The sequence below is a fragment of the Sylvia atricapilla genome, chromosome Z, assembly GCF_009819655.1.
Source record: "Sylvia atricapilla isolate bSylAtr1 chromosome Z, bSylAtr1.pri, whole genome shotgun sequence".
Classification (NCBI taxonomy): Eukaryota; Metazoa; Chordata; class Aves; order Passeriformes; family Sylviidae; genus Sylvia; species Sylvia atricapilla.
Genome location: NC_089174.1, coordinates 27,161,024 through 27,305,202, shown reverse-complemented (window position 1 = coordinate 27,305,202; position 144,179 = coordinate 27,161,024). Strand labels below are relative to the sequence as shown.

Below are 144,179 nucleotides of genomic sequence, written 5' to 3'. Positions count from 1 at the left end.
TTCCAAACTCTCTGTGTAATATTGGCATAGCAACCTGGGACCAGTTGCCTTTCTTTGGTCCCTGAATTGAAGTAAAATTCACCAAAACCAAGTAAGTAATACTCAAGATGTTGCGATGATATTTTCTTGATATAATGATAATTGATTGGAATTTAAAAATGCCCAAACAATGGTGACTTGAATTTTAATTCAAAATGAAACCTCTTACTTCAGTGAAATAAATATAAAAATGAGCAGTGTGTGAAACACAACACCAAAAAAACCCCCAATAAATTAACGTGTTTAATAAATGCTTTCACAACACACCTTCAAAAAAACCCCAAAAAAACAAAACCAAAAACAAGCAAACAAACAAAAACCCACAAAAAACCCAACAGAGAGCTAAGAGTAACATAAAAACTATTTCATGTATAATTGTTTTTTTTTTTAAATAACAAGATACTGAAGGTGTGATAAGTTCCATTGGGAAATGAAACCCATGATTACTTTGATCCATAAAGTATAGCATGTTCTACTTTGACGATTTATATCTCAGAACCTGACACAGAGCAGATATTAAAAGTCTACCACTAAATTAGCATTTAAGGCATTGTTCTGAGTTCATATATGCAGAGCTCATGAACAGACACTGCTAATGAGCTGCTGCAGAGGGTCAGAGACCACTGGTAACTCCACAGCCAGGACTTGCAGCAAGCACATGTGCTCGGTTCCCTGAATAATATCCTCCTTTAATTTCTTTAAGTAACATTTAACAGTAGATATATGTGGCCAGACTATAGCCTAAGAAAAATAGTGCAAAAAAGGGAGATGTTTAATGATGATAGTGAATCTATTCAAAATTCTTAGCATAGCAGATGACTGAAAAGTGTTTGAATCCTTTAATACCTATGAGGTCACCATAAGAACACTGGAAAATACAGAAATAATTTTGATGTTATAGTAGAAATTCATTACTTTTAAACTTAGACTAGAAATGGGGGAACAGAGGCCAATGTGGTTAAAGGATATAAAAAGTTAGTATAAGTAATAAGCAGAAGGTATTTAAGTCACAGAAACAATCTGGAAAGGGAAAACATTAGGAGTCACAAAAATGTTAAAAAACCAAAAGGAAGGAGTGACTGTAGAATTACTGAGTATATTTCAACAACCTATAAAGATTTCTTTAAATAAAGTATACTTACAGTGGGCAGCTGGGAAGTAAAATATGCAGAGAAATAATAAAATCAACTGGTAAAATATCTATGGAAATTCTGGCAGAAGAGACAAAGAAATGGCATATTTCATAATGCCATTTTGTTTCACAAGTGAGAGGATAAAACCAGGAGGCATGCAAAACATGTATCCAAAATTACGATTGTTTGATCATAGAATATAATAGAATTGGAAAGGACCCACAAGGAACATGGAAGTCTAGCTCCTGGTCCTACATGGGACAGCCACAAGAAGACACAATGCGTGTCTGAGAGCATTGCCCAACAGATTCTTGAATTTAGTCAGGCTGATGCTGTGATAATTTCCCTGGGGAACCAAAGAAATCCAGCCATCCTCTGGGGGAAGAACCTTTTTCTAATAACCAGTCTAAACGTCCCCTGACACACCTTGAGGCCATTCCCTCAGGTCGTGCCACTGGCCACCACAGAGCAGAGATCAGTGTCTGCTTCTCTTCTTCCCTTTATGAAGAAGCTGTGGCTGCAGTGAGGTCTCCCCTCAGTCTCCCCTTCTCCAGGCTGAACAGACCAAGAGATCTCACTTGTATGGCTTACCCTCCCCTTCACCATCCTCACTGCCCTCCTTTGCACACTCTTCTTACGACTATGTCTTTTTTGTATTGTGGCACCCAAAACTGCCCCCAGCACTCGAGGTGATCCTAAATGAGTTTTGGGTTAGGAAAGAAGGAAGATGGTTGTCATGTCATAGGTAATTCTGTGCAGGGAACAAAAAGTTTTATATAGTTTCATATAGGTTTCCTGTAGTTTCATGGACTGAATCATGTTTTACTGAAGATACTACTTTTTTGAGTAACTATCCCAGAATCACAAAGAATTCTTTGTTAGAAGGGACCCCCAATGATCACAAAGTCCAACTTCAGGTGAATGGCTTGGACAGGGATCAAACTCGTGACCTTGACATAAGAGCGCAATGCTTTTATTTTAATAATGGATTTTCTGATGAAATGAAATCTAAAAAAAAATCAATAAAGCTATCAGATTGATAAAGAATCTATGCCTTCTTAAACAACTCAAAAATATCACTTCAAGTGCTGATCATTTGATATTCAGAGCAAAAGAATTACATTTAACTGCCAGAAATATCTCTTTTTGCTTCTCACAGTTATTTAAATGACATTTTTACTGGGAAAAGAGGGTGCAGATACATCTTAAAATACTTCAAAACACTTTTTTCTTTGTTGCATTTCTGTCCTTGATCCTAAGGTTTATCCAAATTTGGTTTACATGCATTTTGAAAAGCCTAACAATGCAGTTGTGTCCTGCAAAAAAAGATATACTTTATGATCGGTGGGTGACCTAGAAACCCAGGCTCCCAGAACATAGATGAAGATTACAGGACAGGAATGAGCAGTGCCCTGGACCAGAATTCTGCACTGAACACTCCTTTAGCAACCTGGAAGTGGTGTTAACAATATATGGTTTTTAACCACGTGCTGTAACATGTGGGCACATAGGCTGTGGGCACTCACTTATCTAATGTGTAGGTACTGTAAATCTCTTAACTGTTTCTGTGTAGGATTACTCAAATCTGACGAAATATTTGAAAGGAAAAATTATCTTTCTGGCCCCAAGTCCTGTTCCAGTTGCAGGGGCCTGTATGTACAGTAAGGTAGTGCAAAGCAGGACCCTGGAGAGAACACTTGCAGTGTGTGGACTTCTGCAAGGTCAAATATGGTCCATGAAAGGCTGGAACAGAACTTACTAGATTACAACCGTTCAGGTATGTGCTTAATGTAACAATTGACAACAAAGTGGATTCCTCTGACTTCTGCCAGGCATTAAATTAAATAGGTTAGTTCCTTCTTGCATATACTAAGGTAAGAAAACCACTGTAACTCAACTGCTGAGTGAGATGAGTATAGCTGACTTTTTATATCTCTGATGCCCTGTATTCCTGTGTTCAGATCTCTTGGATTTGGGATCAACACCTATCGTGCTATTGCAAATACAGCATTTGCATAGAAATACTTAAGGCAGAATATATGCAAAATATTTCAGAAAAAGGGATTAAATTCAAGCAAATTGTCTTTGTAGTGAAAGATTGATCTCATGTCTTGGAGTGCAGGAACTCTGATAGTGCCACTGCATGTTTTCACTTACAGACATAGCACAGTGTGTGTTCCCATCAGGAAACATCAGGATGTTCCTCATCCTGTCATATTTGCATGGATTGTATGGAGCTTCTCATCATTAACAGCTGCCATACCATCTAATTGCTTTCTTCAAGTATTTTCACTGCCATGTGAAGAAAAATTCCACATTTTACCTGATGCAACCTTAACATATATCTTTATCTATTTTTCTTTCTCTACCTTCTCTCATGGGGGATTTTACAATTACAAAAATTATATATAGGGCATGTTAGGGGAATCCTTTTTCTTAAATGGTCAATTATTAATCATTTGGCAGTGGCTTCATATAATATTAGGGAAATAGTCGTAGTATGCTTGTTTTTTTCCCCCAAAATGGGGTCCAATGTTGTTTCTGTCAAAAATAATATTTTCAATAAAGGCAATAATTTTCACTAGGGAAAAAGTCATTCCTGGGAGATCATCTGAAGTTTTCTGGAAGCCAGTACCAGATGTTTTCCCTAATGCAGTATTGCAGTTTACAAAAGCTTCATCGGGCTATTGGTTAGGATAACATTTTTATCCTCTAACATTTTGGTTTTTTCCATCAAACAAACATTTGTATTTTAAGTGGTGCTGCTTGCAATATCCCAGCCATATAAATGAAATATGAAACCAAGTGATGCAAACAGGTGTTGGATCTGATTCATAACCATGCTAAATCTTGTTTTTAACATTTCAGAGTTGTAGTATTTCATATTTTCATTGCACTTCCCATTCTGTGGTCTCTAAAGGCTTAAATTTCCCACCCAGGAAGGCAGAAAACAAAAGCTAAATGAAGAATCAGAGGTGACATCCTCTTTTAAAAACCTTCCTTTTAGTTTGTAGAAGGCTGATGACTGCAGCAGTGCCTGTGTCACCAATTCCGGCCAGCCCTGGCACCACAGCAACACAGTGGTCTTGGCTTGCCAGGAGCGAAGCGTGGCTATGGCAGGAGGAATGAAAGGAGGGACTCTTGAGGGATAAATCCAGAAGGAGTTTATTGGTGCTTAAGATGTGGAGTCCTCACCTTGGGACACCAGCCTCAGAGAGACCACGAGGGCTTCTGTACACCAACCTTTAAAGGGGGGTGGTACACAGGGGAGGGTTCAACCAGAGGCCAATGGGGCACAGTAAGGGTGTGGCTCTTAACACAAAAGACAGGTGAGAGAACCCTCCAGGGAACAATGGGAGGGGGAAGCCTGGATCCTGTCCAATCACTCAACGCCCTCCCTGGAACCTTCTGGACGCAGGGAGAGGCCCCAGAGTGACAGACAGGACCGGGGGGTTATATAACAAATGATGGACAGATCACCGAAACAGGGGTAAACCACATAGGGAGGAACATGGGGGTTACACAGAATGAACTGTTACACAGAACCATACCAGGCGAATTATGAACACAATGCAAACATGAATAAAATGCACCACCACGGATGACCTCTTTACATTTGTATCAAAAATTAAAAGACAATGGATGGTTGCCTACTCACAATTTTTTATCACTTTTAAATGTAAAGTTTCATTAGTCATGATGGCATTGGAGTCTGGGTTCATTACACATGGAAAGTACTCTCTCCTGCAAATTAGTGTTCAATTTGAAATATGTCTAGAATGTATTTTTAAAAATAATCTTTCATAAGAAATAAAATCTAGTTTACTTTTACAGCCTTTTTTTCTGCCTTCTGTCATTATGTGGAAAAATGTCAACTATTTCTGGAAGCTTAGAAAACTTTTTCTAATTTCTGCACCAAACAAATATATCTCTTTCCAGCGTGTCCAGAAGATTTGATACCGGCTAGCTGTGTTGTTGAAGCTTCTTTTTTCTAAATACACCCTCTTTACTTTTATCCTGTTCTCTCTGGGAAAAAACTATTAATAAAAAGTATGCACAAGCAAGGAGTCATCCACTCCCACATGTCTGCTCTAAGGTCTTCATTTCTCTGCAGAATATTTACTTGAAGTAAGATTAATTTATTGCCTTAGGTCTTACTTTAGTAGGATCCTAAGTTGTTTTCTGGCTCACCATGGATGATCATAATAAATTGAGCTTGTTCTGTTCCCATGTTCAGTTAGAAGTGACTTGCAGCTTATCATCCATTTCAGCAACAGGTGCCCAAGAACTGTCTTAGAGGAGGAGAAATTCCTGGTTAAAAGCCAATCATATGTTCTAAAATACTTAAAAAAAAAAAAAATTCAGAGAAAATTTCAGAAAGGAACAGAAATCTAGTCCTGTGGCCTATATCTCCCTGCAATTTTAACACAATATCTATTTTTCCCAAAATACCCCGCCCAAATTGCTATAGGAGTCCCCCACCCACCATTTAAAATTACATACAAGAGACAATTCCTAGACAACAAGTCTAATAGCATGTAATAATAAAGGAACAGGATGTCTGATTACTTGATCAACATATGATTACATAATCATCTAAAATACTTTCTTTTACTTGAGGTTTGTAGAATCTATCCACAGCTTTAAGCATTTTCATGAGGCATCTTCATCAAAATTAGTAAAAATTCTGTTTATTTATGTAGTTTAGGATTCTGCCAGACAGACACAGGGAGTGCTAGTATAACATCATCTTTCCACTTCTTTTTCAACAATCCTGAATCTCAAAAGGCTCATATGAGACAGGTAGAAGGGACTAACTTACTTCATATCAGTGAAGTCTTCTCTCTGTTTAATGGCCCCGACATTTATTGCACTGCTGAAGCTTACTGAGCTTATGTGCAATGACAGCATGCTAATGTATTGTCTCTTAAGTCAGCATCAAGTAAAAAAAGTATCAAACTTGGAAAGATCCAAATTTTCCCTGCCCAGTCAACATGTGATTATGATTCTGAGGCTATGGGATGGCCAGTTTATTCTCCAGGTGTTCTTTATTACAGCAACTATTCACTAATTCTACCAGACTTCTTGTCTAATCTTTAGTGGCTTCCCAAAGATTCACAAACTTGAAATCACATTGGGTTGAGAATAAATACCTCAGAAAAGTTCATCTGTTTAACTAGCTACACTTCTTGGGGCACTGGCAGCAATGTGGAAAGATATTTTAAGAAACATAACAATGGGAGACAGATTACACAATCTGTTGACATATAAACCCCCTTAATTTTTTCCGAAGTTTGTAAATCCCCTACTACTTGGTCTCAAGAATGAATAGCCACTGACTTCCATTTGACATCATCTCTTCCTTAACAGACTGCTGCTGTTTGCCTTTTTCATACTCAGGAACTGAACAAGAATCATGTGTTATCTGCTACAAAACAGAACAGAGAAACAAATGCTGCATTTGGAGTCAAATGAAGGACGAAAAAATAGCCAGCTTCTTGAAAGGACAGCTGCTTTTGAGAATACAAGAATTAAACTTTATCCTGAAAATTGCTGTTGGTTTTGAGTGGTTTGGGTTTTTTATTTTATGATATAAGTATTTTTCTCCTGAGCTTCTTCCTTTTATATCAGATTTAGTCTTGCCAGTGGCCACCATCACTTAAAATCTAATATAATTCTTTCTCTCTCCAGAGGGTATAAAAATAAAAGTAAACTTCAGAAATATTTTTTAATTTAGACTAAAGAGAAGAGGAAAGGGAGGAAGACTACCAAAATCTCTCCTTAGCAGAGAAGCATTTAATCTAAACACTGAGCTGATGAGAAGAAAAGCCATACTACAGACATGATAACTGTACTTTCTTTTTGAGTAAAGACATATGTAACTAAGACAGAGACAAGAGCTCTCTATTTCACTCCATCTGTGATTCAAACTCACTACTAATCCTGAATACTATGCAAAAAAAAAAAAAAAATTCAAATATTTTAGTCAGTATCTGGCAGGCACCTTCAGTTTCTGACAAAAAAGGACATAGTAGAGACTGATGATGATATTGGCAGTACTAATCCTAACTTTTTATCTTTATAATTTCCAGTGTGTGCATTTTACTAATAACACACCTGTAGCTCCAGATTGTTGGCTCTTGTAAATTGCTTTTATTCTAACACTTGAGGAAAAAAAACAAATCAAATCAAAGTTAGAGGTTAATGTTAACCAATATATAAAGTTTCAAAACATAAATTCCTACCATTGAGTTTGGAGGGAAGCAAATTGCATTTGAATGGGAATTTTCTGTCAAATTCTACTCTGTCCCAAGAGAGCTTGCACTTTTTCTTGTATTTTATTCTTTTCTTTTTTTTCCATTTACAGGGGAAGGAGGGAAAATGCCTTTGGCAGGAAAGCATGGAGAATTTCATTCTTAGTGATAACCAAGTGTTTGCTTTCTCCCAGTTCTCAATCTGCCTATCTGACTAATTGGTGTGACATTAAAGAGGTCTTAAGACAAACGGATTGCGAACCTACTTCAAAGATACTAAAATTGGAAGAGGAAAAGGGGACATAATCTGCTTTTGATTTCTGGTACTAAAGAAAGAGTTCAAGAAAATGACAAAGAAACTCCTGGCTTTGAACTCTCTTGAGTTGTAGGGTACTTCTCTGTAGTAAAACTTCTGGTGGGAAGAATTTCTATTTTTCATTAATTTCTAGTATGCAAGTATTTACTGAGATGCTAAAAGACACTGATATTTCTAAGTTTCATGTTCTGCAACGTCAGTTAGTTTTCTCAGTGAACATGTGCACCTCATGAGACATCAGTTGGTTTTTTTTTTAATATCTAAATATCTTTTAGACCTGTCCCAGTAATACATGTATTATTTCTTGATATATTCTTCGTGTATTATTCCTTGATGTTTAAAATGCTTAGAAGTACATAGATTGTTTGGATGCATATTCAGTGTGTGATTAAGCTTCCATATTATGCTAATAATGTTAGACTTTTGCAGAACACAAAGCTCTGTAAAAACAAACACATTTTTTAAATGTGATGCTGCTGTTGTGACAGCATGTTGGAAAGGATCTGTCTTGGCAGAAGACAATGATAATAGTCTGAAAATGTGGGAACTTTGGCTGCTGAAAAATTAGAAAAAGGTATACCCTTAGTCTGTGTAAGAGCAAGGAAAATATAAATGTATTTTTCTTGTTCATTAGTTTAGTCAAATGATATTAATATTCTAGAATTACTTTAAAAGAAGACTGGGAGATATAATGGAAAACACAAATCACAGAATGACAGAATCATTTAGGTTGGAAAAGACTTCGAAGTCCATTGAATTCAACCTTTGTTCACCACCTTGTCAACTAGAGCATGACACTAAATGCCACGTCCAGCTCTTTCTTGAGTATCTCAGGGATAGGGGCACAACCACCAGCACTTCCCTGGGTGTTTCCAGTGTTTACAACCTTTTGCATGATTAAATTCCTCCTGATGTCCATCCTGAACCTCCCCTGGAACAGCTTGAGGCCTGTGCTGCTCATTTGCCTGGAAGAAGAGGCTGATCCCCACCAGGCTACATGCTCCTTTCAAGGAGTTGTACAGAGCAGTAAGGTCACCCCTGAGCCTCCTTTTCTCCAGGCTAAACATCCCCAGCTCCCTCAGCTGCTCCTCACAGGACTTGTGCTCCAGACCCTTCACCAGCTCTGTTGACCTTCCCTAGGATTTGCTCCAGCATTTCAATGTCTTTATTGTCATGAGGGGCCCAAAACTGCACTCAGGATTTAAGGTGAGGTCTAACCAGTGCTCAGTACAGAAGGATGGTTGCTGCCGTGGTTACACTATTTTTGGTATAACCCAGGATGTCATTGGCCACCTGGGGACACAGCTGGCTCATGTTCACCCACCATTGATCATCACCCCAGCCTTTAGCAATGGAGTCGTTGTGACTGAAGTATCAACCTGGAATTTTGCCTTGCTGAATATCATCTGTTCAGCCTCAGCCCAACGATCTGGCCTGTACAGATTCCTCTGCAGACCCTTCCCACTATCCAGCAGATCAACACTCCCACCCAACTTAATGTTGCCCATGAACTTACTAAGTATACTTCTGGTCATCTCATCCATATTATTTATTGTCAGTAAATCTGTTGAACAGGACTAGGCCCAACAGAGATTCCTGTCAGACACCAGCAATGACCAGATGTAAACTGGATATAGCTGCATTCACCACCACTCTCTGTTTCCTTAACCAACAAAGATTATGCCTCTCCTATCTCTGGGCTGACAGTTTTCCAGGAGAATGCATTGGGAAAATGTGTCCATGATTTTTCTGAAGTCCGGGTAGACAACATCCACAGTCTACCCCTCACTCATCAGTGAGTCACCTGGTCATATGAGGAGACCAGGTTGGGCAGGCAGAACCTGCCTTTCCTAAGCCTGTGCTGGCTTTGATGCTGGCCCCTTGGTTGTGCCCTGCATGCTGGGTGACCACAACCAAGATGATCTGCTTCATAACCTTGCTGGGCACCAAGGTCAGGCTAACATGCCTGTAGTTCCCTGGATTCCCCTTCTGACTCTTTGTGTTGTATGGGTGTCACATTGGCCAACCTCAAGTTACCTGAGACCTCCACAGTGAGCAGGACTGATAGTAAATAATGGAGGGTGGTTTAGTGAGCTCTTCCACCAGCTACCTCAGTACCTTTGGAAGAATCCGCATCCACTCCCAGAGTGTCCAAATGGCTCAGCAGGTCATTACCTACCTCTAATTGTATTACAGGGGATCTAGTCTGCTCCCAGTCCCTGTTTGTCAGCCAAGTGGGGTTGTTGCCCTGAAGTTTACCAGTTCTACTGTTGAAGACTGAGACAAAGAATGTGTTCAGTTCCTCAGTTTTTATCTAAATCTAAATGGATGTGTCTGAAGAAGTGGGGCTCTGTTGTATGACCATATATCAATGCTGATACTATGAAACCTGAAACTGGAACATAAGAGAAGAGGCATTTGAATAAAAGTTACTGATCTTGTGGAGAAATAAAATTATATCCAGCAAACTTCTAAAATTCCTGACAAGATGAGCTGCTGGCTAGCTGGAATGTGAGTGCAGAGAGCCTGCAGGTCAGAGCCTGTTTTCAAACATGTCTGAAAGGAGAAACCTGCTCTGGCAGCATCAGCAGAAGTCACAGTGAATGACTTTCAGTTGAAAATTTCGGAAACTTTTATTGAGCATCACTACTGACGTTTGTCATGACGTGATGTTTCCATCCATCTTCCTTCCACAATGTTTTGGAAGGACTTCTGAGGAACACACTTGGTAACTAAAGCTCCAAGTGGAAAATCCCATGGAGGCAAAACCTCGGCAATGACTCTATGCATTTCCTTTGTTCTGTGTGGTACCACTGTGAGATATGTAGCATAGCTCAACCCAGCTTTAGTAATTACAGTTTACTGAGGATGAAAGACTGAAAAAAGCAGATTTACAGTTCTCACCATAAGAAAACATATATGTGTGTTCACACACAGGGATGTGTGACTGGAATTGATGATTAATTTTTTCCAGATAAACTCTGGGAATTTTAAAACACTTGCTCTTTTCCTTTTACTCACAGTCCTTTCAATCCGTCTCTGACTTTTGTGGTCTCAAGGCTACTATTATGCTAGTTTCCAGTAAGTATGACAAACTGTTCTAATTAAGTAATTCAAAACAACAGTTTGATTGCAAACATATGTGTAACTAAATGTGTTCTTAAATTAATTTTTCACTGCTTTTTCTTGAAAATTAGATGGCTTCAATAATTTTAAGTGTGATTTAGCAAAGCTAGAGTTGTTGGAACCCACTGTTTTATGAAAAGAGGATGCATTCCTTGTTTATTGAAATGTAGTGCTGGTAATATGTGTTTACAAGAATATATACAGTTTGTTAAACTTTAATTCAACTAGCATAAATATTTTACATATTGATGCTGAAAATATTTTAACCTAAGGAAGTGGATGTCCTGTGAACTTTCAAATGCAAAGCCTTATTAATTTAAGAATTTTAAACACTTACTCATTTGGCAATTATGGCATGACACAATTATTTAGGTATTACTGTAAAGACCTATTTATGGTTTCAGTATTTTTTACCATGTTTTAATTTAACACTTTAAATTTGAGATATCATTTAAATCTACTTAATAAATGTTTCTGTAAGTATGAAGTTTGATTATACAGTTTTCTGAAATCAAGATTCTAGACATAAATCTACATAAATCTTGTTTAAATATGGTGTGGAAGATCATGAGAAGGTCTGCAAAAACAATTGAACCTCAGTATGGCAGAAACTGAAAGAAGGACCATTAGTGTGCTGTAGAAATGGCTGGTTTGAGTTCAGTGTTCAAGCTCCCTGTTCTCGATTCAGGGATAACTAGGCATTTGTGAGGTTGGTCCTCCAGAGTTCACTTGCTAAACTGGAAGATATTTAGTCTTCCTCTCTACTTCTTGCTATAAATTCAGTGACTTGCTCCAAGTTGTAGTTCTCTCAAATAGGAACTCAAAATCTCAACAACATTAGAAAAAAAGGCATACATGCAAGACGCTTATCCCACTTTCAGTCAGCCAGAGATAGGAGGAGTTACTGTCTTTAGAACTGTTCTTACCTCTAAGGATACTGAATCTCCTTCTGGGGCAAGTCTTAGGTTAGATACCAGGTCTTTCAATTTCTTCCTGGGTTTTAAAGGACTTGACAGCAATTCTGTTGTCAAATTCCCAGCTGAAATCAGTGTATTTTTGTGTGGTATAAATAGAACAGGCAAAATTATTTTTCTAAAACCAGTATGGTAATGAATGGAGGTCATTAGTCACAGGAAAGAAATGAGTGATTGTTTTTGCTATATATTCATATTTTAAACTGATCCACTGTACTGTCATTTGCAGCTCCAGAAACAGAAATACATTCTTTCCAAAGCTACTCTATCAGACAACAGAGTCTCATTCCTTCCTCTTCTTGGTACTCACTGAGCCTGCTTCAAGGCCCAAAGTGCAAAAGTGCCCTCCCAGATTGCCCTTGTAGGCCACCAGGATTTAAGTGCAACTTTCCAGATGATCTTCTCAGAAACAGAGAATGAGGGTCGATTATACACCTTCAGATATTCGTGTCTGGGTTGAAAGCACACTACCTGGCTGGTGTAATTTACTGCTACTTTATCCCTGTCCACTGAGGTCAACTAAGCCAGATTTTTAGCTTGCAACATCATATCCTTACTAATGAAATCCTATCTTCTTTTCCTGAAAATTTAAAAAAACCCCAGACACCAGAACTACCTATCAAAAATTTGTCAGAGGGCAGGCAAAAGCAATATTTCTAAAATTATAAATACAGCTTCTTAAGGAAAAATATATATTCTTGCTCGTGTTGAAAATGAGGGTGTCTTTAGACAAGTTGAGAACCACTAGGAATTCAAGAATATCCTCACTTCTGCCTTTTTATAATACACGTCTTTCTACTCAATGCATAAATACTATACAGAACAGTTCTCTGAAAATCTAACAGCAGACTGAAACTTGATCTGTGCTTGACAGACAGAAAGCAATATATTTTAATATCTTAGATTTTTCATCTCTACGGACTTTAGGGAAACTTTGCTTCATCAAAAACAATTCCAAACACATTCTTGATCTGTTCTCATCTGAGTATCCTTTGTAACATCAACTCCAAGGTATATAAACTTCTGGAAGGGAATCCAGAAGTCACTCTTAGTTGCAGGAAGGCTCTTCAGAGTTTCACAGAGAAGGTCATAAGGAGGAGATAGCTGAAAGATTTTACAGCCTCAAGAGTAGGGCAGTGACCTGCCTTTCATTGTCAAAATTCTGTTCTTTATATTACTGAGTATTTGATATAATACATTCATAGATAGCCAGTAATTTTGATCTAAGCTACAAGCTTTAATTCAATAACTCTCTTAGAGATTATAGGTTAGTTTTTGTAGCTGAATGAATTCAATTTTTAGAGTAGATTAGAATTTATATGTAAAATGAATCTTCATCTTCAGCTGAGATGAGGTAACACATCAAGAAGAAAAAGTAACATACAAAGAATCTCTCAAAATTATTACAATATGGACACACACAACCTCAAAGTTTATTATTATGCTCAAGTATTTAAAATTCCATCAGAATGAGGTCAGAAGGAACAAATCTCAAAGAATGAAATTATTTTGGGAGACAGAAATACTGCCATTAGAGCTAAAAAAAAGAAAAAAAAAAAAAAGAAAAAAAAGTGACTGTTTCTGGTGCAACAAAAAATTATACACTTTCTGAGTAAGCCTTCCCAGGTCTTGACAGTGGAAAGAGTATGTTACATGCCAGCTGAAATAAAAGACGAGTACTTTGGACATTTTCCAAATAATGATATGCCATGATATTGTAAAGTTTCAAGTAACCCACCTTGCCAAACAACAGAGTCAATGCTTTTTGTCCTCAAGTCCACTGCTTTGCATTAAAGGGAAGCAGAAGCATAAGAATGGATGCTTCTGCTTCCATTTAATGGATGCTAAAACTAGCTTTTTAGCAAAACGTGAGTCAATTTTGTCTATTTTCTTAAGTCCTCATATGATTCCTTTCACTAAGAGTGTCAACCAACCAAGTATTTATGAATAATGGTTGGGTTGATAGACTTCTCACATTTAGAGACAATTCTCAGCTTTTTAACCTATCAGGGTGTTGCAATAGAACCCAAATTATTTGACAACAGAAAAAAATAGAGACTATATACTTAGTTTCATAAAGTTTTGTTTCCTGTTTTAAGAACATAATAATTTCTAAAGGATGCTTCCTCCTTAGATTCATGTAAAAAATTGCCAGCTCTTTAAGAAGGAAATTGACCAAGTGCTAGACTGTTCACCCACGAATAGGAAATGTTAGATGGAGTAGGCCATGAAGAAACAGGTTGGTTTTATCCTACTGATGTATTGATGCAAAACAATGTTTGAGCTTTAGTATAACTTGCAAACTGTAAATCCTGGATTTGAGAAATTTTGACCACTGAAGCTAAGGCAAAAGAGTGTAACAAATTGTTAATACTCATTTTCACTTGTTTCCACACAGAATATTTGCCAAGCATGACCCAAATGTGAGTCTATGGCCTCTCAAACATCTGTACTTGTGAAAGCTAGGAATCTAAGTGTCTATTCTTAAGGAACCCCTGCTTTAGAAGGAAGAATCTGTATCCTCAAGTGCCTACTTCACAGGGTGCTCAAGTCTTGCCTGCAAGTCCAGCACCCCTCCTGGGGCCAGCATCCCCACAGCCATGGGGACTATGTCCCCTCTTGTCTCAGGTGGCCTCAGGCTGCCTTTGGGCCTCACTGATTTCTGGAATTGATCCTCTTGTTTTCAGTGTATCCAGTCCAAGGCTTTTATGTGACAAGGCCTATCTCCAAGTCCATAGGGCACTTTTCAATAGACTGAGGGACTGAGGGGTTTTTCAACTGTCTTGAAACTTTAAAAATGCCAGTTGCCAATTTGTAAGCGTCAGTTAAATAGGTGTTCAGAGCTTGTGAGGCTTTGATCCTATATATCAGAATTTCTTGCTAGGAGTTCAAAGTCTTGTGTCTAATCCCTCTTCTAGTGTTTAATCTCCACAGGAACAGGAAGCAGTCCATGGGTTAAAACACAGTTACAACAGTAAATCTATTTTAACAATTACTAACTTAAAGCAATTGTAAAGACAAGACCTTAAAACTCTGTTTATCATACTTATCTTTTGTAAGAAAAAAAAATTAACAGGAACTCAGTTACCAAGACTTCTAATGCTTGATTTGGCAGTGTTGCAGAAAAACAAAGCTGAGTCACCTTAGTTCAAATGATGCACAAGAAAGCCACAGCAGTTAATTCTGCACAGAAATATTTTGCACCTTGATTTGAGATTCTCCTCTTTGTGTCTGTACATGTATAAAATCCTGTCAAAGATGATGTCAAATCAAACAGATGATATTTTACACTTACATTTTTTTATGGTACAACTTATCCTCATCTTTTACTCCTTAGCTTGGTGAGTGCAAAGACTTAGAATTTATGACATGCAAAAAACAATTCAGCTATAATAAACTCCTGCACCATAACAACAGACCTACCAGCTTCAAAAGGCATGATCATATAAAAGCCGAGGCTGATAAAAATTTAAACAGTTCAGAATAAGTGATCGTTGGAGAGGATCATGGGAATGGGAATGCATTTTTTCCCCACTTCTTCAATAAACACCCACAATAATTACATCCTTCCTCTCACAGAGAACAGAAGTAAGTGTCAAAAATCCTAAACAAGGCAAAAGTTACAAGTTTCTGCTTCTCTCTCTACCGATCAAGCCTGCACAGATAAATTATTCCCTTATGCAACTTGCATAACAGTAAAGGATTTCTGCCTTGACTTAGGGATAACCAGAGAGACTGAGAGACTATAGAGCAGTCGGTGCAATCTAAGCACACTCCTAAAAATCTGCTTCACCACAGGTGTTCAGGACCTGAGAAGGCAAGGACCTCAGGTCCTCAGGACCTCAGGTCCATGCCTTCTATATCAACTGGGCTGAGCATATAAATGCAATACTTTTTTAGAAGAAATCTCTCTTTGTAATTAGATTACCTGCTTTGTGCAGTAGAAAAACGTTTGGATCTCAAAATCCCAAATGCAAGTTATCAGCCCAGCAATTTCTGTACAACTTGGCTTCATGTGTGAATTTAAGAGAAGGCATAGTAGCATGCAAATTTAGGAATGGGAATACAGATTCCAGTATCTGTCAAAGCAAGGAAGAAACTTAGAACTTTACCAGAAAAGAAGAGATGGCCTCTGTTGTAGGTGGAGGAAGATCAAACTAGCTGTAAAATGACTAACTGTTGGCTTGATCATCCATTTTATCAGATTACACAGGTTTAGGATTGTATTTGCTTCCAACACCTTTAGTTTAAGTAACTCCTGAAGCAGAAGATCAGTACTATAAAATATTTATGGAAACTTTAATCAACAAGTTCAAACAATTTGCAAAATCAAGCAGAATTTTAACAAGTTGTCTTTGTAGATCTTCCTTTATTGTTTGATCATTTGTTCATTCAAATACTGATAAGGTTGAAGTCACAAATTTACAAAGGTAAATTAAATTAAATGGGCCTTTCTGGGCTTGTCAAGCACATTACTGATGAGTTATTTTGCAAATGCAGAAAAAATAACAGAAATTATCAGAGAGGTACAAGTGAGCATATTTATATTAAGCCTTCTAATCTTTACCATTTTATCTCTAGATGAAATCTGATTTGGTGTAAAAAGCTTCAAAACATTATCTTCAAATACTAAGAGACTGAGTAATAACTAGGGTGAAAGAAAAATCAGCCTCTTCCTCCTCTACTAAGCTGTGTATATTGGAGAAACCTAAGTTTGCTGTTCCCACTCAAATTAATACATAAATCCAGGATTTTCACCACCTTTAGACTGTAAATTATATGTGGAAATTTCTTTTCATTGACTGCACTATACTGTGTAAATTTCCACTCAGAATAAAATTATTCCATTTAAGATATTCTAAAGAAGAATATTCAATGCTTATTATATTTACCATTTTTCTATGCTAAGGAAAAAAAATATAGGAGAGATTTGTATGGCAAATTACTAAATATGGAACTTCACATCTGTAGCAAAATTAATTTAGGGATACTTATGGTTAGACAGAAGTATGCAGCAATAAATTTTAGAGTGACTATGATTTGAGACCTCAGGATCCGAAGTGCATGTGTACTGGGTTAGAGATAAGCTACCTTTAAGACAGTTGGGATGTGTCTGGTATTGAATTACCACAGAACCAAATGACAGTGGCACAAAACCAGAGCACACTGTAGGGATTTTAAGACACAGTCTTCCTGTGATCTGATTTTCATAAGAGTTGAAAATTTCTGCTAAAAGATAAGATTGGACACACTGAAGGACTGTCACAAAACAATTTTACAGATATTTAGACCAAACTGATTTTCTGTTTAAACCACGGTCATAAAAATATGGTAATAAAGGTAATAAAGCTCAAGCATGTGAGTTATAAATTGAATTACTGAAAGTTGAACTAGCCTGTTTTTTCTCTCTACATGTTACCTACTAATCAAGAGGTTACTATTAATCAAGTTGTCAAGACTAGTTTGTGAAAAAAAAGGAGTCTATATTTGAATGGAAAAATTAAATCTGATCTGGATTCTCTTCCTAATTTTTGCAATGTTATGTAGCGTTTACAAAAAAAGGATAGAACTGCCTTTGGCTGCCACCAGGATGCTACCATTGTTTCCTGATGCTTGCTAAAAATATCAGAAACTATTTGATTGTTTTGAAAGCAAATAGATATGCAAATACCTGAAAAAGCTGTTTACATGTTGGTTTTTATGTGATCTCACTGTGTTGTTATTCTTGACCTATCGAATGAGATTATAATCCAGAGTGCACGGGCTCTAGAACTCCTTGCTCTAAATTTCTAGCTAATAATGGACTGGTGTAATTATCAAGGAAACAAATGGCATGCCCTTGATTCCAAAGATTTCTGTTAGCAATAGCTCTTACCTAGGGAGAAGGGGAACTGTGAGTTTTCCCACCACACCTGCAGAGAATTGCAAATTCTCTGGAACAAATTCAAAGCTGAGATAAACAATGTTACTTTTTTTGACTTGGGCTAGTGGATTGGACATTTGGATATCCACTGAAAACATTACTTCTTTGAAAATACCTGGCATGACTTCTCAGAGAACCATTAGATAGAATATCTGAATGTGTCATTTTTCAACTGATATTTTGAAGATAGATCATAGGTGCCATTAGGGCCTACAAGAAATGATGTAAAAGATACTGAGCAAATTGATCGTGGAAATTCACAAGGACATTGTTTTACAGAAAGTATTGTTTAAAGTAACAACAATTTAAAAAATCATAGTGTAAAACATTAATGTCTAAATGAGAAACAGATTATATTAGCAAACTGGAGAGCTCACAGATTTAAAATCATAATTATCTGAATTTAGAAGGGGAGTATGGGAATATTTTTCCATAATTTGGAAGCTTCTAACTGGTGCCCCTGTCTGCTTGGGTGTGTAATGTTTTAGCCCAGTCCAGTGAGGCATGGACAGAAACAGTTTTCTAGTGCTTTATCTTGGAGAACAGTCAGTACAAGGGACTACTTGGCACTCAAACATCCAGCCCAATGTTCATCAGTGAGTAATGGATCCTTCCCAGTTATGTTTCTGGCTTCTTTCTCTTTGCACCATGGCTTTTAACATGATTTGAATCTGGGGAGTGGAAGATGAAGTGGCAGAGATTCATTGTCTATCAATAGGTAATTCATCAATCTAAAATTAAAGACTTGAATATGTGAATATTCACCTTTGCTTTATGATATATGACACAGAAGAAATAGTTTTTTAAATTGCAGCAGCTGGAGTGGGCTTTGAGATAAAGGCTCTATAAACCCACTGTGGGTCTGCAGGTTAAAGAATTGCATTTTTTACCTTTGTATTCCTGCTACTGTACTCTAGTCCTTTTCCATGTTTGGGTTACTAATTTACTCTGGCATTTCCCTAGCTGAAACTATTCTTATTGAGGTGCTTTAGGAAAGAATCCAGACGGATTTTTTGCTGTGCTCCAGATGTTTGCAATAATGTACTACTGAAGTGAATGCCAGCAGTAAAAGGATATTACTCCACAGGAAATACTTTGCATCTGACACCAACCAACAGCCCCTTAAGGGGAAAAAAAGGCACCAATTTGTTAGCTGACAGCTAACCAGTAAACAAAGAACTAATCTTGGTAAACTTAAGTATATAACTTCCTATAACTGAGTTTGAAAAAAATATGTTTTATTAGTGATATAAAATATTGGTTGACGATTATTGCAGAAATAGATTCAGCCAACCTTCTCCTTTCAGTTTTACCACTCTGTTTACCATCATACTTTGCATTTTGAAAAGAGAAGGAAACTTCTATTTTTTCCAAGTAATTATGCAGTACATATTCAAGAGAGAAAAAATACTCTTTATCTACCTCCCTTCCTGCACTTTGAAATAATTTTGATAGATATTAGCAGGAGAGATGCAATAAGCATGCTAAGTGTGTTTTTCCTTGCCTAACCCATTTCATATTTTTTCCCTGTAATATTCTATTGATTCACATTAAGATAGCCATTTCTCTTAATTCTTTCTACTACTTCAGGGGACAGTGAACTTAGAGTGAGACCAAATACATTTTTGCATCTTTCAAGGTTCTGTATTCATATAGTTCAGTTTTTTGTTATTCTACCAGATTAAATTAATAGATTGTTTTTTATCCTTCCTATATAGTGGATCTTTTTTGAGACAAAGAATTCCACAGAGAATAATTTACACGTTGGAAGTCATGGCATAATATGGTTGGGCAAAATTCACAAAATACATGTAACTTTGACAAAGTTCACATCACCTCTAGATACATGTATTCAGATTGTATTTGGTTTTATTATCCCATCTTATTAAATTCATTAAATCCAGTGAATTAAAACAAATCACAGATATAATTATTCCTCATTTTTATTAGATGCTCTATTTTTTAATCTAGCTACTGAGAAACTAGTTTGGAGAAAATAATTAGTTTAAATTCTTTCTCTTTTGCACTTTTCAGAGCCTTTGACTTTTTTAGAGAACTACCGCTAGTTAAATTTTTATGGGGAAAAAAAACCCACTGCAATTTAGTACCTGAGGAATAACCCAGATGCAGAATGGGTTCATGTGTTATGATTATTCACAGCTCATGAAGGAAGCCTGACAGAACAGAAGAGATTCAAAGAAGGACTTAGTTTCAACACGTTTATCTTCCAGCACTTACTTCCCCATGAAGCTGTAGTAAATCTTGTGAGCTGGCATTCAATACACAGACATGAATACAGATTTTTTAAACTGGGTTAATAAATGTGGCATTCCATCTTCAGTAGACTGAAGGGACTGAACATAAGTGATGCACAGGATACATTTAATTAATATTTAATAGAGAAATTATTGCAAATGTGTTTTTAAGTTAGGAGAAAATAACAGCTCTTTGTTTCCACAACATCACTCAACAACAGATTTTCCAGGTAAGAAAAGTAACTTTTGTTGCCATCCTCATTTTACACATTACAAGCAACATGCAAAGAAAATAGATCTGGATTCCATAAAACTTTGCTCTACATATACTTCAAAAGGAGAATAAGATAGTTAGTTAAAGTGTGTGTTCAGCTTCTTGTCTCCATGCCTAGAGTTCTGCTTTACAAATAATCATTCCTGAACCATATTTACCAATATGTAAATCTTTATGAGAAGTATCTGTGGATTGACCGAAAGATATGACTTTCATGTTATACATATGGTATGTATGATTTTGAATCAATATCAAGAACAAAATAGTGGAGAAGTAGGACAAGTAATTGGTGCAAAGGGTGAAGTTGTCCTGGTCCTGACTTCCATTATGTTTTCTAGCTACATTTTGGAAATGAGCAAACTGAATTCAGAAGTATGTTTTTTAAAGGAATAATCTGTTTTTAAAAAAGTGGAAGAATATAATGTCATTTTATTATACCACATTCAGAAATAGTTTTTTTTTCCTTTAACTGAAAAGTTTTCCAGTATCTGTGCAAATGAACTGCAACTCTATAGTTTGGAACATAAGCAGCCAGAGTGAGTTTCTCATCATAACCATTAAAAATCTGAACAAGAGTTAAGAAAATAACATAATATTCAGTTAAGTATGGAAGAATTTTGAAAAGAGATTACCATAGTGTTCTTTTAGGATGAAAAATTGAATGGTGAAAATCTGCCTTTAATAATTATGTGGAATACAAGTTAGTCACGTTGTATTTATCTTAGCCCATTGTTTTAATTTATGATTAATTTCAAAGATTTCATTGAACATTTTGAATAGTATGTGTCCAACAGTCAAGCCTCTGGCAACTGATCTAATCTTTCTTCTACACAATTTCACATGGCAAGAAAAACAGACGTTTATTGTTTAAATGCTTCTCTAACTTGTATGCGGATATGTGGATATGTGGAATATTTCCTTTAAGGACAAATTCTAAAGAGAGATAGGAAATAAATAAAGGTTTATTTTATCATTCACCAAATTAAAATGTTCGGCTACAAATTTTTTTTGCCTTAGAAATTATTTGCTTTTGATGGGAAAGTTTCTCAATATTTAAGATTAATCAGAACATCCAGATTTGCTTTACCTAAAAGGCTTTATGGATTTTTTGCCTTTGATAAATAGCACAAACTTCAAACAAAATACCTTTATCAGGCAGCAGCAAATTATTTTTTAAGGAATTTATCTGAAATACTAACAACTAGAGGAAACTGGGATGCAGTTTTACATATATAATCTATAAAGTGCTCCTTTGGTTTCTATTCTTATACAAAAATAACTAAAAAGGCTTTATGGTACTAAAGAAGCCCTTCCATGTTGGCAAGCATCTGTGGGTTTTTTTTTTTTTTTTTTTTTTTTTTTTTTTTTTGTTGTTGTTGTTGTTTTTGTTTTTTGCTTTTTTGTTTTAGTATAAGAGAAAAGTGACTAAATTTAAAAGTCATTGAACTTCTGATATTCCTGCTGTGGCAGATTCTCATGCAAAATCACTTCTGTGATACATGTACATTTTATGATTACTCATGATTTCCTGCATAGCTTCCAAATCTTAGTGACTCCATACGTAAAATAAATAGCATAGATAAAACAGCATGATAAAATCACTGCTCTGCGAGAGTACAGTTCATTCTATTTGTAACAACACTTGGCTGAGATATAGGACTTTTTTTCCAGAAGGAAAAGTGCCATCTACTGAATCACCAAAACAAAACTTTGCAGCATCTTAATAGATTTTTGAGAGAGAGGTACTTCCCAATTACTGCAAGCCTTGCTCAACTTGCAAACATAATTAAGATCACAGCTGACAGTGATATGGTACCTCACTAAGTATTCATTTAATCTGTGTGTGGGGGGGGGGGGGGGGGGGGTGTTGGGGGGGTTGGGGGTTGGGGGTTGGGGGTTGGGGGGGGGTTGGGGGTTGGGTTTTGGGTTTTGGGTTTTGGGTTGGGTTTTTTTCTTTCTTGAATAAGTGTTCCTCGACTTTAAGCGTTAATGGAAAATCAGTGAACTGCACTTTGAATGTCTTAAGATTTTAACTTTCTAAATAATTTTTGCCCCAAGATTTCTGGGTAGACTTCTTGTGTGTCCTCTGCACCTCTTTAACACTCCAAAGAGGTCAGACTTCCAGTAAGGAGTTACCCTTATTTTGCCTGATTGACCAGTTCAGGTTTGGCGAAGGTATAGACAGAAAGACTTTAAAAGCAATAAATTGACAGCACACTAATACATAATTTTATGCGGAGACAGAAAAAAAAAGAACTAAAGTGACTAATAGATAACTTTGCTGTGGGAAAGGACTTACTAGTTAACTAAGACATGGTTTGGCCAGGTATGGAATATTTTTAAAGGCATTAAATTGCTTTCAAGACCAATAGGAAAATAAGCTTTATTAAGGATTTAGAAGTGATGTCAATATTTTTGAGGGCTAAGCAGAATAAAAAATATCAGTCACTGCACAATTCTTAGAAGAATTTCATTACAAAAGTGGAGGGATTGGGAAAGTGAACATGATCTATATCTTCAAAAGTTTGGGACGTCTCCAAAGATGGTCACAGGCTTACAGGAACTGGATATCCACAGGATTACGGGTAAAGCCTTGTCATGACTTAAAACTAACTGATGAGACAGAACAAGAATCAATTCTTCCTTCTTAAAATAAAAATATTTAGCAGTGAGACATGGCAACACTTTACACAGAGACAATCTATAAAATGCTCAAATTGCACTGTCTGTAGCAAACCTGGTAGCAATTTTGTGACGATAATTATTTTTACAGTAAGAAACCACCCCTTATCTATGCAAGCTCTCTTATGTATATCTAGATATACCGTCATGCAGCAACCTTAAATTCTGTGACAAAATAGTTTTTTTCTCTAATTATAAATTGGATGTGTGCTGGTTCTGCACAGATAATTCCACTGATAGCTTTTCATAAATGCTTTATTTTTTTCTGTCCATTCAATATCCCTGAGGAATAATATTCAAACACATTAATTAAAACTTATTCAACAACCTGTGGGTTAGTTTCTTTCTAATTTAGTGGTGACTGCAGTTTGGAAATTCTGACTTAGCCAGCTTCAAAAATCATATGATGTTGTTGCTCATATAGAAACAGTTAAGTAAAAATAACCAGAGGGAATGTTTTTAAAAGTCAGTGTTGGAAGAGCTTCAGCTTTATGAGATGAAAAAGAAATCTCCCATTTGACTTGAGAAAAGTTGAGAGAAAACACAGGGGCTCCTCTTGAGCATAGCCCTGTTGAAATTGTTTGAAAAGGCATTGAGATACCTGGGGAAAAAATTAAACTCTGTGCCCAGTAACATATAATTTTAGCCAAATATCACAGATTTTATAGAGGTAAAATGTGGAAATATAATTGCACTTTATCCTAGGCAGTAACAGGTGCTGTCAGGCCCTCACTATTTTACCACGTGCAAACCATGTACCACACACTGCTCTGGGCAAGGTTGCTTTTCCTGTCTTGCTTCAGCTAGGTTAAAACATCTCAGGGTGCCAAACCTCAGAAACATTTACAACATCAAAGTCAGCTGCAGCCATGCAGGATGATGCTCAAAGCAGGATTTGGCTGCATGCCGCCTTCTTGCTGTTCATAGCTAGTTGGAGATAGAAATACCTAAACCACCTCCTTTTAGCTTTCTTTGCAGTAAAATGAAAAAAGAAAAAAAAACAAAAAAAAAAAAACCACCAGAGGCTAATGATATCTTACAATCTCTTCATTTTGCTCTACAGATCGATTTCTGAAGAGCGGTAGGGGAAGTATATGTTCTAAAGTTGAACTCGACAGTATTTCAGAGAAAGAGCCTAATAGAAAATTCGTGAAAGATGCTCTGGCTCATGGTCCTCATTTATTTCTATAAGGTGTGATACATAACCTTTACTTCCCAACTAGTACAGGGTCTACTGATTATTGTGTTTTTGCGGCGCAGTTTATAAAGGTGAGCAGGGACATGTAAGCGCCTTTTACCGATTTGGTGGCGTTTACAAAACACTGTCCTTCCGTACCTTCATTCCTTAGCCCAAACCATGCCATGGTTTGGAGCCATGTACACTCCGGACGAGCCAAACCGGTCAGTTAAGAGTACAGGGCTGTGAGTGTCACACCTCCAATAATTACTCTTATCACCAAAACAGGCACTGTTGCTGTCGTCTTGAATGAGCCAGCCACGAAAAGCGTTTATTTTTTGAGTGCTGTTTTGGCGGGTTTTGACCTTTTCCCTGTCAGACCCTTGCAACCCGTCCCGCTCCCGGGGCCCACGGCGGGGGCTCCGGCGACCGACAGCACCGCACACGCGCCGGGAGACACAGCACGACGCTCCCGCCCCCGCGGGCCTCCGGGCGCCGAGGAGGTGGGACAGCATCTCTTCCGCCCGGCCTCCACCGCCCCCCAGCACCGGCGGCGGCGAGCGCTCCTCCCCCGGCCGCCGCCGCCTGCCGGAGCCGGAGCCGGGGCCGGGGCCGGGCCGGGCGCGGGCGGCGGCGCGGGCGGGGCGAGGCGCAGGCGCGGCGCACGGCGGGCTGCAGCCGGGCCCCCGTGCCGCTCCGGGAGCCGATGGCAGCTGCACAGCGCGGCCGCCCGGCGGAGCGCGGCGCGGCTCGGCGCCCCCGGCGCGGGATGCGCGGGCGGGCGGGCGGCGGCGGCGGCGGCGGCACCGGCTGCGGCAGCTCCGGGAGCTGGAGGGACGGGGCCGGGCGGCCGGCGGCCGCTACCGCGCTCGTCTGACCTGCGTGCCCCGCTGGCCGCGCCGGGCTGCCCCGAAGGATGTCCGCCCAGTCCAAGGGGACCGCATCCTCCTCCTCCTCGCCGTCCGAGGGGCCGCCGGCAGCCTCCAAAGCTAAGGTGAAGGAGCAGATCAAGATCATCGTGGAGGATTTGGAGTTAGTCCTGGGGGACCTCAAAGATGTCGCCAAGGAACTTAAGGAGGTGAGAATGAGGGGCTGCGCGGGCGGACCCCCAGTCTGCCCCGTATGGGGCAAGCGCTCCACCGCCTGCAGGCTGGGGTCCGGCTTCCCCCGGAGCTTTGCTGCCCACCCCCCCCCCCCCCCCCCAGGCTCGTTTTGCCGCTCCTTCACCGAGGGTCGAGCAACTGGTGTCCAGGCTGGGCACGGGGCAGCTCCCGGCCGTTCCCCGGGGCGGGCGGCTGGGCATCGCTGCGCTGCCCGGCGGCCCGGAACGCGCTGGAGCCCCGCGTCCCGGATGCCGTGCGCTCTGGGATCGTCCGTGCTCCCCTCGACTGCGAGGTCACTCTGCTCGGGGACTTCCCACCTCAGGGAAACACCTCGGAGTTTCATTTTTCCCGGAGAGAGCTTCTCCTGAGCGGTCCCTGCTGGGCGAGAAGGTGTTTTGTGGGGGGCTGCTGGACCCGCAGCGCTGCCCGATTCCGGGCTAAGCCGCGCCGGCGTCCCGGCAGTGGGAGACGACTCAGGACCGACCCCGCTCCCGCTCCAGCGAGTTTAACTTTCCGGTTTGGCGGTGCCGCGCCGTGCTCGCCCCCAGCAGCAGCAGCCCGGCGGCATCTCCCCGGCGGTGGGGCTGAGCGGCCCCGGACCCGCGCTCCGCCGCCCTTGGCCAAGGCTCCGCGCCCCGCGCGGCTGCACCGGCGCCGCCAAGTCAGCTTCAGCCTCTGCTGCCTGCTTCACCGGGAGCTGAGCGCCCTGCTTATCGGCCCTGTCTGGCAAGATTGCCTTTGCGGTCTCTCTTGTGCTGGTGGCGGGTGTCATCTCTTAGGTTCATCTGCAGGCAGAGCGCGATTACTGCAGGCATGTTCATAAGCAGGAAAATGCAGTAGCTCAAGGAAAAGAATTCGGCTGTCCTTTTGGAGATTTCCATGTTATCTTGATTTTGCTACACAACTGGCCGACAGATGGTTGGATTATGCACCGGAATGCAAGTCCAGAATCTCTGTGTATTGCTTTATAATGCTATATTTGACATTTATAATAAGCTTCGGTTTTTTGCCATCAAATATTAGTTTTCTATTTTAACATTGTCAACAAGTTTCTTTCACCAGTCTTTTGCCATCTGAGGCAGTCTGAAATTCACCCAGAGCTTTGTGTAATGTTGAAGGATGTATAAACACACAGCTTACTTATCAGAACTGTTAGGCCCTTTTATCACCCACAATTCCAGGTTTCTCCTTTTTAAAAAAATAAATCTATAATTTCTCTTTTCCTTAATGTGCTGCTGTCTATGCTTTGTAATTTTTTGAGGTATTTTGAAATGGAAATAAAAAATGTTTGCAGAGCAGCACTTTAAAGATTTCTAAGACCGATAGCGTAAATTGGCTTCTGTTGCTGCAGAAGCACATTTTCAGGACCTGGAAAGGATATAATGTGTTCTGTCCCATGAATGTAAATCGTTCCCTGCACATAATCAGTCCTAGCTTTCTTCTAGTGAGCAAATAAGATCTCTGTAAGTGGAGATCACATGTCATCATTTACTGTGGCATGTTTTATCTAAGCAAACTTGTCCGTTCTGGTTGACTGCATCTGTAAAAGAGAACTGGATTTACCTCTGCTTGATAGGGAAACTTGTAGAGAAATTGAGCTGTAACTCTGTTAAGTACTGTGTACCTGTTGAAGGGAGCAAGACTTGCTGGTAACATCTGTTTTGAGAAAATAAAGGTATTTTTATAAAAAGGATAGTTAAATCTTATTTCTGACTACACGTGGGGGTTTTAGAAATTCTTTTCACCAAATATGACTTACAAAGATGTTAGCTTTGATACTCCAGAAAATATAAGTTGCATCCACGTACATCTGCTTGATTGCAATATTATCAATATGTGTTAAATACACTTTATGTGACAGTTATTTTGGAAAGTCTGCAAAAGTGTGTCATCTGAGTCCCTTTAGTTTGTCTGCCTTTATAAGATGTGCTAAATCTGCACCAAAAACTCTTGACATAACTGCAATGAGTACTTTTTATGTAAAAGTGAGTTAATTTGTGATATTATGAGCTAATATCCAGTGTCTTTCACAAGTTGTTTGTAGGTGTTAGGAAGCATTGACAGGCTCTTTGTTAAAGCTTACTGGAAGTTAATCTATCGTCAGTTTTGGTGTATTACACATAGAAATATAACTGTGCTTCATCCATTTTGGTTCCCTACTGTAGGACCAGTCATAATGATGAAAGAAAGGATGTAAGTTCACACTTTCCAAATTCTGTATTTCTGGATATGTTGCTGCCTTTTTTCCCTGCCCCCCCCAGGGTGTTTGCTGCAGCCCAGCTGTTGTGCTACAACCTTTTCTGATATATATATATATATATATATATATATATATATATATATATATATATATATATAAATATAGTATACTGGAAAGAGCATTTAATTTTTTTATTACTATTTAAGAAGTTTTCAATGCTGGTACAGTGGTAGGGTATGAAGGTTTTTTTAGCTCTTTTTTGTGTAGTTCCAGTAATATTTAGTTGTGATATAGAAAATACAATGTTACATTAATGTTTTTTGTGTTTTACGTAATTTTAAACCACTTTTTTTTCTTTTCTTGCCTACGTATTTGTTACCCTTAAATACAAATTATAATTATTCTTAGTGGAGCACTTAAATTATTGTGATTGACTTCATGACTGTCTGTCAATCTTCTTTTTTTAAGATTTCATAGTCAAAGTACTGTCAAAATGAAATGCCATTTTATTCCTTCAAAACGAACTGTTGCTCTGTAAGAGTAAGTAGCATGGCTGTACAGCACTTGTATGTTTTACTAAATTTGGCTTATGTTTTAGTATATTAATGTATTTTCATTTGCCCTTTGTTCTGAACCTTTTTCTAATTGGTTCTTTAAATTTTTTTTTATGTTTTTAAAAAAGGGAAATTGCAGGGTGGGTGGTGGATGGCATGTTAAACCCACATGGGCAAATCATGAAGTTACAAATATTCTCTAGAAGCGGCCTGACTAAATCATGAAGAATAAACCAAATACATTTTAAGAGTTACTGTGTCTCGGAAGTGCATCCCTTTCTTCCCTCCCTCCTTCCCCCTTATTTACTGTTCTGGTCTGCTTAGGCTAAGGTAACTGCAGAAAATTAAGGATGGAGAAGGGGTTGACTGAGAGACATGGGAGGATGCAGCAGTGCTGGGTCTAGAGTCTGAGCTGGTGTGTGGTTAGTCTGCTCTAGGGTGCAGTTAATTTGGGAGAGGCTTTTCCCCTTTTGTCTGCTTGTGTGCATGTGTAGCAACAATGGGATGTGTTTTTGCATTGAAAAATGGATTTGAAATGGTTTCAGTTGGTGTTATTTGATGAATATTAAAAAAAATAAAAATCAAAGGGGTAGCAGAGGATTGAGTAATGTTTTCTATTCCTTTAGTCCAGACTATTTCAGAATTAGGTTGGTGGAGCCTTAAACTTTGGTTCTCCTCCAGAGGATTGAATAAAAGACCTTTTTTACTGGTGTTTGTCTGGAAAGATGGTTATTATCAAGTTGTGTTTTGGAACTGATAATTATCTGTCTGGTACCTAAGTAATGTAATATTGGAAATCAAAAGATGTGTGCTAATTAAACCACTGTAAAATGCATGAGGTAGCCCTCTGATTACTTCAGAAGCGATTGTAGGGGATACACATGTACACCTGCAGGCAGGAGGGCACAGAGATTTATATAAGCTTAATAATGATAATATAATTTTAAAGCCTTCCTTGCTTTCACATTTTATGATAATGTTACACATTTTTATAGTCTTGTACTTGTTTTCATTGAAGAAATACATAACTAAATAATTTGATAAACACTTTTTTGTAATAATAATAAAAATTCATCTTGCAGAACAAATTCCTGGAAGTTTTGTGTGAGACATTTGCATAACTTTTAATTGGCTAAATATGCTCCAACCTTTTATTGAAAGGAAGCAGCTGTGTAGCTATTGCCGGTGTTTGGAATATTCTAAAATGGGGGTGCAGGAGTAGCAGAAGCCTTCATAGGCATTGCACATACATCAGTGACTTTCCAGTCATTTGAAACTACCTCCTCTGCTTTAAATCCTTTGAAAATGTCGTGCTGACAGAATGAGTACGTAATCTTCTGTCATCTAACTGATGTGTTTATTTTCTGTAAACTTATCATCTGTGTAATTTGGGCATTATTTAATAAATATTTTCTGAGTAATTATGAGACTAGCAGATACCAGCCCCCTCCCCCAAAACACCATGACAAAGTTTGTTACAGGATAAATGACCTGATTCTATAAGCAGGCCAGTCATCACTCTCTTAAGTGAAGGGTGGTCATGTGTTCTGTGGTTTTAATTTCTGGATCAGGACTGCAGAAATATATTACCATTTCAACCACCAGTTTTTTTCATTTTATTTCTGGTTTTGTGTTCTGATAACTGTCCAGATGGCGGAGGGTATTTCAAGTTCTTGCCTGTTAAACCAGAAACTAGGAAGTATCATGTCCACCAAGAGGACTGGAGCAGCAATAGTCAATGACGTATCAGTATCCCTGTTGTGCAGGCAGTGCAAGCACCAATATAAAAAATGTTTGGGGTTCTTACTGTTGCATAAAGATGAGGCAGGGGGTTATTACAGTATAGTTATAGGAAGTATATATAGAAATCAAAGGATTGGTAGAAAAATAGCAAAACACTTTAATCCATTCCTTCTTCTGCTGATTCTTGCCTCTTTGGATTCTGTTTGGGTGTCAAGGACCTCCACTCTCTTTTGCTAGCTTTTTGTGCACATGCGTTTCTACTATTAGAAATCCTATTAAATGCACATGCTCTACTTTCATCTGGTTGTGGGATGTAACTGTTTTTCTTAACAGTTTTCCTTCTGGAGTCTTTTCTTCGGCGTGTACACTGTCTGCGTATGCAGATCCTGGTCAGTAAGGTGTTCTGAGGTACTGAAGCTTTTTTGTAATTTTTTTTGCTGTGGCTGGGATTGGGATCCAGTTCAGATACCAGGATCAAGGTGTTGCATGAGTAAAGGCATTTGCCATTCCAAAACTTGCTAATCTCTCCAACAGATTTTTTTTTCTGCTTTATTATTGCACTTATTCCTTTGTGCCAGATACAATCATGTCCTGTACCTGGATGTTTGACTGCAGAATATAATTCATTATAGAGAAGCACTGTAAGAGAAGCACTGCACAGCAAATTTATTGTAATCTGCCCAGGGGTCCAAAGAGGGCCATAAATAGTCATTGCAGATAACTGTATTGTATTTTTTCTTTCCATTTATTTCTTGTGGTCTGTGAAGCATTTGCACTGTTAGAGACAATAAAACCTGCAATGAACTAAGATAAAATGCTTATGCTCATAGTGTCAATTAAACTAACCGAGCTAAAAGGTAACTGTGAACCTTAAAAAAGCCCCATGTGTTAAGGTGGTCAGAAGCAGTTATATGCTGATACATGACAGGGGGAGGTTGCTCCGCATCTGATTTGTAACCATATTTACCGAGAGTTAGTAATTGCATTGTGTAACCCCATGAAAAGAATAACTGGTGTACTATAGAGTGTTGTTTCTTGATATCAAGATACTTGGCAGAGGAAAGCACACTGCTAATTTGTGCTACCCATTTTGTTTTTAGGCTCATGTCAGCTACTTCATTCCTTATACGTAATACTGAGCTCCTGATAGTAATGTGCAATCAGAAGCTAAATAGAGCATATATAAATTCAGTTTTCAAATAGAAACAGTACCACAGTGGAAATATGTATCTTTTTGTAAAATTTGAATTTTACTGCTGACTGTGATACAGAAAACAAAAATAGGCACAAACTTCAGTCTGCTGCAGTCTGATTTTTTCCATTGTCTTTGGAAGGAACAAAACTAAGTTTAACTGATGGAAATTAGTTTTGGGTTGCATAATTTTTATTTAAATTTCAAAATCTAGAGAATTTAGTTGCTGCTACACATGTGCATTATGCAACACCGATGAATTGGTTGAACACCATCATTGAAGCTTAGAATATTTTTGACAGTTTTTCTGTCAATTATACAGTGTTTCTATTTGCATTACTCACCTTGGACAAAATTCTGGAGTATTCCCCTCCTACTTCAGTCAAAACTTCCAGCCAAGTTGCTGCATATGTTGTACACATGTGTTGTACACAACTAATTAGTACTGCTCTTGGGAGAGCTGTGGGAGAGTTGCAGATGTCCCTGAGTTGAGAGTGCTTTCCCACAGTGCCTGGTTCACAATACCTTTGTGGATGAGCATCACTGTTCTCTTCCAGTTTTCATTTCTTTTAGAGTTGCAAAATACTGATGGGTCATAGTCTTCTCTTAGTGTTATACTTGTTCGTTGAGAGGCTGGTGAAAAAAAGTAAGTGTTCAGTAATCTCACAGGGTAGCTCATGTATGTCTTGTGAAGGTTCCTCCTTTTTCTTTTTCCTGTCTCAGCAGAGGTTGCTGTTGTGAGGCAAAGAGAGTAAGGGGGTGTATTTTGAAATGGACTACTTTCTTTCCCACATAGCCTGTGTCTGACAGCTGTGCAGTTACCACTAACCTAGTTACCTGTATGTAGACAGGGCTTTATTTTTCTTTACTAGTAGTTGGGCTTTTTGTTTGTTGTTTGTTTGTTTTTAATAGAAGCAGCAAATAGCAGTTAATGTACATTGTTTTCTTGATAAGTAATATGCTACCTCTTCTTTAGGTATGAGTCGGTGATAAAGGACTAGAGCCTATACGTGCCTCCTACTTACAGCTCCTGTCTGTCTCTATACAAAATTGACTGGTCATTCTTGCTGCAGTGACCTGCAGTGCTTCAAAATGCCATTTATTACTGCACCCAGGGAAGGAAGAAAAGCAGACCCTGTGGATGGGCTGAGAAAATCCTCCAGCAGGTCTCTTACTACAGCTTCTCTCTGTCAGGTTGTGTGTTTTGAGTGAGTGGCATGACAGGGCTTGGTGGCTGAGCCGCTGGCATTCCGGTTTAGTTTGGAATTGTTGCAGTACAGCTGAGAGGCGGTGAGGAGCAATTGCCTCTGAACAGCAGCAGTACCATCAGTCATTGCTTCTGCAAAAACTGTAGTGTGTTCATGTGTCTTTAAAGGTTAACAAACTCATCCATTGTTCTGTGCAGCATGTGCCACATTGCATTATGAAGACTGAGCACTGATGTTGAATCATTTTCAGATTTCATTAAGAAGAAGATTATTTCCCAGTAATGTGAAAAAAATCCTGTAATTTTAAAATACTTTTCATTTTTTCCCCTTCCTTTTTTTTCATAAATCCAGTCATTTTTCCAGTGTTGGGCCCATGGTAGTATTATGTTCTATTTATTATGGTCTAATTTTTTGAGTGAAGAGTTTCAAGATAGAGATAGGAGTAAGGCATCCTTACTTGCAGTGTAATCATTTGCCTTCTAAGTAAGAGAAGATAAAAATACCTAGGAAAATAGTGTGAGAAGTTTATTATGTATTTATTAAGTTTATTAGGTGAGACAAGCTGCAGCAGGCTCCTAGATTTCTATGGGATACCAAAAACTTGATTTGAGCTTTTCATGCAGCTGCAAAATATGAGATAAGTGTTTAAAATACTCAAAATTTTGCTATCTCCTAACATTTCCTAATCTACTGGAAATGTTGCTGTGTTAAAGCAGGCAGCTTATGTGGCCTAAAAGATATAGAGTCTATAAACTTAACAAAATGAAAGCATTAAGAAATTGTTTGGACTTGCTTCTCCATTATAATTTATTGGTTCATACCTATGTAACAGTGTCCTTTCTGTATAAAATTATATGTGAAAATATGACACATCAAGGTAAATTTGTTTTTTCCTTACTGCAGTGTAATGAAAAAAAGTTTAATTCTTTCTTTGTATGCTTTTTCGTGGAGATTTTCAGCTAAATTAATGACTGAGAGTTCAGTAGTTATTGGACAAAGAATTGGAACAGATACCTTTATTTCTTAATACAGAATTACAGACTGGTTGAGATTCAAAAGGGCCCCTAGAAATTGTCCAACCCATTCAAGATTCAACTAGAGCAGGTTGCTTAGGATCTTGTTCCTGAATATCTTCATAGTGGAGAGTGACTCCACAACCTTTCTGGACTATCCATTTCAGTATTGAATCACCCTTTTTTTGGTCTTGTGTTTAGGTTGGATTTCCTGTATTTCTAATTGTGCCTCTTCTTGTCTCTCTTACTCCTTCTAATCAAGTATGTTCATACGCTCCAGCCCTTTCCAAGCTCTTTCCTGGGCTAGCTCCAGTGTGTTCATATCTGTCTTGTGCTTAGGAGCCCAGACTTGCACACAGTATTTTGGATTTAGATTCAAAATATCAGGGATGTATTTAATAAAAATGCTAGGCCACAAACATTTGCTTCCCTCAATATACACTCTTCTAGCAGAAATTTTAAAATTAGAAGAAGAATATATTGTGTACTTATTCATTAAAGTTGCAGTAATAGGTGGTTGTGTACTTCTCACTGCCTTAAATCTTAAGATAGATTTTATTAAATTTCAGACAGAATAATGACAGATTTGCAGTATAGCTCCCTATATGAGTATAAGAGGTGCATACACCAGGGGCTTGGAGCTGGTGTTTGTGAATGCAGCCACTGGAGCCTTTATGTCATGCTAGGCAGTGATGACTGGAAGGGAGGGCTGCAGCCCCTTCTGCTTTTATAAGAATGCTACTACTCCCATAACATCTCTACACTGAACTTTTCCCCACCTTCAAATGAAATTGCCCAGGCAAACCCAATATAATTATTCAAATTAATTTTATGAACAATTCAGATTAATTCTGCCCATCTGCTTAATTTTCACTTTCATTTTCACTATGCTAATCTCATAGTAATCCTTCCATTCCTCTGAGGCTCTTGTTTTCTTTTCCTAGCCCTTTCCCTTTTTTCCCCTCATAAGGGTTTCATGTGTTAGTGTAACTTTATTTACCTCACTGCTAGGAGCTGTCACATGTCATCTGTGCTTTTAAACATTAGAGTGCTTATCTCTCCATTCTTGAAAGTTGACGCATGAAAGTCAGAGTTTCAGGATAGTCCTAAAACTTTCAGGTGACGCTGACATTTGTTTTAGAACCTCAGTTGTTCTCCTCTCAGATCTGCTAGGAGATTCTTATATGTAGGCTCATTCGTAGTAATTTTTTTTTAGTTCAGTTTCTAATCTAACGTAGATAGAAACTGAAAGCTGCTGTTTGGATTCAAGTTAACTGGTTATTATTACAGAAGCAAAAGCCATCCAAGATAGATTAAGTTAACCTGGTTTTCTAAAGTTTGCTTTATCTTTTCTCAAAATAATACAGAACTGTTCTCTTAAATAAAAGGTTTTCAGTTACCAACTAAACTGTACTTTATTCTTTATGTGTTTTTACTGGTGTTTGCAGGGACGCTTTGAGTGAGGTAAGTTCATCATCGCAGATGGTCTCTGCTAGTGCTAAGGAGTTTTATCTGTGATATCTAGGATGGTGCAGTCTGGACTTGGCTTTCGATGCTTATAGGTAATTTTATGGCATGTGTTAAGGTTCAGTAACACTGTGGCATTTGGATGAAGAAATAACCTGTGTATGAGCACAGTGTTTTGATAACTTGCTAAGACTAGAAATCTATACTTGTATATCTACCTCTGCTGAAGTAATAACTTTCTGTTCCTTGAAATCAAAGTATGGGTGGTAAGGTGAACACGAAAGATTTAGAGAAAACTATATTTTGACAAATCTGGGATGTTCCTGCTCAAGTAAAGGAAGGAGGAGGTTATGATTGTTATTTTTTCTTGTTGCCTGTTGACAGTTGATTTGCATGTGTTTGTTTTTCAGTTGGTGATTATTGGATCTGGCCTACTAAAGAGAAAAGTCATAAAAAAAGAATGCTTGAATTGTAAGGACTTAAATCATGTACAAACCCTTTACTTAATTATTCTTTTTTAGATGTCTTAAATCTTAGCAAGCAGAATCTTTGCTGGTGTGATACAGCTTTGACTTGGATAGAGCTGGGCCATCTTACATTGTCTTGGCTGTTGTCCTTAAGCAGTGCCAGTCATTCCAGACATTTGATTTGTATGTTTGCATGCAAAGTTGGTGTCTTCACGTCCCTAATTTTAGGAGAAAACAGAGTCCCAGAGTTTGAATAGACGGTAATGTGTTATAATTGCAATGATAAAGTTTCCAAAGCCTGAAATTCATTGCATATAAAAGAATTGCAGTCTAAGGTTGGTTAAAGCTCATCATACATAGAAATTTTACACTTAATATCATGTAGCTTGTGGAAATGCCCTTTAAAAAATCTAAAAATACCTTCCAAATTTTAAAAGTTCTTAAAGGTAGTTTTGAAACTTCCTGTTCCATAATGAATCTTTTTGGAGTGTTTATTGCAGGATTGCAAGTATGAGAGATATGATCCTCATAGAAAAAAAAAAGACTGTATTCCAATGAATGACAGCTGTGTACTATTTCTAGGAGATGAGCACTTGGCAGGCATCATGAATATCTACTTCAAGTTTCTTACGAGTTAAAAAAACAACAAAACAGCTCTGTCAAAGTCAAAGTTTATTCAGTGTGCATCATCTTTGAAACAGGAGTTACTTTATGATAACTTCAGTAGAATATTAAATGTACCTAGTTATTTTTCCCATAATCTGGTAGTTTTGTAAAAGTTTATATCTGGCTTAGAATATAAATTGCTTCTGAATTTGTATGTTCAACAGATATTAGTCAATCAGGGGCATAAAACTGTACTAAGATAAGTTAATAACTTTCTGGATTTATTCTTTCTTTGGGAAAATGTAAGTAAGCTTGACTTGATGCTTTGTATTATGGAGTCAAATGTAGTTAGCAGTAATCTATTATAAAAAAAGAAAATTTTCATAGATCTTGAAAATCATTTGCTAAATATGAAATGGGCTTTTGTTTAGTTTTCACAGCTTCTGACAGTGACATCTCATGTTTTAGGACTGGTGCTGTGGTGTTGTGTGACAACTTTTCAAATGGATTTTGGATTTTTTATCACGGTCTTTTGGAAGAGTGGCAAGGCCCAGAGAGAATTTGGAACATTGTTGATCTTCAGTTTTCTAAAAATCATGTTTTCATTTAATTACAGCTTGTTTTGTACAGGCAAAGTACTTCTGCCATGTTCATCTGTTATTTCTCAATTTAATTTACTAATCAAGGATGAGGCATCATTTTTGTCAGTGTGCATTACCGAGATGATATGTCTTCCTTAAATGCATCATTTCTTGTACATCATGAAACAAAGTTATCTGTTATGTAAATGCTAATACACTGCAATTAAATCTTGATCAAGAGGATTTTGTAATAATTAAATGTCTATTTTGAACAGATTGTTTCCTCGCTTTATCTACAGTAGCTATAGACTTTCAACACTTGAGTAGAATTCTTTCTTGAAGAATGTAGGGTTAGACCAGTAGGCTGTGTGGCTAGAGGACAAGACATCAGCATTTTGCTTTCTCCTGGTGTAGTACTCTAGCAGGTGGTTTTTATCTTTATGGTTTTCTTCCAATTGAAGAAGTATTTTATGACACTTTACATGCTTTTTACTGAAGATGGCCATTTAATGCAGACAGGAAGTGTAGTACAATGTTTTTGTGGCTGGAAACCTTTTAACCTAGACTAACACTTCCATTGGACAAAAAGTAAATAATGACAAATAAATAACAATACCAAGATTGTTGCAGTTTTTTTGCTAATGTTACCACTCAGCTCTGGTAGCTCTTCAATATTTCTTCATTTAGCTGTACATGTGTGTTGGTACATAAGTAAAAAATACTTTTATTTTTATTTATTTCTTTGGTAGACTCTTTCCATTTGATGAAACTTTTCTAGCTCTATTTTGGTTGAGTTGTTTTTCACAGAAATGTGTACAATACTGTAGGTGAGATCTAATCAGAACTTTGTTGGAACTGTATTTTGCTGCATTCTGAAGTTTCATTTCTATTTGATGAGAAATTGCCTACTGGCAGCCATTCCATGACCACCCCTCTCCAAATAGCTCTATAAATTACTTGACTTCCAGTCTGTAGCACAAAGATACTTAGTTTCTCCTCATGGTTATTTTCCTGGTTTAGGGTGAATTTGGGAGGTAACCTCCGAATGGGGTTCCTCTGGAGAGCAAAACCCAAACGGTTCCTCCCCGCAGCCGGTCTGGGAGAAAGAACTTCCTCAGAGAAAAGTGGAAAAAACTATTTATTTAACAAACAGAATGCCCACAAGCATGAGGAATAAATAAAAAAAAAGAAACAATAAAACCTCTTGCTGCTCCAAAGAGAGATGGCAAAACTGAGGAAGTCCTTGGCAGGAGTTAGCTCAGCTCTCTCAGTTCCTTATCAGTCCCAGTCCCTTTGGGGATGCCGAGGTCCAGGCCCCGGTGGGCTATGGGTACCAGATCCTGGTCCTCCTCTGGGTTTTCAGTCCAGAGCAGATTTAAACAATCCCGAGAAAAGGAAAAAAAAACAATCCAGGAAGCTTTTTTGCCTCAGCTAGCTAAACTAACTAAAAGGAAAAAAACCCTCTCTCTGGCCACTGTTCGTGTATCCAATGAACACACAATCCCGAGGAAGAGAGAGAGAAAAATGCAGAGGAGTGAACACTTTTCAAAACAAACTGTGTGCGTCTTCTTTCCCTGCTCACCCTCAGAACCACGGTTAAATGTACAGAACACAACATAGAGCACACACAGAACAGATGATTAGGGATACAGAAGCATCATAGTCACCCCAGGACAGTTATGGTAATCCACAAGGGGAATTTAATCCCACTTCAAAGTATCTGACAGGTTTACTTCATGCCATGTGTACTGCCTATTATCTCTCCCACATCAGCAAATTTACTGAAAGCATTTGAAACTTCAGAGACAGTGTAATTAATAAAAATAGTCTATGAGATGAACCAAAGTCTGGTTAAGGAGTATGATTACTGTTTCTTTGTGACCCAAATTGACTGCTTATTACATACCTAAAAAAGTTAATGTAAAGTCATCAGCAATCCACCTGGACTTCTGTTTTCAGGTGGTATGTACTTAAATTGTAGAACATTTTGGTGGTATATAATGTGAAGAACAGGAGTTTTTATGCATTGAAGACAAAATCAAGGGGAAAATATTCTCTAAAGGCATAGAAGAGCATCTCTGTTCTTTAGAATCTCCTTCTACCTAGACTTTAGTGAAGCCTTTGACACCATCACCCATAGCATTTGCCTGGAGGAACTGGCTTCTCCAGGAGTGTGGTGGGTGTACTAATTGATGGGTGAAAAACTGGCTGGATGGCTGGGCCCAGAGAGTGGTGGCGAATGGAGCTATTGGTGGCCAGGCACCAGTGAAGTTCCCCAGGGCTCAGTGTTGGGGCCGGTCCTGGTTAATGGCTTCTGTCAACATCTGTATTTTTTAAATGCAAGACTTCTTTATGTTTCGGGCTCTAAAATTATTTATGTATTTCCATCTAAGTATTTTAATCTACTGTTATTATATGCCAAGGCTTCTATGATTACTCTTTTTATAGGGTCTGAAATGGTCTGTGTGTGCATGATCTTTTACTGAAGCAGGATTTGAGAAGTATTTGTCTGCTTTAACCCTCGGGAATACTTGTGTATGACCATTAGCAGTGATAATGTTCCAGGTGTTAATGGACATGTTTGGAGTTGAAGTGCCAGTACTGGTGAGGGAGTACTTGACTGGACAATGAAGTTGATTCTGTGGACTAGGTTCAAAGACTTCTAGTTGCCAAGCATTTTTATGAAACAATTATTACAATACTGTAGTGTTATTAAATTACTGTTCCAGCAATACGTGTTAGAGGAGTTGAGCCTGCAAGGAGGTGAGTTGAAAAAGGCAAGAAAAAAAATAAGGAAACTGATGTTGGTCTTCAGAATCTGAGCAATGTCTCTGTGGTCTGGCAAGGAAATCTGAAATATCAGGACTACAACCTCAAAAAGATTTTCACTGAAGTTTATCCTCGCTATTGTTATTCTTGCTATTCTTAATCGTCTTCCCCCACTTCCTGTAGAAACTTTCTCTTCATAATCATGAATTGTCATTCTTATTTTCATGAAGAAATATACCCACTTCTTTTCCTCATTGGTAGTCATCTGCTATTATTTATAGACATATGTTTCTATTTCTTTTGGGATTCTTTTGTCAATTTTCTATTGTTTCGATATTGAAACATCACATTCTTGCATATTGCATCAGTAGGAAAACATATATTGTGGTTCTGAATTTTCTCTGATTGTTTTTTCAGACCATGATTATTTTCCAAAAGCATATTTCAGAATGCCATTTTCTCCCTCTCCTTTCTCCCTCCATCTTAGAGTAAAAAAAGGCTACTTACAGGACTTAAATTCTGTCCTTGTTCTAAGATAAAGTAATGGTTCTAATTAACTCACTTTAGGTGTCCTGGCTTGCTTTGTTTTGTGGCAACACCTTAGTACTCTTGTCAGGGCAGTGAACTTTCACAAGGTTTCCCATCTTCCTAAAGGGCTAGGTTGCATCTGGTGTGAAACCATGGCCGGTGAGTAACACCCTGTTAAGACTAGACTCCTGTCTAATAATTTCCCCCATTTTCTGCTCTCTTCAGTCTTCTGGCCTTTATTTCAGGGTCTGAGAATTGTTATATCAGCATAACCCAATAAAAGTAAGAGTAATAGTAGTTGAATAAAGCAATTTAAATGATGTTCTTCTACGAGGGAGTGACATTAAGAATTTGTCTTTGCATGTTGGTACGAACTACTATATCTGTGAAGTAAAATAGTGTCAGAAGGACCAATTTGCTACAGCATGCTGTATGTTCATGTCAAGGGAGCACTGTCCAGAATGTCTGGGTACATTTACAAATGCATAAAATGCCATTCTGAAGAGTTTACTTGGTTTTGTTAATTTAATTTTGCTTTGAAGACAAATGTAATAGAAAGTGTAATACATCACTAGCTGCCAGATTCTTCCCAGTATAAAATAATTACCTTCAGTTACTTTATTAAGGTCAAATAGTTCAGATGGAATTTTTCAATGCTGAGTTCTGCATCATGGTGTTACTATTTTTTACAAAAAAAACCCTTTCTTTTAGACTAAGTAGCTGATCTACTTCAGAGCAATAAGCCTGGGAAAATGTCATGGTTTTGATCATGCTTGTCATCTTCATGCTTGAAAGCTTTCCCGCACCCCAGCCCCCCGCTGCTTCCTTTCTGGACTCTAGCAAAGAAATCTAGCCTTTACTAGAGTATAGTTTTTGATCACAGAAGCCTGTCTGACATGACCAGGGGATGTAAATGTTCCCTCTGAGCTGCTGTAACATGATTCTTTCTTTCCCCCTCCTCTCCTGAGTAAGCCATGCTACTAAGCTAAGCTAACTTGGTGGAGAGATGCATACCTCCAATGAAAGGAGAAGGTTGAGGATGAACTGGCGTTAAGATGTTGTGATGCACCTAAACTGCATGTACAGTTTACCTTTGCATGAGGAAAGGTTGTCATAGAGGGATGTAAAAATGACTGTTAATGAGATAAAGTTGTGAAGTTGTGACCACTGGTGTGCATATTAGCTCTGGGAAGAAGAGAAATCTCACTGAAAGTTTGAGAGTTTTGAGCAGAATTCATGTACTAAAGTCCCTTTTACTTCAGTGTGCTGAATTAAAAGTCCCTATATCCTGGATTTTCTCTCACCTTGATCTGTAAGCAAGTGAAACCCTTCAGTAAAAGATGCCTCAGTCTTTCAGATCCCTCATATCATGAGTGTCAGTTCTCTGGTTTCATTGTGTACCAGTGGTCTTACAGTGATCTGTATGGCACAACTATCAGCTTAGTATCAAGTGATGGAGTTGGTCTTTTCCTCTATTTTGGTTTGCATTTTAGCCTAGGAGTTGCACCATAGACTGAGGTTATGTGTTCTTAAAATGGTTTCTTAATTACTTTTGATGCAGTTTTCAGTTGCATTCCCATAGCTGTTTTATGTAAGACTGTCTTACTCAGTGTATTTTGTGCTGGTTCATGCTTAGTAATTAGCTGTGTGATACCATGCCACTATAATTATTTGGTGTGATAGCCCTGTCTTATACATAGCATGACATTCAGGAATTTTCTGAACAAAGAAATAATTTTCTATTGGCCTTTTCTGTGATAAATGTCACTGTGGTATTGGAAACTCTCATAAATGTTTAATGAATTTATTTTCATAAGACATTTATGAGGTTGGGGGGGGGGGTTTATCTCCAGTTCACAGATATAAGACTGGTGGGTGGAAAATATAAATCAGTAAACACCTAATTTTCCTGTGTATTAAGGACTTTATGGATCTCCTTACTTCAGCTGAAATAGGTTTATCTTTGACAAATCAGATGTGACTATTTCAGGTAAGAAAATAAGAAACACGCGTCTGCAAGATAGGTACAATTTTGATGTCAGTAATTTCCTGTGGTACCACTATGCTGTGTGACAGAGGCAGGGGTAGGATCAGTGTATTTTTGAAATTAATTTATTGAATTGGCTACTGGATCTTCCCCCTGCCATCATTTAGGGATTTTTTAAGTCTCTGTTAAGCTTTTGCGTCTTCCAATACAATAATTCAGAGCTCTCTTATGAACAGATATTGGTTTAGTCTCAGGCCAGCTTGACCTTTGCTGTTCATTCACATTGGTCTTAGCTGAAACTTGTAAGTCTGGACCACAAATAAATGTGTCAGGAGCTCCAGCTGAAATTCTAGGGACAATTTTGGCCTGTTTATCCTACTTTATGACTCCAGTAGAAAGGACACTAAAAGCATGCAAAATTTTGCTAATTAAATGGTCCAGGAAAACTGAAACATACATGATGGAAACCAACATCTAAAACCAAATCCCTGACTGAAATGAGACTACTGATAATGGCAATTTCTGAGATAATTTATGCAAAACAAATCCCCAGCTAGCTGATATTAGCTAACAGAATTGTGAAGAAGTGTAATAGTTTGTCTACACGTTAACTGTTTTCATCTGATGTGCGGTTGAAATCGGTATGCATTAAGGGAGAAACTACTACCAAAAAGCCAACTGTATTTTGGAGAGGAGATTTCAGCTTTCTCTTTGAGCCATCCGGTGTAATGGAAGGTGCCCTGTCTAGGGGAGGTGGACCTAGATGACCTTTAAAGTCCCTTCCAACCCAAACCGTTCTGAGATTTTGTGATTGTATTTTCATTATTCTGTGTTCTCAGGACCTTTTTCAGAGAAGATCTTGTAGTGCACATGTAATGCTCACTGATCTCAGAGTGAAAGGTATAAGCAGGTAGCTATTTGTCCTGGTTTGGAATAAATTAGGGAAGAACCTCCAAAAGGAGTCCCCTAAACCAAAACCTCCACCACCCCTTCCCCCCCAGCCCTGGGTTCGGGAAGGAAAAATACCTTGGAGGAAAAGTGGAAAAACCGGTTTATTGACAATAAAAAAAAAAAAAAACAAAACCACCTCCCCAACACTGAAAGTGGGAAAAGGGGGTTACTGTGATGAGGAGGGTGTGACGCGTCTCTGGCAGACCCGGGACTTCTCCAGCTTCTCAGGTCAGGTCAGGTCAGGTCCGGAGCCGGTTCAAACCTTGGGGCAGGGGGGAAGGGAAAAGGAAGGAAAAAACCAAACAGAAGCAGCGGAAAAAACAGTGGCAGGGGCGGCAGGAGAGAGAGAGAGGGGGAAAAAAAAAGAGAGGAAGGGAAAGAAAGCAACAGAAAAACCACAGCAGCGAAGCAAAGGCAGCCAAGCTAGCAAAAAGCCAAAGCAGAAAAGCCGAAGCAGAAAAAAAACCGACAGCTGCAAGCAAAAGCGAAAGCAAAAAGCTGCAGGCCCCTGCCAGAGAGGGAGGGGCAGCTGCCAGACACAACAATGTATCCAAGATATGGGATGGATATATGGGATAGGAGGCAGGTCAACCCAGAACACTATTTGAAGAGTATTTCAGAATCTGAGGAGTCTAATCAGGCTGTGGAAGTGTCTTCAATTATGGTTGAATAAAGTAATGGTAAATATTAGTTTTAAATTATCTGAATTGCTTAGTATTATTAAAGCAGCATTTTGTCCTACTGGTATATGTATTTTGCTCCTATAGTCTAAATCATATAAGTCTTGTTTAAATTTCAGTTCTGTTTTATCTTATATTCAAAGATAATCTAATCTATTTTCATTAAGAATGTATCATGTTCTTAACAGAATGTACATTTGTTTTACCTTGTTAATGAGATCAATAGTCACGCTTAAACATGCAATGATACTCAAAGAGAATCTTTTATTTCTTTGTTATGGTCCCTTTCAGAAGAAAAGTTTAAAAAAAAAGTGCAATTTGCTCATGCTTCATTATACTGTGTACTGTGGAAACAGACTGGTAACACTCTTACTGTAATTTTAATTAAGCAAAGCCATCAAGGAACTAGGATAGATGCTTTTTTAAACTTTAAATTGACATCCTTGGAAAAAATAAGCATATTGGAAGAAGGAAATACTTTCTATAGTTAACTATATAACACACTCTCTGTTATTTCCATGGTACATTTGGTTTCCATGCAGTGTACTTTTTATGTAGTAAAAGGACACTAAAAATGAAGATATTAATATTTTTCCTCTTTTTATCTCTGGTAGTCCTTTATTTCTTTCATGGGGTAATATCAACATTTCATTTCTTTTTATAAAGGCAATGCAGCTTTTGGTGTAATACACCATTAGGAAAGACACTGTTTAGCTACTGCTCCAGATTGGTTTTCAGTCCTGAATTGTGTTGCAGCATAAGCCAAAAGCCAGTGATGTATTTTGTTTCACATATGTTGCAAGCCTCTTCACAGCATGGAAATATGGGAAAAGAAGAGTTTTTCCCTATGTTTTTGTTATATTTAGAGGTGACAAATTGCTGGCTTACATTTAGCTAAAATGATGCCTAAGTCAGCAGTTGAAAATGAGAAACAGATTATATTTTTATTGTGTTGACTTTTATATAGCTTTTGTGTTTTTAGGTTAGAGTTTTTAAGCAAAACAGTTTAGCACAGCTTTGATATGCATTTATTGCTGGCTGTATATACACGTGTACAAGTACACTGTATTATCTGTTTGGTTTATTTTAAACATTTCTTTCAAACTGCATCCTTCTGTCACCTTTCTAGATAATCACTATGACAGTGTTCAAAGTGTGGCAACTTTCTTACTTGACTGTTGATGTCCTTCCATTGCATGTGCATCTGTTCAGATGCTAGGAAGACTGTCTTTGCAGTTTCATTACCTGAATGAAAGTTAGTTTTAAATTCAGTGGGAAATAGGAATTGTTACAGTGAACATCCAAGACATGCCCTGGCTCAGGCTCTAAACATAAGCTTCAGTGAATTCTTCTCTTGAAAATAATTTTACTGTCTAAATGCGATTTTAAATTTGAAATTAAACTCTGAAGTTAATGATTTTTCCTTGGTAGACCTAGTTGTGTGTTTTATTACAAGTATAGTGCACCTGGAAATACCTCCAGAAAAAGGATTTTGTAAATTAAATGCTGTGTAACATTATAGCCTAAACTCAGCTCCACGTCTGTGCACTTAGTTTGACTGTATTTCATGACCTCACCAGGGTGCTGTAAAAATAACTGCAGTAAAGATTGTTAAATGCCTATATATTATAGTAATAGGAGCCATCTAAGTGCCTTAGATAGATAGACAGATAGCACTAGTACATTAGAGGTTTCCTTGAGAACACTAACCAGATTAAGTGCCAGTGTTCTCCTATGTAGCAGTGTTAATTGCCAATTTTTGGCAGTTGCACAGGCGCTAATTACTTTTTAATAGAACCAGTGGAAGAAAATTTTCCACTAAGCTTTTATGGATAATTATTGCAATTTTTTTTTTTCCTTCCAGGAGCTTCAAACTTTGCTCTTACAGCATCCATCAGATCTGTCTTGCAGATAAATGGTAGCATTACAGCCCATGCAAGATTGTGTTCTATAGCTTTATACCATCCCTATCTGCCTTTTAAATGATACGATTTAGAACCTTCTCCTTCATATCAGAACAGTTTCAAATTCTTCCGACAGAGAGTTTGTACAAATAACACGTTAAGGCATTGCTTTGTCTTGTTCAAATGCAGTGTATTTACACAGTGCATTACATAACAGCCACATCTGTAGGGTCTTTCCATTGTATACAGAGCTTTTGAAGTGAAACTTCACAACCATGAGGAATAAATAGAGAGGAGTGCTAGGATTTAATGTGCTAGATTTGCCAGTGTCTGTTTTCATTACAATGGCCCATTTTCTCCTTATTGTATTCATGTTGTGCTCAAAATAAAAAGAAAAAATCATTGCATGAATGGTATCAGAAATACAGGATACACATAATATGCTAAGCGTTAAATCATGTCAAAAGGTGAATGTGTAATTGCAGTTGGACTGAAACAGTATTTGTGTTATCTTAGGTCATCCTTCTGTCTAGAATTTGTCACAGTTCATTGGGGTTTTGGTGTAGTCTTCATGTTCCAAAATTTTTGTAAACCAATATATCATGCATTTTCTGTGGTAAAGGGGCTAAACATTTGTGGTTTTGGCTGCAAACTCCCGTATGGCTTCAGTATTCCTCATAGGTAAAGCTTCACTGTTGAGCCCAGTCCTGTTCAGTATCTTTACTGATGATCTGGATGAGGGGATTGAGCCCACCATCAGCAGATTTGCAGATGGCACCACACTGGGGAAAGGTGTTGATATATTGGAGGGTAGGAGGGCTCTGCAGAGGGACTGGACAGGCTGGATTGTTGGGCCAAAGTCCTACATGAGATCAACATGACCAAGTGCCAGCTCCCGTGCTGCAGGCTGGGGATAGAGCGACTGCACAGTGGCCAGGCAGAAGGGGACCTGTGGGCACTGATTATCAGCTGACTGAACTGAGCCAGCAGTGTGCCCTGGTCGCCAAAAAGGCCAACACATCCTGGCCTGGATCAGCGATAAGGTGGCCAGCAGGAGCAGGGAAGTGATTCCTCCCTTGTACTTGGCACTGGTGAGGTCGTACCTCGAGTGCTGTATCCAGGTTTGGGCCTCCCAATTCAGGAAGCACACTGAGGTGCTGGAGCGCTTGTCCAGAGAAGGCCAATGGAGCTGGGGAAAGATCTGGAGCACAAGCCCAATAAGAAGCAACTGTGGGAGAAGATCTCTGAGTCCAGCCCAGGACTAACACCACCTTGTCAACTAGGCTGTTGAGTGCCACAGCCAGGTTTTTCTTAAACACCTCCCAGGGATGCTGACCTCACCACCTCCCTGGGCAGTTCATTCAGTCACCCTTTCAGTGAAGAAGTTCTTCCTAATGTGAGATGTAAATCTCTCCTCAGGGAGCTTAAGACTGTGTCTTGTCCTGTTGGTGGTTGCCTGGGAGAAGAGACCGGGCCCCACCTGCTACAGCCTCCTTTCAGGTGGTTGTAGAAAAGTGGTGAGGTATCCCCCAAATCTCCTTTTCTCCAGGCGAAACAATCCTTGAAGATATTTTTCATCCTAGTTGATTCTGTGATTCTCTCATTCGGTCTTCAACCTTAGGAGGTTTCTTGAAGGACAACACCTTTAAACAGATTTAAGTAAACACAAATGTCAAAGGGTTTTGAGGTTTGTACTGGTCAAATTCTAGTACTTTATCATAACAACATTAAGATAAAAGGTGTATGTAAAAGCAAGAGTGTTTTGGTATGTTTGTGGGCAGGTAGGGGCAGTGTGTCCCAATCCACTCTTCAGTGATAATTGATTCAGGGCTTGCACAGGTGTTTGTGTGTCTCACTCTTGTCCTGTTTGCCTCTGACATGTCTGACTGAAAGATTAGCAGAATTTGGGCAAAATATTTTGTAGGGCTTTTTTGTTTTTATTCTTACCAGAATAATTAACCAACCAGAAGGATTAGAGGAGAGCCAGCGTTTTTACCTGAAGTATTAATTCTAAGGATTTTCTTCTTAATGTTGTATCATTCTAAAATGAATGGTAGTCTCATGTAGGACTTTGGCCCAACAATCCAGTGAATGATAATCATTCTAATCTATACACCTTAAATTATACCTACATCATGATATGAAATCATGATCACAGAATAAGAAACCTATGTTTTAATTTCAAAAATAATTTTGATGTTGGCAATTTTGATGAAGCAATGTTTGCTTAGAGACCCATTAAAAAGATCTCTTAGTGTTTGTGCGTATATCAGGATGATGTGTTTAAAATGTAGTGTATACACATTCTTTTCCTTAGAGGTAGTTGATTTGCATTAATTGTTCCCCACTGCTCCTTTATCCCTTTCTATATGCTTATAATTACAGAAAAACTCATCAAAACAAACAAAAAAAAGTCACATTCCTTTCATAAACACCTTTGCATTCCAAATCAGCTTTTCTCACTGTCCTTACAACTTAGTGATTGAATAGTCAGTATCACAAGCCTTGCTTACAGTACTTCATATGGCATTCATTTACATATTTCAGGGGTTTTGAAACTGCAGCTTCTTGATCAAGATGAAAAATACAATTTTTCTCTTGAAACCTACCAAAATAAATAAAACTGCAAGTTACAAAGGTATGTTTCACTTTCTGAATTCCTTGTAAGAATGACAGTATTGTAATTGGTTTGTACTGAAGTATTTTTTAGTCTTTCAGGTTAGTTATTTAGACAGACAGAGTCAAATGAATAGATGGGAGCGATCAGGAGCAGCAGGGAGAGAAAGGGCTTCTAGGGAAAGGAGATGCTCTTAATGGTTGGAATAGATGGAGGGTAGCTGAAATATCTGTGTGAAGTTACTGTCACTTTGGGTGTAACTAAGTTGACTGCTTCCCTCATCTCCTAGTGGTAGAAACAACTACAGATGGTTCAAAGATACCATTTGAATAACCAATGCAGGACTGTTGGGAAGATGTGTAAATCTAAAAAGTTCCATTTTCCAAGATCAGCCAGACAAAGACATGCAGCAGGAAAGCATAAACACCTATGAACACAGATACAAGAGATCCAAGTAAAACTGAGGGTGAAGAATTATACTTCTTGTAAATCACTCTACATCCTGTAGCAGCTTAATCCAAAACTCTCATTAATATCTGGATGTTGGGTTAAAAGGCTAGCACAGGGACCAATATTGGCATCATCGAGCAGCTGTCTTCTTATAACTCATAATTCCTTAATAGAATATTGTGGAATGCTGATGGATGTAGTTTGTCCTCAGAACAAAATCATGACTGTATGATCAGGGCCCACAGTTGGATGTAGTTCAAGGCACTCCTTTCTGTTCCAGGCATTCAAATCACTGAGCCTCATTAGAGGCATCCTTCTGTACATTATCAGATCTGCTGATGCCACTGTTCTGCCACTTTTCCTGCAGTCTGTGTATGGAATAAGGGTACAAGAGGATATTTGCTATATTTCATGTGTAAGGCTTTAGATGTTTATTTGCCATTAATATACAACAGATTTTATGATATGTATTTGGATGTAGGATTCCTTTGTACTTTCAAAAACCTTGGGCATGCTGAAGGTCCTTAATTCTGTACCAAAGCCATTACTGTTTCAGACATGAGTTTGTCATTAATTTGAAGCTGAATTCAAAGGCAGTTCATTTTAGTTCCAATGAATATATGAACCAGCTTATAGTTCTTAGCAGGAAGAATTTCTTACAGTAGTAAAATGCTGGAGTTTGTCACATAAGGAATTTTAAGCCTGTAGGTAACATCAAAGTAAGGACAGGAGGTATGTTTCAATAACTGCCATAGTTTTCTAAAGCTGTGAATAATTTGTTAGAGCCTACCAGCATAGGAGGGTCTAAACTGTTGATGCCAAGTCTAAAGAAACCCTAACAGAAGTGCTAGAATTGGCTGTGTTTCTGCTAGTAGGTACTACATTTTCCTTTTCTTTATCAGTGTAAATTTATTAGGTATATATCTGCTGCATAATTTTTTAAATTATAATGTCAAGGATTTTTGGGAGAATTACAGATGTAAAATCATTTTTCAATCAGAAGTCATCTTTGATGGTTCAAAATCTGTGTTTCTCTGGTTTTGATGGTAACTGCAAATTTTGTGAAGAGGTAGCCACTTGTGGACCATTCTTTGTAGGACCCTTAGTTAGATTTAGTCTTCTTAATTTTATCTCGTTAAGTGCTAAATAGTTTGTCTCTAGTGACTGTTTAACTGTCTGGATGATTTAGATGTATACTTAGTCTTTTTTCGCCCTTGCCTGAGATAAGAGAATTGCAATGGCTGTAGAGGTTTCTGATTTTTTTCCATGACAATTCAATTCTAAAGCAATACTGAAATTACTTTATTTCTGGCCTTGTGAAATATTTTTCCCTTGAAAACACAGTAATATATTCTATGAAAGTTATTTATGTTAAGAATGCTATAAAACTTATTTTTTGGGATTTGTTATTTTATTCTTGCATTGTTTTAATGGCAGCAAATCTACTTGACTGAGAAAGGAAACAATCTTTGGGGTTTGACCTTGACAGCTGCTCCAGCTGTCCAGAAACAGACTGCTCCAGCAAGGGTCCCCCATGAGTCACAGGTCCTGCCAGAAAACCTGCTCCTGTGTGGGTGCCAGGCTGCTGCTCCTGCCTAGACCCTTCTCTGGCATGGGGTTGCTATGGTTTGAAGATTCCTTCAGGGCTAATCCATCTGGGGTCCTACAAATCCTGCAAATGGGTCTCTGCTCCACTATCGACCTCCATGGGTTTCAGGTGCCAGCTGCCTCTTGTCATGGGCTGCAGGGAATTCTCAGATCCACCTCCTTTCAGCAGGACTTGTAGTAACAGGACAAGGTGTAATGGCTTTAAACTAAAGAATGTCAATTTTGACGAGATACAAGGAAGGAATTTTTCGTATGTGGATGGTTAAACAATGGGATAGGTTTTTCAGAGAGGTGGTAAGTGTTTTATCTGTGTAACCATTCATGGTCAGGTATGATGAGGCTCTGAGCAATCTGTTCCAGTTTGAGTTCTGTCTGATCATTGCAGGGGAGTGGACTAGCTGACCTTTAAAGGTGTCTTTTGACAATTGCTGATTCTATGACCTTGGCTGCCAAGCTCAACTGAGCACTGTGGAGGTTCCATTGGAGCTGTCTGGAACAGCTGTGCTGGCACACAGTCTGCTCACAGCCACCCTACAGCTCACCTGCCAGCACTTGGGCAGCTGCACCCAGCACAGAGCCTAAATAGAGTGTACAGCTGAATAGGGGGTACCTCTGATTGATAGGACACCCTGATACTGAAGGCAAGATGTGATGCAAGTTCTTGTCACAATTCAGAAACATGAAACTGTTCTAGGCTGTAAGTTCCACTGATTACTTTGGAATAGGTAAAGGCTGTAATTTTTGCAATTTAAGGACTCCCTCTTTATGTGTGGGAAAAAAAAATCTTGGAATCCTGTCTTATCAATGACATGCATTATTTCAGTTTCATTGAGTTATTGCAGTTGATATTGTTAATCTAACTCAAAAAAATATGGAGGCCTTAAGATGTTTGCTTTTGCTGACTAATGGAAAGTCTGTAGGTCAGTAGCTGAATAATGCAAATTTGATGTGTGTTCAGCCTGCTGGGCTGATACCTGGCAGCTTTCTTTTTGTTGTGATTCAAGATTTTTTTCCCATCTCCTTCAATAGCATTAGTGTTATAGCACCCTTGGTAATTTTTCCATTTTTTTTTTTTGAAATGTAATAAAATGATAATTTTGGTTTTTGATTCAAATGTTAACAAAGCTTTGACAATTAATTCACCATGAATTAGACATCTTCAGTGTTACTAAAGTTTCATGTTCAGGAGGACATTTGGGTTGAGGTTGCTGTAGGTGAGAAGCAGGTTTAGACAAATGCTTATTTGCAGCTTCAGAGGGACATTGCAGGTTTCCTTGTGGAAGGAATTTGTATTTGTGGCACTCAGCACTGAACTGATGGCATTATGCTGGGAGCTAAGAGACTTTCTTGGGGCATGAAGCTTATTCTGACTTGCCTCAAATGAAATCTGTTCTCCAGAGACAGAAAATAGTGGTTATTAGTTTAAAACTACTATATTAATAGATGTGATAATAATAGGCTGTTAAAGTTAGCAGCCTGAACAGCATCAGATTCAGTCCTTATAAAAAAAATCACTGACACCTGACAGGAAATAAAAGTAATGTTGAATCAGTTGTGCCACACTTCTTCCCAAAACAAAGTGATTTTTAAATGATTTTGTGACCAGAAGTGAATTTGATTGATAATTGACTGATTTTAGAGCCCCCTAACATCAGCATTGTAAGATGCAAATATTTGGAACAGTAGAGGTGATGAGAATTTACAGCTAGACGAAAAGTCAGAAGAGTACAGTGTGTAAATTTCAGAAATAGACAAGAAATGGCAGTTAAAAACCTTTATGTATGACTCCTTGAGTCCCTTCACTTTAGAAGTATACACAAATTTTATATTGAACATTTTTTTATTCATTGAATAAGTGAGCAAGTGCGTGCTACAGTATGTCATTCAAGGAAGCAGATCTGAAGTATTGAATTATTCTGGGTCCTGGATGGGATGAGGACAGGAAAATGAAATGGTCTGGATCTTTTAAAATTCTGAGATGTGAAATATATTGGTTCAGGAGGAAAAGGCAAAATGAAAACAGCAGCCGAGTGTCTGCATGCCAACGGCAGCTGTCAAATTTTGCTTCAGGGTCAACCAGAGCTTTCCACCAGGCTTCTTGGGTTTTGTGCATGTATTTACCTTGCTGCTTAGAACAAAATACCTGAGGCTGGAGGGTGAAAGGCTCACTGAGTTGGGTGGTGAAGTGAAAGGAATCCACAGGTTGCTTCCACAAGTACTTTGTCGTGTAAAATGGTTTATCTGTCAGGACCATATTCACCAGATACTGTAGAAGAATGGCCTTGCTGGTTTGCAGTGTGACAATAAGACAAGAATCAATGGATGAGAATTAACTGGAAGCAAAGGAAAACAGTATTAATCAATATTATTAGTTCAGCAGTGGCCCTTTGCATATTTAGTAGGAGGAGATGGTGCCTTAAGCTTTAGCTTTCACATTTGCAGATTTTGGGCTGCCTAGGGATGTAGTTCTGACCCTCATATTAAGTGCTAGTGAGCTCTCCGCACAAAATAGGTAGACAAAACAAATCCTTTTCCTGCTGAGAACCAAGGAGAACTTTCTTCCCAACAGCATAAACAAAGGTGGACCAAAGAGAGAAAACAAGAAGGATGAGACCTCACAACCTGAAGCTGTGATTGGACAATTAAACCCCAATATGCAGATGGACCAAAACTTATAAAAATGTAGTATTTTGTGAATGGTCAGCCATTTTTAGTGACCATTCTTGATCCACCCTGGGTGCAGCCTTGGTCAGGCTCCTGTCTTGCCCAAGGTGGATCTTGGAGGCTTTTAAATAAATTCCTACTTTATTCTCTAGCTCTGTCCAGTTCCCTGTTTCAGGTCAGCCTTCAAAAGCATCAGAGATATAAGGAAGATTATGGTTTTCTGCAGATCTATCCAGCCTACCTCTGTGGGATATCATTGGAGAAAGGTCATAAATTTTCATTTGAAAATTTAACACTGTGGGATAATCACGGATATGCTAGTATTGCTGTTTCTCATGCAAGGTTGAGTGAGAGCTCACAGCGGAAGATGGGGAAGGGAAAGCAAAACAGGTAATGCTTGAAAATGTACAAGATAGAGAGGAAATGCTTGAAAAAAGACTTTCTAGATTAGCCATCTTACCTGCGATGTTGAGGATATTTCTGGCTGAGGCAAGTTTATCTTTCTCAAGGCCTGGGAAAAGGATGTTGCAATAAGCTCTACAGTTGCTGTAAGATTTCTACAGTCAGATGATAACAGGATTTTTTGGCCTGTAATGTTAATGAAAACTGTTCAGCAGGGTGTATGAGTGCTCAGCATAGTTACATATCATGGGAAAACTTATTGTACAGCTGCCTTTTCTCCATCAGTAATCACTCTGTCTTGAGGAATGTAAGCCTGTATTTCTTAGTGGCTGCTGCAGAACCTGTCTCTAAGAACAAGTGATTTACAGCACAGCAAGAACTGATGCTAGAAATGCTATTGATGGCTTACCTGCTTCCAATTAATTATTGCCTTCTGTAGGGAAACCAGAAATTATAGTGGACAGAAGACATCATTGATTCTTTCTTTTTTCCCCACTATTTACCAACTAAAAAACAATAAACTGCAGAAGTTTTCTCTCTCAAACCTGTTCCAACTCTGTTTTTGGAAAGTAATATCATCCTCAAACACTCCAGATCCTTTACTGTGTTTTTGCACTCCCAGATTCCTCAAGTTTACAAGCAATAATATGTTTTGTGATTTTTCTTTTTCTGTTTTTCCTAAAATCTCCAACCCTCAATCTCAGTGTCAGGTGTCATTCTTTGTGCCACATTCATGGTGGGGGAATGTCAAGGATTTCAAGACCTCTAGCTGTCATCAGTGCAGTAGTGCCTTTGCTGCAAAAACCTAAGGGATATGAATAATATCCCTGGAAGTGCATATGTTCAAATGCACTGTTCAAACCCCCTCTTTTTTAAGCAGTTGGTGTGAATTTTGGAGGCTTTTTGAATTTTAATACTTGGTTTGCTGGGTTTTATTTCAGGTCCTTATTTTGAGGTAAAGATAGCCTGTGTGTTAGGGCAAGTAGCATATTTTTGCACTAATCTTACTGGTTCCCCTTCTGGTGTAGTGCCACACTTCAGGTCTTTTTGTCATGGATCTCAGAAGGCCCCCTGCCTTGCCAATAAATACTTCTAACAGGGTATAAGGAGTTTCCCTGAAGAAAGAAAGACTGAATGACTTCTGTCAGGATCATTTTAGGAGTTTTAAAGCAATGGTCTTTGGGGGGAGTTGTCAGATGGGGCAAGAGAACATCCAGCTGTGATCATCACATGTCATGTCAGTGAGTTCTGCATAATTTAAGGTTTCTGGAAGAGAAATTCATGAGCTCCCTGAACTGTACAGTTATGTGTCAGGTTGTATGCAGTATCTGTTTCAGGAAGACTGTTCTACAGGACCTAATTTTATAAAACTCTTATAACATACCATTGGTGTCTTGCCTATATGAAGGCTGCTTTTTGATCTTTGTTCTCCAGCTTTAAAAATATCTTGTATGTTAGTTGTATATTTGATTTTTTCCCATTTTTTTTCAGATAGTGGAAGAGATATATTAAAGTATGTGATGTACTGTAGGTTTTCTATGTTTACTTGTGTGTTGCTCCAATCTTTTGCTTTTGCCTTGTGCAGATCCTTTTTGAGACATCTCCTCTTTATTCAATGGCTTTAAAAAACCGAAAGGAACTGAAAAGACAGACTGAAATTTTGTCCTTGGACAAGCAGCAGAAATGAATAATGCTTTGGTCCAGTGAATAACCAGAATTAATGTAGAGTATAAATTGGCCATTAATGCCATACCTTTCTTTTTTCTAAACCATGCAGGCATGATTTTTCCTGTGGAACTCCTTTTAAATTCTTCGCTGCTGTAAGTATGGCTTTGAGGGGGAAAGTGTTTTTCAGCATTTCAGTGTATTTGCTGCATGACTGATGTGGCCTGATATGACTTATCACAACATGACTTGTCATCAGAAAAAAGCTGAGAAAACAAAAGTGAGTTCCTAGAAGCTAATGCTGAGAAAAGAAGTGCTAAGGGCAGAGCAAGAAAAATGCATGCTTTTAGAAATGGCTTCTCTTTTCACCTCTTGTTCTCTTTCCACATAAAGAAAAAATGGCTAGCTAATAGAAACTTGTCAAGTAGTAAACTTTCAGATCAGATCTTGGATTTAAAGGCTGTTTAATAGTTATCAGACAAAGGAAATAAAATAAAGGATATTGCTTTCTTTTTTTTTCTTTTTGAGGGGGGCGAAGGAGACAGTCATTAAAGTCTTAATAGGGGAAGAAAGCCGGTAATGAGCAAAATAACTATGGAGGTTGTAGATTTTAAAAGTTGTTGCATTTTTAGCAATCACTTTCAGTAGTTGGAAGGTTGAAAACATTTATTTTTAGTAGCCTCATCTCTCAATATTAGCATGCAATTTTTTTTTTTAATAATTAATTTTGTAAGTTTCTGTTTTTATGGCTGTTGTTCTTCAGCTAAAGAATTTTGTGGAAGTCAAAAATAAATCACAAATCAGAATATTCTTTATGGTTAAATAGAAGTATTAGTACATTTCTACATATTTAACAATGTGAATACACTGAGAAGCATAATCATTTTACTGAAGTTGTACTGCTAAACTCTTGTATGGCAAGATAAGAAGACAGTGACTAAGGCATTGTTAACTGGTGTTTGTAATGAATTGATTTCTGTGTTTAACTTGGTACGAGTGAGTTTATCTGAATGGTGGTTATACCAAAACCAAATTTGAAGCATTTTTTATGTTATTTCAAGACCTCTGAGTGTTTAATGAGAGAAAATGTACTGCAGCCACAACCTATCACACCTGTTTTTTATGTTTCAAAACATAGTCTGTGTCCAGGTACCCAGTATTCAATATATTTTTTGCTGGCTTTCTGCTATTTATGTCACATACATAAGGCAAGATTCTAGTGCAAGGGACCACTAATGGGAAGCTGATATGTAACAGCATAACTTCAAAATGAGTGCTTCACTATTTTAGCCACATACTTTCACTTCAGGATGGGAGAGACAGTATGAGCAGAGACAGGAGTCTAAGTCTGCCAGAAAACTGCTTGTAAGGAGACCTAAAGAGATGCAATGTGAATTCAATAACCAACATGGTTATATGTTATATGTTAGGTGTATTTTGTGCATCATGCAGTTGAATGCATAAAAAGAGCCAGTGGGCACAGAGGACAAATGGTGGGAGGGGTATGGTTTGGACCAGATGACGTACGGAGGTCCAGTCTCAGTCATTACATAATTGCATTAACTTTTGTTGTCATTGGATCCTGAGAAACTGAATATATGAAATGAAATTTTCTCGGTTTGGGGATTTTTTTGTGTTTTTAAAGATTCATGTGCTTGAACCTTGTTCGAATCACTCTAAAGAGAGAAACTAATTTTATTATGTATCACTTACTAGAATTTTCTAATTATATATTTTACTGCAAAATATATAATCATATAACATTTCTTAGTTGCTGTTCAAATACAGAGGAAGAACATCAGGAAACTTGAGATGTAGTTGAGCAAAAAAGCCTGTATTAGAGATATTTTTTGGTTTGATTTCCTTTCTGTGATAGAATTCATATGTTATTTTCTAGTTAAGGGAATTAAAATAAATTGGCTTAATACTGTTTGATAATCCTTTCTGAATTAATTTAAAGTGACTTGATATACTAAAAAGCATGTGAGTCATTGGGAAAAGTTTAAAGGTTGCCTTTTTCAATCGATGTTCTTGTTCTCTCAGTATATCTTTTGTCAGTGAAATCTGCCAGTGGCCTACTAATTTTAAAGGAGTTCTAGTGTATCACTGGTTAATAATTGCCTTGAAACTTTAAATAGATTCAGAGTTATTAAGGATAAAACCTAGACTAATAGTACAGATGGGGCCTTTTACTAACATGCAAGTTCTGTATGTCAGCTCTAGAAATCTTATTGAATAATATAAATAAAACAGAGTGCATTTGGGCTAATGTTTAGCCAGTGTTCTGTAAATGACATGGAAAAGATACCTAACTCATATTTAGTTGTAAGTTGTTATTGAATTTGCATTGGGAAGATGAAACAAATTGTGTTCTGATGTAATGTGGGTGAATTTGTTCATTGAGGCTCCCAGCATATGTATTTTCAGCGTTGCAGTAGTGTTGGGGATTTTTTTTTTGCAGCTGGAAGATATTTTCTTTTGGCTGTGTTGCTGTTTTATAGTTGGCAGCTCAGAAAGTTCAGGCAGTTACTCTTCACCCCTATGAACATGTTTCTTTGTGACTTCTCTGTGACTTCTCAGCATGACCATAGGCAGCTTAATATGGCTTTGTGAAATAAGCATCACCACCATGTCAAGCCAGTGAGTCTTGCAGACTAATGTCACCCTATTAAAAAACAATAAACCTATAAAAATTTGTCACCTAGAAATCTTTATTTTTCAAGTGTTTAAAAGTGTGATTGTTCTTTCTCAGATTTTGTCTCTGTGCAGAATATGTGTTTCGGAAATGCTTTTTTTTCTCCCCCCAAGGATTTCATCTAGCTTGAGGCAGGGATAGAAAAAGAAAGGAGATATGGAAGAACATGACTGAAATACAAACAGCTTCGGATACAACTTTAGTGGTTTTACTTGTCCAAGTGTTTTGGCAGAGGTAAGCTTTTCTTTCCTTGTCTAGGTTTTATGTATCTTATCGTATGAGTGGCATCTTGTTTCTTCAATTACCCTTCCTCCCATTTTCTTTGAAATGGAGAAGAAATGTTTGTTCAGGAAATACTTTTCAGCTTGCTGGAGTGATTTGACATTTTTCATGTTGTAATAAGTAGTATTTGAAAGCTCAGTTTAGGAACCATCTGCAGGTATATAATTTATTTTCAGATGTAGATAAATATTCAGAAACTACCTGGCTTATTCATTTAAATAGCCGTCTTAGGCTGATCACTTCCTTTTTTCATCACTGCATATCAGCTGGGCAATTTGGAAAATGTAAGATCCCTTGGGAGTGTTTAACCAATTTATTGGCTGTAGCTGGTGTGGGTGTTTTTTTTTTTTTTTTTAATGTGGCTGACAGTCCTGATTAGCTGTGATTCTGTGATCTTTTCTTTACGGAGTTGGTGAATCCCACTTATGGTATGTTGAAGTGATTTAGTCCAATCAGTTGCATGCTCCTGTAACAAGATTATGGGAACCTACTGGTGATCAAGTTCCCTTTTCATGGTAAAATGTCATTATTTTTTCCGTGCATTAAATTTCACTTAAATAGATTAAAAATTGAAGTCTGAAAAATTCTCTAGTTCTCTAGTACTCAAAAAAAATCTAAATTATTATGACAATTAAAAACATTTATCCTGAGGCAGAGATCCTTTTGCAAATGTCTCTTAGCCCTCTGGAGCAAGATTTCCAAACTTACAGCATAAAAGGTGAATTATGAGGCCTAAAAAACCAGACTGTTATTTGAGAGGAGGAGGAAAAGGAATCACTTTGGAACACTTGGTGTAACCCACAAAGGTGAAATTTCTGTCTTCCACAGAGCACTGAATATGAGCGCTGGCTTTTTTACTGCCCTCCTGGTGGGACATTCTGAAGCAGCCAGCTGTACAGTGTGCTTCTTTTGCATCCCGTGTGTGTTGTGTGAGTTTAACTGATGAACTGCTGAACATCAGCATGACATGATGTTCGTAGAAACAGTATCAGGTTTCTTCCAGGAGTTCAGTTGTTCAATCCATATGCTTGTCCACTATGAGAGATGATGATGTTGGGTCAGGATGGTGTTCTCAGGCTGTCCTCTGTCTCTTATCTGCCTGGCTTGGCAGGGCTCTTCCAACAGCCCTAGTGCAGTTTGTTCATCTGGAAAGGGTGCAGTGACATACCCAGCCTGCAGGGAGTTGCATAGGGGGCTTTCTGCCTGGAATTTCTGACTTGCAGGTCAGTGAGCAGACAGGCATTACACAACATATTTCTAGGCAGGTTTTTGGGTCTTCTGATTTGCATCTGCTATTCTCAATGCAACTGGAAGCGTTGAAGTTTTCCATCTTCATAGGTATGTGATTATGGCAAAAATACTCCAGATGTTACAGAAGTAGGTTCTGTTTAGCTTTCCATATGCTCCCTGGGCCAGCCAGAGCACCTTTGAGAGAATTGCTCTCAAAACCAAAGCTGCTGTTCTTCACAAAGCTTGTGGAATTCACAGTTTTCTGCTCAGCAAGGAATAGTGTGCTGTCTTACCATGAGGAGTGCTGTTTTAGTTGGTGTGGTTTGCTGGGGTTTTTTTCAAGTTCTTTTCGTAATTGAAGTAGAATGATGTCATCTGGAATCTTTGTAATTCCTGATTTTGTAATTCATATGTTAAAGGGAATGTGTGAGCAGAGTGGTGGTGAAGATAAATTTGTTTAGACATACATTTATCATTAAGAAGTATGATTAGAGGCAGGTTAGCACATAGAAACTGAAGGACTTTTGTCAGTGCAACCTACGTGTGTTTTACTCTCCATTCCTTGCATTGATGTTATGTAAGGGATGCTGACTACCATCAGTGTAATGTTAAGTAAAATGGATGAATCTTTCAGATGTTCAGTGTTTGTTTAAGTTGCTAAGTGTAATTTCCCTTTCTCTCTTTTAATCTTATATGATTTTAATATTTTATGGTATTAGTGGTATTTTCTGAGATAGCAATATCAGTAGTAACTTTTGAGAATTAATTTTTCTTCTGTTAATAAGCATCTTAGGGGTGTTCTGGCCTCTTTGACCAAAGATACATAGGAAAAAAAAAAAGGTATTTTAGTGCTTGAATACCTGGAGAGTGGTTTTGTTCTGGGGTATTTTTTTTGAGGTTTTGGAAATGTTACATTATTTCCAGTAATTTACCTTTACATCATTGTAATTTTCATCTTAATAGAATCTGTTTTTTCCTAAAAACGAACAAGATAAATTTACTCTTCTCACTTCAGAAAGTCCACTTTACCTTAATTAGACTTAAAATGGCATAAAACTAGGGAATCTAGGTAAAACAACCTTTAACTCATCTCTTTCACTATTCTCTTTGCTGGCAATGAAAAATAAAAATACTTACTTGCCTTAAACTTTTAAGTTTGCAGGGCTTCAGCTGTGCAGTGAATACCTAAATCATTCCAGTATGGGTCAGTATGATCTAAATTTCAGAGATATTTAGATTACAGACATTTTCTTTGTCATACTTTGCTCCTTATTTTAAAATTTTATTCTAAAAGACTATTTTTTAAAAAAAAGGCTTCACAATTTCAATTTGATAGCTTGTAAATAAAATAAATGAGGTGAATTTTGTTGCATCCTAATTATTTGGCTAGGAGGACAGTGTGGGTGTCAGATCTGGTAGCTTAATAAATCATAATGTGTAAAAATTTCAGCACTGGGTAATTAACATTTTGGTAGAGAAAAAATCTTCAGCAGATTAGTGAACTGTCAGCATATATGTTAATTTGAGTTTAAAGCCATGATGATGGCCCTGCTTCAAGAGGGAGCTTGGAACAGATAAGCCACTGTGATCACTTCCACCCTTACCCATTCTATGATTTGAAAAATAATTTCAATTATATTCAGGGTTTATTTGACACGCATAATGGAGACCAAATCTTACAGGTGGATTGCAGTACTTAGTACTCTTCTTCCTCAACAGTTGTATTTGTGAATTAAATTCATTACTATTTCTTACATTTTATGTTCGTGGCATATTATATTAATTGGAAAAAATCTGTAAACAAAAACAGTGTTTGTGTAAAAGATGAATATCAAGTCTTTTTGGTTTTTTTTATAGGGCAAGACAGTGGGAAGCTTGGCAAACTAGCATAACTTAATTTGCTTTCAAAGATGTGAATACCTCTTGTAGTGAAAAGACCCACTCTGTTGCAGATCTAAAATTAGATTACGTATTTTATACTCAAAGCTGACAAAACAGACTTGCTCCATGATAAGTGCCATTTCACTGATACAAAAATTATTTTAAAATCCTTTTTTGTGGGGTTTTTGGTTAAGTTTAAACTCAGATTAAATACTTTAGACCTCACAGTCCTGTTCTCTGATGGATCTCTATATTACTTTTTTCTTAAAATAAAATAAAAATAAAGGAAAGAGAAGGAGTTACTGGAAAACTTGATTCACATTCCAGTATGTATAAATTGCTGGATTCTTGACACAGCCTTAAACCTGTGAGGATTTTCAAGCAAGTCAATGAAATAAAAGAAATTGCAGAGAGAGATCAGAGCTTTCTGCAATAGTCTGCTCCTTGTCAAACTCCATGGAAAATTTTTACTTATACTTTTATATAATTTTTATACTTATACTAGAAGTGCTTACATAACTTCCATAATTACATTTTTTTTTAACCTTGCCTTTATTTCAGGTTGTCTCAGGTGACACTACAGACTGAGGAAAGCTTTGTGTGTTAGGACAGGCTACATGTGAGCTGAGTGCCACGGTAACGAGGTCAAACCAAGGCCAGGCCAAGGCAGGTGTAGTTACGGGATGCTGCACTACTTAGCACGTCTTGTTTGCTTGCTTCTGAGCCTTCTGGGAGTTTTCCAAAGAAGATGTAGCAGGTCTGTTGGGTGGATCTCTTTGATACAGCAGCTTTAAGCAAAATATTGCTGTGTTTGGTGTGTACTGCTGTGCAGCACAGTTTACTAAGACTGAAAGCAGTCCTCCTTCTAATCTACGTAGGAGTTGAAAAAATGATGCATCAGATGGGTGTGCCCCCTAATTCAGGCAAGGCTGTTCAGGTATGATGCTTGGCCCAGGCCTGCTCTTTGTGGCAAAAGAAAACTAAATACAAATATGCCATCTATGTAGGCAATTCCACACCTACCTGTACTATCTTTCTATACCTGTTCCACAAAGTTTTTCCTGGTAATTTATCTTCCTGAAAATTAGCTTGCAATGTTTTATAACAATTCACATTTTGAGTATTTTTCCACTTAGCAATGGCAGAAAATTAAAGATGTACAAAGCAATTAAAAATATACAGGTGTAGTATTCTGTGGCTTTATTGCTGCTTGTCTTCTGGTTTTCATGCTGGTTTTGCTAGTGACTTTCTTGTTTATAGTCTATTTTCCTTTAACCCTCACGTCACTTGTCAAACATAGATTTAAACTAAGACAGCTTGTTTTCCCCAAGATGGTTCCCTTTATACCTCTTTTGATGTGCTGAGACAGATATCTGAATGGACTAGCCATGCTACAGCTTGCACATGAGATTGATTTAGGGGCAGAAAGTGGGTCATGGCAGTCTTGTCTAAAAAATATAGTAAGGATTTAGATGACCTGCTTTACGCAATGGTTCAATTGTGATTTATTAAAACAATTCTTAAAATACATACTATGTAATTTTAACTCTCCTCTAAATGATACCTTTGCCAAGGAAAGTACCAATTTAGATAATATTAGTATATCCCTTCCCAGTTTATTGAACAGCAAATCAAGTATCATATCTTGGAGAGTCTTTATTAATGGTTTCCATTATATATATATATATATATATATATATATATATATATATATATATATATATATATATATAAAGAGATGGACAAAAGAGCTGTGGTGGCATGGTAGCACAGCAGTTACACAGTCTAGTGTGGCAGATATACTTAAAACTGTAGATTGCAGAGTGGGCATTCCTAATTTTCTTTAGCGGTACAGTTCCTAAATACTATAATTAATCACTTTTCCATATTTATTCTAAATACAGCAAAGTGTGGATTGCACTTACTACTTAAAAATAATCATAAGCCTGTGAATAGTGATCACGAAGCCTTGGTGAACAGACTATAATGTGAGTGGAATTGTTAGTGTAATTACTCTGTACATGCAGTCGTGGTATTTACTTATAAATGAATTAGTACAGTTCTGCAAGAGTTTGTTTCAGAGGTGTTATATGAAAAACACCTCAGTTATGTGGATGTTTGGCATGTATTAGTCATTGACACGTTCTAGGTTTGTATAAAATCATCTACATAATGTTTATTCTGGTCAAATCACTGTATCATCTCACTTGAGTGTATGTGCGCACATGTGTGTGAGGCACCTAAGTCCTGTCTGTCATAGTTGTACTTCCACAGCTTGTTACTTTTCTTGATTTGCCAGAAAGAAACTCATGTAAATAACATATTTGTATCTATAATAAGGCATAAAACTAAGTTGCCTGTGCACTAGCAGAGTACCTAAAGGCCACCAGGAAAAGGAGACTACGTTTATGCACCTTACGGATTGGAAACTGGAATGTGAGCTTCAAAATATTAACAAGTATAAATACAAGTAATTGAAATAGAAAAGATGGTACTACTTCTCACTAGTGTGAGAACGCATTGCCTGACTATAAACCTTTGTCTTCTCAAAAGTTGGATTAGTCATGGGATTTCTGTCATGCAAGTTCATTCCCATATCTCAGAAGAGAGGATGAAGTACTTGCTCTGTCACTTGCTTTGCTCTTCTTTTAAAAAACAAACAAACAAAACCAACCATCCAGCCAAGGAAACAGTTAGCAAGGACAGGGTTTTCAAAATACTTGTTTTAGTTTAAGCGAAAGGGAGGATGTCACTGTCAGCTTGTCTGGGCTTTATCTGGATACAAAAAAAATGTATTTGAAACTCAAATGTTTTGAGAATTAAGTGTACACCAGTGCTAAATCCCTTACTTTTTCAGCTCCTCAAAGTGTAATATAAACTCTATTTATATTTGAAAACAGAGGATTGTGACCTTTAGAAAAACCTGTGTTCAAGAAGTATAAAAACCTGTATTAAAAGAGGAAGGTTTGCTGCAAATACAGGAGAAAAGGCATTCACTTTGGAAGCTGATGTTTACATAAAATGCCAAAATGTTGCACTGGTATTTCCATGATAATTAATTAACATCATGCCAGGGGTAATCATAATTCAAATTACTTGTATGTTTCCTTTCTAACTGCTGTATTTTGTTCTTTTTAATACTTGATGACTTTCATCTAGCCAACAGCCCTTGTGAAGATATTTTTGGTGAAGTACTTGATGAAAATAGATCAGTCTTTTTTGTAGAATCCCCTTTAGATTTGTATTGGTTGTTTTCCACACCTCTACAAAGACTTTTCTATAGATTGCCTCAAAAGCAAGTCAATAGCATTGTAAGATTTATTTTAAGCATATTGTGACATACTAGATGTGATCTGAAGTGCTTGTAAGTAAAGCTGATTTGAGGAGACCAATAGCATAGAGTCAGATCGTTCTTCATATTAGCATAATGTTGTATTGGAAAATGAAGTGCTTACACAGATTTCTGAAGTAGTGGAAACTCTAGGTAATTATAAACCTAACTTGTGTAGTAATAGAAAAAAACCTTCAAACTAGATGGAGCCTTCATGCAATCATAAAAAGCATCTGACATTTTCTTTTCTTTTAATTTAAAACAATTTGATCATGATTTTAAAGGTGACATGCTCTTTTTTAAACTGGAATGGTCCTTTAATGTCACAGTGATGTTATTATTAAATAGGTAAAACCAAAAAGCTCTGAGCATTATGGTATCTCAAGGAAATCCATTGTCTGTAAGGAAAGTAAGTAACTAGCATTGGTTGTTCCTCCTATTGCTGAAGGCATGAGAAGATTTAAGGGCAGCTTCTTCCTCTTGCCCAGCACTGGAATAGAAATCACAAACTTCCCTGGAGAAGGATATTGGGAGGTTGGGGGTGTCTGGTGAAAAGAGCTGCTCACAGCAGAGTCAGCCAGAGGTTTAGACCAGACTGCCTGAGGCTTCATCCTGAGGATTCACAGTCTCTGGCACAGTCCCTGTGCCAACTGTTCCACGTTCTCCTGGGGAAAGGTTTTCTTACAGTCAGTCCTAGCTTGTCATGTCCCACTTCTTGTAAGTTGTCTGTTTGGCTTACACTGTTAATGAAAAATATATTCTGGCAAGAATAATAAAAATCCAGTATTTGTAATAACCAGAACTGAGCCATTATTAAATGGACCTCATAAATTTAAGATATTCAGCAAGAATGATTTTTTATGCTTTGAGATTCACTTATATGCATGCATCATCCTCTGATACTCATTAAATAATTGCAGTACTTAGAGGGCTACTGTTTCTTTCAATGAAAACATCACAGCTTGATCTAAGCAATAACTACATCTAGCAACAGGAGTTGACAGTGCAAGTAGGATTCTTAAAGTGTTAAGAGGAGGTTTGAAACTCTAAAATGTGAAAGTGATATGTTAGAAGGTAATGATTTGGAACACAGTGTCCAATTTTAGGTTGCTTTTTGAAGTGGAAAAGATTGAGAGGCTGAGTGGATCAACTAAGATGCAGAGCCATTAGAATGTCTGGTGTGTGGTAAAGTTTGCTACATATGAAAGTGGAGATTACACATAAAGAAAGTACTAATCAGGATTTGGGTGAAACATGCAAATTGTGAATGCTTATGAAAATGAACGGGTCTTTTATCTTCTGTTATGCAAAAAAGTGAAATTATTATGGAATAGAATTACTTACCTGTATTTCTGGTCTGCCTCAGTGGGTCACTGAGAAGTAGTTACTGGGCAGGTATTTTATTTTCTGTGCTTTATTTTTTAAATTAATTTATTTATTTGGTCTTCCCATATATGACTAGTTGCTGAATCCATAATCAGCTAGTTGTATCAGTTTCTATGATCCATGTCATAAATGGAGGACTGTATGGTACTGTGAAAAGTGGAGCTGCTCTAAAGGCAGGATTTTTCTTTTCTGTTCAACATTCTCAAAACCTGTATCTGAGAGCAGAGTATCAGATCAAATACGATCAAGCATGGCATGTGCAATGCACTGCGGAACGGTACCGTTAGAAACATTAAATCTTTTTTGTACATTTTAACAACACTGAAGGCACAACTACAGTTTTTGGCCATTATGCCAGCGCTGATCTACACATCGCACATTAGCCACTTCCTAGACTTGTCAGGAAATCCACTTCTGGGCTCTTGTGTGTTTTTAAAACTGAGAAGTCTGGTTTTAAAAGCCTCTCTGGGTGCTGCCTGTCCTTGCTGCATCCTCTGGCTGTGCCCAAGGGCCTCCGTCTCTGGCTGCAGGGTCTTGGGGTAACCTGTGGGCAGGGAGCTCAGAAGGCGCTGGCTGCTAGGTGCTGTCCTTCCGACAAGGAGCAGACTAGGGGGCTCAGGGAGGGAGGGAGGAAGCCTGCACAGCACCAGGCAGCCTGACCCCCCCACTCATTTGTCCTTCAGGGAGAATGTTTCCTTCAAGCTGGTCCCAGTGTCACTGCCCCTTACTCTCCTGGTCACATCCTGCTGAGAAGAGTTCAGCTCCCTGACAGTCCTTCACAGGTCCTGAAGCAGCTGTTTGTGTCCCTGGAGCTGCCCCTCTCTCCAGGCTGAACCAGCCCTGGTCCTCCAGTCTCTCCTCACAGGGAAAAACTCCAGCCACAATTGTTGGTTTGCCTCCACTGCGCTGCTGTGATTTCTCAAAGTTCTCTACTGGTAACAGGCCCCAAACTAGACTCAGTGGTCTAATAGGTGCTGAGTAGAGACAAGGAAATCCTGTTCTTTTTATAGGAGATGTGGTTGCCTTTGCTGTCCACTATTCCAAGCTTCGTGTGCAGATCATTGATGAGTAGTGGTCTTTCCTGGAGGTACACTGAAGATATATGGTTCAAATGATCAAAGCACTGGATCAAAACAGAAGGTGTTGTACATCATTTGCGACCACAGTGTAACCTGTACTTGCTAAGAAAAAATATTTTAGTGAAAATCACATATCTTAAGCACAACACCTTTGTTCAAGATTATTGCATCCTTAAGAGTCTCAAGACTATTATAGTTTTGTGAGGATGTTGCTAGAAACCTTTCTCACAGCTTGAGTTACAAAAAGTATCAACAGAAAATAAAGAACGCAGGTTTTGTAGTCTTGCAACTTTTTGCTGATTATCTGGGTATAGCAGCTGCAGCACCTGAGGCCAACTTGTGTAAATGTTCTGAGTCCTGACAAACCAGTCTTCTCTACCAGGAGCTAAACTCTTTGTGTAAAGCAAACTGATTCACTGTTAGTGAAAAGAGAATAGTTGTTCTGTAATACAAAAAGATTGCCTTTTGCTGAGATCTTGGAGGTTGATAACTACACGTTACCTTTTTTATCATGAGAATACTTATAATTTAATACATATCCCTTATTATAAAAAGAAAATATCTTTTCACTGATGCTATGAAAATGTGATAGACTTAGAGCAGTTTTTAGCTTTCCTTCTTTACAGAATTTGTGCTAGGCTTGCACAAGCAAGCAAACAACCAAAATAAACCTCTCCAAATCTGAGAATCTGTTATGGATTGGGGACATATTGAGGCTGAAGTAAAAAAAAAATCTCCATTTTAGTTCTCATTCTAGAAAATACGAGATAAGTAGCATAGAAATCAGTTATTTCCAGAACTTCTGTTCCAGTTTTCTGTTTGTGAATAATCAGACTGTGCTTTCTGTAGCTGGGGGTTTTGTTTGTTTGTTTGTTTTCAATGCAGAAACCTGTGATTTCTTCTCTGCATTACTTTTGGTTATTCAGAAAGGTGCAGTACTAGTGTAAGAGAGCTTAATAATAAAAAAGGCTAGGAGAAGCACATGGAGCTGCTGTGGCACACGTCTGATACAGAGCCAGACCTGGCAATGGGCCAAACCCACTTTCTAAAAATTCTATCTGGTGCCAAGAATGGGTGAATAAAATATTTTGGTCAACTATGACATCCATAAAAACGAGCTAAAATGTTGATATTTCATAGAGTCATTAATGTTCAGAAAGACCTGCAAGGTCATTGAGCCCAGCCTTTGACAGAACACTACCATGTCAGCTGAGCCACATCCTGAGTGCCATGTCCTCTCATTTCTTGAGTGCTCCCAGGGATATTGTCTGCACCACCTCCCTGGGCAGCCTGTTCCAGTGCTTGAAATGTCATTTCTCGACTTCAAAAGCTGTCAGCAAAAATACTAAGATAGCCTTTGATGTCTTTGTTGTTAATTTTACACTTTTTTGCTTGTTTTGGTATTTCTTCTGAAACTTAAGATCTCCTGTGAGTATGGAATACTAATATATTCAAATTTTGGGGCAGTTTATTCTGATGGAAGCTGACTACCTTTTCTCTCTTTTTACAAGGATAGTAATACTTACTACTCATTATGAGATTTTCGACATTGACGGTTTTGTGGATTCATCAATTAAACAGCTAAGAAAACCTTGGTGAAGTTGGAGTCACCTTAAGTGCAAGACATGAAAAACTAGAATTCAGTATTGTCAGATTTGAATGTTTTCATTTTACTTCTCTTGACAGGCTTTAGAGTCATGACTGGATCACTAGTTTTGATTTAGTTTCCAGAGGTAAAATTAAATATTTGAATAATTTAACATGCAGAGGATCTTTCTAAATTTTGGCTGCCATGACCTCCCTCTCCAATGACCTTCAGTTACTTCTTTTATTGAGATCACTAGTGGAGCATTTTTTAGAATTTTACTTAATTTACTTTAAAGTCACAAAAATATATACCTTAATATAATTTTGTATGTAATACAGAATACCTGTCTCATTTTGTGTTAGTGTAGCCAGATCTTGTGGAAAATGCAGTATTTAAATGTGGATTGATGTGTCTGATAAGCTTGTCATTTGTTCAGAGGTAATGTACAACTGAGTTATGTGTTAATGAACTAGTTGGAGTATTTCTATCTTCCATTGTCATAGTCAATTTCATTTCAATAAATCCATGTTTTTAAACATAATTAGGAAATTTAAACTAGGAAGTGAAATACTTTTAATGTAGCAAAACATACCTAAATTTTTCTCTGTAAGCTGTAAGAGAAGGCTGCTCTTGAGTTATTTTCAGGTACCTCTCATATTTGTGGCTGCTGTATGTAAAAACAGAACACCATATTGTATGTTTAAATTATTTAGCATGCATATTTATGACAGTAGTGTTCACGTGGATAATTTATACTCAGTTTGGAGGGGGCAGTGATGCATAAAATGTAATGCTAATACAGGGTACAGTATTGGCATTTATGAAAATGTTTCATTTACAGAATACAGCATAATAGGCATTTTGAAGGCCTGATGCTTTTCCTGTGCTGGTAATCCTGATTAAAGTAACATAAGTAGGAATTGACACAAGCTGGTGTAGTCCATTATGCCAGTAATCCGTGGTTTAAGGACTGTGCACGTTAGTATAAAGGCACTTAGTCAAACCAATGTGTTAGTGGTTCAGAGATTTAATTTTGTCATTTTCTATTATGTATATCTTTTATGTCCTTAGGAGAAAAAGTTTTATAAGGCGACTGAAAAAATATTGTGAATAAGAAAAACTCTAAAAGTAACTGGAAAACCCCCACAGATAAATGATCCCTGGTGTATTTTGGAGCCATTAAATAGATGTATATGGTCTATTAAGGCATAGATTTTATTTTTCAAGAAATAAAACTGTTGTATTGATTAAAAGATTAACAGAAGTAACAGGCGAACACTATTCAGATTATCTCAAACTATTGCAGTACCTAATCTCAACAAAATGAAGGGAGGAATGAGTGAAAGTTAATTGAACTTACGTTATGTATTTTTATGTAGTTATATATACTAACTTATGTTAGTATTTGTAACCCCTGTAGCTTTATGTGTTGAAACTATAGATGCTGATTTTCTTGGGCAGTTTTAAAGGAAAAAAACCACTCAAAAATAAAATCAGATGGGTTGATTAAAATTCATTTTATGGGCTTATCATCACATACTTCAAGCAAAGTTTTGTTATCCTTATGAAACAAGGATCTTGACTGAAATCTGAAAAACAGCCATCACAGATGTCAGACCCTGGGAATTATTTTGTTGTTGCAGACACAGAGATTTTGAGAAGTTCTAGGAGAAAGTGTTGACTAAACCTCTGTGATATACATTCACTAGTTATGGGAAAGTAGGAAGCTGTTTGATATAAATGATGAGTTGGAGGTAGGATTTTGCTCTGCAAAATCTTGCTGATAATGGCAAGCGTTTTAGCTGCTCTAGCACATGTGGACAGAGGTTGGACAGATCTTTCCTGGTTCAGGGAGGGCTGATAGACAGTCAGTATAAATGATACATGAGACCAAAATTCCTGAAGGGAGCATTTTCTCTTGAGAGCCACCTAAAGGGAACAGAGGTGGTGAATGCTATTTTTGATTTATTGACGACAAATATACCAGTGTAGTGAACTTTGATTTGCTGAAGGAAGGGTGATTTTCTTTTGATAGATGACTAACTTTTAGTATTTAGGACTAATGATGTAGGTGTCTTTAGAAAAAACAGCCAAACAGAACCTCTGCTTTTTTTTTTTTTGCAAACTTGAACTCCTTGTAAAATGTGTAAAGTTGTTGTTTTGGAATGGCTAAAGCATGAACTGCTCATAAAAGAAAAGATAAAAGTGAGAATGAGACTTGGACTTACTGGTGAAAAAATGCAATGAACATTTAATGAAATGTCACTATGTTGTGTCACTGCATCTTTAACTGATTTCTATTAGTTTAGTATAGCTTTTTTTTTAGTTGCTGCTCTCTCAAGGCCGTTCTGGCTTTTAGTACAAGTACAGAAGGCAGTACAGTGAAACCAATCACTTTTTAATTCTACCAAGCTATTACTCCTGTTCCTAAGAGCCTGCAAATCAAAGAATAGGGTTTTGTTTAGAGAAATATTGTGGAAATAAAGAGTAACTTTATGCATTTTTCTGTCTGAAAGTAATTTGAAATGTTAAAAATGATACACTGATATCACAACCAAGCCATGTGCTTGCCGTATTTTAAGAACTGTATTTCATTTGGGAGACAACTTACAGGAACTCCTCTGCTGGAACAAAGTGTTCATTGCAAAAAACTGAGATAATTTCTTCTCAGCTATAGAGGTGCCTATGTGGAAGATTCAGTGTTTTTTAAAAAGTAATTTGTGCATTATATTTTAGTAATGAATTATGAATGTTTAACTGTGCTTAGCAGTCAAAATGTCTAGTCTGATTTTTCAACTAGTTCGCAACTTAAAGATAAATGCATATTTTAGTCTTTACTGATATGTATGGTGGTTTGATCTGTTTCATATCTTTCCAGAGCTGTTTCAGATCACTCCTATGAAAGATTCATGTTGAAGTTATAGTAATTTACCAGACATTTGGAGAACAATGATCGGATTTTTCTAAGCAACCTAACCAGAAATTGAGCAAAGATTTCATATCGTGAGAATTTTAATATGAAACTAGAAAAGATTATGTGGGAGAAAGATGACCATGTGTGTAAGTTGGTTTTTTTTTTTTTTTTTGTTTTTTTTTTTTTTTTTTTTTTCTTTCTGCAGGTAAATACTGCAGTTTTCTCTTAAATTTGAGAACTGCCCTTTCTAGCAGAACAAGGTGTACTGTGTATAGCAGAATTTAAAATATCTTACAAAATTATGGGAGTGCTTACTCACTTCAGGTCCCTTTTCCCATACAGGACTGAAATATGGTTAAATCCAGTATGTGAGTTTCTGGCCAAACTCAGGCCAGTGCTGCATCCCCAGGCAGAGAATCAGCTGAACTGCAGCTCCATCAGGTGGTCACAGGCAGCTGGCATGGATTTAAGAACTGGGGCAAACAGTTCTGTGAACAGATGCCAAAACAGGACACCGACAAAGGGCAGTCAGAAATAGTCATTACATGGAGGAGGTGATACTAGTGTAAATCATAAATTGGATCAGCAAGTTAGAAATACACTTTGTTGTTTCCTGTGGAGTTTTTTATTTTCTTTTGGTTGGTTGGTTTGGTATGTTTGTTTGCAGTTTTTTTTTGTTTTGTTTGTTTTTTTTTAATGCCTTTTTTCTAGTGTTCTGTTTAGTTTTGATTTTGTAAAGATGTTACTTGCATCCAGAGCACTGTGGCCAGCAGGTCAGGGGAGGTGATGCTGTCTAGCTTTGGGGTCTTCAGCACAAGAAGGACATGGATCTATTGGAACAAGTCCACAGGAGGCCACCAAGATGATCAGAGGAATGGAGCACTTCTTACATGAGAGAAGGCTGATGGAATTGGGGTTGTTCAACCTGCTGAAGAAAAGGCTTTGGAGTGACCTAATTGTGGCCTTCCCTTTCCTGAAGGAGCTACAAGAAAGATGGAGAGAAGCTTCTTCCAAGAGCATGTATTGACAGGACAAGGTTTTACAATGAAAAAGAATAGGTTTAGATCAGAACTTTGGAAGAAATTCTTTACTGTGAGGGTGGTGAGGCACTAGAACAGGCTGCCCAGAGAAACTGTGGATGCCCCATTTCTGGAAATGTTCAGGGCCATTTTGGATGGGGCTCTGAGCAACCTGGTCTCATGAAAGATGTCCCTGTCCACGGGTGGTTGATTGAAACTAGGAGATCTTTGAGATCTCTTTCAACCTAAATTGTTCTGTGGCCAATATATTTTGGTAAACCAAACCTGTGTTGGAAATTCAGGCCATCTCTCTCATATTTGAAATTTTAACTTGGCAACAAGTGAAACAAAAGTGTTTCCATCATTTGACTAACCCTATTTCCAAAGGCATCTCATGCTGTTTTCTCTGAGATTTATTTTCTCATGAAAATTTTAATTTTTCTTATAATGCCTGGTCATTAAAATGGATAGAGTACTCAAGATTATAAAATTTGAAGAATAAATATTAAAGGAAAATGAGAATGTCAGTGTGAATGTATTTGCTGACTCTTCCTAGTTCTCAAAGTGAAACGACTATGAAGAAAAATGCAGATAGTGCATGCATGCATCTAGAGATGCCCAGGTTAGTTACTTATACAAGGGACATTCTCACTCTTCCTGCTACACTGGTAACAGATATTGAAAGAGCTGAAGGAAGCTTGGCTAGAAAGGGAAGTAAGCTGAAGAGAAAAGCTGCTTGCTTATGTTGGGAGGGGTTTGTCTCTATTTTTAGCACAGGAGTGAAAACTGCTGCCTGTCATTGTCTCATTTCAACCTGATTGAGCAATTTGTCCCTGATCAGTACTCCCCTAAGCAGCTATGAGTACCCTATTGAATAAAGTTTAAAGATGCTAAATTAAAAATGTTCTATATTTTGCTCAGATTAACAATGATGAGGAGGAGTAAATTTTATTGCACTTAAGCTTGGCGGGAAAACATACAATATAGACTTCTGGTTCTTGCTGGTAGAAAATGCTTAATATTTGGAAGAAGAAAGATTCTTAATATTTGATTTCTTACCTTTAAAAATAAATTGTTTGAAGATATCAATTTCATGTAAAAGAAGGAGGAGAGAGATCCTTGTGCCCTGACTTGTATTTCTCTATGCATGATGTCATGATCTTCTTTTATTGTTCTTTGGTGCTTTTGATTAACCTTTTGATTTACCTGATCCTGTTTAAAGACCACTTGTAAAGAGTCATTTCTGGAAAGGGAAAAATGGCTTCACAAATGGGTTGGAAAGGCAGCTCTGTTAATTTTGCAATTTATTTGATGCTAGCCATAAACATCTGAATTTTTCTTAAGAAAATTGACTGATATATTTTGTATTTGGTGGCATGGTTTTCTAAATACGTTTCACTGTTTGTGGCTTGTTAAAATGTAAATTTTAACTTTTTCACATTTTATTGTCCCTCAAGGTGTTCTCCCTTTGTGATTGTTGTGAGCACATCTTTGTAGATGTGCTATGGATGCAAAGTCACTGAGTAAAGAAATAGCCACTAAAGATAATACAGATGTAAAGACTCTCATGTATTGTGGATGCTCTTTGACGTCTTTTTATTTGAAACTACTTATTTGTGTCCCTCTGGCAGCTCCTGAAGAGTAAGCCTTGATCTCAGCTTTTTCATGTTCTGTGAAGAAGTATAATTTGTATTGTGTGGAGGGAGCCTCAGGACCTCTGTGCTCTGCACTGCTGCGCAGAGTAGATAGGAAGCTGCTACAAGCAAGAAACCACAGACCTGAGTACAAGCTCCTTGTGTTACAATTCAGGAGATGCAGGTACATGTAATTAGGGATTGCAACAGTCAGCAGTTGGGACAGGGCTGAACTTGCCAGGAAAAAATACTTTTGGTGCTGTGTGGGTTTAAGTCTTGCCCCCTGGCCACAGGTAAGATGTCCAGTTCCTTCCTAGTGTGAGTTCTTTCTTTCACAAACAGCAGAGGCATCACTTTATTATAGAAAATGTCAGGAAGTGTATGGGAGGTGATGTCTAAAAATAACAGTGATAATTGCTTTCTGCTGGTGGGAGGATTTATTTTGGAACACAGTGAAAAGAGGATAGAGTGGAAAGGCTGCAGCCAAGGGAAACCACAGCAGGCTTTAGCCTCCAGTTTGGTGTTTGTCTCTCAGTTATTGCAGATATTTTCAGTGCTGATTGCTTATGTTTGTACTTGGTGTTAAAATTCTTAGCACAGATACCTGGTGAACCTCTGATGAGATGTTTCTGCCATTGTTTGATTAAATGAGCACTTTCCCTCAGCCATGGATCTAGAAGCTGTGTCGTACTGGTGGGTGGGGAAGCAGCAGTCTGTTGGGTGCTGATCAACCTTAGGTGCAAAAACCCCAGATGGGGTAGTTTCATCAGAAATGTTGGGAGGGAGGAAAGTTGGTGGAAAATTGGTAGATATGTGTCCTTTTTCAGTCTGCAGAATTACAGGTTGAGACTAATGGTTGAGACTAAACTGCACTAGTCCAGTGCTTACAAATAGACGGGATTGCACCTATTAATTCAGTCTACTGTATATTTTATTCTTTAGTGCCTGAAAGAATAAAACTCAAGAAAGCTTGAGAATTTTGGCTCAAGTGGACATATGTGGTAGTGAAATATATTTATATATTGAGTTGCATGTTGATGTTTAAGGATCACTAAAATGACAAAGCAATTTTTTTTTGTATTGTTAGAGAAAAGGTATCTGTTAGTTCATTCTTTTTTTCTTAGTCCTTAGTCATGGTACCTTTAAGATCATGCAGGTCTGCATATTTATCAATATCAAGCTGTTCACCAAAACTAAATGCATTTAAGTTTGAGATATGCTTGTTACAGCATTTACAGTACATACACATGTGCACAAAGCCTTAGAAGGCATAGCTCAAGCAGTAAGCAAAATTGTAGAAATTTCTTATTTAAAAGAAAAAAATATTTTTTGCTATACTAAACAGATTTTTTCAGATACATTCTCCCAAAGGAATGAAATAATTTAGTTTTCCAATTCTGAAATCAAAAGGGAAGGTAAGAGATGATCCTTTCCCCTTTCAGTGCTCTCAGGCTGGATCAAAATTATGCCTTCTATGAATTTCTGAAATTTTGTAGACTAAACAAAATTCTCAGTTGATCTGGTTCAGTGTTCTGTTCCCTTATTGCTACAAAGGTTTCTTAATGAAGTCCTCTTAGCTGCACTTTAAGCAGATTACTTTTTCTCTACTTCTTAGGTGTTTAGTGGCTTTATTCACTCCAGTTTTCCCCAGGGACAGGGACATCTGTCTGCAGCTTTGGAAAACTGTTCTCAAATGTTTTGATCCCTATTTCTGTATTTCACTGTACTGTGCTGGGTATATGCAAGAGTGATAGGAAAGTGAGCTATAGAAAAGAAAAGAAGTAAGCAGCAGAAAAGCATAAAGAAGATAGTGAAGAAGAGATTACAGTTTTACTGGGCTTAATGGCTGATCATTCAACATAAAGAATGGGTAGTTTGGATGACATCTAGATTTATACTGATTGGAAATTGTTATATGGTGGTTTGGTAAAATAGCCTAATGATTTTTGTTTGATTTATTGTGGTCAGGTGGCTGTATCTGAGATTTTCTTCCTTTTTGGAACAAATTTGTTCTCCTCTTGACAGTTTCAATAAAGATAACAAGGAATTTAAGATTAAAGTGTGAATTGGCCTCTCTGTAAGCCAGAAGTGAAGTACATAGGCTGTGAAATTTCTGGGGCATATTTTCTGGCTGTGTCAAACTTGTACTGGGTAGAAATACAATATTGTTTCTGGATCTGTCAGTCATGCACCTTTCAGAGTTAATGAAATGCAAGAGGCTTTTTGAATGAGGTCCTATTCTGACACTCATTCCATTTTTGAATCTTTTTCTGCTGTGGCAGAAGTGCCATATTTCTTTTCTGAGATGGAATACAAAGTTTTCCTTCCTTGTTGACATGTCAGACTACTGTTAGCTGTAGCTTTCTTAAGTCTTTACCATAATATGAAGTATACAGACAGCCACACAGAAAGATGTATCTCCAAGAGATTCTTTATTTTGACCCCTTTCAACCTGTAGTTGTTTTATTTTTAACTGATGTTTGAAAAAATTTTCTTAGCAGATTTGTGTGTCAGAGTGGTAGGAGCTAATGGCAGTCTATGAAAAGTTCAAGTCACTTTTTATTATTGAGTTTCCATATGTTTTACTCCATTTGTTAATTAAGAAAGATCACAAATCAAGAAGATACATAAGTGAACAGTAATACACCACTTTAGACACAGCTATTGAGATACCATGTACTACTTACTGACTGTATTGGAGTTTAAAAAATCATCTAGAAATTCAAAGTTATTATTTAAACATGACTTTAGTTTTTAAAGTTTGATAGCCGTATGTCTATTTGGGAAATAACTTTTTTGTCTTGTAACTCTTTCAGAAGTGATACGGATTTGTTTTTTAAGGATATCAGTCTTACGTGGCTTTGAAAATGCAGAATTCTGCTAATGTAATTGTGAAGGCTTTGTACAGAGACTTGCCAGGAGAGTGTTCTGTTTGTGATATGCTGACATCATGATGTACTTTTCCATCCATCCACTCCTTTTACTATTACAAAACTATAGTCAATGCTAATGCAAAAGAAAAAAAATATGTCTCATCAACAAAAAGCTCAGGCTCTCTCTTTTCCTATTCTGGATTTGGGATGGGCATGGAGAGAAGGTCTGTTCTGTTTCCCCCAGAATCAGTAAGCACTATATCAGCAGCAAGAGCAGAAAGTTGAATTTCAGATGTCACTTGGATTTCTCAAAGGCAGAACCCATGACACAGACCTGTTGCTGGTATATGTTATTCTAGCATCAGATTCCTTCCTCATCTGTGTGCAGAGGAGGTTGAACAGAGCACAGTCATTGTCCTGTGTGTGAGGCTACCTGGTGACAAAAATTCTTTGCTTATGTCCACTAAACTGTTGTCTGAACATAGGAGTCAGAAAGTGATTTCTAATACCGTGGTGCTATGGCAGCTGTGCAGCACTCATGGCACTCCCATGCTGGAAGGGAGCCTCCTGCCACCTTCTCTTTCAACGTAAAACAAAGTCAGCCAAATCAATAGGTTTTATTTTAGTGTTTCAGTCGTTGTAGCACAATGTCTTTTATTGTGAGCTCTTTAGCTGTCCTGCTGTCATGCTGTACATCCTGTGACCCTCTAAGTAAGTTCTTCTACCCTTCTACCCTGCTTCACATCTGGTGCTCCATCTCTTACAGTCTCTGAATTTAGCCAAGGGTCTTATGAACAGTTTTTAAATTAATTTTTTCAGTGAATATTCTAAAGCGCTCTGCATATAGACAATTTAAAGCTGCATTTAATAAAGTCAGATGACAAAATGTTGATATTTCTCTTGGCTCAAAGTTTGCCACAGAATTCAACTGTTTGCTCAGTGTTTTTCAGGAAACAAGAATTTCCAAGGATTAGTACAAAAATTGTTTTAGCACTTTAATCTGTCTGCCAGGTTAGGGTAATCTCAGCAAAAGACAGAATACCACAGTGTCCTAGGGAACTATTTTACTTAGGATGACTTATTATGTACCAGAAATACTGGATATAAAGCAGAGAAAAATCTTTCATATAGCATGGCTACATCAAAAAACGTTTTGTTGTTATTTGAAAGTGTAGTATCTTTAAGCATTCATGGAAGCTTGTTGCACCTAAAAGTTGATTAGGCTATAAGGTAGCTGAGTTTACTGTTCTTGTAAACATCCACAGATTTCCAGATGCACATTATCTATCATACTGTGCAAGTAGAAATTAATAATAAAATCATACATACTTTTTTAGATAAAGACAACTCATCTTCCTGTATAAGTTTTCTAGTAGCTCTTGCACTACATTTAGTCCTTTTTCTTTCTGTATCAAATGTTTTTATTCTTTTGCTAAATATCCTGTCCATTTCAATGTAGGAAACTATACATTTCCTACATAGTTTCTTAGTTAAATATTTTTAAAGAGAAGAGTGCTTATGAAAGCAGAGCTTCATTAGTTCAGGAACAGGTGACAAGCAGTTTATAGTCATTGTTGAATCAGGAAGTTGCTGGAGGTTTGAATTCTTTGGCATTGTTAGAGACACCTGGAAAGTTAGAGATATTGTGGAGACACTTTATTTTTTGACCTGTGACAATGTCATGCAATAGATGTTATCTAGATTTTCCTTTTTTTCTGAGATATCCTATTCTCTCTTTTCCTCATTAATTAAAAGTTTATTGTTTTGTTCCTTAATTGGTCTTGTCTGAAATAGACACACAGGAACGGAAGTGGGGGAGTAATAACACTAACCTGTATCTGCTGCAGACTCCGTATTCTTAGCAAACTTAGAGGATGACACATGAGGAAAAGACCACAAGTTATTGCATCTTTGTGTCTTTCTTATCCATTATCCTTGGTACCCTGTAACAGAAGCAAATTAGATTTGTTTTGACATGATTTGTTCCTGACCAGAATAGCCCATGTTGGCCATTACTCATCAGTCTGTTACTTTGTATGTACAAGTAGTAAGTTTCACTGTTTCTGCCAGTAATTTTTGTAGGAATTGAGAGGTTTCCAGTACCTTGGATTTACAGGGAATTTACGGGGAATAGTAGTGTAAATTTTAGAAGGTAGGTTTTCTTTTCATCCTTTTCCAGTCATGTCATATCACAGGTTTTCAAAACATTTATTAAAAGGTTATGCCATATGCATACCTGCCTCCTTCAGTTGTTCTGTGATTCACTTACTTCTGCTAGGAAGAACAGCTATCCTTTCTTTCATGTTATTTGGATTCCAATTTTTTGCTTCTAGCAGCAGGTCTGCAGTTGCAACTTTACTGAAGTTGCAACTTTACTAAAGAAAATATGACAAAGTGCAGGAGACAACTGTATATTGTTGCTATATTATTTATTTCTAGTTAAGGAAGAATAAGGTTCATGAGAAGCAGGACATTGGGGTCAGACTTTTCTCTGCAGAAATAAATTTTGTATTACATATAGTTGTCCACCATTTTTGGCAGCAACTGCTACTTAGCAAGCCAGCCATTATGTTCTGTATTTTGTCACTTCAGGTCATGGTGAGAATTTTTTGAAGGTGAAATTTCTGGTGTTTTGTGTCAAGGATGTATAAAAAAAAAAGCAAAACACCAAAACCTAAATCAGGATAAGAAATTACAGCCCAAGCATCAAACACCTAAGAGTCCTTAAGCTTAGAGAAATCATGGGTGCAACTGCTTGATTTACATTTATATTCAGCTGCACAAGTGTGATGTTTCATGGCTAATCAATACTCTCAACAGGGATCCAGGTGGCTTTTAAAATACTTCATATGCAACTGTTCCACCTGGAAGCTGAGAAGATAACTTAGAAGTAGACCTTAGGCTCTTCAGGTGGAAAATATTCTGTGCAGCTGTTATGCCCTTGTGTCCAGATTGATACATAATAGTTCAGAAGTTATTTTAACAGAGTGCAAACTGGCACCAGCATGTTTAGCAACTTGATATCAAGAGTAAAAGCTCTCTGATCAAACTTCTGCTGTAGTGGTTCGCTCTGGTAACCTGTAGACTGTTAGAATAAGACTACAGTATCTAAAATTAAACTGAAAAAAATTCTTAAATTCTCAGCCTGGCTGTTAAGAAATCTGGCTCAAATTTTTCGGTTTCATGCTGTTCTGGGTTGAGCTGCCTCCTATCCCATATATCCATCCCATATCTTGGATATGTTGTTATGTCTCGCAGCTGAATCCCGCCCTCTTGGGCGGGAGCCTGCAGTTCCCTCTCTCATTTTTTCTTGCTTGGCTGTTTCGGCTCTTGCTTTTGCTAGCTCGGCTGCCTTTGCCTTCTTCGCTTCGCTTCGCTCTGCTCTCCGGCTGCCCCCGCCGCCGTTTTTCTTCCCCCTCGCTGCTTCTGTTTGGTTTTTTTTTCCCTTCTTCCTTTCTCTTGCCCCCCCAAGGTTTGAACCGGCTCCGGACCTGACCTGACCTGAGAAGCTGGAGAAGACCCGGGCCAGAGAGAGACGCGTCAGCACCCTCCTCACCACAGTAACCTGTCTTTTCCCACTATTCGGTGTTGGGGAGTGTATTTTTGTCAATAAACCGGTTTTTCCACTTTTCCTCCCCGAACCCAGGGCTGGGGGGGGAAGGGGTGGTGGAGGTTTGGTTTAGGGGATTCCTTTTGGAGGTTCTTCCCTAATTTACTCCAAACCAGGACACATGCCTTTCCTCTGTCTCATGTTCGAGCTGTTGAAGTAAAATGGCTGGATAGTCTTACAAAAATGTGTAAATTAGTTTCCAAGAAAATAAAAAAACCTATAGTTTTTCTGAGATGGATTTTAAAATTTTCACGATTTTCATTTCAGGAAAAGGTTACGAATTGCATTCAGCTCTGAAACCAAACATTACTATTCACAATAAATTCCTTACAGGTTTATAATGCAAAATAATAAGCAAGCCTGCTTGTTGAAAAAACAAAAACAAAACCAACAAAAAACAACAACAACAAAAAACAAACCCCAAAAAACCAAACCCAAACCAAAACAAAAAACACCACGTGCATGTAGCCATGATGTGGCTAGGCAGACTGTTCACTTTTGAACATTGACTTCATCCTTTTTTAAATATTCTCTAAAGTTCCATTAGAGAGATTAATTTAACACCTAATTTGTACTTATCTGAAGTGCAGTCAACTTGTTACATTTTATATAACTAATGGGGCAGGGGGTTTCCCTCCAAAATCATAGTAATCCGTGTAAATGTCAAATGTGGGTGTCTTGAGTGTTAAAATAATTTCAGATTATTCCTTTTTGAAAACCAGGTGACTTCCAAGTTATATCTGTACTGATTGCTTTCAAATCTGTAGGTTTTCTTGTATTACCTTAAGAAATAGCCATAACTGTAAGAAGGCATGAGGGGTAATAATTCTTTATATAAGTTTCCTTAAGAAGTTATAGAAGACTGAATTAATTTCATGTATGTTTGAAACAAATTGTACTGCTTTTGCTAAGCAAGAAATACTGCTTTTCTGTTAAAAAAAAATAAAGCTCGCAAGTCGGTTTTCCATATGAAGTTATATATGTTTTCTGTGACTGTGTAGTTACTCAGGTGTGTACTCTCTTTAAAGTGGTGGCTGTTTCTGTGCATGTGTGGCACACACACTCTTCTGTGGGTAGCTAAACCAGTCCTTTTCAACTAATATTTCTGTTACAATTGTTGCATTTCTTATTTATAAAATACTATGTCCTAAAGTGATTTTGGAATGATGATTAAGCTTCTTGTTGCATACAAATGAAATAGTTGTTTCTGGTGCTTGGTTGTTTTTTGTGTGTTTGTTTGTTTGTTTGTTTTGGTTGTTTTTGTTTTTGTTTTTGTTTTTACAAGACGGCCTGTGGCTGTATAAAATATCATCAAATATCACTGTTCATTAATAATAGATTTAGATGGTTATCCAATGTACCATATTCCTCCTTTTTGCTGTTGATGTGCTGGCTCATGTGAGAAGCACGTCTGTTAAGCAAATGGCACAATGAAATAGGAATCACAGTCAAAACAGTCTGAATCTGGGAAAGTACGTCTTTTGTCCTGAGTACAGCAAAGCTTCCAGGGCAGTGAAGCATTACTCTTCCTTGCTTTTTCTGTGATCTTATTCCCCATATGGAGCTGAGTCTTCTGGCTGGGGCATGGCAGTGGTTTTTGTGGGGTCCCAGAGCATGAGAGGAAGATTAGGAGAGCTTGCAAATTCCTAAAATCTGTGAGGGGCAGCAGGATACTGGATGGTCTGACAACATGTGAGGCTGCTGTATTGGCACCATCTACTTACTGCTTTTATGGTACAGAGGAAAGAAGTTTCAGCTGGAAATGGCAGTTTGAGTTGCTTGGAGGCACACCAGTCTTGAACTGATTTCTGATCAGTCTGCAAGCAGTGGGAAAACACAGTGGGGCAAGATTTCAATTCTCTCCCACAGCTTGTATCTGGCAGCCTCACCAGTTTCACAGGACAGCAATCTGTATGGCATCACCCCCCCTAAAAAACGAAGCTAAAATCAAAGTCACACAAAAATACATTGCCTAGGTTTTTTTTTCTTATGGTTTTAAATGCGACCATCTTCTAAATTCTCCTGCTTTTATTCTAGTAAGTGTCTGAAAAGTTCTGTGGCTTTCACTGAATTCTGGAAGCAGCATTGCCATACCAAGGCAGAGAGCATATCAGGTACAAAACCCACCCAAGTTTTATATAACCAATTTATTATCCATGGAGATGATTTGCAAAGGCTGAGCTGTGTGTTACTGTGGAGACCTTATTAGCAATTTTAAGCTGGATTTGGTATATCCATGTGAGCTGCCGTTGCAGCAGTAACTGCAAGGAAGAATACCCTGAGGGAGAGATGATGGGATTTTTCATTTTCCTTAATCTTAAGTGCAGTTTTGTCAAGCTTCTTAATGAATGTTTAGCTTCAGTTCTCCCTGATGCTGAGGAGGGAGTGTATTTTTAAACATTGTTTATGTTGCTGTGAATTCTGGAATTTCTTACAAACAGGTTGTTCTGCTTTTGGTGACAATCTGCTGCTGCTGCCTCACCTCTGCCTCTCTCCATTGTGGCATGTATTCCTGCACATTCCTTTGCTGCAGCAGCTGTGCTGACGAACAATAATGCATATTGCACTATATTTTAGTTTCTGCCTGGATTCATATACCTTGAGACTGGCAGTGGTCATATTTTTTACCTTCACAGTCATTATTTTTAGTTGCAGGATCCTGCCCAAGAACCTCTCTGAATACTGCCTAAGATGTACACAGGGAAGAAGGTGACCTATTTTGACTCTCCAGAGGATACTTGCTGCCTTTTCACTATTCTATTCTTTGATTCTTAAAGAGAAAGTTGCCTTAGGCTGCCTTTAGTACTGTACTGAAGGTAATTCACTTGCTTTGTACATAGGCAGGTATTATCTGTAAACTCTTGACCACCTTTTAGAGACATGCACAGGTGGAAATTGGTGTTCAAAATGTGCTGTCACTGCTAGAGTTGTATAGGGAGGGAGACAGACCCTCCTTCACCTGTTAATGTTCTGTGTTTCCAAGTAGCTTTGGATTCAGCTTTGGTGGGATATGTGTCCTTAGGTAGTCCCTTGGTATTACTGCTTTCATAATCTTGTCTGTTGATGGGGCTGAATTGTTGGTTGCTCTTGGGAATGCTCATTTAATATGGTTGTATAGGCTTTGGCTGGGTAGTAGCCGTTCCATATGAATCCTTTGTTTGCTAGTGATTATTATATGTCTTATGGAGTAATAAAAGGGTAAGTCTTGCTACTTTTCCTGACAAGGGTTTGCTCTGCCATCTTGTAGACATATTTTGAGTATGCCAGATCATGCCCTTTTTTGCATAATCTTTGCTGAAGGATCACACTTAGTTTTAAATAGTAACTGCAGAGTAGTTCCCAGCTGGCAAAGGGCCTCTTCCTTAGCTGTGCAGCCTGGCAGGTGATTAGTGAAGAACTTTTACAAAATATAGCCTTAAACTTGGCATTGACAAGCTAGTGTTTAGTTTTGTGACCAACAGCCTCAAAGTTCATTTTTGACAAGGCCCTCTTCCCCACACAATGCAACAGCTTGGGGAGAGTTTTAGCAAGATAGCTAAGAGCAGCACTGTGTCTGCCTCAGCCCTTGCAATTGAGAGTCTGAATTCTGATTAAATTTTATGAGCTACCTTACCTTACATTTTATGTGCTAGTTTTATTTAAAGCCTAACAAATTTGCATCTTTCAGAAACAGTTTTTCTCCAGTTTAAAGATTTTGGAACCAGATATCATGAGACTGACTGCACACAAAATCTGCATAAACAGTTGTTTTAGCAGTTAGTCCTTTCAAAATCAACAAAACTCAGTCTGCATGGCAGTGGCAGAAATGAACCTAAAGGTCTGTAGCAGGTCAGCACAATTGACATATATTCTTTTTAACAATATTGTTACTATTCTTACAGACATAAGAATATGTCTGCCCTTTCCTTGGTGTTATGTTCAGCCTCTGTCACCAAGGGGTGAGTGATCTCTAAGGTGGTCCGCTGTAGATTTGGGTAGGTGGTGCTGGTACAGGCTAGCTGTCAGCATGCACATACTGTATGCCAAGACAGTCATAGAATCACAGTCACATGAATCTCTGATGTTGCCGTGATGTTGCTTCCTTAAAATTTGAGGTGTGTATGCACCACATTTTACACCTGGCTCAATTTTATTGGTCTGTCAGAGGCTGATAGGTGTGGTGAGTTTTCTGTATGTTGGATACTTGGTCTTTGTTCCCTTAGCTGCCCCTAAGAAAAATGCATTTTCTAGATCCCAGGTTTTAAATTACTTCAGCTGATGGCAGGAGGGTTGCTTACAGCCACAGGAACTCCACTGTAGTCCTCTACCCCGCTATTGTGGTACAGTGCTTGTACTCCTCTGTACTTCATCCCGTTTCCCCACTTTGGAGGCTGCTGTTGCCACACCATGCTGTTTAATTTTTTTTTTCCTAATGCAAATGACATCATTATAACAAGGTCATAAGTATTTCATTCTCCTCAATCTAACTGCTTGTCACTACCAACTATATAAAAATGATGGTTATGCCATGTGATTATTCAAAGATAATTAAAATTAAAAGAAAAACCAAGTAGACAGTAGGCATCTAGGCTTTTTTAGCTAAACTGGCAAAACCAAATCTCTGTGCAAGCCAAGACATACTCAGACAAAGCCTTACAAGTCCCAAGGCCTTTCAGTGTCATTAGGACATGTATTACTATCACTGGCGATACTGTAGTCACAAGGCTACAGAGTGACAATACAAAGCACATGCAATGCATATTTCATATGATGAGTAATTTGTTGTATAACAGTCTTAAAGAATTCTTAGCAGTCAGGAGCTCTTTTAAATGAGTCTGAAAGCCAACTGTGAAGCAATTAAAGGCCACATGGAGGTAGGGTAATAACAGAAGGGTTCGAAAACTGCCATTTTCCAGTTTGTAACACAACTTCAAAGGCAGAAGAGATATGCATCATCAAAGTCATGATTTTATTAAAGAGGAAGCATCTCTCCCACGTTTCATATAAAAAGAAGTAGATCTATAAAGTGTTATTAATATTCGCTCTAAAGGAATGCACCAAAACAGAAGAATAGGAGACTGAACCCAGAGAGGATAGAAATGCTTGAAGGTGGGGCAGTGCAGCATGGGCAGTAGGTAAATAGCTTTCGAGCTTGCTTTAGGGCAAGATTCAGAAAAAAAAGCTTGTAGTAGTTACGCAGTCAACACTATATATATGGTGATTGGTCCATGTCTGCTGGACTTGAGATTGGAGAAGTGCTGCAGAAACATAGGGGATGATTTTATTTCCATACTGATTTGTCATGCTGCTTCCATTATTATAATTGAAGTCTAATATTAGAACTTCATGGGATTTCTTTGCTTTTACTCTTTAGCTTGTCTGAAACAGCAAATGGATTCAAATCTGATCATTCTGGACTCTATTGGAGGAAATAGGTCAGACCAGACTTGTTGAAAAGCTTGCTATGTGGTCAGTGTTTCTAGGATTTTCATATTATCCTGCAATACGAGTACTTTTTACTGTGTTCAGACAGAACAGAGAAAGCTTTGCAGGGTCAAGTGGACTCTGAAGTGTTCTACTCACGTTAGCCCAATATTTTCTAATTCTAAGTAGTCCTATCTTTTTAATACCCTACAGAGACTAAAAGTATTCTTGACAGGTTTATGTGCATATCTTCATTCATGGTGATTTGCAGCATCTTGATCTTTCTCATGTGTTTTGTAACTTATTTTCAGCGGTAGTCTTTTCAGAAGTTTATAGAACCAAATTAAATTACTGGGTCTCTACTGAAAGTAATCTTAAGTGTGTCCTGTATAATTATAGGCTTAATCTCTCTTTATATACTGAAATATATAGATGCTGCTATAACCCCGTGAGAAAGAATAACCAGAGGCCATGGAATGAAGAGATTAGAGGTGATATAGGAATGAGCAGGAAATTTCTTTCAAGTAGTTGGGAAATCTTCTATGATTCTTATTCTGTTTGATAGGTATGAAATAGGAAAAACATCTTTATTTTAAGGATCCCTGAACTTCAGAGAACAGGAATAAATCAATTACTGCACAGAATGCCACTTCTCTTTTTTAATATGCATATTTGCTCTTGAAGTTGCCACTTTCTCAAGCAATAGATTAGTTTTCATGATGCTGATTACAGGCTTTAAGGATGTTGGGTTTTTTTCCTACCTGTCCTTCATTACCAGGGTTTCTACACATGAGGTGAAATCTAAATCTTTCACCATCTGCAATATTCAGGAATTTAGAATTATTTTCCTCCTACTCTATCTTTTGCTGTTTTTGTTTCTGAAGACCAGATTCTTCTTTCTCAAATGAATACAACCATTTTGCAGAGCAGATAAGACATGTTGCTAAAATTTTCATTCTTTGAAAGCTTTTGAATGAAACCATACTTTAAGTAAAATAGGCCATCTCAGGGCTGGGAAAAGCTTTGTAATTATAGGATAAGTTTGTGTTCAGTACTACATTAAACCTGTATTTACTGTGGAACAGGGGTTTTGCTAAGAGATAATAGGAAAGTAAAGTAGGAAAGAGTTTATCACCATGGCCTAGGGGATGAAGGAAAAGTGAGCCATGTTTTTCTTCTTTACCTATGGATGAGAATCAGATAACCAGACTGCTCTGGAGGAGTCACATTTTAGCCCAAGTGTAAATGGGGCAGATATACTTTGACAAGACAGTTGGTCCCACTTAAAAATAAAAATCACACCTCTCGTAGCTGAAAAAGCCTAACCCAGAACTCTGAGTTTTGGTGTGTCTGTACTCTTTAGGTCAGCTGATGGCATGTGAATTGACTCTTGATTGTGTCCCCAGAAAAATTAGACAGTTGTACATGAGAGTTATGTAATCTTCTCTTTTCTCCAAATACATGGATTATTTTATGTGGGCACAGGACCTTAGGCATGGATTTGAATATTTCAATATAGAAAACAAATTGCAATAGTGAAATTCAGTAGTATGGTTCTCCAAAATTGTTCTGCTGGTGAAGGGAAGTCTAAAGTCTTTTGATTCTCCTATACCAATGGGATGAATATGAAAGTCTTGCGGGTGATTTATCATGAGCTTCTACAGACTGAATTTATTCTGAATTCTTAGTGCTCTTGAGACACCACTACTAATTGTTTTTCTGTTTTGACTCATGGTTTTCTTCAGTAAAAACAGGAAACAGAATAGAGCCTGTTCATTTTAGAAATGTTTATTTTATGTAGAAACATTTTCTTAAAATATTGATAAAGGAACAGTATTGGGGAATATTTTCAAAAAAGGCAGAACAATACTGAAGCTAACATTTTGTATGTGATTAGATAAATTAGATTTCTGAGATACTGGCTATAAGCATGCAATTTATTTCACAGAAAGCAGACAGTAATAGCATTTAATGGTTCCTTTTCTAGTTCAGGTGATAAAGAATGTCTTCCTATAAGACCAAATTCTTCTTCTGAAGTTAAAGACTGATCACTATTAGCCTTTCTCAGGACTTTGTGTGGTCTCATACCATTTTCTGTCATTGTTAATTTTACAAAGTTTAAGAAAAATGTGACAGAGCTTGGTTTTAAATCTTTGGACACCAGATATTACATAAAAGTGGCTATCTAAATGTAAGATCTGGGAATATGCCTAGCAATTTCTCCAAAAATCTTTAAACATAATTAAAACTCAAGTAGCATTGTGTACTGACTGTTCTGAGTGGTAGGCTAAACTGTAGAGAGTTCTCCAAACTAGGGATTGCTAGATTGAGGTTTAGATAATTCAGTGGAAATATCAGAGCTCTCAATATTACTGAAATAAATTCCAAGTCTCTCTTGCAGGTTTTAAATGTTCATGACATCAGTCTTTCTTTCTTGAGTATCTCAGTATTAATAAGTTGGGAATGGCAGAAAATGATGAATCAGAAATGACAAATCCTGAAGTTGCTAAGGCAGTCATAAACTTCCTGCCTGAAAATCCTTGGTAGCTTGATAGCTACCAAGGGAAGCTATCAAAAACTAAAATAGGGATAATATTTTAGCTGCCATTAAAAGCCAAAGAGTTTTGGAGGGCTAATAACCATGAAAAATCTGCATTTTACATTTTGCCTGAAAATGAAGTTTGTACTTTTCAGGAGGGCAGACACTGAAACAGAGAAGCACATCAGCATGCGGAAACCTGACCTTTTATGAGACACTCTGGCAAAAGAAGGGATAGAGCATAGTTCTTGTGGAAATTGTGAGGGAAGAAGTAGATCTTGGTTGAAATTTCAGAACTTTGTATCCTACCCCACTGGCAGTTATTTTATACCGTGGTATTTACTTGAGTTGTATATGCAAAAAATCTTATTTTGAACACAGAGATTTTTGTTGCTGACCCGCTGCATTCTTTTTCATATTGAAATTACCCAATTGTGTGTACTTACCAGCATCCTGTGAAGCTTTATTAATAGAATCTGTCTGAGAACCATATGGCCTTTTTTTTTTTTTTTTTTTTCTGGGAATATAAATGGCTAGAGACCTTGTAAAATATGTTTATTTTATATGTCAGGAAAAATCTGACTAAATCTCAGGGAGCATTCTGAAGTGTATTTGTTCAAAAATATGTATTATTTGCACCATGAACACTAACAGGGTTTAGGGTTTCTTTAATATGAAAATATTAAATGTATAAAAAAGAAAGATGCAGGCAGCAAAATGGGAAACAGAAAGATGACTTTCATTTTTTTTGAAAAATCACAGAATTCACAAATGGAGGACCTTGCCTGCATTCGTATTTGAAATGTAAGGAAAAGACTTTTCCACTGACACTTTTTTTAATGTCAGCAATGTCAATTGTTTAAAAGTATAAATGATGAACAGTAAGTGCATAAAAAATTCACAATGCTTTCTGAACCTAACAAATTCTGGTTTCTTGAAATAAACGATTTATTTCTATCCTCAGGTACTTTTCTTAAGTAAGAAAAGAACAGATGGATATTGCCATGCAGTTAGAAATGCTTTGTCTATGACAGTATAAAACTGTTCTTTGAAATTCCAGTAAGAAATATCAACTGCTCAGGCAAGGAAGTTATACTGTAAATTATAGAACATGAACCAGTGTATCAGTGAGATTTTTTTAAAATACTCAATACATTATTGATATAAATCATTAATAGTTTAGTTTTTGAAAATTTCAAGAATGTACTGAACCTAGAAGCTATTGTAAAAAAAATAAAACAAAAGAAAAAAAACCCAAGCAAGACCCAAGAAACACTTCAGAAAAATTAAAGATAGTCAAATAAGATTATTAAAAATTGTGATCCATGTACTGATGTGTCATTACTATCCAGGAATTTCTCTTTGTGAAATCCTTCTGTGACTCTGGTGCTGTTAGACTACTGCTTTGGGTTGTTTTATGTTTGCAGAGAAAATTAATACTTTGCTCTGGAGATTATTTGTTGTTTAGATGAACTGAATGTCTTTCCAATCTGCAGTATTTTTTACAGCATCACCTAAAATGCACCTGCGTGCTCAAAGCTATGGGGTTGTGCAGCATTCAAAGCATGTATCCCAAATGCTGGCCAGACATGTTACAAACAATATCTAGTAAACCCATGAAAGCTGCTGAGCATCTGAAATGCATTTTGCTTCATAATATGCCTAAAGGTCTTCTGTTCAGTCGGCATCAGTCTCTGAGGTCTCTGCTTCCGAAAGCAATTTGAAGCCAAAGAAATTCTGCTCTTGCAATCACGTCTCTTGTACCTGAGGGAGGCTAAAGCTGACTGCCTCTGTAAATCACATTGGTTCTCCTGCACTTGGTGTTTGCTCTTGTTCTTCTTTTTTTTTCCTTGACAAATGCTACTTTGATAAATTCAGTTTGGCAGGCTTGCTTGAGGAAGAAGCTTTGTATTTATCACTCCTTTATATACATGATTTTTTTTTTTCCAAAATCAACTGTTGGCGTCATTCCTAGTCTCCTCTCTAACTCTATAAAATCACTTGTGGTAATATACATCAGTTTTAACTGCTTTTTAGAGTTAATGCTGGGTTGCAATCATAACCAGCTATCTGAGAGGAAACTGATTTTTCAAAAGGTGTTGAAACTAGAAATGATTGGTAGTGCTGCAGTGTGTGCATGTTGGAGTACATCTGGGCTGCCTGTGCCTGATTTTGGTACCCCAGTTTGAGAAAGACATTTACTAACTGGGCAGAGCCCAGACAGCTTTCCAGGTAATTGCCCGGACCGTGAGGAGAGACTGGGAGAACTGTGCTCCTTCATTCTGCAGAGAATGCCAAAGGAGGCCACAGGCTGCCTAGTGAGCATTTTCTGCTACCTAATGAGAGGTTTTGAAGAAAGTGGAACTGGACTCCTCCCAAACATGCATAACAAAAAGATCAGGGACAACAGGCAAATTGCAAGGAGAGCAATTCCAATCAAGCATAAGAAATTTCACAGCAAAGATGATGAGAGAGCTTTCTGGGGGCCTAGAAAGCAGGGCATACCTAACAGATTTTTCAAAAAAACCCTCACTCATTAGGGGGGGAAAAAAAATCTGGGAATTGCTTTAATCAATCTCAAACAAGTAGTAATTTTACATTAAAATTTAGTTCCCTTATAATTTATTTTAACAGATAATTTTAATTGATCTCTGAGGATCTTGTACAAAAGTATGTGGACAGCTTCTAGTTGCAGTACCTATTGCATATTTAGTGACTAAAGGTGCTTATTATTTCTGTGATTCATAGGCCCTTTTAATTATTTTTCATGAACAAGTAGCCTTACAGAGGCTTTTTAATTACCCTGCAGAATCCATTTTCCTCTCCTTTCGTTTTACAAAAAATGTTAGCAAGACTTTTTTATTAAATTGATCCAGTAGCTCTGAAACAGATTATTTTCTATGGTTGTTTATTTTCAGTTAGAGTTATTAAGATGTTCTTTAAAAACAAAATGTACCATGGGAATCCAGTTGAACACTTTCAAGGAAAAAATTAAATCATAATCAAAGCAAGAGAGTAGAGCCAAAAGTATTTTTATATTGTCTATTAATAAGGATATGGGTTATGTGTTAAAAACTTGTGGAAATATTCCAAACATGCAAGAGTTCCCATGCTGAGGAAAAACAGTGTAAACTTCACTATTGAGTGAATGCAATTATATTGAGGAATAGCAGAAGAAGAACAGAGTTGAAGAAAATGTTTTAATCATCTTAAAATGTGAGCCTACAATTGAATTCCCAGACTTTTTTTTCCCTTTTTACCTTGACACATACAATCCACAGGACTAAAAGATAATATTAATGTTTCATTATACTTAGAGTTTCTATTACATTTTTGTGCCAGACCACAAAAGACAAATATCTAAAATTAAAAAAAGAGACATCAAGTCTCATCTCCAGTTCATGTGTACAGTGTCTTGCCATTCAGCTAAATGAAACAGCACTAATGTTAGAATTGGTTATTGGTTTTTCGGGTGTTTTTTTTTTGGTTTTTTTTTTTTTTTTTTTTTTTTTTTTTTTTTTTTTTTTTTTTTTCCATTTAATTCTTCAGATGGAAAGAGATGTCAGATCTGTGTCCACGACAGAATATAGATCCCTTCTGGCATTTCTGGACCCCACTATGTCTTGATTGTCTTTTTAGTTCTGCATAGTGGTCTTAAATGGAACTATGTTTTATAAATAGGGTTAGGTCCAGGAAATGTATAGTTCAAGATGAAAAGCTTTCTAGGCAATATAAGCTTGCAAAAACAAAAAGCTGTTTCCAGTATATCAGAATAAGTAATCTCTTTTGGTAGGTTGAAGAATGACTAGGTTTTTGACTGCCTTTGGATGCTGAATTCTTCAACATTTCAAAGATGCCTTTCAGTATAACTTCAAACACCTTTTGAATCTAGAGGGTGTGATAAGTAGAGGGCTCTTCTTATGGTGATCTATCAATGAATGCATCATCATCTAAATTAATAACCAATTTTATCCAAATTTGATACTTTCTACATTGGTATGTAACTGCTCTGCTAGTACAGGCTTTGTCCCAATGGCAGCCGTCAGTGAATATCTAGAAAAGTGATATTTACATACAGTTAGGTGAGAGTCATCCATTTTTGTTAGGAAACTAAAAATCCTTCAGATATTGTCTATTTGTGTAAAATGTTGGCAGTGTTTTCCTCTCAGCTGTTCAGAGAGGAAGCTACTGCCATAATACTCTAATTGTTTCTGTAGCAAGGACTCAGTCATCCATGCCATAACCTCTCCAGCCTCTCTGCTGGTCACTCTGTCTCTTCACACTATCATATAAATGAAACCTAGGTTTGTCCTCTGCCAGCTTGACTGATCTCTCCTCATGTGAGTATCAGAGCTGGTTAGGATCATGTGTGCAGTGGCACTAGATCTAGGTCACTTCTACCTTTCTGCAATGTCCATGAAGAAACCATGTACATGTAATGCCATGGGACATCTTGCTTCTAGCAGGATTACAGCACAGTACCTCAGATAGAAACTTATGTGGGGGCCCCAAATCTTTCCAGCCTTGCTTCTAAAACAGTCATTGTTAATAATAATATTAAAACTAGATTCAGAACAATAAAACATTTGATGGAATTTTTTATAACAATCTTTATTTATGGCAGGAACACATAGAGCATTTGCCAAGTTACTATTAAAAAAGGCAGCCATCTCCTGCCTGATGTGAATTCTTTACAAATCGTTTAGAGATAAGCAAACCAAAACAAAAGCTCACAGCAAGACCCACTGTCTCCTACGGAGAGACCAGCACTGTACCTTGGGTTCTAGCTGTGGCTCATCAGTGCTGAGTGGTGAGGAATTATCAACTCCCAGGAGGCTACTGACTGTCTTTGCTGCAAGGGCACACAGCTTGGTCATGGTCAGTGGGGTGTCCAACAAGTCCTTCTCTGCAAAATTTCATTTCAGTCACTCAGCCACCTGATGCCAGAAGTCATGTGTTTCCAGCTCCTTTCTGCATGGGACACCCCTTAGATAACTTTGCCTGCTCTGCCTGTGGTACATCCAGAGGCTGAGATCTGTGAATCCACAAGGCATGGGAGGAGGCAGAGTCTTTCTTCTCACCTCTGATAGTGTCCAGATTGCTCAGTTCCTCTGTGGCATGAGTGATCCACCAGCACAAACATCCTGCAACTTCCCTGCTGTCATTGCCTCCTAGGAGGCTGGGACTGATGCTGGTATTTCTTGAGAGCTTGAAGAAATGTTAAAAATTTGTTTAAGACCCTGCATAGGAAATTTCCAGTAATTTCACATCCTCTTACTCTTGTTTTTTGACTGCATGTTGAGCATTTTTTGGTTTTTTGTAAACAATCATTATGAATGCAACTCTTGATTTCTGGACTTTCTCCATTTATCAGTATGCGAAGTTTTTTAGATGCAGTGATTCTTAATTTCCTGACTTGAACTGAAATTTCACAGATGTCACTCACTTAATTTTAATCTTTTTCTGTGCAACTAGGAATACTGTTAGTCACAATGCTGGTTACCGTGCAGTCCAAGAAGGTTTCTGAATTTAGACTCCTTTCTCAGGAGGGTAACAGGCAGCTGGATGAGATGAAATGTAACTTATTCCACCATGGCACAGAAGTCCTGTGGCTATGAGCTGAGGGGAGATCTTCTGTGGCTTGAAAATAAGCTTCCCCATTCAAGTAGAATTAAACATCAGCAAATAGTAAATAAACTGAATATACATTAAAGCTTCTTCTCCTGTGGCATCTGACTGAAATTAGGTCCTACTTGCTCTAAATCCATTTGCTAGGGTAGCCTGAAGCTATGAGGAAAAATTAAAGTTCTTTAATGTTATATGATGAGAAATTCATGCCTTTAATTCCAGAAACTGCAATAGCTGACCTCTCTGTGGAGGTCAACAAATACATAAAACCAAATAATAAATCATATCAAGGCTGATAATTGCTATCAACTCCCATTTATAAAAATACGTGCTCACTAACATTTCTAAATTAGAAATGCCTTTCCAGTAAAAAGATTCATGGGGCATTTTATTTCCATGCATGAGAAATTAATTGGGTAATTTTACAATGGCCTATCAGGATTGTTGATTCTAATGTAAGCTAAGAAATCTTGGCTTTTGTAGCTCAGTTGTAGTGGTTTATATACCCAAAGTTACAACTACTCATTTTTGCACTCCTCTTAAGTCTGATGGTCCTTTATGTGGATATCCACATTTCTGAATGCACAGTCAGCTTCTGAGAAGATTCTGCACTCCTGGGAGACTCTTTAGCCTATTTTACAGTCAGTATTATTTTGGAAACCTGAGTTCAAGTACATTCCTTTAAAAAATATTGAACAAAAAAATTAAAAAATCTTGCCTTACACAGTAGCATAAGAAAAGCAATGCTTCAGGCAAAGTAGGGCAATAGGAAAAGACCAGCTCTTTCTTGGTTGGAGCCATGCAGTCATCACATTTGTTATCTTATAATCAACATGATGTGACTAGAAGTCAGATACTCGTTAATTCAGTCAGTCCATCTAAGCAAAGCTTATACTGTTTGAACTCGTCTGTTCCATTTGTTTGAATACTTTAGTCCTCCTCATATTACTGAAAATGTCGCATTTTTCTGACAACAGACCATGATGGCCAGCATATCAGCCTCCAAGTGTATTCAGTGCTGGTTTTCTTTCCATCAAGCTATTGTGGTATTTGCTTTCAGGCATCATTAGGGTATATAAAATCATTATATGTTTCCCAAATGTGAAAGAAAGTACATGTTCAAGAAACATCAAAAAGCAGTATTTTAAAGTTTCACCAAAATGAGAGTCAGAGGGACTTCATAATTAAAATCTGAATGATTCCCTTTAAACTGAATTTTCTGTAGGGATAATTTCTGTACATTAGGGCCAAGGCACCCTGGTCTTTCTTTCATGGAGGCATTTCCCAGAAGATAGTGTTACTCAATTATGGCATTCAAAATAGAGATTTTTTTTTTCTTAAAATTTAGGGTTCAAAACATTCAAGAATTCAGAAGAAGTTAGGCAAGGAAAGGCATTGTTCATAATTGAAAAAAGATTCTTTAGATTTACTAGATGAGAATCCAGAGTAAAAGGAAATGGAAATCAAGATCACTTTCTTCTTTTTCTCCTCACTAAAGAATTGTATTACACCTGAAACTTTATTTATTTAGATAAATAGAGTTCCAGGAGTAACACAATTTTTTTTCTCTCCAAAAAGTGAAAATGGAAGAAGTACAGAAATTGTTTTTATGTAACTTCTTCTGTGGAAGGGGTAGCTTAAAGCTCACCAGCTGTAAGGTGAAGTCTAGGAAATTATTGCCGTCTCAGCAAACATGTAGAAGAGACATGAAATAGAAAATTAAATGTACTTGATGCTTATACTGACTTTATCTCTTCATGTCATCAACTTATGACTCATCAGGTTTGTTGATTTTTCTATTATTGTTTTATTATTTCTATTTCCTCCTTTCCATTAAAGAAAAGCAAGAAAATTAGTATGTTTTGTGCTAGGAAATCATGTATTCTGAAGGTAGCCAAGTGAAAATGCATGAAAAATTAAAGCATATGTTAATTCCTGTGTCTTAACCTGGAATAGTCACATTTCCTTAAGATGTGACTGAATTTACATGAGTGAATGTTATGATAAATAAAGCAAATATTCTATAAGTAGTAGTCTTTTTAGATGTGAATGCTTTTCCTTTCTTTTAAACAACGTTTTCCTCGGTGTACTGGTATTGCAGATGAACTGATGCATAACTTCATCACAATGAGCTGATTCTATAAATTTTAATATCTGAAATGTGTAGTCAGACATGTTGCTCCATTTATCCTGATGGACATCTGTTTCTAGGCTGCATGTGCTCAAGGGGAGTGGTTGATAGGGGCTGCTGGATGCACCAGCTAAATCAGTAAGTGTTCAGATATTGTCTTACCTCTTGACAGTGCAATTATGTGCAGCTGTGTTCACTCTCATCTTTTCATTAGTCCTTCCTGTTTTATGTTTTTAACATTTATTCACACGGGAGAACAGGACAACTCTCTGACTCTTTAGAACAAGCTTGGACTTATATGTCCTTAATTTCCCCAAATATGAAGGTTTTTTCAGTAAGTCATGGTTCTGCCTTTTGAGGGCAAGAAGTCAGGGGATGGTGCGTGGCTAGAAACCTAACATTTACCTCAAACCTTAGGACTTTGTGTGTTTCCCCAGCTTCACTTTCCTGCAAGAAAAAAAAGAGGAACTTACTGGGGGAGAACATAAAATCTATTGAAAACATTCAAGTTACAGTTCAAATTTCTTAAGGGACTTTCTGGTATGAAGGAGTGTAGGAGATGTAAAAGAATGGCTGATTTTAGCTAAGACAAGAACTTTAGTGATGCTGTGTCTTGAAATGACATCTTGATAGTTTCATTTAATTCTTACGTTCTGCATTATGAGAGCAAGTAACTAATCTTTTCCTTGCTAGTGGTGATAGGAGAAAGATTAGTCACTCATACTAAGGTGTTGGTGAAAAGCAGTTTATGATTTGATCAGATCTTCCTTCAGCTGTCACTCTTCCAAACTGAAGAAATTTAGTTTATCTAGGTTATTTTATTTTTCTTTTCTGTACAAAAGCCATTTCATTGCCCTTTTACTTGCCCTTCTAGCTGCCTTTTCTAGTTCCACTGTGTCATCTTTGAGATTAGAGACCATAATTGACAACACTGGTCCAAATACAGCATATTTTGGATACATTCTCTGGCCTCCTGCTGTCAGTGACTAAATTTTTACTGTAGTTAAACTTTATGTCTTCTTAGCTCTTTTGATTTGTCGATTTGATTACCCTGTGCTGGAACCCTTCCTAAGTGCATTTCTAAAATCTTCTCTTCAGTGACAGGAGGAAAAAGAAAGGAAAGGAGAAAAAGCGTAACGTGCATTTCAGCTTGGTGGTGCAGTCAAACTGAAGTATTGAGGGAGTTTCATGCTCTTTGTGACATGTAAGGTTAGAGTTTATTTGGAAAACAACAATTGTGATTATGAGCCTATTCATCTCAAAACAAAAAGAGGTTGGGGGTGTTCCTCTGATTCTAATTTTTAAATCTTTTTGAAAATAGAAGCAGCATGGTGCTTTTTTGTCACATAACAATTGTTGAAGTTTTAATTATCTTTTTCTATATCTGTTACATAAAACTTCCGGGCATTGTTGAATACTTCCAGGGGCTAACATGAGAAAGAAAAGGAGTTATGAGGAATGATGCCCCATGCAGCAAGTTTCTGCCAGGAAAACCTGCCATACCACACTAAGTAGTTTTTTGTGGAGGTCTGTCTTAGTGTAAACCTTAGCTATTTTCTAAGAAATTGGTGTAGCGAGCTGTAATTTTAGATGAAAAGTGGCAATAGGAACACCAAGATTAAGTAAAAGATTAGTATGATTGTCTTTCTCATGATGGAGATTAATCTATTGTTGATTTTGAACAGCACAGGAATTTTCTTCTGGGTTTGTAGGATGGATATTTAAAGGAAAAAATTATGGACTGATATACTTAGTATTTCTGGTGGTGAACTCGTTAGATTATTTTTCATAAACTTTTATGAGTAAATAGGTCATTTATAATCACAAGTATTAATGAATTAATAAATGCCTCTTTGTGAATTCAGCATACAGATCTAAGCATGGAATTGCAGGAATTTATGCTGTTACTACAAAAGTAGTCATAGAGTAGTCAACACAGAGCTCTGTCCTCAGCTATGGAAATCAGGCCTATTAAGCCCTTTGTTATGATCCTGCATAAAATTTTACTGCATAAGGTCTTGGCAATGCTTTGTCAAACTTATTTTTTAAATGTCTCAAATTGCTGTGCTTTTAGAAGCATTTCCCATGATTGACATCACTGCATACACTTTTATTATTTTCTATGTGATAAGATGCATAGAGAGAAAGGAATAAAAAGCTTTTTAATTTTGTTAATTCTTCTCTAGAGCAGGAGACTGCCATTGCAATTTTCCTGTTTCCTCGTCAGGACTGTCCACATTACTCTTGTCAATTCCCAGGACTTGATTCTTTCTGCCTGGCTCCCTCCCTTGCTGTAGAAAATTGAAAGGCACAATAGGATTTAAAAAAAAAAACACAACATTTTTTTGTTGTTTGATTAAGTTTATGATGGTGTCTGCCTCAGTGTATGCATGGAAAAACCTTTGCAGGGGGTGCAGGTAGTGCATGAGAAAGCCTAGAAGTTTCCCTGGAGCAGCTGCTGTTCTAGCCACTTCACTGTTCCCCTCATTGCCTTGTTCTCACCAAATCTGCACGTTCTTTCCTTGGCCTTAAGGTGCTGGCTTATTAGCTGCCTGGCTCCTTACAAATGACATCTGGGAATCAGACCTTGGGTGCCTTATATATGGAGTTTCTTAGATCTGTTTGGTGCTTTAATAATTTAAAAACTTCTGAGAAGCTTTTACATCCTAAAAACAATTTAGGTGATCTCAAATGATCCAATATGCTGCCACATTCAGACATATATGTACCATACTCTGAAAAAAAGTGCATCTTTAAGAAAGGGAGTTGATTTTATTTTTCATTCACTTTATTTTTCATCACTAGCACCAGCTAAATTTTTCTTTATGGTTAATTCTTTGTTAATTGTCATCATTTGGCATTTTGTGGTTCTACTATTATTTTGGATGTAATTGCATGAAATTAGCATGAATATTTGATGTGTTTATATATGAGTCTGTGTCAGTGTTCATAATATACAATATATAATATGTGTATAAATTGAAAAATAGTCTTGTTTTGTGAGAAGCTTTCTTTGTTATACACAGGACAAATACAGCACAGATTAATGTTTTTGAAATGAAGTAGTATATTCAATAAGGATGAAACACTCTAAATGGCTTATTTCCATTTCTGTTGAATTTAAAAGCAGTTAAAATTCCTGGCTTTTCACAATATGCCTGGATATACAGAGGCCATCAACACTTCCTGGAATATGAGGTCTTTATTATGAAATAGGCGTTGAGCTTTGTGTCAGCATCCTAATTCTCCTGTGAATTGCCTGGATAATTATTTTCATTTTCCGTCACCTCACAAATGCCTTTTGACCAATGAAATATATTAAAAAGTTAACTTGTGTTTGGCTTTATCTTCTTAAAGGAAATTTTAGTGACTGTTTCTGTTACCCTTTAGTCTTTTTTTTACATAAATCTTCTCTGAAACATAAGAAGTGTTGCAGGGAAATAAACCTAGATCATATTTTCTACTGTAGTACTAGGGGCAGCATTTCTAGGAGTAGGAGCACAAAATTGTGTTCATTTTTCTCTCATGCTCTAAGAATAACATCTAGTCAAACTTACTTTAACAAATGTAATATTTTCACTGGTGTGTGAACATGCATAATTCTGTAGCTTCTGCTTGGGCGGTTACACATCTCTTGGAGGTGAATAAAAATAGTCCAAGTAATGTGTTACACAAAACCTTTCACATAGCCCAGCCAACTTTCTAGCAGCCTCTTTTTCAGCTACAGAAAATCTCACTAAAATTTATTTACCAACTTGCTTTCTGTAACATAGTATCACTCCCAACAGCCACAGGCTCATTAAACTTTACATAAAATTAAAGAACAGTGCTACAGAACAGCAGGAAGAGCTACAAGTAATTGCAGTCAAAACCTTTGGGGGATATGGGAAGGTAAGAAATTGTTTCTGAAGTTCATTTAATCAGTAAAAAAACTCCTTGCATCTTACCAGAAGTAGTATTTGGTGCAAATGCAGACTAAGAGAAATCAGAAAAAAATGTTGAATTCAAACCAAATAAACCAAGATAATGCAAATACATCTGTTCTACTCTTCAGAACAGTAAATAAAGTTATACTGTATGTAAACACAATAAATTGTGTATATTTGTCAAATGTATAAAGCTATCTTTTGATGCAATGTCATTTTTAGGGCACTCTAAAAATCAAATTAGAAGAATACTTGTTTTTCAGCACTGACTATATTTTTAGAATTTTTCTTATGTTGACAGTTCTTTCATTCAGTACAGACAAATTCTTTTCTACAGTTTAAGATTCAGAAGTTAGTGAGGACCATGCTCACAGAATCCTCCCCCAGAACTGATCCTGGCCACGATCTATGGTATTGCAAGGGACAAAGAATCTTTATATTGACTGTTCTGTCCCCAAAACTGATAGGCCAATGGTACAAGGGAAACTTCAGCAGAGTAGCAGTGTTTGTGAGGGATGCGACATCCTTCTCCTGGGTATCTCAGGAGAACTAACAGAAAATGCAGGATTGTGTCCAGAGCTGGGAATTCCAGGGTTGGAGAAGAAAGTGTGCAAACATTGCTGATCCAGCATGAGCCCTGCAGACTTTGTCTACTTATTTTTCAGTTCATGTAAATTACTTTTAATGTCTGAAGTAGCTCCAAAGTTACAATGAAGTCTTCTGCCTTCATGATTGGCAGATACTTTTGTAAGCCTCTCTTCCCTTTCTCACGACCCACTGGAGAAGGGTATTCCACAGGCATGGCTGTGCGCAAGTGCAGCAGAGACCACAAGGCAACACATGCTTCCTTTCATTGACATAGTGCTGGCTGATCCATGGCCTTGCTGTTCAGCCGAGTCAGGCTTGTCCTTAAGGTCTACTGGACATGGTTAGGCCAGCAAAACTTCACAGCTGTTCTGAAGCACTGTGCCTAATGATACAATGTGGGCTGCTGGGTGGGCAGCTCGGGGGGCAGCTTGGGCACATGCAAAGGTGACTGTGCTGCCTGGCAGCTGTAAATAGTGCTGGTACAGGAGTGGTGGATGGGATAAGGTGGAGGTTTCATTCTGCCAGGGCTTCACAAAATGTCACAGCCACTTCATGTTCAGATGATGAACAGACTTTTTTTTCCATTTCCAACAATAATAGATTACTAACATCCTCAGGAGAGCTTTTAAGTTAAATTAAAAGATTAGCATGTCTTTTAGAAGTTTTGCTCTTCAAAGTCTTCCTTCTATCGTCTTGTTAGTATTGTACTTGAAAAAGTGAGAAAGAGGAAATACGGATATATGTATGGATAACTGGCTGATTTGTATAGTCGTGTTACTTTCATGCGGCTGTAATCACTGTAGGGTCATTTTCTCCCTTCAGTCTCCCTATTTCAGTGTTTCTAAGTATCAGATATCCAAGACAAGCAGGTATGTTACACTTTCCCATGTGAAGATGCATTCTTGTTTATTCTCTTATTGTCTATTGGAATGGCAAGGATATTGTCTATCATTCAGTGATACTCTCGCTACTTTGGAGATTAAGGCTCGTGTAGCTTTGAAGCATGGAACATTAGTAAGACAGCGTGTTTTTTTGCTTCTTAGAGTTGGATGATGCTAATGGTTGCTAAGCGTTGAGGAATCTGAATGGTTGTTACATTTTTGTTGCTACTTGGATGTTGCACATGCATGGTACTGTTGCGAATGAAAACTTTAGTGCATGTTTGAGTGTTGTCAGTGCAGTTACTGCAGTACTTCAGAGTGATGCAATCTCGAATATTGATGTCATGGTAACAATTGCAATTCACAAATCCCCATGTTCAAATTTTAAGAACAGGAACATAGTAGCTTTTGCTGGTAACCAGAACAGGACCTCAATGGAAAAAGCATTATTTTCTTTTATTAGTACATTCTAATAACGTGATTTTTATTCAGTAAAGCCATAGCTGCTTTAAAAGTTGGCCAATGTGAATGTCAGTTATGCTTTGAACTAACATGGTTTTGCTCTTATTTTGGCTCAAATGTTCGATATTTTTTACCAAACCCCTAACTGCAGGAAAGTTGTTTGGCAAAAGAGAACAGTGAAAGATTTGGAAAGCAAATAGGTGTCTGAAATGTCAGATACTGAAAGTGTGAAAACTGTGTTTAATTTTGATTACATATTTCATCAAAACAAGGTGGAGGATTAAAAATAATGTGATAGAAGTGGGCAGTGTAATGAATAGCTGCAATATTGGCATATAATAGAATTCAAAATATTTGAGAAGGCAATGTGAGTCAACAGAAAATAGAATTTAATTTGATTTTCATTGACTGTTTCTTCTTTGATCAAAATTTCTCATAACTCGTGGATTAAAGACAGCTATGTCTTCATTTTTTGTGATGAAAGGAAATGATTTCTCTCCTGACACTGGAGATCATAAGAATTAATTTTCACCTTTTTTTTTTTTTTTTTTTTTTTTTTTTGTAGAATGCACAAAATGAGAAGTTGAAATGTCTTGTTTTAGTGAAGAATTTGGATGAGGAAGTCTGATTTCTCTTTCAAAATTTCATTTTATTGAGAGAAGGAAGTAGATATGTATAAAAGAGTTATAACACTGGTCAAAATGTTGGAAAGAAATGAAACCTAAAATCCTTTCCCTTTTTCACTTTTTTCTTGCTTAGTAAAGACTGTGTATGTTTGAAAGCCACAGTGCTTTATTCCAGCTATCAACTAGGCTTACAAAGATATTATAGCTTGCTTCTTCTTGTAAGCAAACATGTTAATCAGAAAGGGAGATGCACTTCAGTCTCTAGACAAGCTTAGGGGTTTTTTTAAGTTAAACTCTAATGTATAGTTTTCAGTAAAATCTCCTGGGTTATTATGGATACTACAGATAATTAGAGACTTAAATATGTATTCTTTGGAAGATTAATTTCCACAGCCTGGAATTATTTATTTTTATGTTCGTAAATTCTCTTATTTAAACTCTGCCCTCACAGAGAAGGATTAAAGATAACTCTATGGCTATTAATAGCAATGTAAAGAACTGTATTAGTGAATTTGTTCCTAATTAGCATTCACTCCTTACTACAGTTCAGTGAAGAAAAATACAGATTCTTATGCTCTGCAGTTCTTTCATTCCATCAGTAAAAACTGTCAGCATGAATGAACTCGTACTGTGTCTCTACAACATCCTGGCTCATGGATTCTGCTTTTTATTTCTTCCTTTATATCATCATGATGCAGTCTTTAATCTCTTTTTCTTTTTGAGATAAGTGTCACCCTTTCCCCAGATTATCCTTACTTGTAGTAAAGAACCTAGTTTCATCTGCAGAATCAGAATCTGATGTCAGTGAATAGAAATAGGTAGATTTAATTAAGAAGAGAACTAAAACTTTATTTCATTATCTGTAATGTGGGTGTACTTTCTTAAAGAAATCATACTTTAGTAGTAATGCTTTAAAGATTTAATCTTTTTGATGTCAGGAGTCTGTTCAGCCTATTAACTCAGTTTATTCTTATTGGAAGCCTATAATCTGCAACTACATAGTCTGAACATAAGGGTGTTTTTTCCTTGTTGCTTCTGAAAGTCCTGAATATTTTCTGTCTCAGTAGAAGCAAAATCTTTACTATATAACATAATCACTTCTATGATTTCATAATTATGACACAAAAAAATGCTCAAAAACACCACCAACAAAACCACCAACAAAACCCCCAACCAACCAAAAAAACCACCCCATTTTCAAAAAAAAAAAAAAAAAAAAAAAAGCAACAACCCAAAAAACCCCCCTGCTCCAAACCAAAAAAACACAAAACAAATCAACTAAATTATCTGTCTTCTACTCTCTGCCTATTTAATGCTACCATGACTAACTATGTGTAGTACATGACATAATTCTCATTCTGGGATTTATATTTTTGTGTGTCAGAGGTGCTGGAAATTTTGAATCCTTTATGTACCTTTGCATAAGGCAGCCCACACAATCCAATCATATGAATAAGCTGAGCAATTTTAATGCTTAATTTGCTTAATTACCTTTCTGCTGTTACTGTTTGTATATATGGATTTAGCATACAGAGTTATTCTATAATATTTGATGTAATTTCTGCTTTGAAATGAATGCACATTTGTGTAGCATATAATTGTTTTTTGCTAGTCACTGAAGCACCAGAGTGGTGTTTATTTTTTGTTCATTGGAAAAAATGCTCAATATAAGTTCTGATATTCCTCTATGGGAAAATGTAGTATTTTCTGTAATGCATTAAACATAGCCATTTCTGTGTTTTCTACAGCTCTTATGCAGGGAAATATTTATTCTTTTATTAAATGTTTATATTTATTTTGGATTTTTTTTTAAAAAAGAGGATCCTGCTTTCTTATTGAAATTTGGGCTCTTGGAAAAGTGGTTTATATCACTTCGGAGGCAGATTTGAGTAATGTTTGAATGTGAGCAAGATCTAAGACCCAAGCAGTGCTGAGTGTGCTGATTAGTGTCTGTGAGAACATCACTTAGTGGTCATAAATGGTTCGATGTGTTCAGAATTGCCATGGAGACTTTTAGTCTTATATAACCTAACACGTCACATACTTACACTCAGCTCAATACACAATAGCTTACAATAGATGTTATCTGAATAATAACTCCCCTATATGTTCTTAGATGTAGAGAATTTTGAGTGGGTTTGTTGTTGGTTGTTGTGTTTTTTTTCCTAAATAAATATTGCAATGAATATGTTTCAAGGAAATGTCAATGAAAAGGGTATTTGAACTTTAGAACATCTATTATTGGTACTTGACTGTAAGTGTTTTGTTTATCCCACTGTTGAGAGAACCTATTAGCCAACAAGCTTAGCCAGAACCATTCCACTCTGCAGTACTGTGGCAGAGTCTTAGTAAAAAGTAGCACACATTTGGCAGGAAGGGTTGCATATGAAAAGTGTAACACCTGTTCCAGAGCATACAATGGAAATGGATGAGAAATAAATAGTAAAGACAAAAAATGGTGCCACATAAAGATGGAGCTCCTTTCTTGAGTTAACATAGTAGTTACACAAATAGCAGAAGTGTAAATTAGAAACCACTGGGCAGACTCCTATTTGCTGTGATCTCCTTTAGGATAACCTATGTAGTATATGAATATGAAGCAATTAAATTCAAAGCAACCGTGATTTCATTTTTCTGTTTAAAAAGAAGTATTTCTACTGCTGCAATACCTCTGAATGGATAGGAGCATGATGAAGGACTAATTTGCTTTGGTTTTGCAGTATCATCCTGTTGTTAAACGTCTTTATCTGGAGAAGGGGGAAATATTTGATCTTAAAAGTACTTTATCAAGAGCAACAAAACTACCTCCTGTAAGCAAGGGGAGAGGAATCATCAGTAGATCCATTTTCTTCTGGTAATGGTGTTATCAGTGCAAAAAGGCCACTGTTGTAACTTTAGGCTAAAAATGTAATTCTGCCCTTGGATTTTGCTCACAAAGTGGAAAGAAAAAACAAAATACAGTGGTCACCTGGTCATCCAGGTTACCTGGATAAATTATAAATATTTGACAGCGGGTATAAAATAGAATGTAGTAGTGCATATAAGCATGAAACAGCACTTACATAAAAATGCATATAAAAGAGACAGATGAAGAAAATCTGTACACTTAACAATGTCTGTGGTGTTTTGTAAAGCTGCTTTTGTTTTAAATCGAGAGATGTTAGGAATAGTACAGACAACTATGATCCTTGCTTATACATTAAGGCTGAAGTTTTTTATCTCCTGACATTTTCCTTAGTACTTTTGGTTAAGAAGGTAGTTGGTGTGTTTCACATTCCACAGATATGAAATTGCAACATTTGGTAAGTAATGATACAACTAATGTTATACCAATAAAGTAGCAGTAATTTAAATGTACAAAATTATATCTCTAGAATATTATAGAATCAGAGAATAGTTTGAGTTGGAAGAGCCCTTAAAGATCATTTAGTTCCAACTCCCTTGCCATGGCAGAGACACCTCCCACTACACAAGGTTGCTCAAAGCCACATCCAACCTGTCCTTGAACAGGACCGGAGATAGGGCATCCGCTTCCCAAGTAGGCAACCTGTTCCAGGTTTCACTACCTTGACAGTGAAGAATTTCTTCCTAATATCTAACCTGATATCATTTCTATATCTATGTCTATAACCTATATCTAACCTGATTTCATTTCTAACCGGTTTGTACCCATTACTCCTTGTCCTGTCCCTACAGTACCTGATGAAGAGTCCCTCTCGAGCCTCCCTGCAGGCCCCTTCAGATCCTGCAAGGCTGCCATGAGGTCTCCACACAACCTTCCCTTCTCCAGGCGGAACAGCCCCAATCTCTCAGCCTGGCTTTGTCGGGGACGTGCTCCAGTCCCTTTATTGACTTCATGTTCCTCCTCTGGATTTGCTCCAAGGATTCCATGTCCTCCTTATGTCGGGGACACCAGAGCTGGACACAGCCCTGTGGGAGGGGTCTCACCAGAGGTGAGCAGAGGGGCAGTGGGCACACACTGCTGGCTCTTGTGGAGTTTTCCATCAATCGTCACTCCCAACTCATCCACAGGGATGCTCCCAATAATTTCTGGGATTTATTGCCATGACATAAATGCCCAGCCTGTAGGTGTGTCTGGGATTGTCATGACCTAGCTATAGGACCTTGCACTTGTACTTTGTTGAACTTCTTGATGTTCACACAGACCCACATTCAAGCCTGTCCAAGGTCCCTCTGGCTGGCATCCCTCCCCTCTGGCATGTCCCTGGTGTCATCAGGGAGCTTGCTGAGGCTGCTCTTCACCAAAAAAGGTGTTGGTCAGTATTGGCCCCAGTACTGACCCTGGGGGACACCACTGGACACAGGTCTCCATGTGGATGAGGAGCTCTTTCCCACAACTGTTTCTGTGCAACCATCAAGGGATTTGTTTAACCACCAAGTGCTCCATTCATCAAACCCATGTCTCTCCAGTTTAGAGGCAAGGACATGATGTGAAATAGCGTCCAAAGCTTTGGGTAAGTACATGTAGACAGTGTCAATTGCTCTGCCCTTATCCACCAGTGCTGTAGCTCCATCACAGAAGGCATGATATGCCCGCTGTAGAGCCATGCTGGCTCTTTCCAATCACCTCTTTGTTCTCCATGTGCCTTAGCATGGTTTCCCAGAGAATCTGCTTCATAAACTTGCCTGGCACACAGCTAAGGCTGTCTGCTCTATATATCCCCAAGTCTCCCAATTTCTCTTTTATAAAAATGGGGATTATAGTTCCATTTTTCATCGTGAGCTTCACCTGACTGCCGTGATTTTTCAAGTATGGGGGTTAGGAGTATAGAAATTTTGTCTACCACTTCCCTCAGAAATCACAGAATTTAATTTATTGTTAAATTTTCCTTATCCCTGAAATGCCATCTTCAATATGTTACATCTAGCCCAAAAGAAATGTCTTAATTCCCACCAGGAAGATGCAACCTACCTAGCTGTGTTCTCTCTTTTAAAGGTGCCTCAGAACTTACAGCACTTAAGTAAACAAAATTCTGTTGACTGAACCTAGTCAAAATCTTTCTTATGCTTAAAATTTAAGTGCAAGTTCATAGTATTTTTAGTAACGTTCATTTAAACTTTAAAATAATTTGCAATACTTACCTTTTTTCAGAATTTTAGGATTGCTTTATTTTTCAAACACATTTTGCAGCACTTTCTTGTGTTAGGAAGATATGCTTTTCATCTTGGTATTCAGGTCCAATTTTTGGGGTCTAAACCTTAAGTGTCTACATTTGCAACTTACATTTGCTTTGCCAAAAAATGAAAACAATGGCTCTAGAGTAATAGGTCTCAGTATTAAAATATGAGTTATGGCCTTAAAGCTTACCTGTATTATTTTCTTTTCACTAATGGCCCAGAAAATGAAACAACTATTTGTTCAGTGCTCTCTCGTAACATTTTAAACAGCAATATATATGATGCAATTCATGGTATCTTTCAATGCATACACCAGAGATCTCTCGTGCTTAACATCTCTTCTCATGAAACATGTTCTTTTGAATGGTGGAACTGCATTTTTCTTTGAATCAAAGCCAGGCAAAATGACCTCCATAGGACAGCAACAGAAGTGGGACACTTGATCTGTCTTTCTAGTGCTTCTCTGCGCATCCTGCCAGCTGCACTGGAAAAATTTTGCTTTTTGCATCTTTTCATCTAAGGACCACTTCAAAATACTAGGTACAAAACATTTCATTCCCTCTGCCACAAATACTACAGTTACAAGAAAGGGATTCAGGATTATGAGGACGATATGTGAGAACTCTTCAAAGTGAATTAGTAATGTGGATGGCAATCAAAGAAATGCTTTAGTACTTGAGGCATTGTGTAATTGACCTGAGCAGAACTTCTGATATACTGGGGGGGATGAGAGGACGACTGAAGAGAAGGAAGAAAGAGGGAGGAAAGAAAGAAGGGAGGGAGAGAGAGAGGGAGACGGAAAGGGGGAGGAAGGAAAAAGTATTCATGTTTTGTAAACCCCAGAAGACATTGTGAAAGAAAGGTGCAGCAAATATAGACGGCTATTTTTTTCCTGTTGTCTTGAGGTTTGGATCAGATTTTCCTTATATTGTCAAAATCACTATAGAAATAATTAGTGAAATATATGAATTTAAAATAAATATTCTATATCTTTTTAAATAAGATGCCAACTCAACTGAAAATGCTTTGTAGGAAAGCCAGAAAGCAAAACCAAGCTTCAAAGGCTATGCATCAAAAAGTCTTTTCAAGGAGTGAATCATTTTGACTTTATCTTTGGTTGGAAATTTGTGGTAGCTGTACTGAATCTTGACTGCAGTGTGTTATTTGCATGACTGAGACTGACAGTTTCTCCCCCGCCCTGCTCATCACTGTGTTTTGCAAATCTGTTTGGAAATGGTTTTCTACTCTTGGCACAATGTATTCTACTACGGTCGTTTACTTCTGTAAGGCAATTACTGACTTACCTAGGAAAACAGACCTCTTCAGAATTTCACCTTCAGCCTTTCATTAATACCTCTGTAAGTCATGCCTCTCCTTTGCATTAAAAATATCAAAACTATATCCAAGGGAAGCCTATGCCACAGATGCAGAAGGATCTAAACTGAATACATAGGAGAGGGACTGGATCACCAGCAGTAAAAACACAGTGTCGTGGTACTGAGTACAACACCATGTACGTTGTGGTGCCCAAATTCTCTTTTAATATTTTAGTCTTACTGGGAGTGTATTAAAGGCATAACAGGCCCTGCGGCTTTGCAGGTTATAGAAAGCAAAGAAAACTTTCTGTTTTCTTGCATTATGAGCTGGCTGATATGCAACCAAAAACAGAATTGGTGCCGCAGCTACTTGTGCCAAAAACATTAGCTAATGGTCTTATAAGGACAAAATTTTAATAGTCTTTGCTTGAAAAAACATCTGCAGTATTGTATTTTGGCACACTGAAATGATTATCTCCTTCAAAAGTGCTGGAAATACCTGAGCTAGAGATTTCCTGATTTCATTTTTTTTTTATTTGCTTTTTTTTATTGGTGGGGGGAGGGTGTATCTCATTGCAAACATTAGCTATATACTCTGCTCCTTCACCTTTGTTGCTTATGCATCTTCAATTTATGTCATTTATTAATTTCTTTTTGGACTGGAAGGCAGATAGCTTTCTCTGAACTCTAAAATAAGTGATTTTGATTAAATTCAGCTTTAACTCCAAAATAACTGACCATCTATGTAACATTACATTGTTTGCTTTAAATTTTGTTAAACGGCTCTCTTGACAATAATCTAACTATGCGCTATGTGAATGTGTAATTATTGTTAAATCATTTAATTATTTATTTAAAAATACTTGGCTACAATTGCTTACAATATTGGAAATACATTAATCATAGCCATTTGAAGTACTCAGTTTTAGATGTCTAATGGACAGACAAAAGGTTAATATATAGAACCTAAAATGAGATAAAGCTCTCTTTTGGTATATAACTTCTCATGTGCCCATGCAGCATTTTATTGAAAGGCATCTGAAAAAATTGTATTCTTAAATATTAAAATAAATATTCTTTTAAATTACTTAAATATGTTGTAATGCAGTTTGAGCAGAGGTCCTTTAACTTGGAGCAACAAATAATTAAAAGGCAACCATGTATTCATTTTAAATCTTTATGATTCATAACAGTTGCTTTCTCTGTTAACAGAGTTTGCAAATTCATTATGTTCATTTATTAGTTTATATATTGTGACCATGGGCTATCTCCTATGATGTATTCTGCCTAGTATAACCAGATGGAAAAGGTCAGATTGAGTTCCAAGAGGCCTTCAATAGAGTCACTACTGCAAAATATTCTGTGCTCTCTCATTCTTGGAACAATGTCTGTTGTACTCTTACTTCCAGGTGATACATGCAGGAGGGTGATGGGGAGGTGGAGACTTGTGTATTTAAGACCCCTCAGTGGAAAAAGTTGCAAACTTTCCAATAATAATCATCATTGCCTATAGCATTGTTTTTATTGAGGGAGATAGTTCAACCTGTTGCATAAAGAGAACTTCTTGCAAGGACAGAACTTATCAACAGAAAGGGTATTACAGGTATGTCTGAAAAAAGGTCTGTTGAATTAGCCGGCTTTTCATTTTTTTGAGTGCAAAAAGCAGGGAATGCTTCATCTTCAATGTAACTTCATCTAAAATTTGCTTTAAATATTGTATTTGTTCAATATTTAAATGAAAGCTTAATGGATTGTGCAATTTAGAGTCATGTTTTGAAGCCGAAAGGACTGGTTAGAAGTGTCTACTCTGTTAAATCCTCTAGTTCTGTTCATATGTGTTGAAACTGTATTTTTATCAGTGTCTAACATGAATTAGTACTTCCAGATTAATGTAAATTTGTTGCACCTTTCATTTGGGCTTAAATCTGACTTTGGAGCTGTAACCTAAATGGTGCTGAAATACTGGAAGCCATTTGGACTCAAAATAGTATTTTACTAATAGAACCCTTTAAGTCAAAAAATCCAACAGCCTAACACATGCTCACAGAAAAGATGTATTGGCTGTTCTTGGAGAACATATTTTTTTGCTTTTAGTACAAAAGGATAATAAAAATTATTTCTGGAGTCTCCTTTAGAAGGCCAGAGGAGAAGGAAGGATGCAAATTAGTACTATGCATGGTGAGATGGTTTATTTAAAATCAGAAAATTATACCCAATGCTTAAGACTAGCATTAACAAAAGGATCACAGTGAAATTGCCTATCAGCTTCTCAGCAAATTGGTTTTGGATATGCTAAATATTTCGAATTACTTTTCAGAGCTATAATGTCACAAGGGCTTCTCTTTTTTTTTTTCTTTTCTTTTTTTTTTTTTTTTTTTTTTTTTTTTTTTTTTTTAATCAATAGCTGTTATTAATGTCTTTGAAAAGTGTAACTAGGAAAGTAGTTATGAAAATATGTGATTTTTTCTAATCCTACAAAGGAACGTTTAGTCTCCACAGTTTCCATGGTTAGCATTAATTAACATACTTTTAGGAACTTCTACATTCTGTTTACCTAAATAGTTAAGAGCTTGGACAAATATTTAGCATTTATTTAAAATAATATGACTTCTAATTAGGCAAATCACTGTATTTGTAGTCATTGGGAATGACTGTTTATATCGAAGGTTATTATGTAGGGACTAAAACATCTAAGATTTTGTGCTATGGCATTTACAGTGCTTTACAACATGTTTATTCAAAAAACATTAGCAATAATGAGAATACACAGATTAAACATTCCTTATTTTTTATCAACATGCAGCTGTTTTCAATTTTGTTACATATTTTGAGAAAGAAAAGCAGTAGTAAACTGCAAGGAGTGTTACTGAAACATGTAAACAAGTATTCAATATTAATTCTTGTGAGTTTTCTCAGGGAAGACTTTTTTACTTTTATTTAAATGCGTATTTAAGCATAGAAGGCTGATTAACTATTTGTCTTTTAAATTTCCTTCTTTGTGCCATTGAATTTAAAATAATTTTATGCAGAATTATAATACCAAATGTGTATCTGATATGCTCAGCTTAATTCTTTTTTTTCTTATCTAATAACATAAAGATAAAATTTGAATATTCTTCTTAAATGGTCATGCAGGCTACATCTACTGTGCCAAATCTAAATCTGAAGAGTAAGAAAAAGAATAATTTGAGAATAATTGACATCAGTCTAACAGCAGAGAAAAAATTGTTAATTTCTCATTAGGTTCTATTTTTCTTCATGAGTCATGAAATCAAATCTTCCTTATATTTTATAATACAGTCTTCATTCACTTCTTTAGTACTTACAGCCCCCCTTTTTCTTCTAGTTCTGAATCTTTTTTCAGTGTTCAGGACAAGCTGTACCGTATCTACTTGCTGCTCTCACAATCTGCTTTTGAACAGATTCCAGGGTAGCACCAGGTTAACTGGGTTAGCTAGTTATCACTGCTGCCCATAGAGACATGCATTGTACTTGCTATTTCAAGTCCATGGACTGGTTTGTTGTGCTTCCACAGTGCTGAGCCTGAGTTGCAGTTTGTCTTTCCGCCTGGCTAACAAGCTACATGTGAAATCATTGCATTACTTGCCAGAGTTAAGACAAGTGTCATCATTCTGTGATGATCTAGATGCGACAAAGCAGATTTAATCTCCTTTATTTTTAGTGAAATTTCTTATTTTCCTATATTCCCAAATATAAGATGGTGTGAGTATTTCACATCACTGATTTCCAGTATTTCAGTGGAAGTGTGAAATTCTGATGCCATTAAAAAAAAATGCTGACTTGTTTTGATTAGTATTTTAGAACAGTTTTGGGGGTATTTTTATTATAAAAAGTATTTGAACTTGCTTTTCTCAAAAGGACTTTTCTTGTTTGTTACTTTATTTTTTCAGGGTTTCTGTTTGTTTATCATAGTTTTATCAGGGTTTGTCTGTGTGTGACAAAAATTGGAATTGTACTACTCATCATGCAATGATTACAAGTGCTACATATCTGCCTTCTTGTCTCTCTCTGATCTTCCAAACAGCATCCCTATGAGACTTCATCCAAAAGGGTTCACAGGGAACAGCTATGTCAAATTCTTAAAGGGCAACATGGGGAGCAGATTGCTGTAATTTTTTTTTATTTCTTATTATTTCTTGATGGGGAAAAAAAAGTGTTAAAAAAATACTTTGAATGTGGGCTTCTCAGTTTGTTTTGCCTGAATTACTAATTCAGAATCATCATGCTAAGTCTTCGTGGCCTTGTTAGATTCTCAAGGGCCCAACATAGTCTTAAATTTTCATGTACATGTTTCTTTCCAGACTAACTTGGTGTTCCGTCTGTTTCAAAATGTAAGAGAACAGTTGAGTAATGTCTGTCACTGAAAATTAGGCCTTTTTAATTTCATTTATGTACAGAGGCTAAGGTGGAATGTACTGCATCCAGCTCTGGAGTCCCCAGTACAGGAAGGAGCAAATTGATCTGCTGGAGCAAATCCAGAGGAGGGCCAGTGAGATGATCAGAGGGATGGAGAACCTTTCCTATGAGGAAAGGATGAGAGAATGAGGATTGTTCAGTCTGGAGAAGACTCTGGAATGATCTCATTGCAGCCTTCCAGCACCAGAAGAGAGATGGAGAGATTTTGCAAAGGCATGTAGTGACAGTAAAAGAGGAATGGCTTCAAACTGAGAGTAGATTAAGATGAGATCTCAGGAAGAAATTCCTTACTGTGAGGGTGGTGAGGCACTGGAACAGGCTACCCAGGGTGCCTGAGGGTGCCTGCTTCCTGGGAGTGTTCAAGGACAGGTTGGATGGGGCTTTTAGCAGACAGATCTAGTGGAATTTGTTCCTGCTCATGGGCAGGGAGTTGGAATTAGATGATCTTTGACACCTTGTCTAACCTAGGCCATTCTATGACTCTGTCTTAGTGTACTCTAAAGCATAATACTAGTTTGCTGAAGTTACTAATGTATTCTTTACCCAAAACTTTGTGGTGTCAACGACTTCATGTGTTTTGGCTTCCTTTGCTTAGGATGGGATTGATCTCTTAGATGCCCTAACACTGACAGACTTCACACCAGCCTTGCCCTTTGCTGCTGCTGCTGCAGCAGGGTGAGTGACTGAACTGCTGAACTACTACTCTAAGAGAAAGCTGAACTAATCTGCCTGGAAGTTTGTATTTACTCAAATACTGAAATAATCCCCAGTGCTTTGTTACAGTATTCTGGCAAGAACAGACATTACTTATTCATACAGCTTCATATAGGAAGATGCTGATGGATGCATTGCAAAAACAAATAAAAATAATAATAATAATAATAATAATAATAATAATTAAAAAAAAAAAACAACAAAAAAAAAAAAACCACAAAAAAAAACCAAACCAAAACAAAACAAAAAAAACCCCAAAAAAACCAAAAAACAACAAAAAAAAAAACCAACCACAACCCAATTGCAAAACTGAGAAGGCTTCTGTAGCTGCAGTCTCACAAAACAGCAACAGTTTGAGTATTATGCAAGTTCATTAAATACATTGTAAAATTATCTGGTTTTTTTCTCAAGCAGAAAGAGGTTTAGGTGGTATATCTGTGTAATGAAGGTGGGTAGCTGGAGGATAATGCAGAATGCCAAAAGCTGATGCAGATTGAAGCAGATGTACTCATGTTCACTGTAGATAAGTATGTCAAGATCTGCTTAATACAAAATCAGGTAGAAGTTCTTGAAGTTTTCTAGTATTCTTGTCTGAGCACCTGCTTTTTGTAATTTTTCACAATATTGTTCTAAGTAGACCACTTGTTTCTCCTGCTACAGCTTTTCTTTTGCTTTCTTTTGGCAATTTTTTAGATTACACAACTGTATAGACTTGTTTCTGATCTAATTTTTTTTTCAGTTTCTTCTTGATCTGGAACCTATAGTCTCTGGAGACTGGGGGAAGGGGACAGGTGGCACTGTAGAGAAGTTTGCTGTAGGAAAATACAGAAGATATCACCATGGTTAGACTGAAGCTGAAATAAAAGCACCTGAAAAAAGGTTTTTATTCTGCTGTTAGGCAGTTTAAACTGTAAAGGGAGATATTGATTCTCTCACTGTTAACAGCGACCTCTGTTTTATTTTTTTTTAACTCTGGGGTAATTTGGGACTTACAGGCACTTGGTAAAGAGAAGCTTCTTTGGTGTCCTTAGGTATTGCAGAACTAATCAGAACTCAGAACAATATTCTGAGTTGGAAGGGACCCACAAGGGACCCACAAGAATCATCAAAGCCAACTCTTAAGTGGATGGTCCATATAGAGATCAAACCCACAGCCCTGGTGTTATTAGCAGCATGATCTGACCAGTTTAGTTAATCTTGTGTTTCCCCATATATTGAAAATTCATTTTTGTCAACGAAGGTCTAATAACTGTACTGGAAACAATAAGCTAAAGTGATGCCAATATGAATAGCTTGGCAGCTTGTCTAGAAGATTCTGGTACTAATTACAGCAAGTGAACAAGTTCTTGTAGGATTAGAGATGTAATCGTGAGATGTTAGAGCTACTGATATAGCATATTTCCCAGTCCTTTGCTTAAAGGCAAGAGCAGTCTCTTCATGGTAGAGCTGATTGTTCTTTTATTCTTAATTGCATATTTATTTTTGTGGCTTGTCAGGTAGTTAATTTTTGCACATAAAGTGCAATATTTGTCTATGTCAAACTATGCAAGTTTTTGGCATTGCTTAAAAATTGAAAAAAATTAATACATTTTATTCAGTTTATTTTGTCCACCTATTTTTGTTCATTCCATCAGTAATTCCTTTAGTTCAAAATAAGAACTAGTCTTATGGTTTGATTTTGGTTGATTTAAAATCAAATTCAGCATCTGTCCATAACAATATGTCCATAACAATTAATTTTCTAGTAAACTTCCAGACGACTTGTAAATCTCATAGCTGTGCACTGCTATGGTGTAGTACAAAAGAGTAGTATATGAATTATACCTATTCCATCTCAGAAGTAATATCATCTAAGTTCCATTCTTCTTATGCAGCTTTTTGGAGAGCTACTAGCCTGTTCAAGTAATTTAAGAAAATCTATTGTAAATCCATGTGAATCTTTCAAAAACATAAAAAAACAATGCAAATGGCTGGACATCTAAAAAAATCACAACTTTTTATTTCTGTGAACTTAAAAAATTATGAATCTTTTAATGTATATTAATTTCCTTCCTGAAAAGCAATTTGTTTTTTTATTTCAGGATTGCAAAAAAAGATCAGCAATTGCCTGTAGTGGGTTGAGAGAAGACAGTAGATTATATATTCACTGAACATATTTCCTTTTAATAGCAGGAAAAACAAACCTGGTGACACATTTATTGTAAGGAGACAAACAAAACTCTCCATAGATGTTTTTTTGGATGTGTATTAGATATTTACACAAAGAAACAGTGTAAAAAGTGTTTGTGACTAATTGTAGACACACTTTTCAGAGAAGTTCAAGGATGCAAGAAAGTACAAGTACATGTTACTTTCTGTGTCATGCTTTAGTCTTGATCACAAAGTTAGATTCTTGAAATGAGATCCTGGCATCCTGTGAGAAACACACAGGAGTTTTATGTATTGGTCTAATCAAGTTAGGACATTTACCCATGAAAAGCCTTCAACAGAGGAGGTAAAAACTAGATAAAACTTACAAGTACAGCTCAAACAATGGAAATACTAGGTCAGCATAGGCTGCTTTTGATAATCACAAAACTTTTTCTTGGACTAGATTTTGAAGTTCCTTTAAACAGGAACTGCAATTTGACCTCAGTGAAAAAGCAACACTTTATGCTAGCTCTAGATTTTTAAGCAATTTTATATAAAAATTTGGTAACACTGAGGGTCAGGTTAACTGTAAAATATCTTTACATTGCAAATTGTTTGCAACTTCAGTGGGGTTTGTGGGTTTTTGTTTGGTTTTTTTTTGGTTTTTTTTGGGTTTTTGTTTGTTTGTTTTGTTTGTTTTTGTTTTTTGTTTTTGTTTTGTTTTGGGGGTTTTTTTTGTTAATTGGGGTTGAAGAGTATTTTTTTCTTTTTTACCTGAACTTGATTTTACTGATTAATTTTCCATGCTCTGTTAGTTGCAGTGCAGAATTTCTGAGTCCAAATGCATCTTGCAAAGGGTGTAATCTTGGATTTTGATAGAGAAATCCAATTCTGCACACCTAATATTGTTGTCCAGTACCAACCCAGAAAGCAGATAAGAATAAACTGATGTCCTGGTTCTTTTTTTTTTTTTTTTTTTTTTTTTAATTAATATTCTCTCTTTTACTTCCATAGAAGATGCATTGTGAAACAAGGGCTTTTTTTTCCCATAGGCTTTTTTCTTTCTAACTACAACAGTTTAACTGTGTTAGTCATGGGTTCTCGTATTGCTTTTTCATCTTATTTGAATTTTACCTTCTGGGACAAAAAAGTGGAAGAAAAGAACAGTACACAGAATCACAGCTCGTGGTGGAAATTAATCTGGACAGATAAGCTGTGGTGTTGTGTCAGAGCCATTTCATGCTGGATTTCTGTTTTACAAATGGATAAGTGACAAAAAAATTTTGTGTACTACACATTTGCCCAGAAGGAATAAGATAAACTCTGTAGTCATTAACTTGAAGTCATAACAGACTTTCCTGTTACTCTTGAGAAAATTTTTGCTCTGCAATGCATAATTGTTCTATTTCTTTGCTTGCCAAAGAATTTCTTTGGTTTATGTTGCATCGATCCATTTTATCACTGTTATACTTTAAACTGAAAGATGATAGCATGCAGTAGGATGTTTAGATATATATAGGCAGACCCTAATATTTACAGAAATCTATACTTACCTTGCAGAGTGATGTTTAAATTTCAGGCCTATGGTGTCCAGAACTTGACTTTCTTTTCTGTGTTCCTATTTCCTTCTGAGAAGTTTTCTCTGCCTTATTTTGCTTATGTAATGGAAGGTGATAATAAGAGTTCTTTCATGCGTAAACTGTCATTCTTGCAATGAATTTTGGTACAGATGGGGTTTGTCTACCCGTATTCTGAAATTTTCAAGAGTTCTTATATGCTGTACCCTGGAGATCAGACAGTTATACTAGAGTTCAACTGTACATTTTAACTTCTAGAATATTTTTTTAAATCCTTATTGTTTTAGGGATTTAATGTCTGTTAAAAGTTGCTCTTTTTTTTTTTTTTTGTTTGTTTGTTTGTTTGTTTTTTTGAGAAAAAATAGAAATTTAAATGCAACATGATACTGGGCTTTGAATACTGAAAAAATTAGTTGTTTTTTTTTATCTTTTGGACAAAACGTATTGTGAAGTTTTTTCAAAGATGCTTGAAAGCTCTCTGAATTATGCTTATTTGCATGATTTTAGGAGCAGGAACTCACTAAACTGAATTTTGCTGCATATGAAATTTTATGAATTTTGTGTTATGCAACTTAGCTTACTCTATGAGCAGTGAAAGCTGGAGTGCTTTTTCATTTTATGATGGTTTTGCTTTTAGTTACCTTTTACTACTGGGCACAAAAATGGGTGACTGGTTTGATTGAATAGTGAGTCACTGCCTTCAGTAGTTTCTTTCAGTTTTTTGTATTTAATATATGGCTCATATGCCTAAAAATAGTCTTAGTTTGAAATCAGTAGTATCAGCACTAAATTACTGAAAGCAGGAAGTAGAAATGAAAGCTTCTGTGACAAAGTGGCCACATCTGGTTTCAGCTTGGTTGCATCCTCTAGAACATCACAGATCTCCCACAAGGACCCTAAGCAATGGCACAGGTTTTTATTCATGCACCAAAATTAGTTAGCAACATTTCACCTACTGATTACTTTATGTACATCCTATGAGGCTGTGAGGACAGAGATGAGTTTTTAAATGTGTGTTAGTGCTACTTCCTGTGGTGCATGTTGTAGTTAGGCATAGCTGGTAACTACAGTTCAGTCGTTCACCTGGCTACTGAGTTAAATGCAGTTTTCAGTAAGGGCTTTTGATTGTCATATGAAAAACTTCTCTACTTAGTAAACACACTGTTGGTTCTATGCCTTATAAAAAAATCAGTAGAAAAAGAGTCTTGAAGACTAGAAAAGATCTAACAATATAGAATCTAAAACCAGAATTCTGGGGAGGTAGAGGAAAACTTCAAATAAAGTGGATGAGAATCCATTTGTAAGTGGGAACTCAGCAACATTTTCTCTTTAAGCAAATGCTATTTTAGGATTGTTTTGGAGGATTTCAGATCTTATGGAAAATACTCATAAAGGGAGATAATGCAAGAGAGAATTTGTTTCTCAGGGTCTCTTCTATGTTAAAAAATTGTCAGAAAATCTTGTCTCAAACTTATTATTCTAGATCTATACTATCACCTACACAGAGAATGCATATTTAAATCTAGAGTGTTTGAAAGGTCAGAGTTAAAAGATACTCTAATGAATTTTTGGGTTCAGAAGCTGCCATGAAGAAGCTAAAGCTGAATGATTTTGTCTCATCCTGCACTGGAAGGCAAAGGATAATACTGAAGAATTACATTTCACTCCCTATGATATTACCAAGTAAACCCTGGAGGGAAAGAAAGGAAATTTCATTCTAGACTGTTTCAAGTTATATTTCTCTTGTATTCAGGTGATGAGCTAGCAAACTAGCCATCCCTATTATTATTGTTGTCGTCACTCTTACTATGGTTATTTTATTACCTCTACAAGAAAAAAGAAATAATGGTCAAAAAAATTGGATGCTTCAGTTCTGGGGAGGACGAACTGATAGTGGAGAATGGTTTTGTTTTTCTGTGCCGTCTCTGAAGCATGCTCTTCTCACTGTTCTCACTCTGGCTGTTGTGCAGGTGGTCGACCAGATTGACACACTGACGTGCGACCTGCAGCTGGAGGACGAGATGACGGACAGTTCCAAAACAGACACACTCAACAGCAGCTCCAGCAGCACAACAGCCTCCAGCTTGGAGAAGGTCAAGGTGCGGGGCAGCGTGCCCCTCATCAAGCCGCCGGCGCACCCCTCTGCCATCCTCACCGTGCTGCGCAAGCCGAACCCGCCGCCGCCGCCGCCTCGGCTGACGCCCGTCAAGGGCGAGGAGCCGCCGCGGCTGCCGCCGCTGGCCAACCCGCTCAAGACTAATGGCACCCTGCTGCGGAACGGGGGCCTGCCCGTCGGGCCAGGCCGCGTCCCGAACGGGGACGTGTGCTGTGTGCCCAGCAGTAACTTGGAGAAAGTCGTGATGCCGCCGCTGGGGCACAGGGCAGAGAAGGAGCGGTGTCCGCAGGCGGGGGCGCGGGAGCGGGTGCGCTTCAGCGAAAAGGTGCAGTACCACGGCTACTGCCCCGACTGTGACGTTCGCTATAACATCAAAAACAGGGAGGTGCACTTGCACAGCGAGCCGGCCCGGCCTGCGGGAAAGCTGCCACACCAGTGCCCTCCTCTGCCACCTCCTCCGCCTCCGTTGCCTCCATTTCTTCTGGAAAATGGAGGGTTGGGGATAAGTCCCAGTAATAGCTTTCCTCCTCCACGACCTGCAACTGTGCCTCCACAAACTGCGCCAAAACCCCAGAAGACCATCTTGAGGAAGTCAACCACTACAACAGTGTGAAGTATGCCCCTTGTAATAACTCCTTGTTTTTTCCTATATATAAACATAAATAGGTAATGAGCACTTTCTACTTGAGCAATAAAAAGACCCAATGTATTACACCCTGTGTCCAGTGAAGTGGCATAAAACTCACATGGTAAGTACAAAGAGGAATACTTCTTGGTCTTATTTGTACTCACCAAAAGTGCCCTTATGGCAAAAGGTGCTGAAAAAATACTCATTCTTTGGCACACAGCTTGCAAACATCTGTAGCACTTTCTTATTTGTAGCATGGTTTAAAAGACAATGAAAAGTAAGTTCAGTGTGAAAATACTGAGTAGTGAGTGATATGTGATAGATTTCAGTCTGTCTGATGTAAGGCATAACCATTTCTCTCCTGGGTTTTTGGGACTTTTCAAATGTCTTTCGATGAAGCAAAGTGGAGTACCAGGTAACATGTACCTTGGATGACTTCTGGCAGATGCGTTTTTCCTCTTCATAAGTGCTTGAGCAAACTCACTATATGTGGGGTGGTTGCAGTAGGAGGTAATCACTGGAGTTTCACCAGCTTGGTCATTGGTGGGGAAGTAAAGAAATAATTGAAATGTGTGTTGGTGTGGCTCTGGAAAACTGAGCTGAATTTTGTTTCTCCCTTCCTCAGTGCATCACTGCCAATGTAAAGTACAGAGTTTTGAGACGAGGAGGTATGGTGCCATTAAGTTCCCCTTTTTTCTCCATCTACAAAATGGTAGTGATATTTTATCTCACTGTGCAATGGCAATAGACTGAAAAAACAAAGCCCAGTCCTGTGTTTTTCCCAAAGCTTTTGTCTGGTGCAAATCTTCCTTTTGAAGGCAAAGAAAACATTGCTTAAGGCCTCCAGGGGCATCCACTTAATTCGTGTAAAGAGCTTTGAAGTTGAAAAGCTCTGTGCAATTATGGAGCATTAACATGCAAAACAAGATATTTTACATGTTATCACATTTTGATGGTGAACCCAATTAATATTCTTGCTCGCTGAAAAAAGTCCTCAGTGTTTTTAGTTATTTTATGAGATAATATCCTTTTATTCTCACAAAGAGAATTGCAGGGACTTAGAGTTTAAAAAAAAATCCAGTCAGTGAAGTAAATCTAATAATAAATCTGTTATTTACAAAACTTGTGCCAAAATAATCGCAATGGCCAATAGCAATTGCTGTATTAAAAAAAAAAAACAACTGTCCTTATTTTAGCTGAAATATAAAAGGTACTAAAGATACTTTGTGGCAAAACAGAAAAAACAGACAAAACAAATTTTAAATTTTAATTTCTATTTATGTCTTGTAATGGGTATTAAACAGATACATATGGTTGCCTGTATACATATTCTAGTATTTATAATAAGAATAAGAATAATTTTAACAAAAGTCCCGTCAGATGATTACTATTTGTAAACCTTTGCAGTAGGCAAAGATTTTATTTTGTAAAAATACACGTCCAGGGTCTAAAGCTTCATGAAGTATTTCTTGTATAAAATTCAAAGAAAGGAAATTGTCTTAAATTCTTAATCACGCTTTCCCCTCATGCCTCCGTGTGTTTTTCATGATGCACTTTACATTTGGTATTGTTTGACTGTACTCCCACGGGAGCTGTTGCCAAGTGCAGTAAGTCCAGGCATGCGCAGCAGGAGGCAGAAACTCGTTCTGCATCTGTGTGAGACCTTTGCTGCCCAAATCGGTTTTTGGCAGGTGGATTCTGCTCACGTGCTGGGACTCCACACCACCTCCCTTACTCATATGTTGAAAACTGCCTCTAAAATCACTGGAACGTTGTGCAGAGACCACATTGCCTAGCTGCAGGTTTTTCTTTTAAAACGAGAATTCCGGATGTCCTTAATTTATCACTATTATACAGTTATTAACTAGTTTAGTATGGTTTTTTTCATTCTTTAATGAAGTACTGTGTATGAGAAGTAAGATAATGCAAATCAAATATTGCATATAAAATATTAAAGAAAATAACAAGTCATTTTAGGGGGTTATGGTTTGATGCATATGTGTTACTTCACTTGGCATAATTGTTCCAGTATAAACTCACTTCTGATAGCGGAGTACAGCATTTCTTCCCTGGGCTTGTCAGAGTCCTATGAACATGTTAGCACCTCCAAACTGGATTCTGTACTCAGTGGATGTGCGTTGATATACATATAAATTTCAGTTTTGTTACAATTCTCAGCTCTGGAAAGCTTAAGCAGCATCTGAGCAGTTAATGCTCGGTTCCAGTATGCAACATCTTGCATCTTGTTCTTTGTCTTCCTCAGAAGTGCTTTCTTGTCTTCCCCATTCCTCATGAATATCTTCATATGATTATGGCTGCGGCAAGAGAAGATGCAGCTTTTCAAATGCAGTGCTATCTTTGGCCAGAAAGTTTTAAAATGTGGTGGAAAAATGTTGTTTTTCTGCAAAATTTGACAACTCAACATGTTCCAGGGTCTCTGTTAAATCATAGTACAAACACTGAATCAATTATGTTTTAATGAGAATGTCTCTTGCCTGTGTTCTATTGTAAGCAATTTTTATCAGTGTAATAATTTCACATTAATAATGTATCAGGAAAAAATTAAGGATAAAAAAGGTAAACTTGCAAAATGTGGCAAACAACTTTAAATTTTGCAGCACTGTTTGGAAACTGCTAATAGAAATGGCATAACAACAAACTCAATAGTACATTCAGCCAACAGTATTTTTTTATATTTATATTAGGAATATAAATCTGTGAAGCATTTCTGAATACCTAAAAAACACTATGCTTCACACCTTACTGAGGAAAACCCAATAAATTACGCAAAACTGGACGGAAGTTGTCTTCATTTGTAACATAAATGTAATATTCTCTGAGATTGCATTTGGTGTTTCTCAAATATGTTAATACCTGGAAAAAATTGAAGTCCAGTAACAGTACTCAGAGCTTTAATTCAGTGTTTGCCATCACTTCAGTCTGCTGTCTAGCTTTGGTTCCCTAAGGTTTTAAAATCTGAACTGTCCAGATCTAGACTTCTCAAATGCAAATAGGAGAAGGTGGTTGCTGTAAATTTAATGAGGGAAGCAAGCTTAGGAAAATTAGAATAAGAAATGAAAATTAATTAATTTGTAATGGCATTCATTAAACAAGCTAACACATGAATGCATTGCAAGAAAGGAAAACTAGGAGAGTAAAATCCAACAACAATCCTTTTGAAGGACATAAGGTAAGAATCTTCAAAAATATCATGGATCTTTCTACCACCTGGTGAAAGTCACTGTTCTTTTTTCTCTCTTGTCATATGGAGTTGTAACACCTTTCATCACATTGTCCATTTTTCTTAAAAAGTTCCAAATCTTCATTGATTTTTTTATTATTCATCAATATTTTATTTAAAATATGACATGAAATAAGTCAAGTACTCTACAGCTCTTGTTATTAGCTTTCTTCAGATAACTTGTTTATTGTTTTTGAAGCAGAGAGCAGTATGAATTCTTTAATTACCAGAGAAATTTGTGTATGGATGTTTGCTCAGATCTCTTTCTTTCCATGTTCTAATTATAGCTTTCCTTTCAGTAATGCCACAAGCATTTTACATGTGCATATAAAATCATACTGTGTTTGCTGTGTCACTTGTCTGATGTAGTCTTAAAGTAGGCATGAGTAATGGGCACATATTTTTGCAGAGGCAGCATTTCTCACACTGTATTTGTATATATGCTGTGAAAACCATGTTTTTTCAGGGACTATATATATGTGTTTAGGAGCAAAATACCTATCCACTGCTCAAACTAATAATAATAATATTGAAAGCATAATACTCACAGATGCAGAAAGGTGTGCACTTGCAAGTGAGATGTGCATAAAGGCATGTGGTAGAAATGCATATGGTAAACCTTGCTAAGCACAATTCTTAGAACACTCAATCTGAAAAAATACATGGCACCTGTTATGTAAACACATTGCATTTCATAGAGATATTTGTGATATACCTCCTGCAATATTTACATGCTGCAGCCTAAAATTTCTGTATCTGTATTAGCACAGATCACAACTGAGGCAGCAGCAGGTAGTGTTACTGGCTCAGTATCCTGTGGAGCAGTGCATGCAAACTGCAGTACATCCTCATTTTTGGTAGCAGTTATGTGCTGATGCTTTTTAGTTGTGAAGAGGTAGAAGGGATTTTATCTCAGCTGCCTGTTTCATGGTGGCAAATAGTCCCAGAGAGCAAGTTTCTCCATCAGTCATAATTTTGGCAAAGGATTTGTAGTAATCCATCTTGGGATAGCTCTGGGGAGCACAAGCAATCTGACTTTTATTTCTGATCTTAAATGATTTGACATGTCTCCAGCTCATGTCAAGTCAAAGAGCTCTCTTGTTAGCTGAGACTGGAGCTGCTGGGGTGAATGGACCTGGCCATGTATCCTGCTGCAGGGGAGAGGCCTATGCTTGAGTCAACCAAGGAGCAAGTCTGTTCCTGTTCTCTGTACCCTCATGCTTTTTATATATGGCAATGTTCTCGTTGCTACCTAGTGGGTCTTGTTAAGAAAAAAAGAGTTCCATTAAGAGTTTTGTTAAGAAATTACGCATGCACTGTGTTCATCAGCTGAGCTGTATTGTTTCAGTGGTGAAGCATGGCTGTTGCCTGGTCTTTTGTAATGTCACATATTTAGAAATTTTGAAGCAAAGGTTTCCTTACTTTTGAGGTAATCATTCTCCTGTTATACAAATAAGATGAGAGTCATAATGAAGATATGATGAAGGGGGCCTAGACTTTCCATACTTTGAGGGACTGAATTTGTTATTGCAGGACTATGACTATCTTTTATCACATTAAAATGTTTATAGTTTATAGACATGTAAGAAAAAAGTAGAACTTAAATTGCACCTGATACAGCCAAGAACAGTAGTTTAAAGAATGAGTAAAACTAGAATCATCCTGCTGCCTTGTGTGGGAAAGATAAAGAGTGAAGGTCCAGGAATTGCTGCATCATGACAAGAGGTCTTTTCTTTAATTCTTGAAATATTGTATGATTCTTAAAGAATACTATGATTCTTTAAGGAACTTAGCACAATCTATCTCGTTGCTTGTAAATTATATTAATTAAAACAAAAGGGTTTTGGAAGAGCTTTTTGATATCATAGCTGTCTCTAGATGTTTGTCTGATATTTTGACTAACTTCTTGTGCAATCTTGGAAGCAATAATGGGGAAAATTTCATAAGAAGGGAAAATAATAGGCAAATTACAAAAAAACCCAACTTTCAACAGATGTGCTTGTGTATTCCTCAGTGGTGCTTACATGATGATAACAACATCAATATGAAAGCTTGTTTGTCTTTACATAGGGTTATTATCATTCCCTGGAAATCTTGAGCGGTGAGATTAATATGATGATTATACTAAGAGGTAAGAAAAAAGCCAGTCAGTGACAGAAATTCTCATAGAAGTGTTTATTTCTTTTTCAATTCAGCACTGATTTTCCTAAGTAAAAGCTGTGTGTGTGTGTATTGGTCTCCTTCTTGGATAAATTACACGTGAAAACCAGAATGTTATAATAGTGTATTTTTGTATAAATCTCTATGCCTGCAGAATACTTTGGTTTTCCTTTTTTACAAATACAATGATTATTGTATACTGGAGTTAAAAAAAAAAGTCTATGTCCCTATACCCCTTCAAACTGAGTTTAAACTCTCTCAACACATCCTGGTAAGTCCTGAGCTAAGATCCTTTTCCCCTATTCATTGCCAGTAGGCTTGTTGTTGTATAAACTAACCTATAAAACCCCCAAAATTCTGTTGGATTTTAAAATAGGGTAGAAAGGAGAAGCCTGAGAGCTATCAACCTGTCAGCCTCACCTCTGTGCCTGGAAGGATCACAGAACAGATCCTCTTAGAAGTTCTGCTAAGGCACAGTGAAGGACAGGGAGGTGATTCGAGACAGTCAACACAGCTGACCAGATTGTGATCTTCTGCAATGCAAAGAATAAATACATCAGTGGACAGGGAAAGAGCTACAGACATTATCTATCTAACTCCTGTAGGACATTTGACTGAATTCTCTCCAACATCCTTCTTTCTGAATTGGGGGGATATGGATAGACTTCAATGGAGTAGAAATTGTTTGGATGGTCAGATCCAGATAAGATGGAACTGGTCAACAGCTTGATGGAGATCAGTGGCAAGTGGTTCCCTGAGGGGTCTGTACTGGGACCAGTGTTATTTAATATCTTCATTAATGACATAGCAAAAGGGGTCGAGTGCACCCTCAGCATGTTTCACACCAAGCTGAGTGGGTGTGGTGACACTCCTGAAAGAACAAGATGCAATCCAGAGGGACCTGCACAAGTATTGGGAAATGGGTCCATGGGAAACTCATGAGGTTCAATAAAGCCAAGTACAAAGTGCTGCACCTGGGTCATGTCAGCCCCCAGTATCCATGTTGACTGGAGGGTGAACAGATGAAGAGCCCTTTAGAGGGAGCTTATTCATTAATTCGGTGGAAAATGTTTCTGACAGCAGAGGACACATTAATATTGGGGAAAAAAAAAAAAGTATTTTTATCTGAAGTAATAAAATCAGACTAGAAATAACATTAAAATTCTTCACAGTGAGAAGAGCTTATTTGGAAAAGTAGTCAGTAATCCACAGTATGAAGTCCTTGAATTAATTGTGGATTTCTCTAAACAGGAGACACACTAAGTCCAAGGAAAATACTACAGTCATAAGCAGGAAAGCAAAGTAATTTACTCTAATGCTCAGTGTTATCCATTAAAGGAACTGATACACCTTTCATTAAAAGACATGAAAAATACAGCTTTCTGATATAGCCATCAGGTGTGGTTTTGTACTTGACAGAGAGGAGAGATGAAAAGAATCAGTTAAGCATGCCAGAAGCAATGAAAAAATTAAAATGTCAAACTTTTTAGAGACAGGCACAACTCAGTACAAATTGTTCAGATGTTAATGAATTGCTTCTACTTATATGGTGACTTGAAAGGGATGTGTTGGATGGCTTTTATGAATATATATGGAAGTGCTTCTCTACTGTCTAGAACTTCAATTACAGAACAAACCATCTTTCTGTATCTGTGTGGAAAATCTACAGCAGAACTGCATACTTCAGATAAACTGTAATGACAAATCCTTTGGCAGCCAAAGTGCTTGTCAGCTATGTAGGTATCGATCTCAGGATCAATCAGTAGATGCAGCCATAAACAAACTTTCTTGAAATTCCAGTGCTGATGAAACTTTATTTAAACCCTGCTCTGTTTCTGGGAAATACATCCTAACCCACCTTTGGTGATCGTTCCTGTATCATTCCTATCGTAAGTCGACTACAAACATTTTTGCAATGCAGCTCTGAACCAGTTGAGTGGCCCAGGCTGCCTGAAACAATGTTTATCTCCCAAATCAGTCAGTCAGATTGTGAAAGAGGAGAGTGGAAAAAGAATCAACCTTGTCACAGAGATGTGGGGTTTTCCTTGACCTGTTTTGTTTCTACAAAGTGTGAAAAGAATGCAGAAGAAATACTTTCATGTATACACACCTAGTAGATATGTTTCAAATATATTGTTGGGCTTCACCAAAGTAACTAAGGACAAAATATAATCAAAATATAATCAAAATAAGATTTTGAGTTGTGTTGTGATTTAATGAATCCTTCTAGTAAAATAGACCTCTTCATAAGAATTAAGGAAATCTAGAATCTTATTACTGAGACATTTATAATGTATTTCTGCACCAAATTATCATAGTACCGGTAAAGTGAGAAATAGATAAAGAAGAGCTTCTGGTGGATGTTTATTTTCTAAAGCTTAATCCTTGCAGATGTTAATGGAACACAAATAGATTTTTACAAGAAAAACATCACTCTCATTTGCATTAATAAGATAGTAGTCAAGGAGTTTTTTCTTTTAAGGACTTCTTTTATTTATGGTGGGATTTTTTTACTTTTGTCCTAGCAAGTGTGACATAGAAGCTTTGTATTCTTATTTTTCTTTTATTTTTATAATCATCCATTTTGTGTTTCTTATTAAAAACAAACAACCCCCCAAACAAAACAAACAAACAAAAAACCAACAAAAACCCAAAACAAAACAGAAACCCACAAAAACTAACCAACCAATCAGGAAAAAATGAAGAAAGAAAAGAGAGAAAAAAATTTCTTTGTGATATAAAACACAACATGTTTTAGCATCTTTAAATACATTAGTGATGCTCACATTTTCACCTTCTCAGGAACCCTGACAATTGAAATATTAGTTAGTGAAAAACTGACGTACAAAAAATGAAAGTAACAATTTAAAAAACAATACATTCAGTGGAATTTTGATAATCATATGTCAATAATTACTGAACAGGCTGAAAAAGAGACTCATCTGATAAAGATTCAGGGCTCGCATGAGTTTTGACAAAGAGTTCAAGATTTACAAAAAGAAATTGTAAGATCCCTCCAACAGCTTACTAGGATGTCATATGTACATACCTGTATTGACCTATTGACTGATTCATAACAATGCTTATGAGTCTTTACAGGAAAGCCTGGGTAAGCCAGTAGGTCAGATTTCTGTGCTGCATTTGTTTTCATAATCCAAAATATTTTTTCATAATAAATTGAGATTTATTGTTAATGTATTTAAAATATTTTTGTAAGCTCAGTCATAATATATTACTGCTAAAGTATATCCCTCTGATAGGTGTCTTCAACACTTGCAGTAATCCAGTCATTTCTTCCTATTGAAGAAATGAGGAAGTACAGCTATGATAATTCATAATTTGTAATTCATATATTTGAAATCTGCATATACAACTGAATATGATCCTGAATACTTTAGTGACTGGTGATTTTTTTCCCTGTCATGATCTGATTTTTAAGTACAGGAGTAGTGTTTTAAGATTGCATCTGACTTTGCAGACTTGTTGTTGGACACTGCTTGGAGACCAGCTGTGCTATTTGAAAACAATTTAAACTTGTGTTTTCCAAAACTTGTCAAAGAGCTGTAAATACTGAATTGTCCTCATTTTATGATAGTACAGCATATTGTTCTAATTAGCAGAATCTTCTGTTACAATTTGTTGAGTAAATTTAAGTTTTTTGTTTGCATGAAAATGATGTCTTTGTAGACAGAAGAGATGAGAAAATAATTAAAAAAAAGGGAATGTCTACATTTGAAAGCCAGCAGCCAGCACTGACTTTGTCATGTTAGTGGTCTTAAAATGCATCTATTTTGATTTGTCGTATAGGTTTGAGTTTGTCATATTGATAAGTGGGCCAATTACGCCAGTGTTCAGTACAGAAGTACAGAAAATGGAGGACTTTGTTCCAAGTATTTTATAATTGGTATAATCTGAGGTCAATTCTGATCACACTCCCACTTAAGAGTAAGTCTCTAAGGAGGAAGCTGCACTTAAAGCCTGAATTTTATTACTTAGGCAGAAGAAGAATTAAGCAAGGAAAGTGTTGTAGCAGAACAGTAAACCTAAGGCTCAATGTATAAATTTTCTAGTATCAATGCTCTTTTTGCATACATTGCTTATTTTCATCCAGTTTGGGTTTTGTTGTTGTTGTTGTTGTTGTTGTTGTTGTTGTTGTTTTTTGATACTCAGCTCCAACAGTAAGAGAACATGGTGTTCAGTAATTTTCTTTTAAGGCTAAAAATTGACTTGTTAATTTCTAGAAAGAGCACTACCAGTGTAACAAACCTCATTGTTGATCTTGTCTGAATTCGATCAGATCGAGGCAGGAAAACTATTAGAAAAGCATTTATATATACTGGTATATTTTTCTTTTGCTATCACTCATTAACTGTGGATGCAGGACATTAATTATAAGGAGAAGGCTGAGATACTCAACAACTTCTTTGCCTCTGTCTTCACTGGCAACCCCTCTTCCCACAAGTCTTGACTGGATGGACAGCAGGATGGGGACTGGGAGAACAGAGTCCTTCCAACTCTGAGTGAAGAATGGGTTCATGACCATCTGAGAAACCTAAATATATAAAAATCTCTGGCACCCAATGAGGTGTCTTTCAGAATCCTTAGGGAATTGTCTGATGGAATTCCCAAGCCACTCTCGACAATATTAAAAAATTTATAGTGGCCAGGTGACGTCCCAGGTGACAGGAGAAATGGTTGCTGTACCCATCACTAATGAAGGTATAAAGAAGGACCCTGGGAAGTACCGACCTGTCAGCCCCATCTTTGTGCCTGGGAAGATCATGGCACAGATCCTCCTGGAAGCTCTGCTAAGGCACATGGAGGACAGAGAAGATCTGAGGCAGCCAGCATGGCTGCAGAAAGGGTGAGTCCTGCCTGACCAGCCTGATATTCTGTGATGGAGTGGCTACATCAGTGCGTGAGGGAAGGGCTACAGATGTCATTTATCTGGGCTTCAGTAAGGCCTTTGACATGGTCCCCCACAACGCCCTTCTCTCTAAATTGGAGAGAGATGGAGTCTGCAGATCAGCTGTTAGATGGACAAGAATTTGTTGGATGCTCACATCCAGGGGGTAGTGAGTGGTCGATGGCCCAGAGGCATCAGTGGCAAGTGGTGCCCTCAGGGGTCTGAACTGGAACCAGTGTTATTTAATATCTTCATTGATGACACAGACAAAAGGATTGAATGCACCCTCAGCAGATTTGCAGATGACACCAAGCTGAGTGGTGTGATAATGCTCATGTAGACAGGGTGCCATCCAGAGGGGCTGGATAAGCTCCAGAAGTGTGTCTGTGGGGCTTTAATGAGATTCAAAGAGGCCAAGTTCAAGGTGGTGCACCTGAGTTTGGACAACCCCTGTTACCAGTCCAGGCTGGGAATGAAGCCATTGAGAGCAGCCCTGCTGGAAGGACTTGGGGTTCTGCTGGACATGACCCAGCCAAGAGCACACACAGCCCAGGAAGCCAAACGTGTCCTGGGCTGCATCCAAAGCATCATGGGCAGCAGGGCAGGGAGGGGATTCTGCCCCTCTGCTCTGCTCTGCTGAGACTCCATCTGGAAGGGGTGTGCCACATCCAGCTCTGGGGTCCCTAGCACAGGAATCGACCTGTTGGAGTAAGTCCACAACAGGGCCACCAAAGTGATTAGTAGCATGGAGCACCTCTCCTAAGAGGAAAGAGAGAGAGTTGGGATTATTCAACTTGCAGAAGAGCAGGCTTTGAGGTAACCTAATTCCAGCCTTACAGTACCTGAAGGGAGCCTGTAAGAAACCTGGATAAAGACTTACTACAAGACAAAAATCAATGGCTTCAGACTGAAAGATAGAAGGCTAAAATTAGATATTAGGAAGAAATTCTTTACTGTAAGGTTGATGAGACACTGGAACAGGTTTCCCAGAGAAGTTGTGTCTGCCCTATTTTCAGAAGTGTTCAAGACAAGTTCGATGGGGCTCTGGTCTAGTGGGAGGTTGTCCATGTCCTGTCCCTGGCAGGGGAGTTAGAAGTAGGTGATCTTTGAGGTCCATTACAACACAAACCATTCTGGAATTCTATGATTTGTATTTTCTCTAATTTACCCTGTAAGTCTTTCCTGTGTGGTGGAAGATGGTCTCCCAGTTGTGTTGATAAGACTAAATATGGTCAACTATGACCTACATGTCCTGCGTTTTCATTTTGTAGAAACTGTTGCATGGAAATAGAAGACATATTAAGGACACTGCTGTGCTCTTTGCTTTGCCAGGGAGTGATTCGTAATTTTTGGTATAGACTTGGACTAATATACTTGCAGAATTCCTAGAGTCCCAAATTTGGATAGCCTGGGTAGGTGCATATGTTCAGTTTACATGGAAAAGGGGTGGAGGCTGTGGGGGTGACATCTATAACAAGATGTCAGAAGTTGTGCCCGTGGTCAGACAAAGCCATTTTCTGAAAGATGGATCTGCTGCTGACCAAAGCTGATTGTCAACAATGTTGGTGCACATCTGTGATAATATATTGTCCTTATTCCCCGTTATTCCACTCTTGCCTTTGATTGGCAGTCAATCAAAATTTTCAAGTCAAATCTGTGTTGCCGGTGATGGTAGAGATGAAGGATCTCCCTGTTCTTATCTCTCTATGCCATTAGCATATTGCCATATTTTGTTCCCCCATCCAGCTGAGGATGAGAGCAATAGAGTGACTTGGTGGTGGGCATTTGGTGGCCAGCTTAGGTCAGCCCACCAAATGATTCGTGTTCACATGCCTGGCACTGCCATGGTGGAGTTGATCTGTTGCCCAAGCCTGGCCAGGTGAAAGTCACAGCAGCTGGAGTGCAATGCATGTTCAGCATTTCTCCCCATACAGATTTGCTTAGCTACTTGTGTGATGGAAAAAAAGGGCACTCTCCATTAACATGAGCCTGATGCCATGCCTTTATGGCTTGGTGCAACATGGAAATTGGAAGAAGCTGGCCTACCACCTCTACCGGGCTTATCTTCTCAAGGCCTAAGCTTTCAAATGTAACCACAGCAGAAAACTTGAATGCACTGGCACATGCTGTGGTCTGTTTTCATAATGCATTACACAAAGGAGATCAAAGGAAAATTTTCTTCACATTTCAATTTCACATTTATTTTATTCTGTGTTAAAAAGAACAATTCCAATTTATTTTATGTTGAAAGGACTGATTAGAAGGATCACAAGAACTGTTTTTTTCAGAAAACTTTCAATATATGTATTGTTTGATTATGGAGTTATATACTGTATAATCTCTTACCTATAGAAAATAGAATCTGACCTGCCTCTTCCTTTTCTAAATAAGGGATCTGAGGTCAGTTTTTATGTATCTTCAGAGGAACCTTACAAATTGCACTGAATATAAGCAAGCAGAACACAAGATTTTTGGTTGCAATCAAATGTGGTTGCTATTGGATGGAGCAGATGCTACAGTTCTAATTTCATTTATAAGCAGTGTTGTATTTAATGTAGCTAACCATTGTAGACCTAATCCCTAATCTTCCTCACAGGGTTTTTTTGTTGTTGTTGTGGTGGTTTTTTTGTTTGGTTTTTTTGGGGTTTTGTTTGTTTGGTTGGTTGGTTGGTTTTTGTTTGTTTTGTTTGTTTTTTGGGTTTGTTTGTTTTGTTGGGTTTTTTGTTTGGTTTTTGTTTTGTTTGTTTGTTTGTTTGTTTGGTTTTGTTTTTGTTTCGAAGACTGGTAATAAATTACAGCATGAACCCAGAAGAATTAATTCATAGGCAAATTGAATCCACTAAAGGCAGGCAGCAGTGAAGTGTAAAGAGATGATTAAGGGTGCAGGGAAAGGATGATTAGAAGACATTTCCCCTGACTTATTTCTGAAGGAGGAACTGGAAGGGAGAGAAATGCATCTAGTGGGTGAACAGACCATGTGCCATAGGGACATGGGATTTAGTGGCTCACTTTACTCCCTAGTTTCTTGGTATGAATTCAATTTATTTTGGTAACTTGTTTATCACTTACAATCGGTATCTTGTGATGCACAACAGTATAAAGTTTGTTTGGCCTTCTTCCTTTGGAGAAGTGTTTTGGTCATTTCTCGTTATTTATTAATGCCTTTCCAAACTCAAGAGCTTAAAGTGACTTAAGGCATTAAACCCCAGAAATTTTACATACTCACTTTTCTTCATTTTTGCTTACTGTCAGAGAGCTTTTTGGCTGTCTAAACTATACAGGTGCCACATTCATTTTGCATTAGAAGCTTTTTCAACACAGTCAGTAGCAAGTATTTTGGCTTAGTGTTAAAATTTTAAAACTATTTAATTTCTCTCAATTATTATGGCATGCCCATATTTATATGGAAGCAAATATTTAAGTGTTGCTAACAGAACAGTGGAAAAACTAGAAAAAAATTTCCTCTGGTCAAGCTTTCAAAATGTGAAACTTCTTTCTGGACACATAATTTTAGAATGATGCTTTAATAATTTATTTTAAAAAGCCAAAACTCCAACTTGAATAGAGGAGCTTGCTACTGTTTCAAACATGAAAAATTTAAAAGCATTTATAAGCATTTCTCTGTGTGCATATCTGTACATAACAGTATTGTAGCAAGCAACTGCAGACTTATGCTGTTATTTCTTGCCATTTTTAGGACATAAAATTTTATTGGGCAGTTAGGATTTGAGTCCCTTTAACACATGTCAAAGGTTATTAGTCATCAGATGTTGGAACTTGGGGTATTTTTTAAGGCGCTGCTGATTGCAGGAAGTACTGTGGAGAGCAATAGGAAGTTATTACCTACACCCCCCTCCAAAGGCCCAAACCTTAATTTACAGCTCAGAAACAGCATTACCTGGCCAAATGCCGTTGTCAAAGCCATTACAGTGCTGAAAAGGGGAGAACTTTGGAGACCATGGATAAGCAGAATTAAGAGGCAGTGAAAAGAAGGGGCACACTGAAGTGGAATGCAGAGGGTGAAGTAGAGTTGAAGAAAAAAGAATAAAAGAAGAATGCAAGAACCACAAGCTAACCCAGATAATATTCTGACTTCATCATCACTGTCTGACATCTCCCCTTAGATTAGGTTTATAGGTAAATTGAATCCACTGACATCCCCCCTTAGATTAGGTTTATCGGTAATCTCTAAATCATCTCTTCACAAAAATTTCTTTCCTAAAAGGCATGTGACACAAAATGATAAAACGTTTAACGTTTGTTGGTTTTCTCTTGAATATGCAAGGAATGGGCAGAGGACATTTGCTTTAGTTCTGTATCTTTGTGTGTGTGCTATTTTATTTTATTTTATTTTTTTAATTCTCATAATGCCTGGAAGTCCTTTGACTAAACAGGAAGCTTTCTTTTGAACTCGTATGACTAACATAACCACAGGAAAACTAAGAGCATTGCTGGAATTTCAAATAGAAAAAGTGCAGCATGAAGTTGGTGACATTTTATAAAAGCCATGGGAGTGGTCCTAGGAGTAAATGGAAATTATAGAAGTACCGATGCATCTTATAGAACATGACAGTTAAAAGGGAATTGCATTGAAATATCATTTTAACTAGCTTAGACAGAAATTAACCCTTTTAATAGACAAGACCAAAACCATCCCTAGAGCTAGTGCCTAGGTTATTGCATCGGGGTGAATTGGGCCCAATGTACTGATGATAGGATATGGAGCTTGAAAAGGGCATGAACAAAGATGAATTTGAAACAGATGTCAGAAAGAATTTTTAGAATCATGCATTTATGAAGTAGCTACTGGGCAAGGCGGTTGATGAAAAACACAAAGGGACAAGAAGAAGGAAAAGAGAAGGGGAGATTGACTTATCTTAGTGCTTCAGCTAAAAACAATCTGTGCAGGTGATGTCCCTAACATTTCTTCTTTTACTTACTACCATGTTAAGATATAAAATGGCAATATTGAAACATGTTGAATCTGTCTCTTAATATTTGCAGTGTATCAGTCATATTATCAAACCATATAATGGTTTGGGCTAGAAGGAATCTTTAAAGATCATCTATTTCAAGCCCCTGCCATGAGCAGGGGTGGATTCAACTACATCTGGTTGCTCAGAGCCCTGTCCAAGCTGACACTGGATGTTTCCAGGGATAGGACATCTATGATCACTCGGAGAAACCTGTTCCATTTTTTCACTACCCTCATTATTAAAAAGACACCTTTATATTTAGCCTAAATCTACGCTCCTTTAGTTTAATATACTCCTTATCCTATAACTGCAGCCACTGCTAAAAAGTCTGTTCCCATTTGTTTATGTAAGCCCTCTTTAAGTATTCAAATGTTGCAATAAAGTCTCCCCTTGGACTTTTGTGTAGGCTGAACAATCCCTAGTCTCTCAGGCTTTCTTCATATGAGTAGTTCTCCAGCGCTCTTAACTATTTTCTCTCCCTTCTCTGGACTTGCTCCAACAGGTAGGTCCATGTCTTTCCTGTGCTGGGACCCCAGAGCTGGTTGCAGGGTTCCAGGTGGGGTCTCACCAGAGCAGAGGGGCTGAATCCCCTCCCTTGTCCTGCTGCCCACGATGCTTTGGATGCACCCAGCTTTCTGGGAAGCACCTCGTCTAACCTCTCATCCACCAGCACCCTGAATGTCTCTTGTCAGCACTGTTCTCTACCCATTCACTTGATGCTTTGGGAAGGCTGACCTGAAGCAGAGACTGGACAGAGCTAGAGAATAAAGTAGGTATTTATTGAAAGGCCTCCAAGATCCACCTTGGGCAGGACAGGAGCGTGACCAGGGCTGCACCCAGGGTGGATCAAGAATGGTCACAAAAAATGGCTCGCTGGTCATGAGCTCTTACATTTTTATATATGTTACTCTGTTTGCATATTGGGGTTTAATTGTCCAGTTACAGCTTCATATTGTGAGGTCTCGTCCTTCTTGTTTTCTCTCTTCAGCCCACCTTTGTTTATGCTTTTGGGCTTGAAAGATGTCCTCAGCAGGAAAAGGATTTGTTTTGTCTACCTACTCTGTGAAGAGAGCTCACTACCACTTAATATGAGAGTCAGAACTACATCCCTCGACAGCACAGAATCTGCAAATAGGAAAGCTAAAGCTTAAGGCATCACGCTCCCCAGCTTGTGTTGATGCCAGGGGTTGCCCCAGCACAGGTGCTGATCCACCCCCTGCACTTGACCTTGTTTGAAGCTCGTGGGGTTGACAAAGGCCTGCTTCACAGCACTTGCATACCTCATTTGGCATGTGCCAGGTTGTTAAGGTTATGGAAGTAATTTTATAGCTACTTTTCATAACTTCAGATTGAAAAAGATGGTTCTCACAGAACTTCAGAAAAGCTAGCTGCTTACACAGTGGAGGGAGGCAGAGCAAGCCTCCAGTGCTGGGAGGATTACTTCTAGGGAGCTCTTACCAATGGCTGCAATAAATAATGTATTTCATACTGATACTTACTAACAGAGGTCATCAGATGGCCAACAGGTATATTCAAGGCCATGTACCCAATGCCTACAGTAAGAACACATGAAGTGATTTTTCCCAGATAATGTTTCTGATTAGATTTAGAACAATGCTTGCTGTATCCAAGTCTTTTGATATTTAAATCACACTGTAATAATTTAGCACAAAGATAAGCACTCAAAAAAAGTCAGATATCTGGTGTGGAGAGAGAAACTTCAGCTTGAGGCATTGATTCAAGGATTCTATGCAGTGGCAGTGACCAGTTACATAAAAATATTATATAGATTCTGAAGTTCATATATAGTGACAGATCTATGCATAAGTTAGGAGTAAAAATCCCTGGTGAAATGAAACTTTGACAATTCTATGATAGTTTAAATAACTCTTTAATAAAAGGAGCATATTATATGAACTTAAGTGGAACTACTTGCTTGCTTTTCTCTTTAGACTTGCACTGTTTGAAAGCCACTTCCAGGACTGGTCTAAACCACATATACCAGATAACCAAAAGTGTAATTTATCTGAACTGAGACTTCTGATTTTCATTAGACAAGGACATTTGTCTAGACAAGACATTTTTGGTCATTGAAACATTCAGTGAAACAGGATGTATGACTTGAATCTTCCAAAGCTGTGAATGTACTGGGAATAAAATTCCACTGCTTTTCCCTCTTTAGATAAAATAAAGTAAAAAAATGCCAGATGAGTGTGCATCAGCTCTGCTATCCTGTGGTGATACTGAAACAAACAGGTCCCACTCAGGGAGGTGATCCTCACTTGGGGAGGTGATTCTCACTTGGTCTTTCTCACCTGTAAAAGTTTTGAAGGCCTCAAAGACTTTGTTAATTTTCTGTTGTTATTCTATCCCTTTATGGTTTAACTGCTCAAATTTGCATGCCATTAATTTTATCTGTTCAATCAATCAATCAATCATTTTAAACATTCAGCTTCTTTTCTACATGAAACTATTTATGATACATTTGGACTGTACATTCAGTACAGGCATATTCTATTACAATTGTTTGGTTCAAAGACAATAAAATCATCATGCTGGTTTTCCAGAAATAAAAAAATTTATCCTGGAAATTTATTCTTGGGATGCCATTCGCTGCTTTATCTGTTCCCCCAAAACTGCCTCTTGAAAGAAAAGAATTTGAAGTATTAATGCTTCCTTTTGTACTTTGGATTTATGATTTCATAGTGCAAATACTCATAGGTAGTAACAGCTTCTATATTTTTAATGCAGTTCAAACCTAATGATAAATCGGCTGCAAATATTACAAACACAATATTTTTATTTGGTCGAGTGTTTTGCTTGTTGGGTTGTGGTGGGTTTTTTTTGTTGCATTTAAATTAGTTGGCCAAAGGGGAGTTCTGTTTTGCTGGAATTTGTTATGTAGCAATCTGTAAAAGTCTCAGACTGATTTGGAGGCTGATAAATGTTACACGCATTTTTACCAAAATATTTCATGCTTCAGTTAAGTGCAAAGTGGAATTGCAATTGATTCACCACTAATCACATAAAAATGTAATTTAATTTTCTAGTATTTTCAACTTGAAATCCATGCGTTCATCTGTGACACAATATTTCATCTTCACTGCACTCTGCTGGAAGGTTTAGGGCCACAAATAATTGTGCCACTCTGTTCTATAACTGCGCACTGAACTTCAAAAAGAGAAGTTAGTGAGTCTGTCTCATTATGAAAATCCTGTAGCATCTGCAGTAGATTTCTGGCTGTTGCTTTTCTGTGTTAAATAGTCTGTGGCTGAGGAGCTTGATTGGTTGTAGACCTGTAGCCAAATGCAGCACCTACAGAAATAGACAGATTTCACCAGTGTAAGTATAGTCATTTATACAAATAGTGTGTTAGGTCTGTAACAACTTTGAAATCGTTATTCAAGTTTCCCACAATGTAAGTCATCCTTGGCTGTCTTATACTACAATGAAAAGGTTTCTCTGAGCTCTGGAACATTAATTACTGCGTATTTCCTTAAGTTTGGTTACCACCTCTGTTAGTCATCTGGAATGGTTTAAAAGGGCATTGCTTTCAAGCATGTTTTAGTGCTTGTTTTTTCTGAAATTTTGAAGATTTAACATAAACATCTCTAGAAAAAAAGAATCCTATTAAATATTAAAATTTATGTTAAATGTCATTGTTAAGTAGAATTTCACATTGAGTTGGGCAAGATAATGCAAAATTCATTTCTAAAATTAAGGTGAAGAAGAATGACAATTTAGGTCTACCCCCACAAAAATTAAAAAATAATTCTGCTTCTTTAAAAGAAAACAAAAAAGTTAATTTCTTTAAAAAGGTTAATTCACTGGAGAACGAAAATTATTTTTTGCTGTCTTTCTTACAGAAATCATAGTACTGTGCACAGTTATAAAAACATTGTTTCTTAAGAACTGTTATTACATTTGGTTAACTTTTGAAAATGATGGCATTCGTATTACAGGGTCAGTCTGGAACATGTTTTGTAATAGTTAGGAAAAGAGGGCCGTATGGTGCAGTTTAGGAACAGGGTAATAAGATTTTAAAAGAATTAAGTAATAATTAAGTATTTGTTGAAACTAGCTACATTGAAATGACAGATAATTCAAAACACTTAAGACATGTTTGAAATTTGCATAATAAAATTTCAGCTGTTGGTCTCTTTAAACAAAGAGACTTCCTAGACAGACCTGGCAGAGCAAACCAGATCTTCCACTTTATAGAAAATTTTTCAAGCCTGCAGCATAGTTCTTGAGTTTGAAATGTCTAAGTTTGCAAGGATTTTGAAGAATCATAGAAAGGTGGTTTGCTTCTGTGTTCTGCTGCAGTCATTGGGCAATGGTGGAGAGCTCTCCCCAGCATCTGGCCTTTGGCAGCAGGTGCATGAGGTGCCCCATTGCTCTTCCCTGACAAAATGTGCTGTCATTTTAGTAACAGATTATCCTCCAGAATCAAACCAGACTCTGGCACTTTTCAGGAGTACGCACAGATTTGCAGTGATCAAGTGGACAGATTTGCACCGCAGAAATTTCTAGGATTAATTCCCAAGGATAAATTAATGAAATTCATTCCGGTCCATCTGGAAAGATAAAATAATTTTTAATAAATTAATAAAAATTATTTTATTGTTATATAAAAATGCTTCTCTTGCAAAGTAAATTTACAGTTATTCATATATGCTATTCTGGACCATACTCATTTTTTCAGGGTATGCAATTCTCCAAGCAATGTAGTGCTCATGTAGATTTGTAAATTAACAAGGCCTGTACTATTCTGGATACTATAAATGAACTTCTGTTAGTGGGATTTCTTCTTTGATATTTGTAGGTTTTATATATATTTTATTATGGTAATTATTTTGTCATATTTATTTTTAGGATCTTTTTAGGGTTTGAACTTTTTTTAAAATTTTAAAATACACTTTCCTGTCATATTAAAAGAAACAGGGAAGGAGATATCATCTAACTTGCCTTCTCATTTGCTTACCATTGCTTCTCAATGCAGACTGGTTGATATTTCTTAGATATTTTCATTTTCTATATTGAATTCCTATATATGCCTGAAAAAATTAACTCCCATGACTCCAGATTGCTTGAAGCTCCATTTAATCCAGCGTTGATCACTCCCAGAAATCGAGAATTTTTTACAGTTACACACTCAAGCATCAGAAAACAGTTATTTTATTTATTAACATTTCTTATGCTGAGAGCCAGTAAGTGCTGAAGGCAGAGGCTCAGCATGCCATAGAAACATGCAGAGTCACTGGAAAGATTCAAATTTCTTTGGGATAAGGCCTAAAGCAACCTGGTGTAGCTCTTTCTTCCAGTTTCAGTTTTTCTCTGATCTTTTTATCGCAATCAACTGATTGGAGGTGACTAAAATGGTCTTATAAAAATTGGCTTAGAAAATTACTGCCTGTTTCAGCATCCCTCAACATGTGGATCTACATTAATGGGCAGATATTAATAATGGTGTCTAGTTTAATTGTGAGGTTCTTTCCAGAAGATATGTTTAAGATTATTACTATGTATTTTCTAAACCTTGTATTAAAACTGGTTTTGCTCAGAAGTTAATGTACTGTGAAAGGTAGGTTTTAATGCGTGTGTATGCCATGGGCTATTTCAGACTTTGCAAGCTGTAAAAAGCTATATTCGAATTTGTCCATGTATGCAGTGGTTCTAGGTAGTTTGGTCTTAATTTTCTTGAATTAGTTGAAATGTGGCAAAAACATGAAGTGTATGTTTCTGTGAGTCTGAATTTTCCTCATAAATTTGTAAACTGTGTTTTAGTCTTACTGTGTTAACACTGAATATTGTCTGAAGTCATGTTTAGCATAATTTTGCTCCTTCTCTAGGGATATCTACTATATCTGTATTTGAGTCTGTCCATTCAGGCTGTTCACTGAGGACTTTGCACAGTTGATTTAGTCTTTCCACCACCACATTTATTCTCAATTGTGTTGCTTTGTGAACTGAAGTGAAAACACTGTGTTGCTGTGTCATTCATACCACATGTCACTGTTGTTTATAGTTGAAACAGAGAATAAAGCCATTTAGGATTTTCATTGGTTTAAATTGGTGACACTATCAGCTTCCTTCCTAGAGTATTCTCATAGTAATGTCTTTGAGCACAGTCATGGCTGTCTTTCCAGTCCTGAACACAAAAACATGTCTTCTGTTGCTCCAGTATTCATTTATATTGTCAGTGTACTGTCCAAAGATCCTCTGGCCCACTGAATTAATACAATAGTATGCACAGTTAGTGACTGGATGTGGTCGTCTTTGAGAGACAAGTGCCATGTAGAGAATAACTCGGTCAAAATAGGATCCTTTTATCTGGATTGCTTTTTTTGCCCAAGAGATGTATTTCCTTTTTGAATTTACTAAGTTACATAGGCGATAATTTTTCATATCACTACAAAAAGTTTGAGCAAGATCTTAAAAAAAAAAAAGAAGAAAAAACCCCCCAAACTTCAGTTTTGCTATGCCTCAGTTGGAAAGTTTTGGAACAGATAAAGTTACATTACTGTTAGTCACCTCTGAGTCCATTTTTCTCAATAGCAACTCAACATTTCTTGTAAGCGTTTAACAGTTAGAATCACTTCACAAATATTACTGTATTCCAGCAGCATCAAACGTTTTCTTGAATATCACCTGCAATAAAGCAACCCATGATGCACTTTGTTCTTTTGAGAGATGAAAATTATTGCAATTTCTGAAATAGCAGCAGATATTGTAGAATAGTTTTTTATGAAAATATTCATTTACTTTGCACTTTCATTTGCCTTGCAGAGAGAGAAAATCACAACTGCATAAAATACTCCCATAGCTACCTCATAAAATGTTCAGGCTAGATGAAAGGTTGGGAATGGTGGTGATTAAATTACAATGGACAGCAGCTCAGGCACTTTACATGTAGAGATGAATGCAAATGGGTGGAAATTAAGTGAAATCAGAGCACTCAATTGCTTCCTGAGTCTCTTACTGCAGTAACTTGATTGACATTAAACCTAATCTAGATTGCTTCCCTAATCTAGAGTCTCTCTTCAAGTATTCAAGTTACCTGGAAGATTTATTCAGAAAAGCACCTGAGGAAAACATTATCCAGCCTTTTCTGTTGCACTTGTCTAGCTCTATAGTTATTTATAATAATAATAATAATTATGTATAGTTACAATATTTATAATAACTATAGTAGTAGTTATGATAACTAGTTAGCTAGCTAGTTACTTATTAGTCATCAGTAGATCCTGGGAAATACTACCTGCTTTCTTATATTATAACAAATATTTTTAACAAAAAGGCACTTACAAGAAATACCAGCCTTACTTGTATCTTCCAAACACTCAGAAAATTACTGCTGTAAGCAGTCAAGAGGAATACAAACTGCGGGGTCAATTATATGGATGGCTTGGGCTTGACTCCATGAGGAGAGTTTTTTGCTCTTGGGTTCCATGAGGTAAATTGCAGTGTCTGTGTTAGGACATAGTTTGTGTCTGTGTGGCAGCTGGCATAACTGCTGTCTCTGTCCTTTCATATATTTTGGGCACTGTGTAAATACTGCAGGTACAGCAGGTTATGGGGGCAGATTATGCCTCTTGGGAGAAGAGCAAAGCATGCTGCAGAGCAAGATGTTTGGGCATGTGGAGTGAAAATTTTTGAACAGTCAGTGCTTGTTGCACTGGCCGACTTCAAGAAAGAGACACTTATTTAATAAAAAAAGAAAAAAAGAAAAGTGAAGAAAGTATTTTTTGAGGATTGTTGACTTTTAGGAAGCCACTAAATAATGCCGAGTGTAGAAGAGGCCTTGAGGTCTCTCCAAAATCATTTTCATTTTGACCCAGAAGACACAAAATGCATTTTTCAAATTTTCTAGGAGCTGTACTGAAACCTAACATTGAAAATATAACATTTAAAGAATTTTTTGGGTCTGAAGCATATACTGCTTAGGAAGTATGCTGGCAAGTCCACCTGAAAACTGCATCCCATTTTAGTCCTGAGAAAGCATTTTTGCTTATAATTTCTCTGCTTATTGCCCTAAGGGTAGCTGTCAAAATCCTTTTGGATAGCGCAGTATTAGGATAGAAATGAGGAGAGAACAAGACTGTTTTGGTATAAAATGTTTTACTTTGTTTGTAATAGTTTTTCATCTGGATCCTCCTATTCTCTGTAGTGAGTAATTAACTGCAGTCATGCTGACTGTCAATGACTTGTGCATTATTTTCTGAAAAAAGTGGCACAGTTTCAGCAAAAACAATGAGGAAAGATGTCATACAGTAATTTTGAATGATGGTTGTCTTCTAATAGAAGATGGGTTTAAAGTCAATCACAGGAGGGAAAAAAATTGCTTTTCTCACTACTGGAAAGATATTTTAACATTTAAAATCTACTTTCATCTTTCAAGTGTCTCCATTTCTCTTCTATTACATTCTCTGGATGGACTAAAGAAAAAAAAAAGGGCAAGCTCTTCAAGTGGATTTCGTCTGCTCAATTTTACTATGAAATTCTATATTCACAGAGAAATTATGTACAGGAATGCTTGTTCCTGAGTCCCAGCCATCTGTAAATGTCAGCAAGGCAAAGTAGCTCAGCCCTGCAAATGTTTTTTGCCTCTCTGCAAAGCA

The 144,179-nt window shown here is 37.4% G+C and overlaps 1 protein-coding gene across 1 annotated transcript; it reads left to right on the top strand.

Moving 5' to 3' along the window:
- The first annotated feature begins 24,977 nt into the window (after positions 1–24,977).
- PRR16 (proline rich 16) lies at positions 24,978–120,361 on the top strand. Its single transcript, XM_066338562.1, has 2 exons — positions 24,978–25,231; positions 119,502–120,361. The coding sequence occupies exons 1-2, from the start codon at positions 25,070–25,072 to the stop codon at positions 120,258–120,260; spliced, it is 921 nt and encodes a 306-aa protein (XP_066194659.1). The 5' UTR covers positions 24,978–25,069; the 3' UTR covers positions 120,261–120,361.
- Positions 120,362–144,179: the final 23,818 nt, after the last annotated feature.

Excerpts from the sequence above, each read along its gene's own strand:
- PRR16 (XM_066338562.1), top strand. The coding sequence starts at position 25,070 with ATGTCCGCCCAGTCCAAGGGGACCGCATCCTCCTCCTCCTCGCCGTCC. Across the intron at positions 25,232-119,501 it reads TCGCCAAGGAACTTAAGGAG|GTGGTCGACCAGATTGACAC; the intron begins GTGAGAATGAGG and ends GCTGTTGTGCAG.